Consider the following 144,179-nt stretch of genomic DNA (forward strand, 5'->3'; position numbering starts at 1 on the left):
CGCAGCGATCGAGTACGTATCTAGAAGGGAGGATCGAGTGTTGCTCAAAGACAGAGAGAAGAGAGAGAAGCCTGAGCCCTTCGGCCCTCGAATTCCCGACACTCACCCTTCCTTTTCCTCTTTATTCCACCCGGCGAGAGGAACGGAACTCACACCAAGGATCGGGGTGGTTTAACCGCCCACGTGGATGCTGGCACCCTCGAGTTCCTCCCTCTGTTCCCGCCCCTTTTTCTCGCCCTTGTCCTCATCCTCGGAGCCCTAGCCGCCGCGATTCTTTGCCCGCTTGTGAAAACGCCGCTTATGCAAAACGAACCGGCTGATACCGGCGTTACACCTTTTCAGGCATTCTGTAACACCCGTGAAAGCACCCCGCGTAGTTTGCCGACGGACTTTGGAAGCTTGAAATATCAATGGAAGGGTTCGAGAAAGAAATATGGGATGGAAATTGTCTTTCAACCAATTCGTTCGCGGTCAAGTTGGACTGAAAAAAATCCAACCATGACCACAAAAATGCCTGACACAACCGCCATGGATGCACCATATTACTGTGCTTCAAGTGTGTATAAACAGTAGTGATACAAGGAGAGTTCTACTTACAGATTCCTGTTACCGACATCCTCCCCCCAGACTCAAATCCTTTTTGTGATGACGTCACAGTCTGCCGTACTGACCTGAGGTCAAAACAGTATTGCCTTACCAACAATTTGATCTACCGAAGGTCAAAATGCGCTGCCTTACCGGCAACTTGTATCGATCGAGGGTTGGTACGGCAGACTGCGACGTCATGACAAAAATGGTTTGAGTCTGGGGGGGAGGATGTCGGTAAGTGTCGGTAACAGGAATCTGTAAGTAGAACTCTCCTTGTATCACTAATATAAACGAACAATGGTTTCGTTGAGAAACCAAGTTCGCAGTATTTTCGTAAGCTTTTTATCAACGTGTTTTGAATGGAATCGTAAAATATATTCCAGTTTTAATACCTTCCTCCATAATTTCATGAAATTTCACGAAAATTGCAACCAAAATTGACTTGGCATCAAGAATTCGACGTTTTTTCTTCACTGGAGTGGCGGAATATTTTTAAGGCTTTTGAAACCGTTCCTCGCAGCGAACAATTTCGAGTAGCAGCTGGTGTTACGAGAGGCTGGGTATCTCCTCATATGTATAACGCATAAGACTTTGACACCCGGGTTCTTCTGTGACTCACTTCACTCGGTGAATCTTCCACCGGATTCAGACGAGCCTTCGCGTCGTGTCAATTTTCTCGAAAAATCTCCCTACGCTTATCGAATCGCGAATACCATCCTCCAGGTGGCAAGACGACGACGACGACGAAGACGACGACAAGGACGCGAACGAGGACGAGGTTGAGGAGGATATTGGATTGGTAGTAGGAGAATTCAGCGTCTCACCACGCGTTGAATATTACGCAATCACACTTGTCACACGCTCCCGGTGCGTTAAAGCTGCTGTAAAAATTTCTAGGCCCGAGGCTGCGTGAGGATAAAGAAGCAAAAAATTTCACCCTCGCTCAATTCTTGAATTCGAATCGAGTCAGGATGAGAGAAATGAGCGAACGGTGTTCAAAAATTCGCGTCCAAGATACGTCCCATAAAAAAATCTTCAGACACCTCGTCGATTTACAATTTTCAACGAAAACGGCTGCCAGTGAATTCACCCTCAAGGATACCAGGTACGGAAGTAACCAGGATGAAGGTGCGGGGTGAGGGTGTGGAACTGACGGGATTCCGTGAAAAAAAAAGAAAAAAAAAAGAAAGAAAAGTGAGGAAATTACACGGAAAAGTAATATTCTCCCGAAGCCCGCACGTGCGGGAGTTTCTGAAGCTTATACCTATGAAATTAATTACTTCTTCTTTCACCGCCACGGCTTATTATATATATATATATATATATAGCTACACTCGGCCCACATACACATCGACGCTTTCTTGGCGTAATAAAAAAGCGGATAACGGAAAAGAGGAGAAAAAAGAAAAGCCATGGTCGAGTAAAAAAGAACGGTCAGGAACTTCTCTTTCATCTGACTTCCGTCTTATCATAAGCTATACGTATACATATAATGTACAGGGCAAGCAGTCTGATAGCTGTGTGCTAGAATCACCTTCACACATAAACAAGGACTCAAGGTTAGTAACACAGATTTGTAAAAAAATAAACGAAATTTCCTCAGCCATTGCGTGTTTCGAATTTTCTTCATTTAAGTTGGCAATTTTCTGTCTCTTTTTATAGCGAATTTAGAGTTCGTGATCATCGAGGGTTGATGAAGGAAAATTTTCGTCCATTTTGGTCGATTAATAGCGACAAGTTTCAGAGTCAATAATACAGTTTGATAATATTATAAGTTGATTATATTATTACAGCATTAACAAGAAACGAAATATCGTGTCAAACAATTTTGTTTCTTTTTTTGTTAACGTAGTAACCAAACAGTGTACAAATATTTTGAATAAAAAAATGTTTATAGTGAGAAAAATGGTGAAAAATTTCCTTTCTCTCTTAACAACGATGTGAATTCATGGATGTATAAATATCAACCTGGAATACGGCTGAAAAGCTGGAAGCACGAAGTTGCGAATTACTGATCAGTGAAAAGATGTTGGCGGAAATTGGCAGAATGTTACTATGGTGTTATAAAAGTATAGGAGATATTCGAGCAGCCGTATTTTCCGATTTGCTTAGATTACAAACGACGACGGAGTGCTGTATAAAAATCATGGAAGCATCTCTGCGATACGAATATCAAATAGCGTCGAGAATGAGCGAAGGTGTTTGCAGTTCTTTTGCAGAAGTGAAATACTATAAGGCGTACAGAAAGAAGAGTTAAGTTACCGGAAGTGGATAGTGTACAATCGCGCCTGTGACAATTGACTCGAGGAATGCACTATAGGTATAGAGAAGCAGCATCGTCGAGTCGATAGCTCGCAATTTTTCCTCCTGTCGGGTCGTCCTGGCTCGTTCAATGGGATCGGCTTCTTGAAGTGATTGCATTCCGCAGCGTCGAGTTGTCACTCGATTCGACGTACCTACCCTCGGAATCATTGCGAGAAGCCTCGTACAGGCGAATCGAAAATCCCCGTTTCGAGGATCGCTGGTGTTTGGATCAGAGGGAAAACGTAAAACTTACGAAAATCGGGATGCAGGAATTCCGCATGAGAAGTTGAACCGCTGATCCTCCTCCGTCGTTGCACTCATAATGTGCAAAAATTGCTCGCAAAAAGTTTCCCAGAATCTTGATGAGTCCTTGCGAAATCAGTCCAGAAGCAATTTAGTCTGCTAAGCAATTCAAAGTTCAAATCCAAGTTTTAGTCCACTTGATATCCTTGCCTTGAATTCTTGAACATTTTTCGCTTGAGAGTAAAAGACGTCGTCAAATAACCTCAGAATAGAATTCTATAAAATATTAAATTCAAAGAATTTTCAAAACCGAATACGGATCGTGCCTAAAAATATCAACGCGTCATCAGATTATTTGTGGATCATCAAAAAAGCTGCTTCCGGTGACTCAAATAACTCACGGGATCTCAGAAGATATATCTTCTGATTAAAACACTATTCAGCCTCAACTTACGTCAAATAACAAGATTCATGATCTAGTTATGATCTAAGAGCTATAAAAGCGTCACTGATTCTCCGTGAACCGTCATGAAACAATCGTTTCTGTGGTAGTTAATGTCTCCTAAAATTGATCAAAGCTCACTCAAATGTTAATAAATATAATGTAAAAATTATGAGTAATTTTATTTCAATGTTTTGTCTTAAAAAAAAAACCGAAAAAACTGTTGAAAAAAACAGCCTTCACACTAGACGACCCCCTTTAAGGGAGATTTTTTAACTTTTCATATTTTTCTGCAACGGTTGCAGAAGCTGCAAAAGCTCTCCGCGTCAGTTGATTAGATGAGTAATTAGATGATTTTAGTGAGTATAGCTAGCGGAACCAGGATGGCCGGAACGTTTTCCCTTCTCCCTTAACCATTTGCCCTTCGACCCGAGCTGCGGCAGCGGGTAAAATAAATGCGACGGCAGAGGCAGAAGCGGGCAGTTCACCTCGCCCTGAAAATATAGAGCGGGGGTGAAAGGAGGAGGAAGAGGATGAGGAAAGTTGTTCGTGGGAGAGAAACCGGGGAAGGGGGTGTAAAAATTACTCCCCTGTTACTCGCTGATCGTTCCCTCCTCGACGTTCCCGAGCGAGGCAACGGCGGGGCGACGGCCGGTCGGTTACTGTAAAAACTTTTTATCGGTTTATCGCTGTTCAACGACGATTTGCACGCGGTTAAGTTGGGATCTTATTAACGCCCGTTTGAAAAGATAACAAGATTGGTAACTCTAAACTGATCGTACTCCGCGGCTTGTCTGTAGTAAACACCCCTTAGATATACACACACACACACACACACATCTACCCCAAAAACTTTGATCAATCGAATCGTTTTTGCGGCGAGTATTTACTGGTATGGAAGAAACGTGACAATCCATACGAAGAGAGGGTTTTCATCGAGTGGATAACAAAGTAGAGAGTTGCTACTTCCAGGTTTTTTTACCGCGCGAAGACCTCAGATCGGGGGATGAAAAAAAAGAAACCCCCAAAACAAAATAAGAAAAAAAAAATCCGGGATTCCTTCAGCCTCTGGAATCGCAGTGGGATTATATTTATGTGCGGAGGGGGGTGATGGGTGAGGTTAGTGAATTCAAACGGAGATGCGCGAGACGAGGTGTCGGGGGAATAATGATTGGCGTTCATAAATCAGACCGCGGGTATTACGAGTCGACGGTGTCACACTCTCCCCTCAACGGGGCGGGCGCTATATTGTCAGGTTTAATTTCGATGTAACGCAATTTACACTTGCTGCTCAGCAGCCACTTGTCAACGGTAATGTTGGGGGAAAGTGCCGGCGCCGCGTGGCTGACGGGGTTGGGGTGGGGGTGGGGGTGGAAGAAGGGCTCGAAAACGCCGCTCGTATCAAACGCTCCCACTATATAACCCTTCAATTATGACATCCCCGCGTTTAACAATATTAGGCCTAACCACCCCTTGATTCTGAAACGCGTTTCCTGGCGCAGTTGCCTCGCGGTCCAGCGACGCTGGTGTAATCGACAATTCGATTAGCGCCCCATTATTACCGCCTCGAAAATTGACGGCGAGAGTTTTAATAACATATAATGACCGCCCCCCGAAATCACCCTTCGGTATAGCCAACTTTCTACGGTCTTACGGCTACGCTACTTGGGGGCTGCTTCTTATACTCGCGGGGACTCTTCCGTTACACCCCCTGAGACCTTCTTCTCAACCGTCGAATAAAACAGAGGCTGAAAGCTCCTGGCAAAAGGCCAGGATTTGGGGAAAAGAGGAAAAAATAACGCTGGGACTGGTAGGTCGAAGCCTTTGTGATATTTGAATCAATTTTCAAAAACGTTGGAATCAATCGTCTCGAAACGAAAACGATTTAGAATAGCTTAAACTCGGTGAAGATCAGTGGTTCAGAAGATATTTAGAGCCGAAAAATTCAACGACATTGTAGCGAATTATCAGATTTTTAGCTTAGCATGTTTTTGTCCTTTTTCTTTTCGAGTCAAACGAAAATTGCCAAGTATCGTTGCACAAAATTGAGAATTACAAAGACACTGCGCGATAGAATGGAGCCATATTTGACCCGTCACTTCTGTCTTCAATTTGGCAAGTCAGAGAAAACTTTATCCGACGAAGAAGAATTACAAGGCAAACAAGTAGAATTCAGGCTAATATTTTATTCATCCTAAGAACAGTCCGCGATATGAACGCGATAGTTTGTGACAAGTGGCCTGGAAATTTGATATTCGCGTAAGGTAAAAGCGCGCGTGTGGAGATATTTCACGAGTTGATAAACGAGGTACCGAGGTACCGGAATACCGTCGGGTATCAAGACTCGAAATCAAATACCGTGCAGTTTAATAAGACGTGACAAGTGGTCACGTGACCCTTTGTTCAAAGTCGACCTCTGCAGCCGGCTAATGGTGCCAAACTGCCAGAGACGCTCGCGTTTCTCTGCAAAAGTTCAAGCTTATAGTGTTACTGACCGAACGATGGTTTGCGTGAACCACCCCATTTAACCACCACGACTAGGGCTGTGTGAACCTCAGCTGGACGAGTGTTCAGCGATCCAACACAACCCGGACATTCACACGCACCTGGATACCCAACCGGGTCTGCACTTCACCGATTGTTTACCGCAACGCTTTATCTTCGGACCCGTAAACAGCCCTGACATACCGAGCTTCTATGGTCAGGTGAAACGGACGCAAAGGATGAAAGCAGGCACTGCATCTGATCAATGAAAATGATGGTTAGGTGAAGTGGACGCAAAAGATGGAAGCCTGCATTGGATGAATGACAATGATGGTAAGGTGAAGTGGACGCAAAGGATGGAAACAGACACTGCATCGGATAACCAACATCCGAGGAACACTTTCGGTGACATTCAGAGGCAGAGAGGACGAACCGTATCCAATCCCCATCGGAGGGTCCTTTTGACGTTGACAGTAACTGTCGTGGTGGTGACTGTACGTTCGCTTTTAAAGTGATGGATTCCACGGGGTGTGTGGCGTTGAGTGATCCCTCCAGGTTTGACTAGGAGAAGAAAAAAACGGGGAGTGAAGAATTGGCGTGAGTTGAAGGGATGAAAAATAGCATTTTACAACGAATTACATTTCTACTGTACGCGTAACGAGAGCTACGCTTCTCCGACTTCCATGAGTGGAAGCCGAAGCAACTCACCATGTATTTCGACTATCGTTTTTCCAGCAATTTACACCCACCATGATCCGTTTTGTGGAAAAGAACAATGCTCGCTAACCGAAGAGGCTAATCTCTTTTTCATTCAATTATTCGACGAGGGTAAAAGTCCCTCTGCGGGCTTCGAACCTGCACCTTTTCACCGTTACCGGTGTTACCGTCCAAGGATACCCTAACCCCGTACTTGATTAAGGGCTGGTTTAAGCTCGCCCTCGTTTTGACCCTGCCTTTCGCAACCCTCGACTCTTGAAAGAGGGTTGATTCTCGGATGCTATATAACTCGAATAAGTCGTAGTGAATATACAAAGCCTCTCGATGTCGTAAGTCACTTTAGCAAAAAAAAAAAAAAAAAAAAACAACAACAAAAATTGAAATACATGAGTAAAACCTCACATTAAGTGAAACCTTTCTTCAACAAGGGGAATATTCAAACCACGAGGTATCGACGGTTCAGTTTATCAAGATCCATGTGAGCAGCAACGTCATTATCTGAATAAGTATCTAAGACAAGGTTGATAATTCAATCAACACAGTCGTTCAATCCCTCTTTCATCTCTCTCGTAACACCGCAGCATCTCTGCTGGTCATGATCTACAAGTGTTTCGGGACACCGTGGACCTCGAGTTGAGGTACGAGCCCTGAGGGGAGCCAAGATCGCAAACTGTAAAGCTATTTGTTGCGTCCTCTTGGCAGGGGGCAAACTGCGCATCAATAATTTCTAGCCTGCACCATGGATCCTGCATCCTATTCGCGAGACCGCGAGTCTCGCTTTTACATAGTTCCAAAGCTGTCGTCAGCCTCCCTCCCTCCCATCCTTCTTCCTCTCCTCTCAGCGCGTGCCTTCCTCCGAAGACCTGCAGGTCGTCGCGCAGGGCAAACTGGCACTTCCGCACCCTGTCATTAATATAAATTAACACCACTCTCTCAAGTTTAACACCCACGGTGTCCCAACCAGAAACTCACACACGTAACGCAAGTCACCGCGAAACTAGGCTGCCTCTCTTGTCGCTCGCCAAACGTAATTTTCTAACCAAAAATTCACTCGAGGGTGTTTCGGTGCTCCAGACTACTTTCCGCTTTAATTCATATGGATGTTAAAGTTTTCCGCTTAAATTTCACACCCTGGACACCAACTTCGTTCCGCACCTCATCTTCGGAGGGATTGTTGAACTTTGTATGATCCAGGAGTTCTGGTTGGAAAGGAATTTCATAATGTTGGTACACCATATCAACGAATGTTTGCGAATGTATAGAACAATAGAAATCCAGTATTTTGAGCTTTCTTGATCGTATCTTTCGCTGCGAAATTCCGTCGACCGCAGTGGAAATGGAGCTTTTGTTGCTAGCTTCATTTAAGGCGGTGTGTATATATAATGCATACGTAAACCGAGGGCATGCAGCTCTTCTCGAGACAGGAGAAATCCTCGCTGAGATATACGTCAGGTTGGTTAATTGCTCTGAAGCATTGGGGCGAAGGAATTTATCGCTGTGAAAGCCCGGCAACCACCGCTCTCGGCACTTAGCACTCCTGCAGAGGCTTGCATAAGTTCAGGAATTCAACCCCTTAGACAATCGCTGGGGATGCACGTCTTTGCGCTGCGGTGCAGGGAATATTATAATAGCTTGCTGCAGGTTGAAGAAGAAGAAGAAGAATAAAAAGAATAAAAAGAATAAAAAGAAGAAGAGATTGGATTTCTTCGCCGAAATTAAACCACTGCAAGCTGATTTCTCATCCCCGAGTTTCTTTCCCCTCCAACATTCTCCTCTGAGAAATTTCTCCTCACTCTAAAAGAAAAGCAAGAAGAAGAAGAAGCAGAAAAAGGTGAAACCGGTCATGGCGACTAGTCGCTAGGATTTACGGGCGTTACTAGCGAGAAAATACAGTCGAGCTTTTCACGTGGTTTCTAAGGCTGGTCGAGACGCACGCGTCCGCCCATCGGGATCTAAAAGAGAAGAATAAAAAGCGATCCCTCTTCTTTGGGGGTTTTATATCTGGGCCGAGGATCCGGGAGGACGCGACGAAGGATCGAGAGTGAGTCGATACGGATCCACAGCAATGATCGAAGATCAGCGCCGACTTTCTTGTCCTGGAATACACGTGTTCCATATATATATATATATATATATTTGGAGCCGTTTCTTCTCCGGATCTTCAACTTCCGTTACAGGCGTCGCTGCGTGCAGATGCCGTCAAGGGTGTAGCTCCGTGGAGCTCGGAAAATAAGGGAAACAGAAAAACGGGCCGCCCTTCTTGGGAGAACCTTCGAATCCTTCGGGATTGGGATATGGGAAGGCTCCACCGATTCACTATGGTCCGTGCGCGATCCTTTTAACCCGTAGTACACGGGTTTCCATACTACGTCACCTACACCAATGTGCACCCTCTCCCTTCCACCCCTCGTCGCGCCGTTTCACCACACGACGTCAATACCCGACGACGCGACGGCGATAGTGGGACCGAAGGTAGGAGGGAAAGAGAGAGAGAGAGAGAGAGACATGGAAGCGAGGATGTACCGGTGAATCTATTCGCCGAGCATCACTATTGGCTGTTTCACATTTTACAACCCCGTTCGAACCCCAATAAAAGACCCCCTTATACCCCTGACGAAATTGTATTATGTTGGAAAATTGTGGCGAGTGAATTTGATTTTTTACTCCCCTCTCGCTTTTGCTTTGGACTCACGCGTGTTTGTGTGTGTGGCTTAGTTTTTTACAAAATTTTCTCCATTTTAGGTTCATCCTATTATATATAGTTACCTCAAGCTGTTCGAGAGGTTGAAGTTAGTCACTTTATCGTAACGAAATATTGGGAAAAAAAAAGAATATTTTCTTATTTTAACAATGATTTTGAAGGGACTAAGATTGCAAAATATAAATACGTTTTGTTTTGTTGGAGGATTCTCAAATCAGGATTCTGTTTTGTGCAACTGAATGAATTTTTGTAAATATATTTTTATTGCATTCTATTTGGTAATAAAAGAATCGAAATTTTTTATTCTAGGTGATTTTATTTGTGCATATTCGAATAAACTTGGACTTTTGCACGCAGATTTTTATTGCATAAAGCGAAATGTTTTTCTTCCAGATGACGATAGTAAAAACTGGAATGTAGATCGGAAAAAATTTAATTCAAACACACGTGCGTGGCTGCAGCTGCCCCTTAAATTCAAGCTGAATGAGTAGCTTCGACTGAGTGTGTCGCACGAGAATATTCGCCTCGGGCGACTCGAATTGCAGGAAATAAAATTTTACACCCCTACGTGTATACGTATAATAAACTGCGATATGAGAACGTGCGAAATGTTACTAACAAAAATTGGAAAACAGTTATCAGTATGAAGTTGACGGTAATACTAGAGTATAACGGAAAAATGCCGGGAATTAAATTCTGCCGGATTCTCGTCACACACACACGAACACGGCTCTGAAGTGATTTCGATCAAAACTCGAACCGACCGAATACGGAGCTAATAATAAAAAATGATCGATGGTTAAACTATTTATTTAACAATAATAATAAGGTTAAATAAAAGTCTATTTCAGCTTCGATAAAAACAGATCCGCACGTTGAACTCCTGACAAAAGAATCGTGCGCAATTTTTTTCCCACCCTATTTCCCCAACTTGAAAATCGTCGTCTGCTCTACTTTCTTTTTCGTCGCGAGTTTTTTTTCCTCTGCAAGTCAGCCTGCTCTCAGTTTCTTTAATTCACCTTTACGTACGCTCAATAACGTGTAACTCTCGCTATGAAAATGAAAGAGAAGAAATTTGAAGAGAGATAAAAAAGAGGAGAAAATGATATCCGAAAACGATTTAAAAAGTTAAATCCTCACAGAAAATGCAAAGTCTCGAGTCAATTTTTTTCCTCTTTTCTCTTCGTGCTATTTTCATATTTCTCCAGGTTTTTTGCCGATAAAATTATACGACTTTCGCCACTGGCGTGATGCAGGTCGCTATAGTCAAATTATTGTGCGCAAAAATTGAAAAACAAACTCGAGAAATACCACCATAACCATAACTGTTTAGTACCTGTTTCCACGCTCGAATATCTTTCGTTTACACTATAATCTAAAAATATGACGAATATATACCAGATTTTTTCCAGACTTCGACGTTCTAAATTTATAGATGATTCGTTTATTATTTCTCTGAAATATTTTCACGTGAGTTTATAACTCCGTACCATAAGTAAATAAAGTCGAAGAAAATTTTTTCACCCGAATACAAGAGTGGAAACAGATTTTTTTATTCATCCTACAGAGATAAATTAGGACGAATAATCGATTTCAATTTTCTCTTTTTTTCTCTGTTTCAGGTACGTGAAAAAGCAAAATGGGGACAAAATATAAAGTCAAGAGATCAGGGCGTGATATTTTCTTCAAGTTAAGGTAAATGTATGGCTCGGTTTTTTATTTTTCAATCCTTTTTTACTCGCTAAATCATCCCTTAAATAATTCGACTCCACGCTTACTCGTAAATCGTATATAAACAATCTTCTCTTTCAATTCCGATGCCTCAAGTCGAGTCGTTTTTCACACGAATATAGTAACGGTTTGCGGTTTGGGCCCACGTCGCGAGACGGGGTCGTAAAAAGGGTTGATAATTTCATTTACCGCCCCGGAAAGTACACGCGAGACGTATACCGAGGTGATGGAAAGGATTTCTTCTCAACCCCCCGTCCCGACAGTTCCAGCAGCCCAACCCCCGCCGGAAGAATGACACTCGGTTATTAAATATTTTTTGTCCAGGGGGGGGGGGGGGGGGGGGTTGAGCTTGGATATTCGAGACGACGGGGTTGCGGCTCGTTCGCACCGGATTAATCTCGGTCAGCGCGAGATGTCGCCGAGAGCTTTTCAAATTTTGGTCGTAAATTTACGCCGACGAAAGCTCGAAGGTGGTTCGAAACCGCGACGAGATGAATCTGAGTGAATTAAAAGTCCTTTTAGCCGGATACACTGAGAAAAGACTTTATTTACTGTTAACAAACGGGTATTTTGATGTGGCAAAATCAATGTTTCGTTATTTTTGGCAAATTTTAATTCAGATAAATAATGATCGATAGAAATTTGGTAGGTAATCGTTGACAAATCGTATTTGGCTAAAATCAAATTTGATAAATGATAAATAAACTCTTTTCTTAGTGTATAGAGAGTTAAAAATCGTTGCAACGTAACTTTTTTATTTTTACTCGTTACGTGTACAAACCTTGAACCTAATTATTCAAGAAATAATAAATAAATAATGATAATTTCAGGAAAAGTAAACGGAGAAATTTGCTAAAAAATCATCCACTCGCATTCGCAACTTATTTAAAAAACGCCTAGTTTTGAAAAGGTTATCAAAGACGATTAGAGTAAACTCAACGATTAAAATGACTCTAATTCAAACAAATTCCAACAAAGCCGATGCAAGCGAGTATTTTCGAGGTCCAAATTGAAGACGTTTGAAATTCCTTTTAGCTTTCAGATTCGAAGTTTTGTTAAAATCCCCAAACTCGAGAGACATGCGAGTCTAATTTCAATTTATACTGTTAAATGAATCTAATTTACGTTTGTAAAATTCAAAAAATGGTCGAATTAAAATCAATATAAAACTGACGCGAGGAATTTAATCGAGGGAATCCGTCATCCATTACTCGAGTTGTTTTCTTTTGGCGATTATTTGACACTTGTAATAACCGAGCGCGTTTGGTTCAGCAGGGGTGAAAACGAACCAGGATAAAACGGCGATCAAGATCGCATAAAACAGCCCTGATTTGAGGCGCAAGTATTTTTTCTCGCGCCGAATAATCGAATACCCATCAAATTTTCAATCGCAAATTATACTCACCCGGTGGAATTGAAAATTAAAAAAGTAACGGAGCTCCATTGACGCGTAAGGCCGAACCATGTGGAGGAAATGACACAAAGTCGTGCTCAAAGAATGATAAAAAGAAGAAGAAGAAGAAGAAGAAAAGGGCAAAAAAAAAGACGCCATGATGGGTAAAGTTCAGGGGATTGAAAAGCGCGATTAAAACTGACTAAAGCGCTTTTCTCCTGTCGTTTTCACTCTCGGCTGTCAGTATTCGCTGACTGATGACGCATAATAGGAAACGAGATTACGAAACTTGCTTTTCTTTTTTACATTTTTGTTTCTATTCTTTTTTTTTTCGAGCTGAATGGTATAGACGGTGGCTATTCGAGTGAAACGAATCGGTTCGCGGTGTAAGATTGCGTTGGATGAAGCCCAACCCATTACGGTATTTGTCACTGAAGCGATACGCATCTCAACCAGCAACGGTAGCGTTTGTGTATGAAATCCGATTAAGATCGGCAAGGGTAAATCGATTACCAACTGAATGGTGCTAAAATTGGTCTGGACTTGACCGCGAGCTTGCAGGAATTTCGCCGGGCGTACATTGTGAGGAATTTTCTATTGAAATATGCTTGTGTAAGCTTCTAAACAGTGTTGGGTAGCATCTAATCACTTTTTGTAATGTGTTTTGAATAATTGGAATTAAAGAGAAAATTAATTACTGATTAGAAGAGAGAAAAAAAAAAAACAAAAAAAAATTGATGCCTTTTCGAAATTACAATTACAAAATGTAATTGTAATTTCGAAAAGGCGTCAATTTTTTTTTTTTTTTTGTTTTTTTTTTCTTCTCTTCTAATCAGCAATTAATTTTCTCTATAATTACAATATGTAATTGTAATTCAAAACACATTTTTTGAATCCATAGCAAATTACAAAAGTAATCGACAAATTTTCGAATATCTATTATAGGAATTGAAATTGTAATTGACGTACTTTAAAATTTTTTTTTAATCAATTACAAATCACAAATTACAATTGTAATTGACATCTTTTTTCGAATTAATTACAAATCAAAAAGTGATCGACGTGATTTGTTTTTTTTTTTTTAAATTAATTACAATTTACAAAACTGACAGACGCCTGTTTGAAAATCAATTACAAATTGCACTTTTTTTTTTAATCAATGATAAGTTACAATTGTAATTAATACCTTTTTTGGCTCAATTGAAAATAATAATTTTCATCGATACTCTTTTCTTGAATCAATAACAAATTACAATTGTAATTGACACCTTTTTCTTGAATCGATTACAAATTAAAAATCTAGTTGACATCCTTTTCGGGATCAATTGCAAATAAAAAAAGTAATAATCATCTTTTTTTAATCAATTACAAATTACAAATGTAACCAAAGTTTGTTAAAATAAATCGTAGATTTAATAATACAATCGTAATTTATAACTTGTAATTAATTAATTACAAAACTGCCCAACACTGTTTTTAACTATTTAGTAATAGAAAAAATATTCAGTTTAATAAAAATGAAATCGAATTCTTAAAAATCTGTGTAATTCCTTTAAAAATATGAGGGATAAATGAAGAGGGATTTGTGCTTGCGAGGATGGAACCTCGGAAAAACTCCGCGGCTAAAAGATCAAAGCGTATTATTTACATCCAGTTCTCGCGTTTGACGTGGTAAAATTCTGATGCGTCACGCAGTTTTCGTCGACTCGTTCTCGCAAATTTCACGTCCTCATGAGCAGACTGAGGGTCGTGCTCAGGATTTTCACCCGCCCTTTGCCTCGTTGGAACTGCACCCTTGGAGAAAACAAGGCTAGAACGACGTCGCGCCTTCATTCCTGCTTTCTTTTTTTTCTTTTGCTCTGCTTTTCTTCCGTGCCGAGCCCTTTGGGTTTACAAATTTGCAAGCCCATCACGTTCCGCCGTCTATACTAGACAATGAAATTCGGGAAAGCTTGGCGGGACATCGCCTAGAAGCTCGATGACAGAGAAAATGATTGAGAAATTTACAACGGATGATAAACTTGTTCCGAAATGCTGAACTGAACGTGGATAATTCATTTCGAGTTATTGTTTCTATGTTGGTTAAATTTTGGCTACTGCAAACATGTTTTTTGTTTTATTAATTCAATTTTTTTGCACATATTCCAATATTTCTGTGTATGCTAACGCTGCAGAAAATTTTGTGTCCTTAATTGCGGTAAACGTAGTACATAATTTTGGAAAAAATTTTCGGTCAAAAATCAAGCATTGGATGGAAATGATCGATGAAAATTTCCGAGCTCTTATCGCTTCTGCTCACCGATTACCTAATTATTCAACTTTTTAATATGACTGTTTCGCATGTCCTGAATTATAAAGGAATGGTACATACGTTAGACTGATTTTGACTGAATTTCGACGTCCCACGAAATTTAAGAATCGTCCTCTACTTCCGATCATGTATATCAAGGATTTTGAAAAAACTGTACAATTGATTTCAATAAAATTTGCTAAGACACAATTCTTTGAATATCTTCAAACTGTAGTTCAAAATTTAAAGTTGTGTGCAAATTTCGGAAAAGTTCATAATACTCGGTATATTTCACGGATCTTTTAAAAATTTGGTACAGAACCTTTCGATTCCAATTCGCTTTCATTCGTCGTTACAATCAATCAGATATTATTTCAATTTGAAACCATATCACTCGATTGTGACAGTTTTTTTTTTTTTTTGTGCTTTCATTACAAGTGTATCAGTTTCTCTTTCAGTATTTTTCTGCATCGCTTTAAAATTCCTCTTCATTCACCCCTGTTCATACTTCCGATCACATCGATTGCAAAAGAAGCTGTCAAAAAGGTATTTAATTTATTTGGCCAAAATTCGTCTCATTTCGTTGGGTAAATTGTACCAAATTTCCTACTGATTAAAGGGCGTCTATTAATTACGTGAACTTAAAAAGATAAAAATCTTACCTCAACTTTCTACTTCATACATATCATTATAAAAAACAGATATATAGCATTTTGTATTCAAAAATCAATCCCAATATTGAGTATTTAGTGGTATGAAACAAAATACATAAAAGTATATCAAATAAAATTTATTATTTAGAAAATTATAAAGCAAATGTCACGTGAGGGTGAGGTGGGGGAGGGGGGGGGGGGGGGGGGGGTAAAAAACCACCTCACTTAGTTAATGGACGCTCCCTTACTTCGTTGACCGCTTTCAGGCTGTGCTTAGCATTTTCCAAATTATTATAACGACAGGCGAGTATCCCGAGGATGTAACCAGGAAGTAGAAAAGGATGAGGAACGTCCTGCGTTGAGCCCGCATGTCTATTACCGACATCCGGCGCGTTTCGCCCGCAGGTTATTACGTACGAAGTGCAGGCGGCTTATCTGTGTCCACGGTTTCCATTCTACCTGCTGCACTATCCACGGCAGCGAAGGTAAAACGTTAAAAGATATACGAGCATGGCGGCGAAATACATTCGGGAAAATATTTGAAACAGCTTTCCGCACTGCGGGGCTAAGTATCACAGAAACGAGGTGTGCGAGTCGTAAAGCTGCAGGACGAAACTGCGGGTCGCGTTAAGGACATGTAGTATTTCTACACTTATCGACAGAGCAAACTCACCCTTTTTATTCCTATGTTGAACAAACAAACGAACGAAAAAGATTCAAACTTCAAAGCTGCGTCGATATTTTGTAACGGAATTCAGGAACGTTGTCATATTTCGGAATTTGTAAAAAAATTTGTGGTTTTTTCACACGTGTTGTGTCTAGTTGACATACTTTGCGCAATTTCGGAAAGAATTAGGGGTAAAATTAGCCAACGTGAGACTGTTTTCATACAATATTTAAGTCGCTAGACGATAACTAAGAATCACAATAATTTCATGAATAAAAAATGCTCCCACGATCAGTTGAGTTTCGTTTGTTTGTTTTATATGGGAAGGGAAGGTGAGTTTGCTCGGTCGGTAAGGGTAGGTATACTAAATGACCTTAATTTACAAACACCACCCTCTCTGCCTATAACTTTACATTTCCGGACAGCGAATTATGTAAACCTACATCACAGACAGTCTTCTGAAATATTCCCATATTCCTGAATGTCCTTACCAATTTTTTAACCCCATATCCTTCCACCTTTACGCATGTATGTATACATATATATACGTACCTGCTGCACATAAATATCACCCAACGAATCTCGCCTCTACCTTCTTATATTTCCGCGATAAGGGGCATAAAATTCGGCTAACCCTTTTTACTTTCCTTTTTTCCCGCATAAGCTCGAAAGACATGAGCAATGCAGGTTGAGTGTGAAAAAAAAAAAAAATTTCTGTCAGTATACATTCTTCTAAATTTTTTTTGTTTTCATAACTCGTTTGGCTTTTCTAATTTATTGACTGCTATTGCCGTTTGTTTTCATCTTTCGTCGAGAGTTCGAAGTTAAAATCGTAACCTTAGACAAATTTTCAGTCACTAAAAAAAAGATGAAATAAAATTAAAAAAAAAATTACCGACCAATCCTCACCGACACTGCTAAACACGTGAATCGTTGTGGTTTTGATTCAGAGCGAAGAATACCGAAATGGACAAGCTGACACATGATTCAGTCAAAATCAAGTTACGCGGACTGATCGACACATAAGGGAGGGTGGGGCAAAGTGGGAAACTTAAAATTTTTAATATCTCAAAAAATGTGGGGGCAAAGTGAACCCCTGAAATTTCTTAGATAACACGGAATAAAATTAAGCACCTGAACTTTTTATCAAATACAAATTATTCGGAAATCATTTACTCGAGTAATTGCACAGCTCATAACGCGTTAACTCGTAAATGTAAAATAATTTTTTGAACTTGAATTTTTGATCTCTTTTCCTCGAGTAAGCTAGATAATAATTTAACACAATTATTCATATGGAAATTAAAAATTTCATTCTGATTTTAGGCATTATTTTCTTACAGGGTCCACCTTGCCCCACTCTCCCCTACATACGATATATCAGCATTCAAAGCTTACAGGCGATTTCTGTTCGACTAACATATGGATACGAAGGATTCCGGGTGAAAATCGATGGAGAATAGGGTCGAGCTTTTTCAGCCGGCCCATTAATTCGTTCATAACCGAAAATATGATCGCGGGGGTGGAAAGATGGAACGGAAACGAGCGTGTCGTTCGGTTCCCAGGACGGTCGTTCCGGTCTGCCGAATTCTGATACGCGCAACTGGCTCTATCTTACTGACTCCGCGTGTCAGCTGATCAAATTTACACACCAGATGTGTACAGGTGAAGCCATTTGCCCAAGTGCAGGGGGTCGCGACCCCTCTAATCTCGAAATTCCGCTGATTCACGACCCTTCGTTACTAATGGTTAGCGTTTTCCGGTCCTGCCAAAAGGCTCGCAAGCCGCATAACCACGTTTCGAATAGTTTCGTTACTGCTTGATATGAAGAATCTATTTGCATCGAATGTCTTTTTTGTGTTCCTTTATTTTTTTTTTTTTTCTGCCTCGTGATTATTAATTACTGCGTGCAGGGGGCGCGAGCTTAACTCTTGCAACTATATATTATTATACATGGGAAAACTTTGACGCGTTTTTTTTTTGTTTTGTTCGTTTTTTACATCACGCTGTCTCGAGCGAAGAGAAATTATGGTCCAGTTTTCATCTAGAAACAAGTATACGTAATTAAAAACTTCCGGTGACCGTTATAATGTAATTCAGCATATTGTCAGAGAGTTTTACTTCGAATGTTACACATGTAGGTATTCCTTGTAGTAAAAAAAAAAAAAAAAAAAAAAAAATAGAATAATTTGTACGAAATTCTTACACGTATTTATAAATTTTGAAATATTCTAATTTTTTTTGATTTTAGATAAGAATATTACACGTATGCGATAATTTATTACAATTGTATATCGATTTTCAATGATTTAAATGATTGATGTGGACACAAAAATTTGCTGATCCCAAATCCAGTTTTTGTTTCTATTTGGTTTAATTTAGAAACCTAAATCGTCGGATGAATCGTGAGAGATTATTTTTGCTCCGGTATTTCATTTCCCTTCTTACTATTTTTCGAATTCGTTCGAATAGCGGATATGAAAGCATACGTGGACGGGATACGTAGGGAGGAGGAGGAGGGTTAATAGCATGCAGAAGAAAAAAGTTGGCGAGAGTGGGAATCGAAGGGATGGCAGCGGGTATCCTGAGGGAAGAGAGGCAGCGGCACAGCACGGCTCCAGAATCGAATATTAAATCGACGAATTCGCCGTGAGTACTCGTCGGGTAGGCAGACTCCGAAGTCGTGCGTCGAATCGCAGATCGAATATTACATGCTGAGATACCACATAAAGACAGCTGCAGTATCAAACTTGGCGAAATTTTTCTCTGGAGATACGACTGTAAGGGGCAGGGTTGAAAATCCAAATTTTAAAGGATCCGAAAGCGCTGAATTCCGATTTTTTGGGTGCGAAAGTTGAAGTGACAAAATCAAACTTTCACTAAACATCCAAGTTTCGAGCGATCCTGATCAATCAAAATTTCGAATGATCCAAGATTTTTGGTCCTGTGAATTTCTGGCTTGATGAAATTTCACCACTTCGATCTTTCTTCATTTTTGATTTTGATTTTCGGTACTTTTACGGTCGGAATTCTGGTCATTCTGATTTTCGGTTCTTCTCATTTTTTACACCCACTCGTTGAGTAAATTGCGCTTACGTGAGTTTATTTTTACTTTCGAAATCTTTCTCTGCCAAAACTTTATTTTTCGAAATCTTGCACTTCAAACTTCTATTACTTTTGGTGATTTTTTACCATCAAATTAATTTATTTTTGCTTTACTTCGGACAAATTTACCGAAACCTTACCAAAACTATGAGTAAAAAGATTTCGACAACCCCCTCTAAAAAATGGTAAAAGAATTTTGTTCACAACTTTTTTTGGTAAAGGTCCATTTTCCCCAGAATATGCTAAATTGGCCTGAAATAGACTAAATGCATGAATATTCTAAATTTACAACACCGAAAACAAAAAAAGGGGGAGGGGGAGGCAGAACGGGATACCCTGAAAATTTTATAGAAAAATTTGATTTTCAAAAATTTTTTAAATAGTCAAAAATTATTTCTATAAACATTATTGAGTATTATTTTGAATTTTTAAAATCATTAATTACATAAAGGTAAAAATTTGCACCAAGGGTATTGAAATTTGTTCGCATCTGCTAGTGAAAATCGACGAAAATATTGTTTTGGTTATTTTGTTTTTTTTTATTTTCATCTTTTTTTCATCAATTGATTTGAGATGCTGGGGTGTGTTTTTAAAATTTGATCAAAATTGTAGAATAAGATCTGTCGAATCAACGCTTCAGGAATATCACTCTGTACGAAAAAATCTGTCGATAGTTTGAACAGTAAAATATGATTCAACCCCGTTTTTTTCATCCCTTAAATTCTTCCATCATACTCGATTACACGGAGGCAGGGTAGAAATATTCAGAGTATTCTGAACATGTACACGCAAAAAGAAGAAGAAGAAGAATAATAAAAATAAAAATAAAATAAGGTTAACAACAATAACAACAATACCAATAATAACAAAAACAAGACGAGGAAAACTGTAAGGAAAAGGGAAAAATCAGGGCATGTAGGATGAATCTCGCCGATCGGCGAGGGCGCAAATCTCCTCAATCCACGTTTATACCCGTCAATGCGTCGATTTGTATGAATTCGGGTAAGGAATAGGGCGTAATATGCGCCCCTGCAGGACCGCCGAAGGATCCCCAAAAACCAAACCCCCGGAGACGTCCTGGAAATCGGGAGCCCGAGGGCTAATCCGGGCTGTCCGCGTCACATATCGCGCCTTGCGGAAGAGGCTGAGGCTCGGTTTATGAGCCTCTTAGTCGGCTCGCTCGAGGAACCGCGTGTAAACAGTCGGCGCAATATACCTCCCCCTCGACCCTTTATCCACCCCCACCCCCACCCCCACCCCCGGGGGTGGAGGGCCGCATGCGCGTGCCCACAACTCAAATGGCATGTGTGTCACGCGTTACTCTTCCGCGACACGGCGCGGCGTATATGCGGCGGGGGTTAAGTCGCGGAAGGGGGTTGGAGGGGTGCGGTTATCTCTGGGGCTGCGGCCGACCCCGACATGCATGCAACGTTTGATTACCCCGTTTTAGCAGTATATCTTCATCGCGGGGCGCGCTGAGCCACGCCTAGGTGATACTTGTAGATATAATTTCTTAGTTGGGGGTAATTGAGTCGCAGTGGTGTGATGTTGAGTCGATTGTTATGGATGCGGCTCGATTTTTTATGCAGGGAATGGTGGAGGGAATGTGTGCGATAGGGGTTAGGTTAGGTTAGGTTAAGTGTATTAATGCTCATAGCAATGTTGGACAACTAGAGTTTGAAGTACACATGAGTTTCACAAATCCTAAATGAATTCATATGTAACAAGACAGCCAAGAAAGAAAAAAAACAGAAATCACAGAACAATAAGCGCGAGTACAGCGATAGAAAAGAAGAAATAAGAATAAACTGTAGATCTAGAGGGAAGTCAGGTCACGTAAAATAACTAAAATGTAAAATAATATAAAATTATAGAATAAAGCAAATTAAAATAAAGTTAAATAAAATAAAATATAGTAAAATAAACCAAGATCAAATACGGTCAAATAAAATAACGGGGTGGGGTGGACGTTTGGAATCTGAAGAGTTTTGAAAGCGCGTAGTTCTCAATTATTTGGGAGTGAAACTTGGAGAAAGGGAATCAAAATTTAGAGAAGGAACGAAGTTTTTGATGGACGGAAACAACGTGGTTTTGAATTACGAAATGCAAGATTTTGAAAGTAAAATTTCGATGGAATAAAAATTCGAAAGTATTTTTAAAATATACTCGCACAACGTAGTTTACTCAACGAATCGGTGTGAAAAATGAGAAAATACCGGAAATCGGAATGATCAGGATTTTGGACGAAAAAATATGGAAAACCCAATACGAAGGTAAATCGAAGTGGTGAAATTTCATAGAACTGAAAATCTTGGATCGTTCGGGATTCTGATGTTCAAATTTTTCAATTTTTTTATTGTCGCACTTTCGGAACTTTGATTTGACGGAGTTATGCCTTTTCGGTATTTTGTCCGTTTGGAACTTTGCACTTTCGGAACTTTCATCGTCGGGCTTCGGACAATTCGAAACTTTGGTGTTTCCTTAAAGTTTGATTTCTTTACTTCAAGTTTCGCCATCAAAAAACTCGTAATTTGGTGCTTTCAGAACTTCTTAAATTCGGAATTCGATATTCGCATCAGAAATAATCCTACATGAATGATTCCACAGCACATTTTTCTACAGAACATTCTTCCATAGATTGTTTGACTGACAAAATTAAACGACAAGAATCACGATAATTGTTATTACATTACAAAATCAGTGAGATTGAATTATTCGTTACTAATCTACGTCAAAAAACCGGAAAAAAGTACTACGACCACGTGATTATTTTATGTGTTCTCTCCTTCTAACGTACCTACGTGAAAAGTGGATTTTTTATTCATTAACAACGCAAAGATTCAACAAATGATTATTAGAATCACCTCCAACAACACTGCGAGAAATACAAAAAAAAAAAAAGAAAATATATTACAATTTCCATGAGTTTGGTACACGTGGTGTCGCCGAGGGGATTGTCGTCGAAAGATATTGAATTTATGCACCATCGAGCTCCTACCGCAGTCCGACAACCGCGAAGCCCTCGCTGTTATTCTATTTCAAATATTATTCATTTTCCGTAATATGCGCGAAAAAATTCCACCCGTTTCCAGAGGAGGGTGGGGGGCATCTCTCACCCCCATTTCCCATTACATCCCTGACTTTTTCAGCCCCAATCGTCAGTCCTGCAAGTAGTAAAGGGTGGGGCAAAGTGGGCCTCTTAAGAAAATAATACCTAAAATGAAAAAAAAAATGTTTAGTTTTTACATGAACAATTGTGTTGAATCGTTATCAAGCTTTCTCGAGAAAAATTAATCAAAAATTTAAGTTCAGAAAATTATTTCACTTTGACGAGTTGAGAGTTGAGCACAACTTGAAACGTTTCGAAATACGAGCTGTGCAATTACTCGAGTTGATGATTTCCGAATAATTTATATTTAATAAAAAGTTAAGGTGCTTAATTTTATCCATTGTTATTTAAAAAATTTCTGGGGCCCATTTTGCCCCACCCTCCCTTACACAGCCTTCGAAAATTGAAAATGGCGTGTAAGCCTCGAGGCAAAGTAGGTACACGATACCCCCTGGTGTACCTATTTTACTCTCATCGCTTTATTGTTCTCATTTTGTACTCAACTATTTGTTATTCATCCGTTGTGTGTTCGACGACGTCGTTATATTCACCCAAGCCTAATTAGAGCGTTGAAACCAAAACTCATGTTCCATAATAGATCGCGCAGTTGCTTCTAGAAGCTCCTGCAGCTTCTTCTCGAAGTGAAAGTTTCGCGTTACTTGAAACTGAGAGGGAGTGTTAAAACGCGGAGTGTACTTGCCTAAATAACGCAAAGTACTGTGCTTTTCGGAATTGCGAACTTTACAAACATCAGCGAAATCTCGGCGTTCCGATAACAAGAAAAAAAAAAAAGAAGAAATTGACTCGGAGTGACGAAATTTGCGCCACTTTTCTCCTTCCACCCCTTTCTTTCTGATCTGATCCTCTACCCCGGTGTCCAGACCTTAATCCCCCCGTTACTCTTCATTATCGGTGTCGAAACAATGGTGATTGGTATCCCGGCATGCTTAGCGAGACACGTCGATGAAGAAAAATAGCAATCAGCCGCAGAGGGATTTTCCATCCCCAGCCTCCCAAGGGCAGCCCTTTTTTCACTACCCGTTCGTTTATTTCCTTTATTTTCATTTCTCTCTCTCTCTCTCTCTCTATCTCTATCTCTATCTCTCTCTTTCTCTCTACCGTTTTGGGATACTTTTTAATTATTATTTGCCGGTAAAGTTTCATTAAATTCGTTCGCGCGTGGAAACGTGATTGCATAATGTGATATAAAACCCGTTATTTGACGTGGACGTCAATTTTTATCCGAACCGTGAGAATCTAATCGATAATAGCCTCGAGCTGCAATGACGAATAGTACTGAGAGAATTGACAGCAAAAAACAAAAGAAAAAAAAGAAACAGAAACATGATGGCTTCGCTTTGTCAATTATAAATTCAAGCATTAACGTATAATTTATTGATAGAATTTACTCACGTTATCCAAACATGACCAATCCTGTGGCATTTCTTACTTTCGATATATATGGAATATTCTACGCCAATTCGACCAATGTTGAATCCGGACCATCTGAAAATCATTTCATATTTTTTTCTAACATTCTACTCGATAAAAAACGTGACCTGAATTTTTTTCAATTTTTTTTTAAGAAACCGTTCATTTTTTTTATAAATATTTGAAGTCGATTGCAAATGCCCGTATAAAAGATTTAAAAAAATGGGCATTCGCAATTGACCTGTAATATTAAAAAAAAAATTAAGGGTTTATTAAAAAAAAAATTGAAAAAAATTCAGGCCGCGTTTTTTACCGAGTAGAATTTTAGAAAAAAATTCTGAAATGTATCTCGGATGCTTGGGGTTTAATACTGGTTGAGTTCGCGGGGAAGACCTCATATATATGTACATATGTTGAAGCATTACGATGCGTAATACCCTTCGACGAAACCGTAGGTACCTATACGCAGGATAATCCGATTCCTCTTCTCCCTTGTCCCATGGGAATAATACAGGAATGAGTGAGACACGGAAGACGAAAAAAGGAGGTAAAATTCCCAGTGGAAAAAAAATTTTTGCACTTACGTCTGGTACGAAAATTTTTTTCCCGTCTTGAGAACGTGACGCGAAAAGTCAATTTCGACTGGTGGGAAATTGGATGATCGAAGAAAAAAGCGTGAGAATGAGAAATGAGGTAGCTGAAATTGTTACAGAGTGCATGAAACTGAAAAGAAAATATTTGTGATAGGATATTCTAAGGATATTTTTCTTCCTATATATACCACAGTTTTTTAAAATTCTTTTTCACTTTATTTTACTGCGATTAATTTTGTAAGTAATATAGTTCTGGGAAAGTGAAAAAAAAAAAAAAAAAAAAAAAAATTGGAACGAGTTTTTGTAACTGTGATCAGGGAATAATAAAAAAAAAACATATTATTAAAAATTGAACATGACGGACAAAAATTTCAAATCCGATCGAATCTGGAGAAAAAACTCTGTCCAAAGGTTTTTGGAGTTACTGATTACAAATCTGAAATCAGATTTTGAAAATTCGGTATAGCCAGCCGAATCAGCGATTCTGAAGACTTTTTTGACCGTTTTCAATGAAATCTGAAATTTTCCAGAAACAGCCTCATTCTATACACAATTCTGAACAAAAATACTGTAATAAATTTTCATTTGATACAGCAATAAAAAAATGGCACGAATACTACGAAATCGCAATAGTAAATTTCTAGTTTTCGTGCCATTTTATTTATTTCTGGATGAAATAAAAATCTATTTGAGTTTCAAAATCGAGGGTACAGGGCACCCCCTTAAGTCAGGCGTAATTTCTTCGATGATATAGCAACCGGAAGTAAGAGGGATTGGGAGGGGTGATGATCTCGGATGGCATCGTGCCGCAGTAAACTATGCGAAGCTCTCTACTCGCCTAACTTTGCTTCCAATTAGTTTGGTACTGGAGTTAAGATAGCCGCAGTAACGTTGCCGAAAGGCGATTCTGCTGTGGACGCTTTTGGGGGTTGCAGAAGGGACGCGGCGCGACTTCCGGTTTCCGTCTTGGATTCACCCGCGACCGAACAGCGTACGGAATTCTCGGCTGTTCCGATTCTTCTCAAAACTTTATATTCTACCTGACTAGAATAATTCAGGGGTTAATCGAAGAAGACCTGAAGCACGTGCGAGTCATGTTCCCATCGTCTCAGGACTGCGAGTTAAAATTAGATACAAAATAAGAGGGAGAAGAAATTTTTACGTTCTTGTATCCAAAATCGATGATTCTTCCCTTCTTTTTTTTACCCTTATTTTCTTAAAGCGGTGAAATATGATTCAGTCAGACTCTTTCTTCCAAGGAAGGTATCTCAAGTCGATCTCTCCGATTTCATTTCTTTTGTAACATGTTATAGTAAACTGAAAACCAAGCCAGACGTATTTTTTTTCATCTGCCATTAGACAGTTCAAGGGGGTGAAAACGGCCCCCAAAAATGGCAGCCACCGGAGTGATTTCTCGATACGCTTGATGGATTTGAATGGAACCAACGCTGAAATGTTTTAGAAAAATTTCGACTTGGGATACCTTTCTTGTCAAAAGTTTGAGGTTGCAAAAAATTCTGCGCAGAAAATCTGCGGTTGAATCAGATACTAATTCCTTTCAACACTCTTTCTTCAACTTTTTGTCACCCTGATTAGGTCCGCCAAAATTTTTGTCAACTATTGAAAACGCGTCAATATTCCGGTGGTCGCAAAAGTTTCATAACTTGTCGTATATATATCGAACGAGGGTTTTGCAGAAATGCATATGCATGCAAAGTACGTGGGTATTATATATGTAAATTCACGTGAGTATATACATATATGCATTATGTGCAAAAAAAACGAGGTAAAAGGCACCTTTGGAATTAATCGAGTTTCCCCTTCTCTCATCGTCTGATATTTTCTTTTTCACCATTTTCCTTTCTTGCGTGTTTAAGTTAGGTAATTTTTTTTGTCGTATTTTTTTATTGTCCTTCTACTCGAGTTTACTATTTTTTAATTTCACTGGTAACTCTAAACTGACTTCACCTGCATCCTGTCTGTATAATTATTATACCCAAGTTTCAAGTTTCGATGAATGATAATCGATCCTCGATCACATCCTCGAATCACCGACTAAAAGGGAAAATAATTTTCAAAACAAGTTGGGCAAAAATAATGGATTCGGAATCGGATTTCTCCTCGTAGAATAGCAGGAAAAATAAAATTACAATAAACGTAGCGAGCGGAGGAAGATCGGGACGAACGACGATGAGAGAGTAAATAGTATTAAAAGAGAACCGAGGAAGAGGAGGAGGAGGAGGAGGAGGAGGAGACTCTCGACGCTGGGGAAATCCTTTGCCTTTCCCGAGGTGTACAAACACGAGTTTCGCCAGCGGACCGGTCCGCAAATATTGGAAACTTTGCATATCCGAAATCAATCGGTAGCAGTGGAGCTTCTGCCAACTGCCGGCGGACACGTTTCGAGCTTTCTCGAGCTTGAACTGGAAGCTCGCCCGTAATTTCCTTTTGTTTCTTCTTCTTCAGAATAGAAAAAAAAAAAAAAAAATATATATATGTATATCAAAAACTCAAAAAACCCGCCGTCAGCAGACGTTTCAAATTTCTGAAGAATTTCGGAGTCGTTACTTCGAGGATATTATTTTTGCTAATAAATCACTTTCTCTCTATCTCTCTCTGGGTGTTCGATGGACCGGATATGGCGGGATAAGCGACGTGCGTGAAACCAGGGGGCTCTATGATTGATTATTATTCATTAAGAAGTTACCCGGTGTAATTACACCTTATTAATTATTCATTCGCTCATTCTATGGATCGTTACTCGGGTGACTTGGGAGCCGGCAAGTTACTACCCGCAAAGCATCTCGACTCGTGGTTAAATTTGAAGTTTATTGGCCGTTCGAAGATAGAAAGTTTAGCGAGATGATGATGATCGGTGCGGAAAGTAGAGTGGAAAACCGGAAGGATGATGAAAGAGAGACGATTGCTTGTCGAGTTGACCAATTTATTATAATCCGAGGGGAAATGGGAACGAAATGAATACAAAAACGGGTATATGAAGAAATGGAAAAGGGAGATAAAGGAAAAGAGATACTCCATGAATATTCGCCCGTGTATTATACGAAATTCAATTCTCTCTTTCCAGGAGGTTAAGCGTAAAAATTCCGTATGCAAATATATACGTTTGTATTATAAATTCCTGGTTGTGAAAAGTAAGCAAGCGCCTCCTACGCGAATAAAGACTGAGAACACACAGCCGGCTCTGTTTCTCTCTTTCTCTCTCTCTCTTTCTTTCTCTCCGCTCTCCTTGGTGTTTCTAGTAGTTACAATTTTCTCACTCTTATCCTGTATACACGCGTGCTGCGAGTGTATGAAACCGCACAGTGGATGTGCACCTACAGCCAGAAAGGCGAAACAACAAAGTCTAGGTAAAAGTGGGAGAGAAGAGAAAAACGAAACGAAATTATTGCGAGGAGAGAAGAGAAGATGGAGAAAAAAAGAGTAGAGAAGGAAGAAGCGTCTGAAAAGAAAATGGCTAAACTCTTTCTCAATTCCCCTCGGCAATCTCGTCGCCCTGAAACACTTTTTTCCGTTTCTTTTCTTTTTTTTACTTTTTTGTCAACCCCCTTAGAGTAAAAAACATCCGAGCTGACATCAGCCGTCAGATTTCCCTCTTTTTTCTTCTCGCTGCTTCTCTTGGCATCTTCTTGCCTTCGTTTATTTTTGCAATCTTTTGCGAGGCGAGAAACCGTGAGGTATCTTAAATTGCCGGTTAAATACGAGCTTCTTCGCGAAGAGCCGCGACTTTTTCATTTTATCTTACCGAAAATTCAGTTCATCGTTATTTAAGAGTCCTTCGACGAATTCTTAATCCTCGACACGCGGTGGTTTTTGAAAACTCGGTGTTTTGACGTGTCTTTACTTTTATTTTCTCACCCACGCGCTGCTGAGTCTTTGAGGCATTATTATTTTCTGCCAGTCTTAGCTTTCGCCATTTTGACTTACGAAAGATATTGGAAAGTGGAGAAATCGTTGCGAAAGAATGTTAATTTAATTTACTCTATAGTAAATGTTCCGTCATATACGAGCGCAGCTTCTAGTTTTGCATGTTAGATTTTTGCGCAATAATTATTATTCACATTTATGCAAGAAAATTGCACAAACTTGACTCATAAAAAGCGCAAACTTCGCGCAAAAGTTTACTAAAGAAAAAGGTATTAATCTCTCAACGAGCTTCACTCGTCAACACTCATTTTTTACCAACTTTGCTTTCGCTATATATTTGTCAGCACTTTAGCACAAGTTAATTAAATATTACGAACTTTTCATCGTAGAGCGTTTAATTTTACACTATCCTTAACAATACTTAATAATCTATACTGTAAAGTGTGAAACGATGAAAGCGTGATTGAAGTACAAAAGTGTAATTTATCTCTTTTTTTTTCTTCAGAACGAAAGAAAAAGTAATAAAATAATAATATTTAAGGAAATTATTAGTCACATATTTAAGTACAATTTGATAAATTAATATCGATAAATATTAAAAATCTGCGGCACGTATTGTACCTACATATTTATAGCCAGAGAAATACGTAAGAGATTTTAAAAATATTGATTTGTGTTTGCTTGGCGAGTATCTGGACGAAAGAAATCAAATTTCCGACAATGAAGGGGCAATCATTTGTCAATAAATAATATTAAAATAAACTTATCGAAAATCCCTAACGTATGTCTCTAGCTATAAACATGTAGATTGAGTTTTTTTTTAAATTTTTATCCAGATTCAAATTCACCATTTTTCAATATTCGTTGATGAAAATTTTTTGTACTATACTTAAATATATGCCTAATAAATTCCTTGCATATTACAATCATATTACCTTTTCTTCAATGTAAAAAAAAAAAAAAAATTGTCAAATTTGTAGGTTCTTACCCCTTAACGACGTGAATAAGTTGGACTCTGTTCGGTTTCCATTTTTGTCGAAAATTTTTTCCCCACATCCTGATTCACTTTCTCGGCGCATCGTGCGTGGGAGAGGGGGGAGGGGGGGGGGGGGGGTGAAACTAGATGCAGGTTATACGATCCCGCAGCGGCGACCCGACGAGCTAATGGCTCGCCCCCGTTAGATGGCGAGTTCGATACCATTCTCAATTATGATAAATCGCGTATAATTACAGGGGGGGGGGGCAGGTTATCTGGGGACCAGCTCGACCGGTGACCGGTAGCGAATAGCGTTTCCGAGTTGGCGGAGGGATCGGAGGGGCGGCGATTTGCATGCGACCAACTTAATCAATGCCAACACCTCGACTCTCGGCGTTCGTTCACCGTGTAGAAACGTTTCCAGGGGGTGCTTCGAGGGGTGGGAGAGGACCGAGAGAGGAAGAGAAAGGAGAGCTGAGCTATACGGCGAAAGAAAGCATCAGACGCGATGATAATTAAACTGAGATTAGCGCTGGATTAGCGGCTGCGCCGATTAAGCAATTACTGCCTCAGAGATTATGCAATTATGGCCACACGATTAACGGACTGCAGTCCCGCGATGCACCGCCCTCGATAAAAGCGACGGCCAGAAAGGGAGGCTCGAATTCACCCCCCAGACCTTTTTCCTCGTCCGTTGGATGCAGAGTGGTCCAAAACGGGGGTAGTTGTTCAAAAAATGGGTAGAAAATGGCCATTCGTGTCGAATCGTAGGTGGCTTTTTTATTTGTTTAATTTTTTTTAACCCTTCTTTTTTAATAACAAGGTTTGACAGCGTAAAATAGATTCTCAGAGTCCGTTTCTTGAAAGAAAAAATTTCATTTTCCTTAACCTCGACCCGATTTTAAAAAAAATTGCAGTTTGAATCAACCCTTTACCAAATTCTAACCTTAGATTTGTGATCAGGAACCCCAAAAAGCTCCCGAGTGAGAAAATTCAGGTCAAAATATTGAGTAAAAAAATGTGTGACTTAAGGGGTTAAGTCAAGCTACTATTTTTTCGAAAATGGGGTGAAGGTTAAGAAAAATCAAAAGTTTCTCTCAAGAAACGGTCTCCGATAATCTGTTGCAAATTTTCGAACCCATTTATTAAAAAGTACCAAAAAAAAAAAAAAAAAAAAACTTGCAATTCGACGCAGATCGCCGTTTTTAGACGTTTTTCAAACAACTCAGCCCGTTCTTTGATTTTTTGAAAGTCGAAAAAAGCGCGATCGAATGCTTGCGGATCCCGCAACAATCGAGATCCGGAATTTCCGCATCTAGGTCGAGGGTTGCGGAAGGGGCGCGATGGGATGAAGAGCGGCTCGTTCATGCGAAATGATCCAGGACCGTTGGACCGAAGTTTAATAGATTTATGGGGATATTTTCATGCGGTTATGGCCGCATCCAGCCGGCTCTAGTCGGCCCCGTTATCCATCTACACACATGAGCCGCTGCGCCTAGCACTCGCGATATTAGCTAGCCACCCCTCGCAGCGAATCCCCGCGACTTTGAATTGTTCGGAAGTTAAATTTTCCGTCCGGATAGGCAAAGGTCTGATCGAATTCCGGCCGACGGACGAACGGCGACCCGAGCTTTCCTTTTGTCAGGGTGCAGGTATTCAAAGTTTGATGAAACTCTCGAAAAATAATAACGTCGACCTTTGACTGACACGTTTCTACGGTTCACGGATGGTAAAAAAATTTCTCTTACGTGATCTTCAGTCAATTAGTATGAAAAAAAATCTCGATCGCATCCCTTCTCTTGTTTTCTTTAATATTCTTTGAATTGCATCAAACAATCTGTTAAAAAATTCATCACGACTTGCCGATATTATAAAGAACCCGAATTGTAAATCAACGATTTTTTTCTTTTTAGTTTTGATTCTTTGACAGGATGCAAATGGTCACGAAAGATCAAACGTGTGTACCATTTAATTAAAGGGTGAAAACCAGCCTTGAAGTTTTTCAGGATTTATTAATAACGAAGTAAAATCAGAGTATAATATGCGCAGTTTTTTTAGACTCAGAGCTTACATCCTTTATTTTTAAGGATAACCTTAAGGATTAGTACGTCTTACTTTTTAAACGGTTGAACTGACACATAACAAAGTGTCTAGCGTCTTTTGATTCACTATACAACATTGACTGGAGTCCGGGAACCAAGTTGGGATAAAAATCTCTTTGAGCAAAGACTAGAAGCTATCTCTGTTCTCGTTGAAAGTAAAAAGGAAAGAAAGAATGAAAAAAAAAAAAATCGCGTTGCCAGCATACTTAAGCCGAGACAGAAATGGATAGCGAAGTGAGGCGAGGTGAGGACTTTGGCTGGCGAATATTTCCCACCCGGCTGCGTCGCGCTTTCCGCACGAACGAGCCGCTCTATCCTCACCTCGTATGTCTTTCTGTCCCCCACGTGTCTCTACGTCTGTGTACTCAAGAAAAAGACTCCTGCAAGGCGAGAAACCAGCCGGAATAAGAAAAACCGACGTGAAACGGTTAGGAGACATATGTTCCCAGTCCGGAAGGGTAAACTATCTGAGTCAATGGTTTCACCCTTCTCATAGAATCGTCCTTGACAAAATTGATTTTCGTCATTCTGTGCATTTTTTTTTTTGCCTATAAATGATCATTTGTTCAATGTGTAGTTTTTATAACCAGTTATTTCGTTTTTTATGACGTTGGTATCATTGAAGGGGCGAATTGAAACTTTGCTAAGTTGTTGCTTGTAATGGTGGGAACAAACTCTGAAAATGTCAAAATTTTATCATAATTTAAATGTGTATTGAGATCAGTAAGGCCACTAAACAGCCCCAAGATTTTACGATACCTTATTGACATGTCGACTCGAATTTGGTTTACAGACGCGTCGCAGATCAAGATATTGCAGCACACAGTCCCCGACTTCGTCGAGAGTGGAAAGGAGAAATTCGTGATCTTGGATTGCGACTACGACCTGGATGGTACGCCGAGTGAAGGGTTGGTGGTGAAGTGGTACCGAAACGAGGTGGAGTTGGTGTACCAATGGATAAACGCCAAGGACGAATCGGCTACGGACGGTTGGATGAAGCCACAGAGCGTGTCACCGTTCGACAAGTACGTCGACCTGAGCTACCAAGCGAGTGAAGACAAGACGAAGATGTGGCGGGCGGTAAAGTTGAAGAACCCGACTCCCGAGCTGACCGGGAACTACACCTGCACCGTCTTTGGTCTCATGGGAACCGAGGCGACCAGCAAGAAGCCGATGATCGTTTACTGTAAGTATGAACATCCAGTGATCAGTTGGGAACAGGGTTGAACAGATATTGAGGTCCGGGGGGTGAAAGAGGGACGAGAAGTAAGGGTGGTTAAAAAATGTCGTGGAAATTTTTGATCGCTGGTCAACCACCAGCCGCGTTTTCCTCCCTAAGACCAGGGCTGAAATCCATTCCGGTAAAAGGCTGGCTGTGGCCTCGGTGAGTAAGAAGTCTGTGGGAATGAAGGAAAGCCAGAACCAGCCCTCTTTATCATCCCCGATATACACGTGACACTGCGGTGAAATTCATCTCACCCAAGGGCTGCGTGACACTCTCAACTCCCGCGTTGTCTCCCGGCCTACGGTTCCATGTTCAAGACTAAGACTAAGAAGAAGAAGAAGAAGTAGGAGGAGTTAATGGATGGTAGCAAAAGGCAATAGCCAAGCCCAGCATGCTCTGCATGCGGTGCTCGTAACCCAACCGTACACCCGAAAATACCTTGGAAACCTTTTCACTCAAGGCAGGGTAGACTTTACTCGGAAAGGATTCTCCTTCTTGCCTCACAGCTTCGGCGGAATTTTTTAATAACGCCACATCTTATCATCGCGTGGTTCACCACAGTTCCTTTGATGGTAGGGTGGATGTAGGTACAGGCGAGAACCATCTCTTCAGGTCTCTAGCTTCCGAACTTATGACTGCAGGTCCACGTACCCGAGAAGTTGTTCCACAAAAAAAATTGTCCTCACGTATGCAGATGAAGATTTCAGAACGTATACCTACGGGCAAGTCAAAAAAAAAAACCGCTGATATGAAAAATCGTTTGGATCGACACCGGGTGGTGGAGACTTGTGTTTAAGAAGAGGTACCGTTCCAGTAGGGTTCTTAAACAAATGAGGGTTAACCCAGGGAGTGAACTTCCTCCAGAGTTATCAACGTTATCATCCTTGTCATTCCTCCTCTGCCGAAAAAGGGGTTTTTTAATAAGCCACCTGCACCATCGCGTCGCTTCCAACCCGAAGTGAGGAACGATGGTTGGTGTGTACCAAGCGGAGTTCGATGAGGCGGTAGCGCGAGTGATGCTGGGTAGGAGAGGTGGGAGGCTGAGTTTTCCATGGTCCACTGCTCCCCGACAAACGCAGTGCCCATACAATTTGCATCCTGACCCTCCCCCGCTTTCCCCTTTCCCTCCCTCACTCTCCCCATCACTCTCCACCCGGCACTCGCTCCCAGCTTCCTCGTGACAAATGACGGTCGTTCACCATCCGCTTCGACCCTGCGGGTCCACCGGGGTTGGTCGGAGGAAATTCTTTGGTGGATTCAGCATTCCTTTTCTCTTTGGTCCTTCTCCTGCAGCAGGTCCTGCCTCCGGAGGAACTCGAGCTTCGGTTCGCTGGTCAATTCACGGTGGCAGCTGAGAGGATGATGACGACGTGCCTTCGACGACCGCTGAGGAACCTCCACCCGGGTTTTCTATTATAAAGGCGTTGTACTCGAGGTCTGCAGGTCGACTTCCCAGTTAATTAACAGCCTCTCCAGATCCGCCAGATCCTCTTTCGGTGAGCTTTTCTCCCGACTGGAAGAGCCTCTTCACTAACGTTGGGAAATTAATTTTCGAAAAGCAAATGGTTTCGTTGACAATAAGCCGGAGGTTTACTTTCCGTTTCCTTATAACCGCTCAAATCGTTCCGTTTGTTCGCTCGACTGCGCCTTTAACGAGATGTGATTTAACTTTTTTCTCCCTGTTTTTTGCTCGCCAATTTTAACCAAGTATATTTAGCGGTCTCCGCTCACGTTCAACCGTTTCATGTCACCGTTGCAACGATCGGTCCTTCGGCTTCTCCGCACCGCCGCAAGTGTTATTTATCCACCTAATTTACGATCATATTTCAAGGCCCCCTTAGAACGGAATATCGAGGCTGGGACACGCGAGGGTAAATCTGCATTGAGAAGGGGGATTTATTTATGGAACAACGGTACCCCAGTCTGATAGGCACGACAGAGAAGCCATAAATCGGGAGCTGCGTAAACACGCTTCAAATTAAATATTGAGTCAACTTTATCACTGAGGGAATACCGAAAGCCTGAACATTCCCGGCTCTGCGTAGGGCTTCTTAATTAACACTATAAATTCTCAGCGGGCATCATCATGTGCGCGTCCCATCCCGAAAGCTCAATTTCTGCGATGGAAATTCACTGGATCTGATAAGACGGCCACCGTAGCCTGATTATGGCACTCGTCAGAAATAATTGAGAAACGAAAATCGTTCAAAGTGAGGTTGATCTTAATCGAATACGTGAACCGGATCGATTTGAGGCGGAGAATAAATGAAACACAGTATGAGATGTAAGAAATGAAAGAGAGAAAGAGACGGGAGCTGAGAAATAAGATAGAATTCGACGCTGAGTTGAAAATACGACCGTCAGACACTGTCTATCCATTACTATCGCGTCTACAGAGTCTGTTTTCTTTTTCTTTCAATTCTTTCTCGTCTTCTTCTTCTTCTTCGTATTCTGTTTCTTTTTCTTACACTTTGTGTTTCTTATTTTAACTCCACCAGCAGTGTCACCCATCCTGCAGCAGACGCTTGGTATATAAAGCGTTACTCTACTAGACGTTACTTCTGCCTTGCAGCACTACTTTTTTCCAACCCTTTTCTCCACCGCTTTTCCCCTTTTCCCCAAGAATACGAGATATATCCGAGATGTGCTCCGGATACGAGAGACGCTGCGTTACTCCACCCGCGAGGAATACGGAATCAATATAAGACGCCGGATGAGATGGTTAAAAATGAATCGAAGCTGTATTCTCAGCCTGTCGTTGGGGGGGGTGGAGGGCTCCACTAAGCTGGAAGTAATAAGACGGGTCAGATGCTCCACGATCTGTATGAATATCCCAGAACCCTTCGCGCTTGGATTGTTCGTTCGTTCGTTCATTCATTCACTTATACGTAACTTTCTGTAAACTTTGGTTGGCTGTATAAAAATGGCCGATGATTCATCGACTGCCACTTTTAGCCGTGAGACAACTCGATGAAATTCTTCACCGTCAATGACCTGTTTGAATGAAAACTTTGTTGCCATGATCGAGCGTCAGGATGAAATCGAGCAACCTCTTGCTACTCGAATCTTTTAACACCAAGGCAATTACGTTCAAGCTACGGGTGTTACGAACCGTGATTTTCACACTTCGCCAGTCGGTTGATCTTCTTCAGAAGCTCTCGAAAGTCTGTATAATTTTTCGTCCAAATTCTCACGGCTGTTCATCTTCTTCGCCGGTATAATTTATCAAATTTCACTTTCAGGTGATTTAAGAATCCTCTCTCTCTCTCTCTCTATCTATCTCTTTTTCTCTTTCTGCAACTTTTGAGGTCATAATTTTGAGTAGAATTACTCTAAGCCCCTGGGGTTGAACCTGGGGAGATTAAAGTGTCACGTGAATTCCACCCCCTGGTTTAAAGAGCGAACTAATAAGCCATGAAATGTTTGTTTCAGCAACGGGGAAGAACTTCAGCTTAATACAAACTAAAAAAACTGTCAATGGAACGGAAGGTGTGGAACTGACATGCTTCGCCGAAGATCTCTACCCGAGACCCAACCTCCAGATATACGTCGAGTAAGTACAAGTTGCCTTCATCTCGTGATCGATTTTCATCGCCTCACGTTTTTTAACGTGAATTTGTTCACAAAATCGGCTTCACGTGGCATTTTTTTTAAGGGTTTCGTGAAAAGCCGGTGATTTCCCGCAACGCGATGGTTTGGAAGGAGTTAAAGTGGCAAGAAGAGGGTGGAAATCAGTTGTTTAGATCGCGGATAGGAAGTGGGTGTTATTTAGGGTCCGAGTTGCACGGGTCACAGGTTCGTTGGGACCACGACAAACGTGAAGTTAATGAAGACGTTGGTGTTTTACAAGTTGTCCACATGGGAGGAATGGTGGTAGCGGGTTCACTGGTGAATTAAGGAATTACAATGGCGTGTGGAAAATTGTTATACCGCGGACTGTTTATCAGACTCGTGATGGTGTGTCGTGGATCTATAATTGCGCGCCAAGTAATTACCCCGCAATCTAGCCAGCCCATCGCCGCTGTCGTTTCTGAGCCCTTAATAAGCCCAGCCCCCTCGATTCTCGATCAGATCGCGATGATCAGCGCGTGTTTTTTTCGTTTGCTCCTATCAGACGTGCGACATCGACGTGTACACCGTTGTAAAACAAAGGCTTTTCCTGGCCTGGTCCGGTCTGCCTCGCTATGTTTACTGTTGACGCTTGCCCACCCTGACGTACGTCACGTTCCATGGTGCGTGTTTCGAGTCAATCCCCGTTCCGCTGTGTCAATAATGCAGCAGACCGTGTGGCCCTTAAAGGGATGAAAAATTAATCGGCTGGAAGCACCGCGGAGAGTGAAACGCGCTTGTTGATATTGACACTTGATAATTCACGACCCTTCGAAAGCTCATGATGCTGTATTTCTATTTTTTCAGTGGCTCGGAACACATCCAGAGGCCAGAGGTCACGCAGTCTATGGACAATATGTTGTACGCGATTAGGTCGCGGATTCTACTCAAGGATAAGGATCTTCCGGAGGAGGTCACGGTCGGCTGCAACTTGACGATACCCGAGGCCAGATACTCCGTTTCTGATGACTCGGTCTACTACCCCGGTAAGTCAGAGTGTCACGTTAAATCGACGACGCGGAACCTGAAGATTCGCGTGGTCACGACGCACCCTTAAATGGGCTCGAACTTCCACTGCACTGGAGAAGGAGTACACGAGGAACATGACCCCAGGCGCGATTGATGGTTTGAAAAAGCGAGAGAGAATGATCGGTAATGACGTGAATCAGCAGGCATTTGTCGGGGAATGGACGTACATTAAGACGATTACACGTATCAGAAGTAGGATCTTTTAAGCGGACTGAAACCTTGACCTCAGTTGAAACGACGTCTTTAAGACAAGTAGTTATCCTCCTCGGCCTACAGTAATTGCGCCATAGCCAAACCCCGGAAGAGGTTCTTGAGTTGTTCGTTGGAGAAAGAAATATTCATAGAAACGTTTTGAAAGAAAATTTTACCTCCGGGAGAAATAACGAAACGTACTGCAGGTAACCGGACGAAAAGAAAAGCAGCTGGGTAACTAGTTTACAAAGTGACGATGGGAACGCGAAAAATCGGGTCAACCATCGGCGGGAATTGAAATGTAAGCACGGACAGGGTGGTAGATGATGTCTTTTTCAAAACATGAGATTCGCGTTCGTCGTTGTCACGTCGTTACCAGACTGCCGTCAGCTTTGTCATTTGATCCATTCGTGCTCGTTGCTCTTTCCATCGTTCCTGATGCACTCGCTTTGGTAATTGGACGTTGAATTAAACGACGCGTGCTGCTGCTGCAGGGGTGAAAGCAGCGTGGATTTCACCCCGGGGTGAAATCTGATGTTACATGTAACGGTCTCGTTAGCCAATTGCTCCAGTCAGCCTTCCCCGAGTGGAATTGGTACCAGTAGGAAAAAGTATTTCCATCTTTCCGCTCATTCTATAATGCAAAAGCTATATTGCGCCGCGGTTTTCGTTCTCTTCACATCCCTGGGTATATAAAAGTTTTCGTAAACTATTCCATTCAAAAGTTGACGGTGTAATGTTACTTCGCGTGAAAATCCTCAGGGATACACCAGTTGGCGATAAAAGTACGTATAAGCAGTGAATTTATTTCTTGTACAGTTCCGAAGGGGACTTTACGACGGTGATCACGTCTACCTGGCTGTCTTCCTTCGCTTATCTGCTGAACAAACATCTTTAAACGTGGCATTTGAACCTCCTGTCGCGAACCTCAAGCTGGTCTTTTCGCCTCGTAAACTCTCTTAATCTTTACTGAGGTACAGAACAGTGAAACTCTCAGTGTTCAGGCTCTGTTTTGTTCCCATTTTTTACAGTCAACTCTTGATTATCAGCTTCTTTAGGTTCGTCTGCTTATACAGCCAAAACGTTATACTTCTTTGCGCTATACTTCATGTAAAAGTGTCATCATGTGTCTGCTTTTTTAATCAACTAAATGAGCGCGTCACGTAGCTGAATGATTCTGACCAGCTCGATGGCAATAACTGGTGTCGGCTACTGTAATCCAATCGTAATACTAATCGAACCGGGCTGTGATTAACCTAATAGATTAAGGGGGTTTTCAACTCCGGCAGTGAAGATCTACAAGCGTGAGAAATCGTGGAATTTCTTTCACCGCTAGGGCTGAAGATCCCCTTTAGAAAAGCGCTTTTTAGACATTTTTGTGCATACTTGATAGACGCGGAATCCGTTTGATGTTTGTTACGCAGGATCACCCATTACTACTACCACCGCTACGACCACGTTGCAGCGAAAAATGGACATCCAGGCATCAGACAACTTACAACCAGACACTGACATTGGTGGTGGTAAGATATAGACATGCTGCTATCCCCATATTTTCACCACCACAGAGATCCTAACACTTTCTAGCATCGTCTAATAACTGCACACTGTACCCTTGAACCATTTCCCCAGCGGACTTCTCTCCCCTTCTCTCCAACTCTTTGTCGATTCCATTTTTGGGGACTTTTCAAACCGTGTCTCGAAATAACGCTCGAAAAATGTTCCAGACTCTCGGGGTGGAAAATCTTCACCAGCTTGACAAGCTCACTTAAAGATAATAAAAAGCCTTTCAGAGCTCGCCTGAAACGCGATCTGTCTTTCAATCTATCGATTCTCGGCAGCTCTCATTCAAGTATCTACAAGTAAAACTCTGGGAACTATCTCACTTGAGAAACTCTGGTAAGAAGAAAGTGGGAAAGAAGAGATTTTCACTGACTTAGACGTTGGATACCTGGAAGTGTACACATGACTTATCCATTCACTATTAGTTGAAAAGAATAAAATCTGAGCAAATACAAAGAGAAGTGAACACAACCGTACCGTGCAGGAGAAAAAAAGGATGTTAAAGAAGAATAAGCAGACTCTTTTGCATCAATTCAAACTCAAGTTTCGCGCCAACTGCAGACCCGCGATTTTCACCCTCGAATCACTTGCTATCCTGCATTTCTAGCACCGACTATCCTTGATGTTTAAGATCGGAATGGAGAATATCCTTCCACGACAGGAACTCTCCGCCTGGAATCGGCGCTCAGAAATCCTCACTCCGGCCATCTTGCACCCCGAATGGGCCCCTCAAACTCCACCTCTGTAATCCCGCAGCCCTACAACCACCCCTGAAGCAGCAAGCGAGCAAACTGTACCCACCGCACGCTATCGCCGCTTTACTTCACTCTGCCTGGACTCTGTGTCGTAGTTTATACAGTTTTCACCGCATGTAGCCCAGATAATACAACTATACGTATCATATTACACTAACCCAGTTTGCCACTTTCCAACTTTCTAAACTCTTGTTTCAGCACCTTGATACACATCTCGCGGAGTTGTTACCATCCACACTACCGCACTAGGGTGGCGCAAAAAAAACCAACTATTTTTTTTTATTTGAGTCTCGTGTGACAAAATGTTAGTTTTTGATGTTTGTAGAGCCCAATCCAACGGACAGCTCGAAAAAAAAAATTTACGAGGTCACTCCAAATTTTTTAAAATGTTAAATATCGTCAAAATATTAAATTAAAAAAATTACATTTTCATTATTTCGTTTGATTTTTAATTCATGTCGCTGTGTATTGTTATCGATTCTTTCTTACTAAATTTACGAAAAAAAATTTATGAAATTTCAATATGAATGTTAAAAGGTCGCTCGAAAAGACTTCAAGAAATGCACCAAAAAATTGCAAAAAAATTATGAGCGACCTTTCAAAATTCAAATTTTGAACTGAAACTTTCGGAAACTGATTTTTTTTTGTCTATAAAATTATACCGTAACGAGAAACAATATTTAAAAAAAAATCGATTTTTGACGATTTCTGACGTTTTAAAAAATGTGGAGCGACCTCTTAAATTTTTTTTTTTTGAACTGTCCTTTGGAGTGGTCTCTTAAAACATCGAAAACTAACATTTTGTCACACGAGACTCAGAAAAAAAAAAAAAATTGTCGGTTTTTTTCGCCACCCTACTACCACACGCATCGCATGGTGTTTGATGATTTTTGATAATTCTTCTTTGCACCGAGATTGTTGTACTTTTTCGCCAATTAAATATCGTTCTTCCTCCTCGTCAGCGTAATATTTTTTTTTTCGTTTCTCTCTATTCTTACGACAAGTAAATTGTATGACCGAGGAATGGAGATCGTTAACTTATAATGGACTGAGTTCAAGGCAATCGATTCACCCAACTAACACCGGTGCGATACTACTGCGACGATCATTAGTGGCTCTGCGATAACGGAAATAGTTGACGAGGTTTTATTTCAGCGTTTATGGTATTTCAGATCCGTTTTGCAGCAAAAAAAAAAAAAAATCACGCAAAACTTACGAAAATGTCCACCGGTGTAAAAATTTTTTTCTCCCGAGGTTGTATCATTAGTAAGAGTAAAAAGTCGGGCGTCTAGGCTTGAACAAAATTTTTCACCTTCAAATGTTTAAACAGAAGTACCGAAATCAATGGTACAATTATATTGCTTTTCGATTCTTGGATTGTCATATATTTTTGCGATTTTTCATACCCAAAAAGTTTTTTCTCAGAATTCCATATCAAAGCTGCACCTTAGAAATTAAAAAATTGAATCCGTCTTTGGTTTTCGTCCGAATTTCTGAAGAGTATCGAGGTAACGTGAATGCGGGATTGACAAAAGTTTTTTTCGATCGACAAAAGTAGTTCTAGTTGATCGGGTTGTTGTACATACATTGACCCTAAACTCTACTCAAGTTAACAAGTTTCTGCTTTCCAAGACCAAAACATTTTTCTAATCAAACGATTGTATCTTGGCCAATAAGTTTAAGCCCATGATCTAAATTTGTATGATATTTTCGAAGGAAGGAAAGTTTCCCTTGTGGATTCGAGCGTATGGGAAAAGTATAAGGGAGAAAGAAGAAAAAGGCTTCGCGCGAGGGAGAGACTAAGGGTTGTAGATTTATCACATCACCAAAGAGGCAGCCTTGTTTCGCTAGAGGGGAATAAGAGACGGGGGTTGAGAGCGGCAGCGGCGCAGTAGCAGCGCAGCAAGGGTAGAAAGGCAGTTATGAAGTCGTTTGAATGTAAGCCTCCGCAAGCACCTTTTCATTCTTGTCTTTCACCCCCTCCGTCGCCTCGCCACCACTGCGCTCAGCTTTTACCCGATCTCTTCTCTCCCCCCGTTTGAAAGCCCAACGATCTCTCTTCGCGACACGTCAGACAAAAATAACAACCACGGACAGGTCTGCGTTATCGCTTCCTCCGCTTCACCCCCGCAAGACGACTTATTGTCGAGGAAAACCTGTGTCAAAAAACTTTCTCAAAGAATTATAAATTCAAATAAAAACGTCACAAGTTCGAGACTTGCTTTTGATACCGATTCCTCTTAACCTGAAAACGCGACTTGCGATCCCCCAACCGATTCCAAGGAACAATTGTACCTCCAAAAAAATGATGACTAACGTCAATCGTGCTTTTCATTATTCTCTTTAAGTCAGTAATTGGAATTAAATACAATTTTCCACGTCGCAGAGCGATTATCTTTCTTGTGTCGAGTGATTTTTTTTTTAATTTCGAAGTAATTAGTACGAGAAACGAGGTGAAATATCACCGTGAGTTTGAGATATGAATTTTGACCCGAGCTTGTCAACCTCGATGGTAATTTCGGAGCGTTTGAAGTTGACTTAGGATGGATTAAAGCAGACATTCTCTGTAGTGGAATTAAAAGCGGGATTCTCCTGAATTTTCGGCATGTCGTGAGTCTCTGGTCCCGGTGGAGAACTCTGGAGGATGGCAATGAAGGGGGGGGGGGGGGGGGGGGGTAAACAGAATCACCAAAACAAAGTCTCAAGTGCTAATAAGAAAATTATCAACCGAAAGCCAAGGCGCAGAGGTTGCGATTCAAGGGTCTGAGACGCTCTGAATGGGAACCTCGAGGAGGCCGACGGGAATCAGAGAAGGTATTTAAATAACCAGGAGGCGGCACTTCATCTGCCTTGGTAGAAATGGAACTCTCATCTCGACTCGGTAGTTTCACTCGTCTTCCCCAGCCTTTCAGCAGGCATTGTTTGTACTCGGAGCATTATTCAATTCTATACAGGATTAAGGTGAAGGTGTAGGTGGAGGATGATGAAAACTCCTGGTGGATATTCGCGGGTGGGTATCGAGAAAATAGCGGATCCAAGGATGGAAGGCTTTCTCGTTATAAACAGGAAACTGGCTGACTGACGTCTGGCTAATTGCCTGAAGAGCTGAGAGCGAAGATTGAAATATAATGCGAGATAAGATATCACCGGGGATTGTGGCGACCCGCTGCAGCTCCAGGGCTCCTTGAAAAATTAACTGTCCCTCGGGAGACGACGGTTGGATCTCCCGGGGATTTCGATTCGGCTAAAAGGCTGGTTGAACGGTGAATTTTTCATTTACCAAGAAGCCACCCCGCGAGGGTTGGATGATAATTGCGGACCGCACATTGTGATCGTTTCACTCGGAGATGAATCCTCCCCCCTCGAAGTTACGAGGACCTCCTGAATATATTTGATTAATCAACTCTTCAAGGCTCGTATTCTTCGCCCCGAACTACCAATCCTTTATTCTTATTCAGGGATAGAGACGTGGGCACGTTATGTCAGCCGACACGCGACTTGACGTGACTCCAAAGTGCCGCCGTGAGGCCGGGTTGGGAGTCGCAATTTTCAATCATAGTTCGCTCCCGCTAATAAAGTAGCACTTACCTTGCTCCACTCTACAGGATAAAGCCAATTTCTATAGTCAGTCCCCTGAGTGCATGGCGTTAAAAAATTGCACAAAGTGCTTCTCCTACTCCTTCCACCGTTCGACCAGCCCGCCGCTGGGACGCCTTATTATAATATCTAATAGCTTCATCGAAGTGATCGATTCCGCGTTGCTGGACCCTTTGCCAGACCTCTCAATGTAGGTACGTGAGTCGAGCAAATGGACGGGGATGTAAAATGGCGGAGAAGAAACTGTGTCCTTTTTTGCTAGACAACTGATGGAAAAGTTGAAACGAAGGATTATGGAACTTCTGCCAGTTCTTGGTTACTATTTCAGTAAAGAAACAGAGACTGGTATGGAACTGTGAAAACTTCTCTACTTTGTATTTTATGAATTCACAAGGGGGTGAATCTCCTGAGAAAAGTCCTGTGGAATCACATAGACATTCAAAATTTCATCGAGTGACTTGAGTTCGTTAATGCCAGTTAAGTCACTTCAGGCCATTAAAAGACACTTGATGTCATTTGAAACCATGTGAGGTCCATTGATGTGTTATAAGTTTTGACGTCCTAAAGTTGTTTGAAGCCATTTGGGGTCACTTTCTATGTCATTTGAGATGTTCGAAGTCTTAAAATCTTGAAGTCACTTGAAGTCATTGAAAGTCACTTGATGGTATATGAAGTCATGAGAATTCTGTTGATGTCACGAAGTGATTCGAAGTCTTAAAGTCCTGAAGTCAGGTGAGTGACTCAACGAACCCATCAAATCTACCCTTCAGTAATCAGACAACCATCTAAAACGTAATTGGGGAATCGGGAATGTGATCTGAAATGGATGCGACGCTAGGTTCAGATCGAGGGCTAAGCTGGGGTGAGAGGTAGTTGGAAAAGCGGAGACATCAAGCCTGTTTGTACATCTGGTCGAAGGCATAAACGTATAATATAAGGGACACGCGGTATTCGAGAAAGATCAAGGTTTATTCGTCTTTCGTAGAAGTTTCGAATCCCCCGACGCTTTGTTTCGAAATGATCGGATAACTTTCACCCTCCAACCCCTTTGTGGGGGAAATACGCGGGGGCTTTTCGAAACTTTCCAACGGCAACGGATATAATATGAATGGAAACGCGCCTTTGAATAATGCGACTCTTTGACCGTGACGAAATGATGCGACGTCAAGAGAGTTTTGAAATATGGAAAAAATGAGACGCTGAGACGCGTCTGGCTATTTCTCAACAATTTTCCTCAAACAACCGGCAACAACTTTCGTTTCTTCTCTCAAACAATCGAACGGGTTTGTCTGTTCCCTGGTTCAGTTCTCCGGACTTCAATTGTATTTTTAGCAAAGGACAAGAAGGAGATTCCGGAAGTTGGTACTATCAGCAAAAACTTCTAGCAGACTTCTGTATGGCAAAGTTCAGTAACACGGTGTGATTGGTGAGTTTCTGAAACTATCAAACCCGGATTTTTCTCTCATGTTTTTCTTTCGCCTTTCATCCGCAGTTAAAGAGGCAAAAATTCTCAAAGGATTTCAGTAGCACTGTAGCTCAACGCATTTGCTACGAAAGAGATTTTACTACTTTGATTCCGTAATTGAAAGATGCGGACAAAGGTTAGCCATGGTCAAAGCTGAGCTTCAACTGAGTCAGAATGGCGAAGTAAATCAGTCAGTTAATCATATCGCTGGCGGTTCGGATCTCGAATGGCAAAGGCCTTGCAGCCGTGCGTTTCTCACAGCCGAGTTTTCGGCTACTTCAAACGGCCCAACAGAACCTACTTTTCGTATCAGACGCATTCAATTTACTGATTGAACATTTATTATGCTTCTGTGGCACTAAAAGTGATGTAGGCACTCACAGAACGGGCTCAACCAACGCGAGAATCCCCCAAACTACCCATGTTTTTCGTCCCCGGTAAAAAGCTCATCCGGTAACGTGCTTTTCTCATCTAGAAACACGTCTACTTCAGGTAGATCTCGCAATTCTTAAGCCTTCTTAAATTATTCCAAAGCAAATTGATCGAAACTGAGAAAGGATTGAACTCCCGAATCGCCAGAAGAACCAGAGACTTGGGAGAGGTTAAAATATCGGAACGATAAATCACGAATCCACCATTTTTACTGCTTCGAATTTCTCACCCAGCTCATTGACTCCGAAGGTCAAGGTAAGGTGGCACATTGGCGATGGAATTGGTCGGTAAAAATTGTATTTCAGCACCATACGGCTTGGCGAATCTGGGATTTGAGGTATAGAGTCCACATGCAATCCCACATCCCATCGGAGTATTGATCCCTCGTCAATGCCATGGGCGATGGATGTGGTCTGGCCTTCCAGGAAGGTGTGTTGCGATAAGCTATCAGTTCCCAATCCTTCCTTCATCCGTGCTCACTGCTTTGTTCCGACGATTAAGTGTGTGCACTAGTGTGTTCACAAGCCATACCGCGAATGTTATCGCACCTCTGAAAACATCTCAGCCTCCGATCGAGTATCGAGCACAACGAGGGTCGTATATCCATTTTTTTTTATTTCATAACATTTCGCCGGATTCTCAATCCGCAGCTGATCCTCCAAGATTATAATACCTACACAGTGGAGAAAGGTGTTGGACTCAAACTCGCAGAAAAGGATAACGGATGGTTGTCGAATGTCCTGAAAGGTTGTTCGATCATGGTATTTCCGGTACAACCGAAATCCGTTATGTTCTCCCTTCAATATTTTCAAATAGCTGCGTCAAAAAGCCAAAAAGAAAAAGAAGGAGACAATAAACTAAACCAGAACTTTGTAAAGAAACAGGAATGTGAGGTCCTTTAAGATCACAAACGGAGGACTCTGAGCATATGAAGTAATGATTGTGGTTCTAGCCCGCTTTGATGTCGATGGCTGACAATCAGTTTTGTTTCGCCAGATCATACCTTCAAGTATGAATAATAATTATTACAGCGAATTGTCGAAGCTGTGATTATAAGGGAGTTTGAATCCCAAGGTGGAAGCCACGGTGTATTGGGTGAAAGGTGGATTGTCTCAGCCTTGAAAGAAAACATCAAAGCACAGGTTGATTCCAGCCAGGCGCATGTAGAGTCGAAGGTGGAAGGCGCGGGGTGAAAAGGGCTCCACGCTTAATATGTCAGAAATGAAAGCTGAGCAAAACACTTGCGTGAGCTGGCTGGCTGCAGGGAATAATAAGAAGTTGAGAAAGAAAAAGAATAAAAGGAAGAAATTCACTTCAATCACGGCTGCTGAGCAGGGCGAAAACCGCCAGTATACCATAAAGCTGCCCTCTGGAGTAGGATCCTGATTCAAAAGCCGTTCTTAATTTTCAAAAGCGTTAACGTCAAGTCGCGAAACCTCTCGTCAGACGTCACTTCTCATCCATTATGTGTTCTAATAACGGAGAGAAATAAACACGATTCGAAAAACAGAGAGAAGAAAGAAAAATGAAGAATTTAAAAACAAAAAAAAAAAGACTGCGAAGAGAAGAAAATCTATCGAGTCGAAGAAGCCAGCAAAATTTTTTCAGGTCTTTTCTCTTCCACGGTGACGAATCTAACAGTCATTCCGCTTTATGATCTCGTCTAGAAAAAAACAAAAAACTCAACTTACCCTTTTCTCAAGGATCCCGGATTTCCCTAGTCCAGAATCCTCGGCGCGAAACGCGAAACCAATATTAAGGAGTGGCGGTTTCCACAATGGTCGAAAGGAGCAGCCCACACTCGAAGTCGAAAAACCCCTTTGGGGCTGACAGCATGGGTGACTATGGCGGGCATGAAGAGGAGAGGAGAGGAGAAGAGAGGTCCTCGTAGAATCCTGCAGGAACAGAGTCTAGTGTTCCGTTCCCCCACGCCTTCTCTTCCTTGCTTCCTTCCTCTATCCCATATCTCCGACCGCTAAACCTATTAGGCGATGAGCTCTAAAGCTTTATGGAAGCTGACACCGAGGTTCCTATAACCAAGCTAATAGTAAGTATACACTGGATATTTTCTTCCAGGCGAAGGTTAAAGCTGAGCTTTTCCTAGAATCTCGCGAGTTTTCTGCTGCCCGTCGTTGGATGAGAATAAAAAAAAGGAATAAAAAAAAAAAATTTTACCTGTCACAGTTGATTGAAAATTCTTGTCGAGTGAGCAAGGATCTTTGGAATTACAAAATAATGTTGCTTAGGTTACAGCTCAGTGGGATTATAGTTGTAAATATTGTAATTTGTGGTTGTTGCAAAAATAATTTCGTTTCTTTGCATTGAAAGGTGCGGTTTTTATCAATTAAATCAGGTCTTCCAATTCAAGTTAGTGTCTTAAATTCAGGTCTTAAAATTGAGAATTAGTGACCTCAATCAAGAGCATAATCCCTAGAAAACTAGTTTTCATTTCGTAACTAGAATATTCATCTCAGCGTGAAAAGTTGAAAACATTACAAAAACGCTCCTCAAATCATTTTCCGTGTATTCGGTGGTCACTTGTTGAAATTTTCAGATCAGTTGCTTCGATAAAAACCAACCCTCGACACTGAATCGCACCATTTTAAACCTCTCGTTAACAGTTTTTTACCCATTGAGGCATTTTTCACCAATTGAAAGAATCCCACGATCGAGAATTCGGAATTCCCGTCATTTCGTTCCTGCAGGAAGATGTATTCAATTTTGGATAGCTTCCCACCGCCGCAAGCCAGAAGCACAACCCAAAACCTCAAAACCACAAGCATCGCCGCAAAAACCTTGCTTTCGCCTCCGGCTTTTCACCTCTCAGCATCCGCTCCGTCCATCTCGATCTCTCGGCTGTTTTCGAGGGGTTCAGAAAGTTTCCGCAAACTTATTGAAAGCTCGATAAGTGATGGGGGGGGGATAGGTTATCAGCTGAGCCACGCTTCGGAGTCTATCTACTGGTAAACAAATGTCTCGGATTTAAAAAAAATTTCACCCACCCACACAATGTCGGAGGGTGAGAGGGTGAAGATAAAAGAAAATAAAAAAAAATAATCTATATTAACGAGAAAAGTTTCTCCCTCAGCGGAACGCTTCTTTTTTTCTTTCCCCATTATTTTCTCATCACCAGTTTGTTTCTACGACCAACCCTTAGCAGCTCAAAATTCATATAGTTTTTCTCTTTGGAATACATCGTATCGCGTCATGCGATCGGATTTTGTTACTCAATCGTTCGATGAACAAAAAGACTTGCACAGTTTTTTAACTTCCCGTTTCTCTGTTTTTAGAGATAAAAGAGAGCTGGCATAATCATCCTGATAATGAAAACTTGAATTTTGATTAGAACTTCACGTTTTAAGGTTTACAGAATCAATTCCAATCACATTTAGATGGATTTATGTAATATGTGCGATCAACTTTTTTGTCAAACCTCATCTCGAGAACGAGTTACGGGATTTTAATGATTTTGGTTTCAATCAGCCTGGCTTTTCCAAACTTAGAACCGATTAGGTTTTGGCTTCGATCGTTTGAGTACTTTTTCAATTATCTAAGTAATAAAATTCCAAAAAATCAAATAAAAATGATATCTTGAGAATCGATGAATGGATTTCAATAAAAATTGGTACTCTGAGGTTTTTTGGATCACTAATCACAAATCTAAGGTCAGATTTTCGAAACTCAAATTTGGCGTATTCGATGAGCTGAAAAAACACTAAAAACACGTAGATTTTGATAAAAATTGATGCTCGTCGTTTTGTTGGGTGGCTGATCACGAATCTGAAGTCAAATTGCAAAATCCAAAATGGCGAAAAAAAATCTGAAAATATTCCAATTTCGGCAGAAATTGATGGGCAGAGATTTTTTTTTTGGTCACTGATAACGGACCCAAGGTCAGGCTTCCAAAATGTGTCAATAGTAATTCAAAATTGAAAAAAATCGTCACAGTTCCATGTAATATGGTATCCAAGGGCTTCAAAGTTATCAATCACGAATCTGAATTTGTAATTCGAAATTCAAATACAATGATATTCTTTTTCTCCTTTATTTAGTAACCTCAGTTGTTAACTTGATGATTTTTCAACCGAAAATATCGCAAGTGATTAAAAATTTAAACAGAGTGGATAACAATTTCGAGTAAAAATATGAGTAAAGTAAAATTTGAGCAGGAACAGATGAAGGCGTTAATTTTATTTTTATTGTGATTAAAGTGAGTCAAAGTAGGACTAGACGGGCGAACTTTCGGGCCACAATAAAACAAACCGAGACCCCCGAAATGTCACTGTTTTATTATCTCGTTGAGTTAAATTAAACCAGAGCCTGTGCAACGACAGCAGCAGCAGCAGCAGTAGCAGCAGCAGGAGCAGGATCGAAATCAGGAGCAGCAGCAAAGCTCGCTGAAAATTTTGGGCACAATATCTCACCCTCACTTTTCATTTCTCTTACAAAAACGATTTTTACGAGACAACTTTCGCCCTCTTTATCTTCTCCGTTGGGTTTCCTTTTTGTTTCGGCGTTCGCTTTCTTTTTTATTCCATTTCATTTTCTTTTTTCCCCCTTCGTCAAGCGCCTTTTCACTATAGTTCCATTTGGTTTTGTCTCCTGAAAAACGCGTCGCGTTTTCCCAACTTTCGACGTCATCATCTCATCATTGTATCGAAACAAAGGATTTCGTTGAAACAGTTGTTCAAAGCCGACTATCTAAATCTTGAAAGTCGAATTTTATCACGATTATGGAAAAGGAAGCAGAAACCCGGAAAGCTTTCAATGGTCTTTTGGTGTATCATCTACAAGTTCCGGGCTTACAGCGCAGCGACGCGACGTTGCGCAGAGACGTATGACCCACGTGCTTCAAACTTTGGCTATTTATTAGCCTAACATGGGACGCTAATGCTGTCTAAGGACAAGGAGCCAAGAACCGAGTCGCCAACTCTCCGCTCGACAATTCATCTTCATATTCTCGAAATAACCCGATGATTCACTCGAGGAGATTCCCGGCGGAACTGTTTCCTTGAGAACAGAACAAGAAATGCGAATAAAGAAGAAAGGGAAGCGTAAACAGGATTTCAATCTCTGATTTTGTCTCCATATATTCTCGCGATCTCCCAGAAATTAGACAAACTATGCGTATATATGTATATTGGGATAGCCATTAGAAAAAAAGTTCTTTTTTTTTTAAATTGAGTATAAAATTCAAAAAAATTGGGGTCAGAGAAAAAGTAACATCTTATTTTATAAGGAAAACGAATAACAGGCATATTTTTATATTCAAATGAGACTTTTTTTCTCTTAAATCACTCTAATATATTTTTGAAATTAGACTGGTCCAAAAACCTCTTAAAATTTCTTTTTCGATCTGTCCTTTGCAGTGGGCTCTTAAAACATCAAAAACTAACATTTTGTCACACGAGACTCGAAAAAAAAAAATTGTCGGTTTTTTTGCGCCACTCTAATATATATACCTATACATAATATGGGTATGGGTTGCGTATGTATATGTTTTTTGCACAAGTCCTTATTAAAAAAAAAGAAAAAGAAAAAAAAACGGCAAACAAAGAAAGCAGGAATTTTCATTCTCAGCCACGTTCGTTATACCTATAATATTCTGCAAAATGTACACATATTATTATTTTTCCTTCCGGTCATTTAATTATTTCGGGACTTTGCGAGGCAGGGGGATAAAAATTTTCCAAGGGAATGAAACCCGGACGGAGTTGACGCAGGTTTTATATTTTTCTGCCACACTCAGCAGCAGCAGCAGCAGCAGCAGCAGCTGCAGGGCCGCTGGACCCCGTTAATTTGATAATTTATTAGCAAGCTCTATGGTTACACGTGTGTTTCTGCCGCGAATTACACGAGCGCCTGAACACTCGATCTCGCACAGAGGCGCGTATATTCCTTCCCCGAAGGGACGGAGGGTGTTCAGGGCATAAACTCGACGCAAGCAGTTTCGATATCGGGCCTAATACCGATTATGCTGACCGTAGGTGCTCGCTGATCGTCGAATTTCGCATCGTCGTCAAATATAAATTAAGCGGGGACCATTGCAGGCATCCACGGCATCCAAACAACTCTTTGAAGAAAATTCATCGACCAATTACACTGTTATGCGAAAAAAAAAACAGTTTCTTCTTCTCATTCTTATTGTTATTTTTAATTATTATAGATTTGATGCTCCTGAATCACAATATAATGATTTTTTAAGGGCAGGGGAAGCTGAGAAGGATTAATACACACCTGTTTCCGGTTTTTTTTTTAAAGAAAATCATAACACTTGGAGCAATTTTAGGTTCAGGACTTTGACATTTGTACCTTCAAGAACATTTTAGAATTTTTTTCATCAAAATTAATAAGAAATTGGCGGCGTGACGCGTATCGTTAGCTACTTATGTGCGTAATGCCGTCATTTTGTCATTAATTTTAATGAAAATCTTACTGAAACTCTGAATAATAAAGCCCTCGAACTCAAATTGAAACAAGAAATTTTATGCTCTATAAAAAATTATTGTCAGATAGAATTTTGCTAATTCGAATTGATTAATATATTCATGATGAGTCAATGATTATAGGTAAAAATATTTCTAGATCGGTAAGAGTTGGGAACATTCTATCTCAATACTTTTATAGAGCGTCAAATTTCCCATAAGAATTCGTTTGCGAGAAAAAAAAAAAATTCAAGAATTTCCCAATTTTTTTTTAAGTGCTATCTGAATGAAAAATGGAAAAAATAAAATGGGCACCTCTAAATATGAATATTAAGAGCTAATATTTCGATGAGATATTCTATTTGAGATGCTCTGCCGAAATTTTGATGCACCTTTGAAAAAAGAAAATTTATTTCCACTGCAACACCGTAATATAATATACATATTTTAGATTTTGAAAAACTAGCAAAACCGCTAAAACTAAAATGATAAATCTTGTGACGGATTCGAAACTTTTTCCTTGAAATTCTTACCGACTGCTGGATAATATTTGTACAGCGAAAAAATTTCACACCCTCACCCATCCAGCGTTGTTTCGAAAAAGCTTATCGCTTTCTGCACCCTTCTCGAGGCACTTTGTCTCCGGTAAATAAATCAAGCGACACAAGCGGCAGCGGAAACGAGCCTTTCCCCATGTTGTTAAGCAGCGACTTTTACAGGATAATTCTATACAGTGAAATACCTAAGGTTGATATACGCATTTTTTGAATATATATATACGTATAAGGATTATCAGGATCGAAAGTTATTATCAAACTCGCAGCGAAAACAAAACGAAGTGTTTTAGGATTCCATAACTGCGTCGAGAAAAGTTAAATAGTTAAAAATTGAGAATCTGAGAGAATCGGATGGGCAAACAAAATGCGCGATCAATCGATCCGTGAAAAATAAGCGAGCAATCTTTTTCCCCGAAACGGTTATAAGAGCGATAAATCGTTGAATACAATTCGCAAGGATAACTCTTTCGGAAGTTTATCGTCCTTTTCTCACCCCTCATTTCTCGCACTGTCGCTTTTCGCAGCCTAGCTCGCGTTATTGCCACATTTCTCCGTTAGTACCGTTTCTCTGAAACAAACAGAGTGCTTGCCCTTATTCTGCCAAAGTTTGGCAAAAGGGAGGGGGGCACGGTCGAGTAATTAAACTAAAAAGAAAGGTGAGAAGGGAGGAACGGGGCTTGATAAATCCGGCAAAGAATTCACGGGCACGGAGTATTTGAAACGCGCAAACCAGAGCAGCCTTTTCCGCTTTCCCTGTTTTGCTCCATTTCCGCCAGCCTCAACTTGCTTTCTCTTGCAAGTCAAGTCGAGTAAATTGCAAGCTCGTATTTCTCTAGGGTGGATTCCTAGTTCCCCTTCTAGGATGAAGTCCGCTCGCGCACCCTTCGCCCATAATTGTTTTCACTCCCCCTCTTCCCATCCCCCCCATTCTTCGGTATTCTTCACCTCTCACGCAACCCTTTTCGCACCCCGCAATTTATCCCTCCCGCTATAAAGTCGACCTTTCAGACGTCCGAGATTATTAAATTAAGAACCCGGAAGCTGAGATTATTTATTCCTCTCCTGAGGTCCGGATTAAGGAAAGCGAAGAAATTCTTTGGCATATATTTTGTCAGGTATTGTATTTATTTGGTTTTTCACACGAGAATCATTTTTGGATTTTTACACATTTCGTTTTATTAAGGGGTTTTGTACAGTTAAAATTTTTAGCAAAATCAATTTTGTTTCTATTTTATTTTTCTAATGTATGTATATTTAAGTACACACTTGAAACTGCTCAACCTATCAGTCTCAAATTTTAACACAAGCTTTTTAAGTATATTTTCTAGTAATTAATCCAACGTTTTTTCATACCGATAACTATTTACCATTTCGTAAACAATTTAAGGCCTAGATGATTGTTAAAAATCGATTTTTTCGGCCTCCTGACTGAATACAACTCTTTAATCAGTTCTGAATATTGCAGTAATTAAAATTCGTGCTCCTTGCTCCTTACGCTTCCCTCCATAATTTCCATTGAGGATTATTTTCGCCAGTGAGAACGAATATCCGGTTCATTTAATTTCTGGATGAGCGTTACAATAACTGCTTGAAACAGCGACACCTGTCAGCTCGAAAATAGCAATTAGCAAGAATCCTGCAGAGTATATAAAAAAAAAGCTCCTTGCAACTGGTGGCGCGAATTAATTGTTCGCTGAACTTGCAAAATTTACAAAAAGTTACTCAGAATGCCCCCAACTTTCGCCGTTTATTCAACTTTTTCTTGTTGTCCTCATTTTTCACCCTCTTTCTCTCTCCTTTCACCGGGAAGAGTGGCCTGAATTAAAACAGTGCAAACATCCGTACAAAAAAATTAGATTCACGGTACTTGATTAACAGCCATATGGTAATATGATCGAGTGACTCATGGCTATTCTGGGAAGTTAATTTTCCGGGCAGCTGTTTGCGCAGAGATCGGTACATAGAAGGAGTTTTTTCAACCCTCAAAATCTCAAGTTCGAAGTGATTGAAAAAAAAAAAAAACAGCAAAATTTGACGTTTCTTACAATTTCCTCAAACAGTCTTATCGGTAGATGAAAAATCACTCCACCATTGTGTAGATCGAAAAATTCTGCATCGATGTAAATCTTTATTTGTCGGAAATGGAATCGGATTAACTAATTTCGACAAAAGAAATTATTCCTGTTAAGTAAAATTTCTTTTTTAAGCAGTTTTTGAGGAAAACGCAAGAAGACGTCGAGATTTACTGTTTTTTTTTTTTTTTTTGGTCAAAAATGAGTTTGGATTTGAGTTCCTGATGCTCGAGAATCCCTATAGACGCAAAAATGCAGCGATATCTGAATATTTTGAATTCAAATCTATTTCGACGGTCGCGGAAAGCAAACCGAGCGGTTCTCATCTGGACGAACATGGATAATCCGCAAGGAACAAGTAACTCAGTAGCGATCAGAGCGTCGATTCGACAGCCGGTGAGAATTCGCGATCGGTATAATCCTCGGATGAACAAGAAAACAAACACGCTCCGTGTCACCGTTTGATCGATTCCTGATAAGCCGAAGGTAAGCTGGACTAAGCTCGAGTAATCCGGCTTATAATTTTCGCAGACCGAATGGTGCGACCGCGTGATTTGACAATTTGCCGAGGCTTCGTCGAGGCGGTGATGAAAAAGAAAAAAGCGACCAGAGTGAGTCCGGAGCGCAAGGAGGGGGTGAAAAAATAAAAATAAAAAAAAACGGGGTCTGTGTAAGTGGAGAAGAAAGAGAGGATGATCCTCGCTCCTGGAGGAGGATCATTTGCATAAAGTCGCGGAATGAAGCGCGGAGAAACTCGAGAGGAAGAAGAAACGCGCTCCTGCGGAAAGACGAAGAGAGAAATTGAAGAGAGACGGAATAAGAAAGGGGAAAACCTCTCGGGAGAGAGAAAGAGAGGGGCTCGCAACGAGGGGTGTAAAGTAGACGGTGAGAGGTGACGTCGGATCGAGGACTCGCAGGCACCCGGGACACCTAAGCTTCATCTTCCCGACTATGACTCTCGCCGCCATATCGCAGCCGCTTCTGTGATCAACGGAATACTTTCAAAGTGTTATATTTCGTCCTCGAGGGGCGAGGAGCGTGGGTAGAATTTCACGAGTGGGACTCTGCAGTCGCGCTTTAATCACCCTCGCTCGGGGTCGAGCTGATCGCAGAAGGATCACAAAAAAAAAAACGACACAATGATCCGGACAGAGTCCTAAGCGAAGATTCGTTTTTTTATGTTCAGTGGAAATCCATATCGCGTCGATTGTCAAACAAATTTGAAAATTGCTAAAGTGTTCCGGCAATTGGATTTTGCAAAATCGTTGAATTTTGTTCGGTTTTGTATGTGGAATGTGGTTTGATCGAGCGATTTATCGACGGTGGGTAAAATCGCTGAGATAAATATGCACCCAGGATGTTGTAAAAAAAAATTTGCAAAGTTCTAAGAAAGATCGAGAATTAAGGGTTGAATCCGGTGAAATTTTGACAATATCAAATTTTTCGTTTTTCAAATGACTGAAAATGAAGATGCGATCAAAAATTCCTTCCAAAAAATTTAGATGACGATATTCTGTGTACTGAAAAGAAAATTTCAGAAAACGAAGGCGCAAGGAACTTTTGACAGAAAATTTCTTGTACACAGTTTTCAAAAAATTTTGAAATTTTGCAGAAGAATTTTTCATCACATTCTTCTTAGTAGTTTCAAAAATTACACCAGCGTCCCCTCACCCCTCCTCAATAGTAAATAATTCATTGATTAGTAAGGAAGGGATGAAACAGCTTTTCGTGTCGAGATAAAGAATTTAGAAAAAAAAATTTGTAACCCGTAAAAATGTGTAATCTTGAAATCACGAGTCACACCCCAGATACAAAATGAATCGGTCAACTTTAGGGGAGGCGCGAAAATAATTTAGAAAATAATTATTGCGGAGGGGAAGAAAGTCAGCAGGTGCGAACCGGCGAGGCGACTGAATTGGCCGCAGACAGGAAGACAGGCCTTGGCTGCTGTGAGGTGGACAAAACAAGCAGTCAGGACGAGGGTGGGGGGTGAGAGGGTGAGAGGTGAAATTGAAAACGTGACCGAACGGCGAGAGAAAATAAATTAGGAACCGGAGGCGAAGGGCGTGATGGATGCGAAGGAAGCGACGAGGCGCCGGGAGGCCGAGTCACCCTCTGAAGACACACACGCGCCCTGCTGGATTAGGACGCGTACACGTCGACCGGAAGCTCGCCTCGCAAGCTCCGGACGGCGTTGATGCATGCCCGAATTCGGGACCGTTTGCTCGAGGAAGGGGTGAATTGTTCCCGGGCGTTCCGGGCACGGGTTAAAATGAAGGATGGGGTGGTCTTCGAGGTCGTTTTTGAATTTCGACCCTCTTAACCCCAAATTGGTTTGAAGTGATTCAAAAATCGTGGGCTCATTTTTTGAAGTTCTTATCTTAACTCTGAGGACTCTAAGAAACGGTTAATATCGAACAGATTTTTTAATGAATTCTGGTGTATGGGTGATTCTTGAGTGGCTAATGACGAATCTGAAAATGGTCAAATTTTGACCATTTTGTGTCAAAGGTTGGTTTCCTATTATTTGAGCTTTCTACACTTGAACTCTTTTTCAATTTCAAATTCTGTATTTTTTTTTAAGTCTTATGTAAAGTAGGTTGTACCGTTTTTGAGAATTCTATATTGTAAGTGTTTGATTTTTTAATTTATCTGGATTCAATGACCCACCTCAAAATTCTGGCGATTCTGCATTTCGGTGTTCTACACTTGGACCATCTATATTTTGAAATTCTACGAAATATAGGATATGGTAGTCTTCGAGAGAGTCATTTTTGAATTCCCATCTTATCCATTTTTAACCATTTTTGACCCTATCAACCCCTAAATTGGGAACCCACCCCAAAATTCTGGCGATGTTCTACACACTGATCATCTGATTTTGATATTCTACGAAAATGATGCGAAAATACAATAGCCAGAAGCTGAATTTGTCAGAATCTAGAGACTGAAAAGCGATAGAATTAATGTAGACGTTCGATTCGTAATCTGTCTTCAGCGAGGCGGCGTCTGAGGTCGTCGGACTATCTCACTCCTGGAGGGTAAAATTGATTCCGTGTTTTACACGGGTATCCTTAAATCCGGCAAACCTGTGCCTGATGAATAGAAGGCAAATATCGATCAGCGCGAAGCTTCCGATTCGGAATCGCGTACTCGCGAATCAAGGAGTTGCTTTTTGCAACGGGGATGAAATCTTGGATGGAAGTGAAAATATAGAAAAATCCAAAAATCGACGGACCATAGTATCAAATTAAAAAAAAAACGCAAACTTAATACATAGAATTTAAAAATGTTAGAAGTCGAAGTATGGAGAAAAAAAAAGATTAGAAAGGCCAGAATATAGAATGGCAAACTGTAGAATCGTCAGAATTCCTATCGATAATACAGAATCCTATACAGATTCTCGATTTTGCTCTTTCTTTCTATACTTCATCTTTCTATTTTCTTAATTTTCTGTACTTGATTATCCAAATTTTCAAATTCTATGAACAAAATTTTCGCGTCTATGGAAATTCGATGTTCCGGTCCTTCGATGAGTGAGCAAAAAAATCTTTACAGGTTTCAACCGCGACCGCCACTTCCGGGGGATTATTTCATACGAGTAATTGAAAAAGTGCAATTACCTACCTGTTCGTCAGAAGCTCCAAATTCCGGCCTCGGATGAAATTGAGAATCGTCCGTCGTCTGGATGACCGCTGGGGAGCGAGTGTCGCTGAAATAACTCGGGTAGTTGTTACGAGCTTTCATGAATAGCAAGCAGCGCCCGACTCAAAGTTCAAACCCAGTTATTATATCTCCTTTCTGTGTATGTCGCGTGCATGTACGAATCCCCGCGTGTTATATGGGCTCGCACACAAACGCAAACACACACGCACGAACTCCTCCCCTTATCCACCCAATGCGAATTAAACTTCTCTAGGATCCTCGTCAGAAATCCGATCCAAATAACACGTAATATAATCATGATAACTGTAGGTACGGATTTCGTTCCACAGAATTGGATAAATTAAAACGAGCCGGAGATATAAAAAATGCAAATTCAAATCATTTAAATATAATTAATTTAAACAGTCAAATCATCCCTTATTCGACATTATCTTTCGACTGTATGTTCGAGCTTCGATACATCTAAATCGACAGCAAGTAGAACAAAATTTATAAATCTTCTATTTATATGATTAAAACATTTCTTGTTCAATGCAAAAGCAATTAACAATAAGTTGCAGGGAATTTCATTGCATAAAATGATTCTGACGACGTACAAAAAAACCTCAACTTGCGTGTGATTCAAGTATTTTCACTCGCGCAGGTGTGCAATAGCAACTTGTTACTCGACACTTTGTCCCTGTGAGATAAAGCGCAGATGAATTATCTTATTCGCTTATTTCGCGCACTTTGCTTAACGCGAGTCACCGCGCGATCGTTCTGACGAGGACTGACAAGAGCGCTGCTTCGATTGCGATCCTCACTCCTAACTTTTCGATTTGCGCATGCGCCGACGCTGCGAGTACCGCTAGCGACTATCGCGCCACAACAGCACGCCGATTTCGCTGCGGTGGTTGAAAATCAAACGAAAATTGAGAGGGAGGCGATTTCCGTGGCGCCAAAATTTTGGGGTTTCGAGTCAAAATAATAAAAAATATTTAAGAATGATAAAAGTTGATGTTATGATTATCTTATTCGTTTTTCGTACAGGGTCATGTGCGGTGGCTTATTCGCTTATGATTTCTTAAGAAAACCGAAACGGCAAATTTTTTTATTCTTTGAATTCTCCTTACCTTCTTTGTTTAAAAATACCAAGAATGAATGGCCAATAATTGGCGGATCTCGTCTCTTTTCTCCGATTCGTTTGGATGATAAAAAATAAGTGGAGTATCAGAGAACCTCTGAAAAAAGAATGAAATTATCTCACAACTCGTACAACGTTCGAAAATGAAAAAAAAAAACATGGCCGAGATTTGCGTAAAGAGTTTCAGAGACAAAAAGCTAAGAAAGCTCAAGGATCGCGAGCTTTCGGTCCTTCAGGTGATCGACCGGTCTCGCCTCGCCTCGCCTCGCCTCGCCTCGCCTCGCCTCGCCTCGCCTTTCCTCGCGTTTCAGGAGCCCGAAGGTCCTTTGGCTGTAGGTGGTACGAAGAGGGTGTTGCAGAGGGTCGCGTGTTCGATATCTCGAGTCGAGGGTGGCCACCAGGGAGTGTATGGCCAGCGGTTGAGCTCCGAGCTCTTTTTCCGTGCAGCCAAAGCCAAAGCGAAAGCCAAAGCCAGAGCTAAAGCGGCCGCAGGCTAAGGCCGCATCCATCACCTGCCATCCCGAGCCCCGATGTTTCCCGGGATAAAAATTCGCCTCCTCGGAGCTCGCTGTCTCATCAACATCTAATTACTACCCCAAACACGAATTACAACCCCCGCGTAAATGTTTGTTGAACGTGAATGGCCGGCGCCGCAGCGTCCCTCGGTGGCTTCGACAAACAGGGAGGGACAAACACGCGTGCTTGACGAGTCCTGAGAGCGGTCAGCACCGCGGTTTTAGGCGCGGCGAATCTATTTCCGGTACACGCGTGCGGATCCTGCCGCTTTTAACTGCCCGAAAAAAAAAAAAAAAAAAAAAAAACACTCAGCGTGGAATCCTTCATTTTTACGTTACACGTGAAACATGTACTTTTTTCATGCCAATCATTTTTCCGTAGAGATAAAATGATAAGGCAGAAGATTTTTTCACATCCAAAAACGCTTTGTTTTTAATATATTTCTGACATGTTTACACGGTAGTTTATATAAAAAAAAAAAAAAAAAAAAAAAAGAAAATAAAAACAAACCAAAAATATAGTTTTTTCCCATTGCTTTTCTTGTCGGCATGAAAAAAGAGAAAAAAAAACACGTGATTTTCGATTGAAACTAATACTTTTCTTACATCACCGAAATCAGATGATTTCGGCCACCTGCTGAAAATTAACGAAATATATATTAATTCTTCGTGGTCACTGATTATTTTCGTTTTATAAGAAATATATTAGTTTCTAGAGTCGTATCAACCCCAGATGACCGCGGAGGGTTAACACGTGTCTGAAAAATCAAATTTTAGGTACTTTTAAGGGGGGACTACAATGAAATTTTGATAGTTTCGAGTTTTTAATTTTTGAAACGACTGAAAAAAAAGTGATGAAAAATTCCTCCCAACAAAATGTAGATTATGGTCTTACGTGTCCTGTAAAAAAAAAAAAAAAATTTAATCTCTTGCGACGAAAGTGTATGCACAAAAAACTTTTGGCAGAAAATTTTCAGTGTACCGTTCTCAAAAGTTCCTTGCACTTACACTTTCATCGCAGAAAATAGAACATTTTTTTCAGCACACATGCTACCATAATCTAGATTTTGTTGGAAGGAATTTTTGATGAAATCCTCTTTAGTCATTTGAAAAACAATAAACTCGATATCAACGAAATTTCACCGAAGCCCCCTCTCCAAGCATGAACCATATTTTGGTTTCATCGTTTTTTAAAACGAAGATTTTTCAGTACAGCGTCAAGGATGTACTTTTACTTTTATGTACTGTTACTTTTTGGCGTTCTGAGGTAGTCGGAAAAGGTGGTAGGTAGAAGGTGCCCTTTACGCTGGCTAGCCCTACGCGCAGTTAAACATTGATCTAACGCTGGCTTAATGGACCGCGAAATGAGTCTCCTTGGTGAGATGTTTTTGGGAGAAGACGCGACGTTCGCAGACAGTCTCGCTTTTCTCAGTTTATTATCCTTCCCCCCTTACCGTCTCTCTCAACACCCTTGTGAAAAGTATCGCCTTAAACAAGCCCAGGTGTACCACCTAGTCGACATAGATGATCGTGCAGAAAGCCTTCAAGGATCGATAGATCGCTGGTCTAAACTTTGTTTGCCAACTTTTTTGAGCGGTAAAATTCTTTCCAAATTCGAGCAGGGAACCCAAACGCGAGAAGATCAGGATCAGGCGTTGTACTTTTTTCAAAGTTTATTACGCGTCCTGTCATGGCTACTATTTTTCTTTTTTCATCTTCTTCTTCTGCTCCTCTTTTGTCTTTTGAATTTCTGACGCTGATGGGTTTTGTGATATATGAGGATTCTCGTTCGATCCCGTTATTCAAATCATCGGCTCGTGACGCTCGCGATACTCTATTTCGTATAAATATATGGAGCATTCCACTCCAATTCGACCTGGGTTTCACTCTTGACCTCTCAGATTTATTGCACGATTTTTTCTATGATTGTTCTCATCTTGAAGGGTACTTGGCTTTTTTTTTGGACTCATTTTGAATTTCATACAAGTTTTAAAAGCAATTTTATTGACCAACCAAAATTAAAGATTTAAAAAAATTCTGAAAAATCCTGCGTCAGAAATCAAAATTTTTAAGATTTGATCCAGAGTGGCCCGATTTTCCCTTCTTACCGTTTTCAAGCTTTTTCCGGAAAAAACGTGAACAAAAATTTTTATACATCACATCTGATTTTTTTTTAATTTGGTCAATTTTTTCAGAAGCATTTTACGATTTGCAATATTTTTTATCAGCAAAACAAAGAGGAAAAAAATGTGTTGCGAAAAATCTGAAAAAAATTTCAAAACTCCAATATAACATAAGAAAATCTTTCAGCAACCATCCATAGTGAAATGATTTTCGGTTCTAATTTTTTAAACGTTTTTTGTTCTTAAAAAAAAGCTTGAAAACAGTAAGAAAAGAAAATCGGTCCATTCCGGGTCTAAGCTTAAAAATTTCGAAATCTGACGCAGGATTTTCCAGAATTTTTTCAAATTCTTAATTTTAGTCGGTCGATAAAATCGTTACTAAAAATTGTAGAAAAGTCAAATTAAGACCAAAAAAAAACAAAAAAACAAAACCGAGTACTTTTGAAAGTGAGAACAAGTACAGAAAAAATCGCGCGTGAAATCTAAGAGTTCGAGGGTAAAAGCCAGCTCAAATTGGCGTGGAATGCCCTATATATATATACACACGTATCATACACCCATATAATATAACATGTTGATATTTTACGCTCCGTCTATTCGACTGCCGTCAAAACTTTGCGATATTCTGTTTCCATTAAGATTAGCCGAGTGGGATGGAGTTCCTGACAATCCAAAGCTGCGAAACTGGCGCAGAATGAAACTGTGCAGCCAGCGTTCAACTGGCTAATTTACTTGTTGACGTTGATATGTCGTTCTTGGACACGCGTCGCGTAATTTTGCTCACGTACAACAGCCGCGTGTTTAATTAATGATCGCTGATTACACCTTGCGGCACGAGAAGGAAAGAAATCATCGTACGAAAAAAGATCGCGCGCGCCGTAGTATGAGAGCGGAAAAAAATCTAAATGGTAAAATGGAAAATACGTGCGATAACAACAGCTCCGATTTTACTACGGTTGAAATTTTCGCAAAAAAATTTCGCGTGCGAAAAATCTGATGAAGAATTTATCACTGCTTCAATTTTTACGACGAACCAAAGCTTCTTTTCAAATTCGAAAAATGAGAGAAAACTGTGATAATGCTACGGAAAGGTGATTATGGCTGTATGAAAATATAATCCTGCAAAGAAGGGAAGGCGTTTCAAAGCAAAAGAATAACAGAATAAAAAATGTTAATAACAACAAACCGCAAAAAGAAAAAAAAGAAAAATTTTTGATGTATAGGAATAAAAAAAAAAGTAAAAAAATTAAAAATTAACTCCTTTTCTTACGGAAGAAAACGAAATGACGAGTAAAAATAGCAGCTGGAGAGAAAAGAAACACGACAATGGATGGGAATCAAGGGAGGAGAATATAGGCGGGTGCAGGAAAATGGACCGGGCGGCATTCAAATTGAATTCGACCCGATACACACGGTTTTCGTTATTGCATTTCGCTTCATTTCATCGTGTAACTGCAGCTGCCTGACTCTGAACTCTCTACGCAACTCGTCGTCGTTATGCACCCGGAAATTGACGCGTTTAATTTGCGATTTGGGTATTAAGGGGTTTACACCTCGTCAGGAGATCGGGAAAAATGATTTTTTTTTTGATTTTTCACGAAGAGAGATTTCGATTTATTAATATGAAAATTTATGCACGTATTGGGGTAGCAATGAACTTTATTTTGAAATTTTTTTATTTGTAAAAATAATGATTTTTAATCCTGCTACAGCTGATTTCTGGGAGTATCGTAAAAAAAAAAAATGGAGACTTGCGGTGAGCAAGATTAGGATTTGGATTAGATCATCCGAAACAAAAAAACGAAAGGGATTTTGTTCTTGTCTAGATATAACCCCTTAAGCGGGTGTTCTGGTTAAGAAATTTGAGAAAATCTAAGAGAACTTTTGAAAATTAAAATTATATTCAGAGTTAACAAATCTTCAAACGCGTTTTTCTCGAAACTGCTTTTTTCGATACTGTTCACACGATTTCTCAAGTTCTGATGGACCGATTTACTTAAAATTTAGTGAAAATGTTCTTCGTATATCCCTCTATGGCTGTAAACACGGATATGAAACAAAAAAATTTGTTACCATTTTTAAAAAATTCGAAAAGGTCAAAAAACAGGGACGAAAAATCTTATTTTTCAAATCGTCAGCGTTTGGTAAAATTATTTTTTATATTTTTGGGGGATGCGCCCTATTCTTAGCCCTCACTTTACCACCCCGTAACTCTCTGTATTTTTGATTTTTTTTTCTTTTCTTGAAACATCGATAAAGGTCTCGTAAAAGAATAGATGGTAAAAATGTTTTTTACTTCTTTTTTATCTCACATATAAAAAATGCGTAAAATTTAGTCCTTTGGACCAGAATATATCCTTAATCGTTGTACCGACCGACCGTCCATCTTCTCGTGTAATTTTGCCTGCTCCGGACTCTTGACTTGGGGTTTTTGCAGTGTTTGCAGTGATTAGAAACCGTCAGAAGTCTATTTCCACCCGGGGTTCGTTGATCCTTCGGATTTCTCGAGGAGGTAGGACCGGTATTTTCCTATCCCAATGTAAATTACTTGGGAGTCGATCTCGGCTCTGTATAAACGGAATAAGTCGAGTGGAAATTTCTATCAGCGATTCGAGTACGACTCGACGAAGAGTAAGATATAATCGCGATGACGTAAAAGCGTGAGACTTGATGAAAAACGAAGAAAGAATAATAAATTGGACGCTCTTGAAGGCCCTTCGCCCTTTTCTTTCGACCTTCCTTAAGGACGTATCAGACCTACGATTCACTGAAAAGAAAGGAATAATTATATAATAAAAAGAAATCGGTCCGATCATCAAGGACTTAAAACAAGATTGAAGCTCATTTGGTTGAATTTTTTTTTTTTCTCAGTTTAGGACAAGTACAGAAAAACAAAAGCGAAACCTTGAATTTGAAGATACAATTAATACGTCCAAAAATACCGCGTTATTGTATATTTAAACGAAAATCGTGCTAGCTGGTGAATTTTTATGCATTGAGGTTAATTTCGTTAGTTAATGAATTCCCTTCAAATCCCGTCGGAATGAATTTTTGATATCGTTGATGTATATTCAATAATGCATGGGCTTGCCAATATTATAATCTGCCATAACGATTTCGCATACGCAGTTTTTTTTTTTTCTTTCTTTCTTTTTTTTTGCGATTATCTCAACAGCCAAGGTAAAATAAAATACCTCCAAAAGAAATTTGCATGGAAATTTGTTTACCGCGACTAAATAAAAATTTAATTTATGAAAATTTCATGCGTCGCGTATGCATTACAAAAAGAAAAAGAGAGAAAGAGGGAAAGAGAAAAAAAGTTAGGGAATAATATGAGGACTTAAAATCAAGGATCTACTATTTTTAGACAAAGTTCGGTGGGCTTCAATTTTTTTTTTCTCACCTTTTCTTTAAATATAAAGAAAATATCGTTTCACTCGAATTCAACTCGATTGATTTTTACGATCCTTTTTCGATCCCGATTAATCTTTTTCGCGGTAATACTGCATCTAATATTCAAAATTTTGGCAAGATTTGACAGGTTTTTTGCGTCTGCGTAGCGGATTGAGTTTAAAATTCGCGACTCTCGGCAGCCGAGTAGCACAATTTTTGCGTACATTGCGGAGGAATTTTGCGGCCGTATCACGACTTCTCCCCTCGAGCCAGCCAGAAAACCACCCTGTGGAGCTTTCGAGGTAGGTTGGCATCGTCCTCGTCGGCGGTGGCAGGAAAGGCAGAGAAGGTAGAGAAGGCGTTGTTAGCTGGCTACACGGGGCTTATAAATCAGTGGTGATAAATAATGCAGCCTTGGCACCCCGCGTTTAGCTGTATAAGCCCGAGTAGCGACGGATTCGAACAACCCTTCTGTTCCAAATCGCTCAAACAATCAAACATCGGCAGCAATTTCGATTTGAACTTGCTGAGAATGGAAGTTTTGAAATGGAATTTGAGACCGAAACTATAAATATTCTTGAGAATACCGCGCCAGATGTGAAGAGAAAATAATTTTTTGAACATTGAGAAGTGAAAAAATATTTTCTTGCACAAAATCGACTCTTTTCGTTCACTTGTTTTCACTCTTCGGAATAAAATTTTTTTCAATCATTTCCGTGGAAATTTTCGACAAGTATGATACAATTTTTTTGTATTCTTGTTCTCGTTCAAGCGTCGTTTGTACACTTCGCTTTTCGTCTACTTGTTCCTTACCTGCAGTACCAAAACGGTGCTCCGGGCGATACACAGTTCTGGGTAGAATTTCGTCGGTTGGTAGAGATGCGGAAGCTTGTTGCAAGATTTCGAGAATTTAATACACCGAACTGAGCTGAGCTTGTATCCTGCAAACATCACTGCAGCTTACGGAAGACTTTCATTACGCGATGGGTTGAAAATTTTATTTTTTCCTCTCTCTACAAGCTCAACTTTTAGGAGTTAATTAATTATTTGTTAGAGGATAATAGAAAGAGACTGTAACTGTAATATTATTAACCAAAATTCCGGAGATGAATTTAAACGACAAGCAACTGTGACGAAATTTTCATTAGTTTTTTTTTTTTTTTTTTTTTTTAATTTGTTTTTCAGGCACTTACAGCATTTTCAAATTCTCATTCACATTCATTTTCTGAACAATAATTGTCAGCATCGAATTCCACAACCGAAGAACAGCAATTCAAGTGACTTCTTCATATATTTAAATAGAAGTACAGACTAAACAGAAACAAGAATCTCGTGATTGTACTTTTTACCTCCTCCGCTCTAAATGTGGCCAAGAATCTCATCAAAAAACTCGACCCTAAAAAAATAAAATAGACTCAAATTCGAACCTGAAATAAACAAATAAACATTATAATTTTCTTCCTCACCAAATCCCTAACATATTTCACTAACTTTCTAACAGCCATGGAGTAAAAACTCTGACAATAATTAACTTGCGACGTGGTGGGAAAAAAGTGATATAAAAAAAGGATCCCCCCCCCACTCCCCCCCTCTAAACCCCCGTATTCGGCAGAGGAAGCAGCAGACCTAGACAGAAGGAGCAGTTCTTTATTTTCTACAATTACTAGACGTTTCAATTATAGTGGCCAAGATCCCCGAGGGTCACATCAGGACGTCGTGTCGGCTGCTGGTGCAGTGATGGACACAGTGGCCAGGCGTTTTTCCTGTCTGTTGTTTTTTTATTTTTTTTTTTTTTTTTTTTTATTTATCGTTTTTCCCTACATTTCCTTTTTTTTTACTCTAATGAAATATCGCCTGTTCTCCGGCAGCTCGAGTTTTTTTCTTCTCTTTTCCTTCCTTACTTCCTTCCTTCCTTCCTTCCTTGCTTTATTCCTTTCGGCGTTTCCTTTCATCCGGAGAATTGAGCTTGCTGGAGGAAAAATTCATTTAACAGTTACCTTGCCTCTGGTATCCACACGTCAGTTATTTCTTTTCACCGAGCAACGATGTGCGCAACTAAGGTTGAGCTTCTGTGTTCGATTTTTTATTTTCTTTCTTATTCGGATTGTTCAGCTTTTATTTTCTAACAACAGAATTACACAAAGCTTCGTCCTGCTGGATTCGAACGCGCAAAACACCGGGACTTTGCCTCTTTTAATCTAATCCTGTTTCCTGCACTTAGCGCACATAAAGTTGCAGAAAATAATTTGCCGATGAAATTTTTCTTGCACGGATAACTAACTCTGCCTGGTTTCTCTCTCTCTCTCTCTCTCTCTCTCTTCTTCTTTCTCTCTTTTTTTAACCACAGAAGCTGCCAACTTTTTTTCAACGCTGACACGGATCAGCTGATTAAAACTTCCGGCTCTCAGTGGTTTTGGTTTTTTCTTTATTTTAGTCGTCTTCTTGTATTATATTCTTGCCAGAAATCGTCCTTCGCTATCGACAGTTCAACCTGCCCCGGTTTTCTATACGTATAACGCGATATCGATAAAATCCCCGGCGATTTTTTCCTCTTTAATCCACCAAGCCGGCTTAGCTTCCCTGTCGTCTCAATATAATCCCGTGTTTAATAGCTTTCTATCCTGAAAAATCATCCGGTTTATCGTTCGCTACGCGGTTGGTGCACTTTTTAAAATGAAAAAGAGGTGGATAAAAATTGAAAAATTATTGAAGAAAAAAAAAAAAAAAAAAGAAAAGAAAAGGGAAATAAAAAAAAAAAAACCGAGAAATGTAATCCGGTTATTTTTTGCGAGATGAAATCTTTGCGTAAGACGTCTATATTCTAACGCTGTAATATTCAAGTTTAAAAGATTTTTGTTTTTTTGCGTGGAATTTGAGTGTTTTTATTTACCACAATGATCAGCTGTGAAAAAATCTCAGAGATGAGAATAATCGTTACAATCACGGTATTGAAGAAGACAGCAATAATCATGATTAAGATCAAATCACCGGGAATTTAATTGGAGAATTAATTGGTAGCGCGTGGAGAAACACGAAAAAGACGAGACAGAGAGAGAGAAAGAAAGATAGAAACAAAGGGAGAAAAAAATTCATCGACGGTCTGAATTAATGACAGCACGCGATTCTTGATAAAACGATAGCCTCAACGTGACCGTGGAGCAAAGTGAATCTGTGCGAATCTCCGCGGGGGTTGGAAAGGTTACATTTTTGGCGACTTTCCCTGAGCGGAATATTGTATCAGCAATTTACGGCCGCCTGGTTTTCGGTTTAATGTCGCACGTTTCTGCAGCGATGCAGCTTCTGGTATCGCGTCTCTGCCTCGCATGCAAATTGCACCAGGAAGTCGGTATTAAGCGGTTCGCGATCCCCGAACTTTGCAAAATAGTAATTGAATTCGGTGCGTCGGAATCGGGGGTCAGAATCAGATGTAAACATCCGGTGAGGTTGAAAATACGAATTTTAAAAGTTCCAAAGCGCCTAATTCCGATTTACTTGCTCGCGAAACTTGGAGTAAAGAAATTAAACTTTGACGAAACAGAAAAGTTTCGAATGGTTGGAAAACCGACGGATCAAAGTTCCGAAATGATAGATTTAGAAAATTCTAGTTACGATTTAGCACAGTTCCGAAAATTAAAGTAAAGGCAACTCTGGGGTACGATGGACCCCCTTAAAAATTCGTCAAAGAAAAATTTTTTTCAGAAAAAAAGGGTTCGTTCAACAGTCTTGGAATATAGAATTTATGAGTAATTTGTAAACAAAATGAAGTATCAAGTTAAATGGAATCCTTCAAAAGTTTAAACTAAGAAAATAAAAGTCTTTTCTTTAAATCATTTTTTGAAGTGGGTTCGTTATGTCCCACAATTTTTTTTCGAAATTATGAAAATATGTTGATGAATTTGTTTAGAGATAGATCAAAACAATTTGTAACCCGTGCGGTGCTCAAAATGAAAATTTTGGATTGTTCGAAATTTCGATGTTCCGTCAAGATTTGATTTCTTTACTCAAAGTTTGGCGAGCGAAAAATTTTTCCGAACTTCAAAAATTCGGAATTTTAAACTTTCGACAAAAAATTGGAAATATCAATGAACGGCATCTCGATCAAATCGGCGCCGCAATTTCCTTCCAACTCGAAATATTTAACGACAATTAATGGCCGGCTGCGCGGTTCGACATCGCCGCAGACCGACAGGGACTTTCGGTGGCTGGAAATGATTTATTGAGGTTCGTTAAAGTCCCCATACCCAACCCTCCACGCGGCTGGTCGTGGCGTAAATGAGATTAATTAAATGGTATATTCAGAATAAGTGAGAATCTCCGGGTGGAAATTATAAGCGGCGTTGCCCTGATGCTCAGAATGAGAAAATTCGTTTTTCATGCTCGCTGTGTAATTCCAGCGAAATCGAATATTTCGGAAAATATTTCTAGTCTAGTCTAATAGGGTGGAACAAAGTGGAACCTTATGGGCAAAGTGAGAACCTTAAAATTTTTGATAACTCAAAAAATTTGGGGGCAAACTGGGCCCCTGATTTTTTTTCAAATAACAAGGGATGAAATCAACCCCCTGAACTTTTTATTAAATACAATTGCACAGATCGTAAACGCGAAACGTTTCAAATTGTGTTTTACTCTCAACTCGTCAAAGTGAAATAATTTTCTGAACTTGAATTTATGATTACTTTTTTTTGAGAAAGCTAGATTGTAATTTTATTTTTATTTTAGGCATTATTTTCTTAAAGGGTTCACTTTGCCCTACGTACTCGCCTACATAGTGATTTCTCGATGTTATTTTATTGCGAATTTAAAGCTTGTTAAGAATGTGGGTTAAGCCACTTCTGCAGTTTACAGTTCGGTTTATCGCAAATTGAAACGCGTCTGCAGGGTACAAGTGCGATTTTTACGCAGCATCGATCTCTGCTTACGTGCGTCGGTTCAAACTAGAAAATCAAACGTAATTGAAAATCGTGCCTAATTAACCTGCAAATAATATAATCAACCGACTAACCAAGCAGACTTCTTTTGTAAAAAAAAATTTTACCTCGTTCGCATTCGAAAATTTGTTTGAACATTGTACAAACGAAATAAAAATTGTAAAAAAAAGTAACTTCGATCATGCTCAATGATACACAAAAGCCGGTGTCAAATAAAAACGAAAAAATCCCAACAAAAAATGGTTCGTCAAATTGAAAAACCAATTCAACACACTTTTTTAGTGTTTTTTTTCTGATTTTTCATGTTATCAATGCATTAATGCTAAATTTTAAATCCCTTTAAGATGGTTAAAATTTTGGTAGATTCGTGATCGATTTTGCTTGACGATGAGTCATTTCATTCAGAAAACGATTTTCTACAAATTCGCTTTCGCACTTCTTTTTCAATCATGTTTATACCATTGAATATTTACTTCCAATATACACTCATCTATTATGATAAAGAAATCATGAAAAATAAAACAGTTTCATCAGAAATTTCATAAAGAAATCGATTAAATATACCATATTTTTAATAATTCCATCCATTCGATTCCAGTATTCAATATTTTTAATATTCAAAAAGATCGCAAGTTTCGAAATGTAACAACTCGACTATTCATAAACGTGCGACAATTTCTTAGCAAAATAAATGAGAAGCATCGATATTCGGCTAACCAGCCTCTCCAAATCCTTGGCGCGACTCCAAGAGACGCGAGTCGATATATCGATCGGTAAACTCGAGCTCTGTAACGCATGGGGTAGATCAGGAATAAGTGGAAAACGGGTCGGAAATAAGCGTTCGAACTGCAGTAACGGGGGCGCGTGTGGCGAGGATACAAAGGCAGACAAATGACACCCCCGTCAAGGGAGATTGGTTCGACAGACAACAGAAATATATCTCGAGTCGTATGCTGCAAGTTTTATTAGAAAACACTCCCCCACCCCCCACCACCAATGAACGAACGAAGCCTACGCGGATGAACGCCTCTCAATGTTGGGGCAATTTATAAACTTATTTCTTTCCTTTTTTCCTTCTTTTGTTACTTCAAGCCTGTTTCACCTGCTTGTCGCTCCTTTTTCCTAGCGATTTCCGGAATATATTGTACGTTCACACCGACGTTCGGGGTTCGAAAAAGAATGGCGAATCAGAATTTGGGGTGTCAACGATAAAACGATGTGGATTAGGTCGATCTCGATGACAGCGAACAACTCTTGCGAATATTCTAAGGAAATCTTGGCTAATCAAGCAAAATAATTCGGTAAAACAGTTTTTTTGCGATACCTTTTATAGCTTTATAGAGAGCAAAGAGCTTCTGACGGTCGTTCCGATTAACTTTCGAGACGATCTCGAAAATCGTGGAATGAAAGTTTTGGAAGAAAAAATAGAAGAAAGAATTTTTGATGGAGAGAAAAAATTTATGATGTTTTTTGAAAATAAATATGTAAACTGAAAAGACATGGACGTTTATTGAGAAAAAGTTTATGTCTGTAGATATTTTTCTTATCATCTTTGATGTAAGTTTTATTTCTCAAGCATTTTATTCCTCAATATCGTTGGAATTTCAATTTTGCATGGATTTGAAAAAGAATTTTTCTCGCCCTTGAATGATGAAGACGGTTCAAAAGGTGCGTTCATCTCAATTTCGATGAAACTACTTCGGAATTTGAAGGTATAAAAGTAACGTTAACGTAACGGTAAATCAGGGTAAAAAACGGATTAAAAATCGTGAAAACAAGTTCACCAAATTTCGGAAAATACTAAGGGTGCAAAGTAAGATTTTTCCTAAACATGCATCGTTGGTTAAAGTAACATTGCCAACTTCAACTTACCACCTAGAAGGCTTGCGAAAGACGAGTTATAACTGTAGCAACGAATTTAACGAAGTGAGGGAGGAAGAGAGCGAGTTCCTTTTAGGTGGTTGTAACAAAGGGGTGTTTGTGAGAGTGAACGACGAGTAGGAGGGGTGAAGTAAGGAAAGGAGTAGACTGAGGCGGCGCGGGGCGTCGCGACGCTTTCAAAGAAGAGATCGTTCCGTAGCCTGCACGATCAGAGGAGCGGCGTTTTTGCGAAGGTGACGCGAGGCGGGTATTGTGGGCTCCGCTTACTCGCCATTAGCTTTCAGCAAGGTGACGCGGGGGAAGCGGAAGTCGAGCTCTTTGTCGGGCCGAAGGCAGCCTGCAACAAACTTGGACAAAACAGTTGATCGCGGGATCCTTACCCCAGCGTTTCCCCTTCCCACCCCTTTATTTCCTGTTAAACACGCGCCCCCCGTAAGCCGATGGCTCAAAAATTCTCTCCTTTGTCGGATTTACGAATATATCCGAGATTAGCTCGAGAAGTGTGAAAAACTTTGAGCCTATGTATCGATCAGCGATCCAGTATTGAATCGTGGAGAAATTGATGTGGATTCAATTTTTTTCGACGAAGTAGGTTGGTGTGCGGAAAATTCGACTTTACGCACTGTTATCAGTGCGTGAAACGGCACTTTTCAATACAGCGCGTGAAATGAAATTATTTTGCGTATATACTGTGTAGAAAAAAAATATATATATACATATATCGTAGGAAACAAGTGCGTAAAATCACACTTTACGCACTCGTATAATTTATTTTTTATGATTCGATCATCTAAACAGTCATTAAAAAAGTTGAAAATAGCTGCTATTTTCGGAAGCTGTATTACTTAAGCGGGTGACAATTGACGGTGGAATAGCAACTCCCTGCAGTACCGACAGGGGAAAGGAGCAACTTTTGAAACGAAGTCTCGAGCTTTTCGAGTCTCCAAAAAGCGAGACGCACCCCGTAACTTCCAGACAATTTAATCCCCGTTCTAGTTTACACGTTAAAGTGCGAGCGTCGTTTGTCCTCAATGAAAGTAGCGACGGAGGGTGAAAAGTGACGAAGAGAGAGAGAAAGAGAGAAAGAGAGAGAGAAGAAAGTTGGTGAAGAGAATATGACGCAAGGTGTGAAAACCTGAGGGGGTATAAAACCGAGGGGCGACACGTGCATCCGGTATACACACCGGTATAATTTTCCCTGAGTGTTATTGTTTCCCTTGAAAATAGAAGCGCGGGGGTGATTATGAAAAAGTTTTAATGGACTCGCGACGGAGACGAGATCGGAGTTTTCCCATCAGCCGAATAGCTCGCATGCCGGTATTGCTAATTCATGCAAATAACCAGCTGAGGCTTTTCTCCTCGATTTTGAACCGAGTGTAACGCTTGGTTCTTGTTTTTCACCCCCATGAACGATGCACTGCAATATCAATCCACGTGATTGATATATAAATTACAGTCATTTTCTTATTTAACAAATGAAATACGGATGAATATTTTCACCTGAAATTAAAAAATATTTCCAATTATCGAAAAACTTGACTGCTATTAGAAAAATAATAAAAAAAAAAAAAAGAAACATACAAAAAAGTAATAATCGATTAACTTTTACCGATTCAATCGAACCTTTTCCATCGTCAAGCTGTCCGATCTCGTTTGGGGGATGTTTTTGCTTATCGTTCCCGCCATTTCTCTTTCAACGAAGACAAACCCTCGTCTAAAATTGGGGAAATAAAATCATACGGTAGGGGTAGTTCCTTCCTGTTTACCGTGAGGGATGCAAACCTACGGAAACACCGGAGTTTTCCGCATCACCGCACGCGGCCACCCCGGCAAATTACCCCCGCAGTGTCTGGACGCGAAACGTATAAGCTAGGAGGTCGCGGGTCGAGCGGAAGGAAAACGTATCGGTTGTTTACCCTCCGCTTGAAAACGTCGCGAGCATATTGCCGATCGCCGACGAGGTGTGGGACAAATGGAAGAGAAACTGCTGGAAGTACGCGCCAACTTTCTCCGCAGGTGTCGCCGGCTTTCAACCGCGGATGTCGCCCAGCCGACTGGCAGAGACACACGTTAGCTACTTTGCTGATTAAATTTTAATGAAAGTTTAGCCTGAGCTTGCGGCACGGAAAATTTGAAACTTTGATATCCGGTTATCGATAGACACCGTCTCATTAAGGGGGCACTAAAAAGTAGACGAATTTCCAGAATTTTTATCTAGAAAATTTGGAGAAAATTGGTCATGTCGTTTTCGAAATATCCTAAGCATGAACTGGGAAACGTAGTTTCGAGATAATCGAGTTTAAAGTTCGACGAATCGGCGGCAACTTTTGCAATTCTTCAAATTTTATCATGAAATTAAGTTGAAGCTTTGAGAAACGCGAATAAAAAGAAGATCGATTTTCAAAATATTTTACTCGGATGTGCCGCCTTAATCGTTGATCGTCGGGCTAACTTTGATTAAAAAAAATAAGTAAAAAAATAAAAAATTAGCTAACACGAAACCAGTGTGGATAAAATTGTATCATATTCAGAATGACGAGAGCTTGATAGCAGGAATAATCCGTTGAAGGTAACGAACGCGAAGCTTAGCGGTGAATTTTTCTTGGGAGAATGTCACCGCAATCAGCTGCTGTTTTAATATCCTTTAAGCCCGCGGAGAACGGAAATAGGTTTTCACTGGAGAATAAAAGCTCCTGGAAAGCGAAGCTTTACAACGTTATTACACTGCGGGCATATATTCACGTTGACTCGAGCCTCGGGCACACGTACCGTTCCGTAATAAATGTTATTATTATCTTTTTTCCACCCCTCGCTGTGCCTGAAAATCAAACGTCAAATGCAGCCGCGAGCGTCTGGTGGTATAACAACAACAGGCGGTCCAGCACCGCCATGCGTAAATTTAAAATAAAGTATACAACTAGAGAAAAACAAGAGAGAGAGAGAGAGAGAGAGAGAGAGAGAGAGAGAGAGAGAAAGTAGAGTTACTTTGATCAGCGGTGAAAAATCGCGTAGAAATTGCATTTTTCCGCAACCTTTTCAACGTGGCATGTTTTTTATTTTTGAGCTCAGTTTAAACGGCGACTGACGTCGAGCCAATGCATCCACTGAACAGAAAAGTTTTCGTAAATAAGAATGGTGGCAGGCTTTTCCGAGCTTGGATAAGGCGCCGAGAATCTTGCGATCGCTACTCTTGTAAAAGTTTCTGCTTTCGATGGCTTAACGATATTACTCGAAGCTCCCTGCAGACTCGAATCTTTCGGTCTTGAATTTTCCGCGCCGTTGTTTGGCGCGGAAAACTAGACGAGATTATCAAACTTGTTCAAAACTATAACAAGCCCTCCATCGAGGCACTCCGATGTTCCATTCTGCTGATCAACCCCCAGTCGATAATCTTTAGCCCTGATAAAGCCACGCGGTCGCTCCCTCGCTCTCGGTCTGCTAATTCAATCCAAACTCTGCCCTTATAGCCCTAGCTGTCGAAGCCTGAAACCATTGGACACGTAGAAGACGGGCGAGGCCCTCCGGAAATGCGGTTTCAACTGGGAATAGAATTTTGGAAGCTCGGCTCCCGCCGTTCCATCGTATTATCGAATTAGGCTGTTTGCTTTCTCTTGATACGGACCTGCAGACAGGGGTTGACAATAAAGGGGTAGCCGAACAGGACTAGGGGGTTGAAAAAGTGGTTTAATTTTTAAATTTATCCCACTGCAATCTGTCTTTCACTCGGACTGAAATATGTTCCATTTATCACCTTCCAATTTCAAAAAAAGTTTGCAAATTTTTCAATGCGGCAAAGAGAATTAAGCTCTTTTCGAGATATCGATATTCTCGTAAAATGCTTGGATTATGGTCGATAACAGCGCTTTCTGTTCACTGATTTCGCAAAAAAAAAATTCTCAACAAAGCCGGACTAGCGTAGTTTTGAATGAAACAAACCTGAACAGAATCGAACCACTAATTATCGAAATATCCGGGAATAACTGATCGTGCGAAAAACTGGTGCCAGCGGTGGGATTTTTCGCAACAATTCATCCCTAGTGAGTAGCCGACAGGGCGTTCCGCGCATCGCGAAATGAGTTATGCGATTCGCTGGCCGCCAGCAGCTGGCGAAACTTGTGTTGGTATAAGAAAGTTTTGCGAGACCAGTGAAGGGAACTTTTTCGCCGTTGGTCGTTATCATCCTGCAGTTACTTAGCCTCCCAGACATGTTTATTTCAGCCGGGAGTGCTGTTCGTTAGCTGTTATGCCCGACAGGAATTGTTTTTCTTTTGTCAACTGTTATGAGGGTCGGCATAGCCGAAGACAAACAATTTTCCAACTAGCGTACGCGCTCGAGCCACTCAACGGTGAATGAAATGAGGGCATTTCCGCACTGTGGAAGAAACGCAACCGTTCGCCCACTCAGATTTAACAAGCCGCTCGACTCCCCGCAGGTGAGTCACATCCTTAAGCCGGAAGTCCAGAATCGTAGAAAAATATCACGGATTCTGAATGCACATTGCATCGTATGAATAACAGAGCAAGCTGCACCCCTGACGATAGCCTCGTCCCAGAAATTTTCACCCTATCAGTTGCCAATGATAATCGCTCAATATTCATCGAATTCTCTAGAGAAGGTGGCTTCCATAGATCAAATCATGGTCACAGAATATTTTCAAAAAATCTCACGAATATTTCTAGTCAAACTGCGTTTCTTTTATTCCTTCTTAAAATTACATGTGCAAAAATTATACGACGCAAGTTTATCAGGTGTTACACACTTGATTAGACAAATCCAGAAAAACACCACCAGCTGGGAATATAATTCATATCGATCTTGAATAATAAACTTGTGGAATAATTTTTTTTTTATCTCACGGAATTCACTTTTTCTGGTTTTCTGTTAATCTGAAACTGTATTTTCAACTAAACTGCGGTGTTCATGTGATATTTGAATACCCGAATGAACATCGAGTCGCGAGTATTTTCGTTGCCGATCGCACAAGTTAGATAATGAATTCCAATTTTCGATTTGAATTATGAACCCCTCTCCTCTCCCCCTAAATTATTACAGCAGTCTCAGGGCAGGGTTTAGAATATTTGCGATTAGCCACAACTTTGTGAAAAAAGACCAATGCTTTGTAATTACATGATGAGAATTTAGGGCGGGAATGAACTGAGTTTATTGCATAAGGGGTGTGGAAAAATTATAGGCAAACCAAGTTACACTGAATTTATTATGATTTGCGGGAGGTGCGAACTGAGATAAATATTTAATTTAGCTAAGTAATTGCTGCGGAGGAACAATGCATACGTATAATAATGATATGCATGTTACCTGTTTCGTTTTTTTTCTTTTCTTTTTTTTTTCTTTTTTTTTTTTGATAATAACGATGCTGACGTAATTGCCTGTTGCGAAGTAAGTACCAGGCGTTGGAGAAATTGTTTTTAAATGAAAAAGTTTCTTTTCTCAGCATCTGTGTAATTCGGGAGGAAACGGACGATAAAGCAATATTGTTTTATAAATAAGTCCGTGTCCTTAGATCATTCGAATCTTGATATACCTTGATGGATGATATATTATGTACTACTATTCAAACTGAGAGACCGTATTAACGCTTTAATTCACGTGTGCTGCCCTCTTTTTTGCCAATTTTTATTTATTAAACTACGTTGTTGACACCAACTGTCGAGATTTTTAGTTTTTATTATTTATCGTTATTTTATTGTTATTTAGCAAATAGTTTCTGAAATATTTTTAAGTCTAAAAATATATATGTTTGTATATATAAAATTCATTCACTTATTTATTACAAATGGCGCGTCCTGCTCGACATGTTTTTGACTCTTGTAGTGTTCCGTAACAAAAAATCCAAAATAATTCTCTATTGGTAAAGACGTCTCAATAGTCTCTAGCACGGAAAGACAAAAAAAATTAAAAAAATTAATTTTGTACCGCTGTTTTTTGATCTGTACGAATTTTTGAAAAAATAGTAACAAATTTTTCTTTCCTAATCCGTGATCCAATCTTAGAGGGATGTACAAAGAACATTTCTTACAAATTTCAAGTAAATCGCTTCATCAGAACCTGACATATCATGTCAACTGTATAGAAAAAAGCGTTTAAAGATACGTTTCGGCGAAACCGGTTTAGTTGGTGTGTCAGAAAAATAAACTGTAACTCCGAAAATAATTTGAATTTCCAAAAATTCTTTTAGGGGCTTATTCTCAAAGGTCTAGACTCTGAAAATATGTGGAGAAAAAATTGATTTTTTCTTAATTTCTAGAACAGAATACCCCCTTAATTACAACTGCGTTATTGAAATGCCTTTGCGTTGATTAGACCCAGTCGAAAAGCAGAGAATTTCGCGGGGTGAATTTCAAGTGCATTATCATCTTGTTCTGGGGCTGCGATTTCACCCCTCGAAGGGTATACGTACATATATATTAGGGTGGCGCAAAAAAACCAACTATTTTTTTTTTTTTTTGAGTCTCGTGTGACAAAATGTTAGTTTTTATGTTTCAAGAGCCCACTCCAAAGGATAGCTCAAAAAAAAAAAAATTTTATGAGGTCGCTCCAAATTTTTTAAAATGTCGAAAATCGTCAAAAAATTAAATTAAAAAAATTATGTTTTCAGTATTTTGTTTGATTTTTAATTCATGTCGTGGTGTATTGTTATCGATTCTTTCTTACTAAATTAAAGAAAAAAAATTTATGAAATTTTAATATGAATATTAAAAGATCGCTCAAAAAGATCTAAAGAAATGCACCAAAAAATTGAAAAAAAATTATGAGCGACCTTTCAAAATTCAAATTTTGAACTGAAACTTTCGGAAACTCATTTTTTTTTTTGTCTATAAAATTATACCGTAACGAGAACCGTCCTTTTGAAACATCAAAAACTAATATTTGGTCACACGAGACTCAAAAAAAAAAAAAAAAACAGTCGGTTTTTTGCGCCACCCTAATACATATAAATGCATATATAAATTATACATATATATTGAAAATGTAGGTATATGTGGTGACATCAAAGGGTATCAATGCAGCCGCGAAGGGCGAGAAAATATGTAAAACAGGTGACTGCTGAGTCTGCGATTTCCCCAAAGCCGCTCTGAAATATGGACGGAATTTGAAGGGCAGGCTTTGAGCCTCCGACTGTGTCAACTTGCGCTGCGTAAAGCGTACATACACACAAAGGGCGCCTACGCAAACAAACTTTGTCACTAGGCGCCGTAACAACCCCATAGTTACGTTATAAACTCGACACGCACCCTTCGCAATGCGCATCACGTTTAATCCTAATCAGCCAAACGCGTGTCGATGACACCCCGTGAATAACAACGATTTCACCAGCCAATTATCACTCATTGAAATCGTCTCGCTTGATTTAAACAAGATTTGTTTGTACTCGCTAATTTTCTACACATTTTAATTTCACTCCCGATTAGACACCTTCCAAGTAACAAAATTGATCGAATAATCAATCGCGTTACAAGATTGAAAAAAATATTTCATCGAATATTATTAGTTTGAATCTCGATTTTCATTTCGCGAGTTTTAATGAAACTATAAAGTTTAAATTATACTGTATTACGGTGAATTAAAATTCAGCAAAATCATTCAAGTGACTTGATAATTATCGAGATCAATATTTCCTAGATTGTATATATAATAATTAATATTATAAAATGTACTCAAAGTATCACAATTTTTTCATTTTTAAAACTGAAGATTCTTTCGAGATTTTCAGATTTGAAACCCCCTCGGGGTTAATTTTGAGGGGGGGTTGGCAACCATTGAATCGACTTCAGTATTGGTTTGACGAGCCTGCTCGCTGGCACGTGATCGAAATTCGTTTAATCAATCGGTAATGCAGAGCAGCGACTAATTAGTCGGATAGAACTCGAAGCTCTGGAAACTGGCTAACAACTATGCTAACAAGATCATCATGTAATAAGTAATAAGGCGTTACGTAATAATTACGCGTTTACGAAACGATAAGCTGATTGTAGGTCTGACACAAATTATAACGGTGCAATGATTTTATCGGTCGAGAAACTGCTCGTTACGAACTAAGGGTGAAATCGAAAGGGCAGGAAATGCTCAATTAGCACGCATCTAAGGGAATCAGAATTTTGGGGTGGGAATGATTTTCAATCGTCGAAGATCGACTCGCCAATTTCGATTTTTGGAAAATCTTGGGACTGTTTTTGACGAGAGTGATAGAAGATAACTGATCAACATGGCGCGCGTTTGGGGTGATTAATGAATTTTTTTTTACTTCCCAATAGGTTCCAGACGATTTTAAACAGGTGTTTGGCAGACATCGAGCTTCCGCTTCGTTTCCCTGCAGTTTGCCTCGCTGTTTAACTTCCCAGTCCTCGCCATTCCTCCGCGTAGCTATCGAAAAGCTGGTTACAGATTCAACCAACTCTCGAGCCGAGAAGATTTGCGTCCTTCGGTGACTTGGACCAAAACCCCATCTCCTGAGGTTGCTTGCTTCGTCCCGAAATGCACCGCGGTTTTGAACTCTTGTCGTTACAGTAATCGGAGATATTTCATCGAGCAGACAAGCTGAATGCGTCGGTCAATAATTAACCACATCCACTTGGTACTCACTTGTACGATATCGCTGTTATCACCGTTTCGCGGCTCCCGAAATTCGCGATCGGATCGCTAAACATGCTACCGGGTGGGCGTTGTTATTAGTTATCAACTGACTAAGTTGGTATGTGTGGGCAAATATTTGATCTATAAATTCCTGAATGGCTCCTGAAATTATATTAATTATTATCGGATAATTTCATTGCGGTTGACTGAAATATGATACGTAAGGCGTTTATTATTTTGGTCAAGAAAGTCGATTGAATCAGTTTTTTTTTTTTCATTTCAATATCCCCAGGTATGAAAATAAATGGTTGATATGAAAAAAGAAAAGTTCATTTTTCTCCAGTAGAAGGTAGATTTTAATCGATAAAATTTTTTTTTTCCGGATGTCAAATAAGGGTGACATTCTATGACAATTTTGAAATATCGTGTTTTCGAAATTTTCATTTCAATATTTCCAGGTGAGACAAAGAAAAAAAAAAAAAAAATTGAAAGAATAAAAGTTTCTTCTTCACTCGATTTGCAATTTGATTGAAAAATCATACAGAATATGGATTTTAATGGGTAAAATTTTTTCGTACGATGATCTAGAACGATAAGAAATTTGTAAAATCATCGAATACCCGGTTGAAAAATATAAGTGAAATTGTAAAAAAAAATTTTGAACTAGTTTATGTTTTAGAAATTTTTCAAAGGAAAACCGTAACCCTTGGTTTCGGTGAGAAATAAAATAGGGGTTGAAAGGAGAAGGGACGAGGTAAAAGAAGAACGGTTGAGAAAGGAACTGGCGACAGAAAATGTGGCCGTTGTTAAAATGGTCAAGGGGTTGAAGGGGGCTAGCAAAAGGAATAGAGGAAGGAATAGAAGCATCGCGTAGAACGCTGAGAACGTGAAATAGAAATTCTTGGAGGGTCTTCGGGTCCGGAGACATGCTCGCCTCCATAAAGTCGCGACAATGAAGCGCAGAAGCCCTGCTTCTCCTCCACAGCTTCCTCGTTACTCCCTCGGTTCTTCCTCTCTTCCTCCCCATCTCGCCCCCTCCCATTTGGAACCGTTATTTCATCCCCCTGATAGTTCCGCTGTCCACGACTGCCGTAAATTCAAGTTCATATGCGACCGTAAAATTTTATCCCGCTTCAACTGCCCAGCATCAGCAAAGCTCAGTCAGCCACCCTCTTGTCCGTCTCGAATATTTCACCCCCCCCCCCCTTCTCTCCTTCTAGTCTTCCCTTAGAGTATATCTGTTTTGCTTTTCTTCTTTTCTTTCTCCGTACAGGAGGGTGGTACAAAGTGGGCCCCTTAAGAAAATAATGCCCAAAATCAGAATAAAATCTTTACATTTCATATCAAAAATTCAAGTTCAGAAAACTATTTTACTTCGACGAGTTGAGAGTAAAGCACAACTTAATTGAAACGAATAATTCATATTTAATAAAGGGTTTGGCTGGTTAATTTCATCCCTTGTTGTTTAAAAAATTTCAGAGGACCCACTTTGCCCCACCCTCCCCTAAATGTATAGAATTCGGACGAATCTCTGACGAAACGTATTAATCAACGTAACTGCAAGTTATGATTTTCTTTTTTTCTTATTTTAAACAAAGTTTTAAAATTTTTCGACAATTTTTATGTTCCAGGTAGCGCAGTGAGTTCGATTCCGAACGGGCTGATCATACTGCTGGTCAGTACTCTGGTCGTCTGTTCTTCCATGTTCTGAACTGCTTGCAACAAGGTTTGTTCGTACATTTTGTCTTTTGGTTTTCATTAAACATTAAATACGAGTTGAATATGATTTTCTTATCTTTTTAATGGAGTTGAAACAGTTCTTCAACCATTCTTGCCGTTCATTTTTTACTATTTATTTCTCTGTTGTTGGTTTTTGTTTTTATTTCCAAACTCTTACAGAAATTTTAGTTCTTTCATCCTCTGATTTCAGATTACAAAGATTTGGAAGAGCGCGACACGATTTGGGAAACCGTCAACGGCGCTCCTCGTGTCCTTTCATTGTCAATCATCATTACTCAAGATTATTATAAAAAATTCATATGATATTTATATATAAATATAAATTATGTATATTGCAACCCACACAGACCCATTATATAGTATATAAATTATTATTATTATTATTATTATTATGCATATATTATATATACCGACTGTTACATGATCTTAATAATCTGTCAATAGTCATCAACTCGATACGACGTCTAGCTATGGATAGTTTTGAAATTTAAATCGCAATTTCTCGAAGCAAAAGGTGGAAGAAAAAAAATAAATATCAGCTCTGGCTGGTTACACGTGTAAAATTTTTTATAAATATCGATCGCCGAGGTGTAAATTGTGAGATTAGATCATTTTTTACGTACATATATCGTCTGCTGGCAGTTGTATAAAAATTTGCACAGGTGTCGGAAAGTTATTCTGGTTAATACTGAGTGTGAAATGGGCTTCAAGAAAAAGGCGAAAATTATCAGGTGTAAGATATAACCGAAATGAAAAAAAAATTGTTTACTGTTAATAATGTCAAAGGCAGACTTAAATTGTGTGGAGAAAAGATTCGGAGTGGAAAAAAAAGAAAAGCGAAGAAAGAGAAAATTGAAAAATCTTTACACATAAACGTTGCCTCGTTGAAAATGGCACGAGGGTCGGCCATATTGATGAAAAATGTGACACGACAATATGAAAAATAATTAATTCAATCCAGTTTTCGTTAACTCAGGTAAATAGATTTTCGGACTCTCTAACTAGACAAGTATGTGTACGTATATCACATGGGAGTTTCATGGGTTTTGAAAAGCGGATGGAAATTAAATTATACATAGGATACATACTCGTGAAATACGTGTGTAAAATATGACCTACGTGTAACATATAAATAATAATAAATATGCTGTGTAATATAGGGAAAAAATTTTTTTAACTGATCGATAATATAATAATATATAGATATATATGTATATTGTACATGTTGTATCGGGCTGAATAATAACGTTTAGCCGAAGAATCTTTTTTCGCCCCTAAAGGCAGGATCGTAAATTTATCAAGACGGAACGTGTAAGCGATTATATATCTACATATAAGACGTCGCGAAACAGGGTAAGATAAAATATTTTGCCAAAGAATATTGTATAATATACGTACGAACGTGAGCAGGTTTCTCTAAAATTACTTTCATTATATTACTCCTAATGTGTTATTAAAGATTTTATTATCGATCGTTATTTTAAACTCCGAATTCTAACACGATGTCCAATTAATCATTAAATTCTGAAACTAATCGGAAAATCTGTGTCTAAAAATTTACGAAAAGTATAGTAAAAAAAAAAAAACAAAAAAAAAAAACAAAAAAAAAAAACAAACAATGAAATCAATTAAAATAAATGAAATTCATTTTACGCTGCGATTAATCGCCAAACCTCTGAATACTAACAGAGCTTTGGGCTGAAAATAAAATGTAGGATTATTGCTCTGGTAGTACACACGAGACCAATGGTTACATTTATAAGGAATAAACTAATATCGATGTTTGATCTGGAGGAAATAGTAAGAATTTAACTAGTCTATAATAGCTAATCATCTCAACTTTATACCAAATGTTCTAGCAAACATGTTTTAAAATTATAGAATTGTAAACAACGCTGTAAACACTTACAAACATATTTATATATCACATATTATGTACATACACATGCGAAACCTTATTTTTAGGGTCGAACTGTAGCGTACAGTTCAGCGTTTTGGAACGGAATTTCTGATGTACTTTTCTTCAGCTGAAAATAAATGTACAGGCAAATTAAACGATCATTCGAATGACACATTTTTCGCATTCATTTCCACGTCTGAGATTTTTTGGAAATAATTTTTTCTCTTCGCCGTATTGGCATTTCGAAACGTTGAGGAAGTTCGGCCAAACTACAGTTTGACGTTTTGGTAACAATCAATTGTTGTGAAAATGTTTATATCGGTGAGCTGATGATATCCGTTTGATTTGCTTCGCGGAGTTTTTAATAAATCGATGTCTTGTTCATTTTTGTGGTTTACAATTGCTTGGTGTATTCAGAGTGAAAATTGGAATGGATTTTTCGCTCTCTTATATCACTGTAAAAATTGTTACCTGTTTGTATCTTAATTAATTACTCCTACGATTGTTGTTGCCTATATGTACGAGATTTGTGGTTTTTCTAATAATAGTATAGTTAGCCTAAAAATTGTTATAGCTGTGATGGAAGTTTTCTTATTTGCAAACTTTTTTTCGAGATCGAAGTACGGAGGTAATTAAGAAAGCGAAACACCGCGAGATATTGGGAAACGATGTAATTAAATATCAGACTAATGAATAAAATATATACAAAAATGTATATGAATAAATGAAAAATTTTTTACAATAATAAATCTCGTATTATTTTCAAAGAAAGTTGTCATTTTCACAAATACAATAGTGTATAATAAATATATCGATATCGTATTCAGTACGGTGGTTGTTAATTGTAAAATAATAACTATTCGTAACTAATTTGGTACGACTGAAGGATGAGTGTGTTATGTCAGCTATTGTACAGACTCTCATGGCAGAGTGATATATTTTTAATCGAAATGCGAGTAAAATTGATTTCATGCAGTGATAATTCACCATTTAACAATAATTATTTATGTACCATAAATTGCATCGGCTATAGTAGTATATATATATATATATATATATTTAAAGTTGTATAAAAAAAAATTTTGAATAAATAAAACACTGTCGTTTTGAAACCTACGATCATCTTTCCAAGCGATTGAAATTCATGTGATCAAAAATTCTCCCACCCTATAGTCACGATAATTTCTGTCATCAAAAACAAAACATGAAAACCCTGCGAACCTCATGTTTCCTTTTATACTCGCAAGTTTCAGAAACTTCCTTTTTTTTCCTTCTTGAACAATGTATGAAGATAAAGCGAACCTTTTTTGAAGAATTTCAAAAATTGAAAAATCTCAGCGTTGGCGTCAGGATGTCAAAAAAATTCATAACATCTTTAATTGATATCAAACCAGGTAAGTTTTGTTACATTTGAATACGCTCAATTGGAATTAGATGGATACAAAATTTGTTTAGCATTTGTTGTAACCATAGAAAAGTATGTTATAGTCTGAATTTCGAAGACTTTTTGGCAAAATAGGTAACTTTAATGGGTGTACTGATGTACGCGGAATCTTTTACCACAAATATACTTCAAGTAACAAGTATTCAACTTTGTCCTTTGCTTGTCACAGTCCACGTAATGTTTAAAAATGATTGGGCAGCTTAACCTTCAGCTGGCAGCTTTATTGATGTAACATTGCTGGCACCTTGGGGTCATGCACGGAAGCAATATGATATATATATTGACTTGAATTTTGTTTTCTGGGTATTCACGTGAGTGTCTTTTACAAGATAAAAAGGACGCAGCAACAAATTTTTATTGCAAGATAGTGAAAATTTTTATAAAACTCAGAAACTTTCAAGTTACGAAAATCTCGATTAAGATCCCTCAGGTCACGAACGACCCCAAGGTGCCAGCTAAAGGTTAAAGTGGATAAAAGGTATCTTCAGATTGAGATCAATAAGTGATCGTGAAGCGAAGGGTTTCAAGTAAAATATTTATTATACTACAGCAAGAGTCACTTTCCGGTCTAATTCCTTTGGGTAAAAACTTTGATCGAAACAATTTCGAACTGTCTCCAAATAATGGAGATGCAAACCTTTGTCCGCATCCAGTTCCGGTTCAAAAAATTGTCCATTTGAGTACCGTAAACATAAATTATTCTGAAATAATGAACCATTTAACTCCAATCCTGGTTAGATACTTGGGATAATTTTTGAAAATTTTTATTCACATCATGTGATATCGTACTTTATTAAAGTAATTTAGTCACGTATCATATGTAACAGTTGAGCAAAGCACGCTAATTTGTTTCACTTGAATCGTTCGGTTTGTGCAGATTATCAAATTGTTTAGGTGATACCGCAGCTGTGAAAAAATATTCCGATAATCTAAAGTAGACTAAAAAGTGGTCGTTATGTTATAACAAATGCGAAATTACGTTCTATTTTTCGATCGAAAATGAATGGTGGAGGCAGAATAATGTGAGATAAAATATTTGTAAATAGTCTGGCTGCACAATGAAAAAATGTTCGACGATGAAAGAGCTTTAGAGTTTTTAGGATTTTGAGGACGTGTCATCAGTCACACAGATTTCTCTCCTCGCTGATGATTTTCCATTGACAGTTTATCATGTATCGATGATTAATAAAGTAGCCTGAGGATTCAAAAACTTTCGTACGTTTAAGGGATCGAAAATGAAGAGTTAAAACGAGTTGCTGTTTATAGAATAGTTGTTGAAACGCACTAATCTTAAATAGTATTTTCATTATCAAAAAGCAGTTTTTTCTTTATCCGTCAATCGCCTTTTTTCTTTTAAGAAATTACAATAATTTCTGAAGGAGTGAATAAGCCGTACGTGAAACTTTTTGCACAAGTTAGTTGAGATACGCGGAAATTCTGCGATCTAATGACGTGGGGACATCATCGCAGTTGTGTAAAGCCAATTAATGGTCACGTCATTGGGTTTTATAGGTATAAATATGCCGCTTCAAATCTTTATTCATTACCGGATTATTCGTTGCTGGTACTCTTCTGCTCACGATGAAGAAATCTGCCTGCTCAATTCTCGCCATCTTGGTGTTGTTCCAAGTTTACGGCGGAATTCATACACGATGTGAGTATATGCGATATTTTTTTTATTTATTTTTTTTCCACTTGTTACGATTTTGCATTCAAATATGCGCCACTCAATTATCAACAAGACTCAAGGATGAAAGGATACTGATTTTTTTGCCAACTTCAGACTGCTTCTCAGTTCATCGCTCAAGAACTTCATCATTAATAGTATAAATTTTTCTGTATTTTAGTCATTTCCGATATAAATTCACGGAACAATAACGAGGGACGCGATTTCGCAGACGACAGTTTTGGAGGTGAGTAACAAAAAACATAGCTAAAAGGTCATCAGTGTTCCTAATAAGTGCAGAATAAATTTCACAGAAATACTTTCACTCTAATTTCCGCTTGATTCTTACTTCATTCACTTCATGACCAGCTTGTCGATTCCGATTAATACTTGCTTCCTTAATAAAATGAATTTAGATAATATGTTCGTGAGAAATGCAGCCATATTTTTGATTTTATAAGAAGTTTACTTTCCTTTTTGAGAGTCCAATCTCGGGGTAGCTTTATCAGGTTCACGTGTTCCAGGTTACAACATCGTGAGTCAAGGTGATAATAAAAATGGGCACGCAGCCTTCAGAATTAAGAGTGAATGATTTTTGATTGAGTGATAATTGTCATTTCATACACCTGGAAAATTGTGAATATTCGTAATACATGCAGCTATTTAAATATGTTGGAGACTATTTTGTTCAAAATGTTCTAGGAAAGCTGTCACTTCAAAGTTTGCCTTTTTCTGAGAACAGCATTACAGAATGTAGAATGAGAATCAGATCGAGTTTTAAATTTTTAAATGAAGATGAACTCGATTGTTGTGGGAAAAAACTGTTTCATTTTATCAATGAAACAAATTTAGTGAATTAATGTGCTCATTATAAACGAAGGTGACTATCAAATATTACTAGGCTAGGGTTACTGAGCAAAAGTAAATTGACAATAAATGATAATGGCGGACAAAAGTAAATCACGGTATTGTGTTGGACGGTACACTCAATGTTAATTTTATCGTACTAGTTGTTAGTACAACAGATGTCAGTGTGTGTAAAGGAAAGTGTTATCATGCTCAAGGTGTTGAAAGAATAATACTCATATATTGTTGACGTATTTCAGATACCGTTTTTGACGGACCAGCACCGCTGAACCATCCATGGCTCCCGAATCAAGGGGGTAAGTGTAACACTAAAGGATAAGACAAAACACATTATCCTCAGATGCGCAGCAACATCTATGAGAAGATTTTTGTAAACTAGGAGCACATCATTATTCGGATTGTTTGAAAAAAATAATGAAATTTGTAGATGCCAGTTTTGAAAGACAAGCGTTGGCCCAGAATGCAGGTTTTGAAAAACATGCATCGGCGCAGAATGCAGGTTTTGAAAGCCAACCGGGTGAGTGCAACACTAATCAACGAGGCCAGAAATATTAATGTATATGTGCATATAGATTGACCTTTATCGTGAGTTTCGCAATGAATGATTAGAAATATTCCATACGCTACTCAGATTATTTTATCGAAGAAAAAGTGTCAGTGATTTGATTCGCTGATTGTATTCTAGGTAGTGGCAGTCAATCTGATGAATGTAAGACTGATTTGTATGACAAGTAATGTTATTCCTGACGTAGATGGCGATATTTTTATACAGATTTCGTTAATTCCCAGCGTTTCATTCGTCGTTTGGTTTACATGGTTGCATTCACAATTCTAGGTAGTGCTGCTGATGAAGACCAACCAGGTTCCGATAGGCAATCTGGTAAGTGTAAAACTGATCGCAATAACAAGTAATGTTATTCTGACGTCGATAGCACTATTTTCATACAGATTTCGTGGATTCCAAGCGTTCCATTCGTCGTTTGGTTTATATGGTTGCATTCACAATTCTAGATGGTGTCGCTGCTGGAGACCAGGCATCAGGAAACTTTGCCGGTTCCGATAGGCAATCTGGTGAGTGTAAAACTGATTGCAATAACAAGTTATGTTATTCTGACGTAGGTAACATTATTTTCATACAGATTTCGTAAATTCCAAGTGTTCCATTTGTCGTTCGATTTATATGGTTGCATTCACAATTCTAGATGGTGTCGCTGCTGGAGACCAAGCATCAGGAAACTTTGCAGGTTCCGATAGACAATCTGGTGAGTGTAAAACTGATTGCAATAACAAATAATGTCATTCTGACGTCGGTAGCACTATTTCTATACTGATTTCGTGAATTCCAAGCTTTCCATTTGTCGTTTGGTTTATATGGTTGCATTCGCAATTCTAGATAGTGCTGCTGCTGTAGACCAAGCATCAGGAAACTTTGCAGGTTCTGGTGGGCAATCTGGTGAGTGTAAAACTAATTGACATAACAAATGAAGTTATTCCCAACGTGGATGGCACTATTTTTATACAGATTTCGTTAATTCCCAGCGTTTCATTCGTTGTTTGGTTTATATGGTTGCATTCACAATTCTAGATGGTGCCGCTGCTGGAGACCAAGCATCAGGAAACTTTGCAGGTTCCGATAGGCAATCTGGTGAGTGTAAAACTGATTGCAATAACAAATAATGTCATTCTGACGTAGGTAGCATTATTTTCATACAGATTTCGTAAATTCCAAGTGTTCCATTTGTCATTCGATTTGTATGGTTGCATCCACAATTCTAGATAGTGCTGCTGCTGGGGACCAAGCATCAGGAAACTTTGCAGGTTCCGATAGGCAATCTGGTGAGTGTAAAACTGATTGCAATAACAAATAATGTCATTCTGACGTCGGTAACACTATTTCTATACTGATTTCGTGAATTCCAAGTGTTCCATTTGTCGTTCGGTTTATATGGTTGCATTTACAATTCTAGATGGTGCCGCTGCTGGAGACCAAGTATCAGGAAACTTTGCAGGTTCCGATAGGCAATCTGGTGAGTGTAAAACTGATTGCAATAACAAATAATGTCATTCTGACGTAGGTAACACTATTTCTATACTGATTTCGTGAATTCCAAGTGTTCCATTTGTCGTTCGGTTTATATGGTTGCATTCACAATTCTAGATGGTGCCGCTGCTGGAGACCAAGCATCAGGAAACTTTGCAGGTTCCGATAGGCAATCTGGTGAGTGTAAAACTGATTGCAATAACAAATAATGTCATTCTGACGTCGGTAACACTATTTCTATACTGATTTCGTGAATTCCAAGTGTTCCATTTGTCGTTCGGTTTATATGGTTGCATTTACAATTCTAGATGGTGCCGCTGCTGGAGACCAAGTATCAGGAAACTTTGCAGGTTCCGATAGGCAATCTGGTGAGTGTAAAACTGATTGCAATAACAAATAATGTCATTCTGACGTAGGTAACACTATTTCTATACTGATTTCGTGAATTCCAAGTGTTCCATTTGTCGTTCGGTTTATATGGTTGCATTCACAATTCTAGATGGTGCCGCTGCTGGAGACCAAGCATCAGGAAACTTTGCAGGTTCCGATAGGCAATCTGGTGAGTGTAAAACTGATTGCAATAACAAATAATGTCATTCTGACGTCGGTAACACTATTTCTATACTGATTTCGTGAATTCCAAGTGTTCCATTTGTCGTTCGGTTTATATGGTTGCATTTACAATTCTAGATGGTGCCGCTGCTGGAGACCAAGTATCAGGAAACTTTGCAGGTTCCGATAGGCAATCTGGTGAGTGTAAAACTGATTGCAATAACAAATAATGTCATTCTGACGTAGGTAACACTATTTCTATACTGATTTCGTGAATTCCAAGTGTTCCATTTGTCGTTCGGTTTATATGGTTGCATTCACAATTCTAGATGGTGCCGCTGCTGGAGACCAAGCATCAGGAAACTTTGCAGGTTCTGATAGACAATCTGGTGGGTGTAAAACTGATTGCAATAACAATTAATGTTATTCTGACGTGAATAGCACATTTTCTTACGGATTTCATAAATTTCCAGCGTTCCATTTGTCGTTTGATTTATATGATTGCATTCACAATTCTAGGTAGTGCCGCTGCTGAAGACCAAGCATCAGAAAACCTTGCAGGTTCTGGTGGGCAATCTGGTAAGTGTAGAACTGATTGCAATCACAAGTAATGTTATCTGACGTGCATAGCACGAAATTTATACAGATATCACGAATTCAAAACGTTGCGTCTGTTGTTCATAGTTTAGTCTTGGCTGAGTTATTTACGCTAATGTGTAAGTTGCAATCATATTACATTAGTTAATAAAGTTGCTAGATATTATGATTTTCAAACTGATCGGAAAGATTCACAAATACGTTCGCATTCAGCTTCAAACTAACCTCACCTTTTGAATTATCATATCTTATTAAAGTGAAACTTTATTAGCACTCATGAAAATGTAATTGACCAATGACAAGAGCAAAGTAGGAAACCCTATAACAGAGCAAAATCTAGGAATTCCAGAACATATCCCAAGGATCGAATACCGCTTTGGTACAGAAATATGACACTATAAACTAATACTTGTGTTTTCAAGCTATAATCAATTTTCTGTTCAAATTTTTCCGTCATAGACTGTGATATTTCATTATCTTTTTGATAGCATTTGTCAACTAGTTTTCCGTTGCATTAAAACTATATTTGCGCAGGTAAGCCAAGTGAGGGCTCGTATATCAGAGCAATTTCCATTTAAATGTTGATTCATTAGAAAAACCACTGCGCATAGTTTGACAGCCTGTGTGAATAAATTTTCAGATGCTGTTTGTAAGACTTGTATATTTTAGGCACTTCATCAGCTTCGAGAAATAATTCGACCTCAACATTCATCAAAGTTGCTACAACTACTGAAGCTCCGACAACGACCGAAGCTCAGACGACCACTGAGGCTGCAATAACCACCGAAGCTGCAACAACCGACGAAGCTGCAACAACCACCGAAGCTGCAACAACCACCGAAGCTGCAACAACCACCGAAGCTGCAACAACCACCGAAGCTGCAACAAGCACCGAAGCTGCAACAACCACCGAAGCTGCAACAACCACCGAAGCTGCAACAACTACTGAAGCTGCAACAAGCACCGAAGCTGCAACAACCACGGAGGCTGCAACAACCACCGAAGCTGCAACAACCACCGAAGCTGCAACAACCACCGAAGCTGCAACAACTACTGAAGCTGCAACAAGCACCGAAGCTGCAACAACCACCGAAGCTGCAACAACCACCGAAGCTGCAACAACTACTGAAGCTGCAACAAGCACCGAAGCTGCAACAACCACGGAGGCTGCAACAACCACCGAAGCTGCAACAAGCACCGAAGCTGCAACAACCACCGAAGCTGCAACATCCACCGAAGCTGCAACAACCACCGAAGCTGCAACAACCACCGAAGCTGCAACAACTACTGAAGCTGCAACAAGCACCGAAGCTGCAACAACCACGGAGGCTGCAACAACCACCGAAGCTGCAACAACCACCGAAGCTGCAACAACCACCGAAGCTGCTACAACCACCGAAGCTGCAACAACCACCGAAGCTGCAACAACCACCGAAGCTGCAACAACCACCGAAGCTGCAACAACTACTGAAGCTGCAACAAGCACCGAAGCTGCAACAACCACGGAGGCTGCAACAACCACCGAAGCTGCAACAACCACCGAAGCTGCAACAACCACCGAAGCTGCTACAACCACCGAAGCTGCAACAACCACCGAAGCTGCAACAACCACCGAAGCTCTCGTAAAAATCGTCGTACCCAAAATTCCTGAAACTCCAGGATTCGTAATTCCTAAACTTACTGAAGCTCCAAGAATCAGTGAATCTGTGACAACTACTTCTGCTCGTAAGTAGACAGATAAAAAATTTAACTCATCCGTCAGAGGAATGCATCATCAAAATATCACTACTACTACCAAAACTGACTGAAATTCATAAAATTGGCATCAGATTGTATTTTAAATCTACTCACTCGATCCATTATTCAAAGGTAATACGGAAATGTTTTCTCGGTATTTACAACAGACTTATCAAACAATTGATTATAATACATACACATTTCAGCTACCACAACTGAAACTCCTACTACAACTGAAACTCCTACCACAGTCGTCACAACCGATTCCAGTGGTAAGTTTAATTAGTATAACTCTAGACACGCTTGATAGAAAAATCTATTTGTAATGCTTCTACCACAATATGGGTTCAATATTTCCACAGTGTTACTGCACCATGTACTTATTGGAAAATCTTGTCCGCGAAGAGTTCTGTTCTAATAATTTCAAATATTCTTCTATTTCAGAATCCTCCGACTCGTCTTCCTCCGATGGTCCCGGTTGGTCATTATGGGGCGCGATTGTATCATCTGGTAAGTAGATGTCAATAATACTCGTTGGACTATTGTTTCTAAATCAAAACGTTCATCCTAATTCCGTAATGGATTTGAACTCGTACTAAGATAAACTCATTCCTCGTTCATAAGCGTTATGACAATTCCTTAAAATCGATAAAATTCTTGAATAATTTTCAATACTGTTCACCGTTTGTGGATCATTTACTGAAAAATCATGCCCAGCCTTTCTAGACATTTTTTTGTTCCAGCTAAGACCGTTGCAGCGGTGGCTAAAGATACTTTATTCGACTGGTAATAGGCTTGGATCTTTAAATCCAATTTCCTAATTATTTAACTAAAAATTGTACTACCTATATGGAATAAAATACAATTCTATTTGCCTGGATTAAAACAGGATTATAGATGCCACACCGCATTCAAACTCATGTAGTACAGCCAAAGAAATTTTTAAACTAACAAACAAGATCATAAATCTCCCAAGATGGTAGTATATAAAATTATGTAGAACGAAATAAAACAACTATAAAAAATTCTTCCTCACATTAACCAATTATTCGTAATTGAAATAGTTTTATTCTCATTTAAGGAGACTCTGATCTACTTAACAATTATTTTGTCATCAGTTTTAATTTTGGTAAATCGATCTAATCGTCTAATTTTCGAAGAAATAAATACCTTGTCATTCATCGTGCGTGTAATGACGACATAACTCTTGCGTGAAAACAGCGAGACTTATGCTTGGTTCCCTGGTTTCTGAAGGTGCCAGTCGACGCGCAAACTCGGGAATACCGCGCAAACTCTGGAAACAGAGGTTGCCCGCAACGCTGATGCGTTAGGGGAAGTGGGACAGTCGTTCGCCGTACCTCGATCCCTGAACCTGCGTGCCCATCTCGCTGTCGTCGTCGCGTTTTCCACCGAACAGTAATTCGCTGGAAGCTGGAGATTATTGAATGTCAGTAGAGGACAAGGAGTCCGAGACATGATCCTGGTTCAGTGAAACGAAACCTGGTGAAATGAAGTGAGGGTGAATGATCGCCGTGTTCAAACAATCGAATCATTTGCTTGCTTCGAAGGCCTGCATGGTCTATTTTCGTGTCGATAGTTAAGACCGTTGAGAAGTGATTTTCGGTTTATTTTCAGATGTTCATTCACCCTAGATCGATTGTGGCTTGTGAATTTAGTGACCGAGTGTAAAGACCCTGGGATTAGTTCGCGAAGTTTCGGTCGGATTGAACAAGTCTCGTTCAATACTTTTCAGGTTCCTTCTACCGGTGTTTTTTGCAAACTGTCTTGACTGAATGTAATTCATGATGAATCGTCGATTGATCGTTCTATGTGAACTGCTGTATCGCAGTTTTCACTATTGCTTCTGATGACCCATGACGACAATGGTTGTGGTTCGATTATACATCGATTGATACAAGAATCACTCGAATACTCTTAGTAGATTTGAGGTACTATTAAGGATCTTTCACTTCATTTTGGTTCGGTTCTCAATTCTTGTGGCCGGTGAATCAATCGGTCAGTGATTGATGAAAACCCTACAGTGTCACGTGAGTCCTTTGTGATTAGATAGTGTATCAAATCAGAACGTGTCTCTTCCACGAGTCCTATTCACTGCGTGAAATTTAATTTTCAATCCTGATTTCAACCCCGAAGAAGTCCACGCGGATGATAAATCGCGGTGTTTTAATAATCGATGAAAAAAGAAGAGGAATTCAAAATTAGCGTATATTGAAAAGACTCAATACCATTTACTAGATACTAACTATAATGTTTCTCTGAGGACAAAAGCACCGAATCGACCAAGTTTCAGATTGAGATCTCAAATATTTATGTAAGAGCATCGGGAGCAGCTGACACGTCTCCAACAAAAATTATCAACGGGGAGAAATGACAGGTGAACTAGAAGTGAAAAGTTAAAATTGAGTAATAATACCTTGCAAAAACATACGTCGCGGACGCCGAGGGAACTCGTGCTATTCGCGAAGATGGATCACTGGAAAATGTTCGCTTTCTTTTTCGTCGGAAGTTTTTTTAAAGGTAAGTTTCATACCTTTCCAACCGTTACACCCCCTCGGAGTACCGAAATATCACCGTGAGGTGACGCTTAACACGTGACGCGTGTTAATTATGCTTTAACAAAACATAAAACTGCATGTTCATTTCTGAGACTAAATTGTAAAATATATCTAAAAATAAACTAAATTCGAGTAAGAAAAGCAGCGTCTAGTCGACTCCAAAAACGCACATCATTTGCCGCTTCGGTCAGCTGTGGCGTACCGGCGTATTAAATGTTCCTACTCTCGCATGTCGTCTGCTATATTTATCCATCCCATCGCTCTTTTTCATTGGTCAGTAAATTCCAAATCACCTGATTAACCGCGACGCCTTTGCCCGGTTTGCATAAAGGTACAACTTATACGAGCGTCATGCATTACAGAAGTGGGCGAAGAGCTTTTACAGCGCGATAATAACGGTTGTTCGAGAGATTATTATCTGCGGTTGAGTGCCGGATTTGATTTACCAACGAGCTTATAAAACCCAGCTATTTATTCGCACTCGGGGTGAGTCGTTCGCCCCGTGTTACGTCACGTCACGATGCTTTGCCTTACGCAACGTCGCGCCTCTCTCACCGACACGCGAAGCCCTTATCACCGATTCGGGGGGTTGAAAATACGGGGTGATAGAGGGGGGGGGGAGATATGCATAGGAAGGAAACGGCCCTTTCGATATATCATTTCTTATTGGCTGACGTAATGGTCGACGTATTGCTTGCGAGATATATTACCAACCGAACGAGACAAGATCGATCCTCCCACCCCTCAAACCATCCCCAGTTGCCTTCCACACACACGACACCGTCACAGGGATACCCGTACCTTTCGCTCCCTCCCGCGGGATCCTGCAATTTTTCATACAAATTCACGTGCCGATCGATAAATGTCCCAGTGACACGTGTTCCATGCTTCGAAACTGAAATCGCGAGTTTCTCTGGAATTTTTTGCTTCTCATTGTCTGATGTTCTGTTGTACTTGTTTTTTAAACTTTGTAGTGAAAATTTTCAGGCGGGGAAAGTGTGGCATGAATTGCAGAAATACAGTTTTTTGGCAGGTTTTTTTCTCTTTTACCCTTGATGGTCGATTTCAGTTTTACTAAATGGGTGCTGAAAACGTGAATGAATCGAGGAATATTTCTACGTGCTGAATGTCAAAGTGATATGAAAGCGAAAGTATAAGATTGCCGTAATGAATAAAAATGTAAGAAGTCAAGAATAGATTGAATTACTCGAAACTCAACGATTCTCTTCACTTCACTTTTTTACATCTTAAGAATCTATACAATACATATTAGCGTTTTTCAAAATTCGATATTCTGGCTCTTTCACAACCAAATCCTCATCCACTTTCACTTCGACGCTTTAATTTAAATGCTTCCAATCAGTTGTCAATTTTTTTACCATCATCTCGATGCTTTCAGCATAAATCAGGTATAACTAATAATTTTATTCAGAATTTGAAATCTAATTCATTATCCACATTATTACAAAAAAAAAAAAAAAAAACGATCCGCCGAAGTTAAAAAGTTAGCTACATACTAGAAACTGTTTCAGAAATGTTGAATCGGACTTGGTACAATAAAATTGCTGAAACAATGAAAAATAAAAACCTGAATCGTACGAAATGGAAATTTCCTGCATGTAAATAAATTCAATAAAAAAAAAAAATGTTTTTTTCCGTTCTGTCTACAAGCATATAGTACGGTCTCTAACCAATTAACTCTGTCTCACAATTGTAGATCTCCGTGTAGATATCTTAGTGAAAACACAAATGAAAAAAGTTGCAAGTTTCTCGTGCGGTGATTGAAGAGGGAACAAGAGTCTCTCAAAAGTTTACAAGGGGGTTGGTGTACCCGAGGTTTTCCTACCCCTGGCTGTTTCCGGTGCCCGGCGTTAAAGTTATGCAGCTCGTTGCAAATGGCGGATTTTGAGAGTAGGAAACCGCGGACGAACGGAGTGTGACGGGAAGGATTGAATGTATTTTCATGGTTAAAGTTGGCAGCAGTTATCGGCACCCTTAAAGTGGTTAAAGTGGTTGAAGTGGTCCCCCGCGATTCGCGCGAGGAGCCCCGCGTAGAAGTCGCGTTACATGAAGTAGGAAATCCCCGACCCGGTCCATAAAGATTGTCTCTTAAAGTTCTCCTCCACCGCCGGAAGTTATATCTGCCGAACAAGATGTTCCTCGGGGAATTCCGGCCAGCAAGGGTCTCTATTCCTACACGACAACCGCCCCCCGGCTCCGATCAGGCCCCGCAATAAAATATACATTCCCTTAAGTTAACCGCCGCCGGTATGAAATAGGTTTATAAAAAAAATACCTTCTAGCGGAGTTACGATCAGCTGTGTGGCACCCCTTCAACCCGGTTCCCAATCCCGCCTCCCGATCCCCTTCCAAATATCCATTCAATAAAAACCCACCGGCAAATAATATTCCCAATCGTAATGCCGCCGGGACACAGATTGTTTTTGGTCTTCTTTTCCCTGTTCTCCATTTCCTCGGACCTCGTTTTTTTATACTAAAAATAATAAGGGATCAACTCATTTTACCCAAAGTGTTTTTTGAGTCTGCTGCGTTTGGAATAAATGCAATCGCTGAAAGATAAACGTTTTAAAAACGTTTTTCTACCCTTACCACTTGATAAAATATGGATTATACGTTAGTAGAAGAGTTTTAGATCCGAAGGAATCGATTATGCAGAGAAAAATAACTTCTTCACGTGTTGCAATCGATAAAAATAAATTCCGCAGATCTGAGGTATCCGTAATCGTTCGTTCTTTGGATCGCACGAAATTTTACACTCGGTTCGAAATTCATGGATTTTGGAATCGTAACGACAAGCCTGATGCTGACATACGTATAGCTAGAATATATTGATCAAACTCTCGCAGTCGATGAAAGATAAGAGCTAATTGCATACTGATAGGTGGAGTAATAAAGAGAAGGAGAGCTGAGACTGCGGGCCGTTAAAGATTGAAGAAATGATTGAAGGGGCGATAGAGTCTCGAAATGAGGTTTATTGGGCAATTAGAGTTCTCGCTGTGGTAACAAAAACCCCATAAATCAGGATTGATGTTATTAGGCACCTGCCGCTACTTAGCGCCTCGACGTTTCGCGCACTTAAATATGTATATATATATATATATACCTAATACCTATGCATAGGTACCTGCCGGGGGCCGAATAGCGCGCGCCATCCGCGCGTTGTGTCGTAGAAACTAATAAACCTGACATAGAAGTAATTGGATACGGTTCAATTTGAATACCCAACGGCACAATAAAGGGCTGCGAATCGAGCGAACAGACGCGCGTATTCTCATTGCCAGAGTGAGTCTGCGAATCGTGAGACCAGTTGCTGAATACGAAAATATTAAAATCATCCATGACCGTGCAGTTTGCGTAATTTGTGTGATTAGGACAATTGTGTGGAATCTTAAGTAGATTTTTCTCCCTCTAAACTGTTGAAAATTATTGTCTTAAATTCAGGCTGAAATTTTTTTCATTTTACTCAAATTTACAGGATAAGACACAAAACGTAATTTGAATTTAACGAATTCTGTAGTAAATTTATTGTGTGATTTTTCATTTGAATGAACAGTGTTTGGTATGTATGGTTAATTCAGTCTAACGTATCCGAACGAAACTTTCAGAAATTTTTAACAGTCTAGTTTGGTCTGTGGTATCAATAAATTGTCAGATTTTCGCCGGCCATGTACTTCGCAGGTGTTTTTTCGTTATGGACGACGCTTCGCAGAAACTTGGTAATTCATTTTCTAATTTTTTTGAAAATTCAGATCTTTCAACGGCACCGACTAAACAGCATCTGTGATAAAGTAAAAAGCTCCAAGAATTTCTCGATGACAGATGCGCCTGAAAATTCAATCTAACTTGTATTTCCCCCTTTCGCTTTGTCTTCAGTCTTGACAAACGATCGATAGATACCCACTTCGCCTCTGAGTTCCATTTATTTCGAAACTTTTGGTTTCCTTTATTGAACTCTTGAAGCTACTGAATTTTAATGACCTCAAGTTTGACTGTTGAACAGTGAAAGACAGTTTATATTCTCAGAATGCATTAAACATACAGGGCGTGGGAAGAACAAGGAGTTTATGAAAAACGATAAGATCACGGGTTCGTATAGTAATATAGCTTATTGAGGTGAATTTCATCGAATCGAATCGGCTCTTCTTTCAAGTAGAAGTAAGTCACAAACGCCGAAGAGCTACTGAATAAAACTAAGTGTTTCAACTCCAGTAATTTTATTTTTCAACTTCTGTGTGGCAACATTTTGTTTCATGGCTCACTCGGTATCTCTTTCGACACTTTTTCGTTCAGACTGCAGACCCGGCGTGTCGTTAAATTCATTACAAAGCATCTTAGAAATATTCTTCGGCTTATTACAGGGCTAGGAAACGGACTTAAGGTATTTGAATGGTGTGCTAACTGAAAATTAACGTCGGTTAGAATCCCTGTATTGGACACGACGAGGGGATGAGGAATATTGCGGGGTTGATGAGCCGGTTGAATTTGTCGAAAGGGTTTGAAGCACGCGTGACCTAACGAGCAAAGTTTAAAAGTCGGTCACCTGACGTGGGCGAATCGAGTTTCGAGCTAATTCTAGTTCGGGGATACGCGTATATGTGCCTGAGTAGAAATTTCCATTAGGCTTAGAGGAGGTCATGATCAGGCTCGCTTTGTCGCCTATTCAGGTACACATCAGGCTCCTTGATCAAAGCCTGTCCAGAAACGTAACTTCCGGTTCTAGTATGGCCTGAATTGGCTGAGTTCAGATGGGATGATCAGTCCCTGATTGGCGGTTCGTCAGAATTGGATCAGGAACTGGATAATCATGGTATTTTTATGGTAGATACAGGGCCGTAAAATCGTGGTGTTTTTATGTAAAATTATGAGTGGAAGTTATTCATAATTTTTTGTTTTCGAACACGTATTTTCGTAAATAAAAAATCTACAAGTATTTTTTATAGTAGCTCTTTGAAGGAGGAAGAAAAAGAATAAATTAATAAAGGTATGTACGTATCGCGTGCAGCTCGCAGTTGCAAAAATATCCAGAAAAAAATCTCTCAATCCGTAAAAAAAAAAAATTTAAACACCAATATTACTGTACAAATTATGGGATATATTATGAAATGGCCAAAGTATGGTATACATAAGGGGTATGGAACATGGACTTTAGTACCTGGTACGCGAGATCAATATATGGTACGATTCCATAATTCTGGTACGTGTTGGCAATACTGCTCATCAGGTGTTTATTAGGGCAGATTAATTCACTACCTGATCATCAGACTTTGGCATCGATTGTTCAGATTTATTGATTTCTGAAACAACGCAACGAATTATATAGTTTAATAGGTATGTATATGCAAAGCGAAGGCTACCAAAAATGAACAGCTGAAATCTATAGACAGATATCTCGTAGAATAATAAACTGTGTAATCATATTTCGTACGATCACACAGTATCAAAGTCATTTCATACTTTTATCACGAGAACGCCAACGACTTCCACGACGCCGTAGTCGAATTTGCCTGACCTGCGCCTGCTCAGGGCCAGATCAGGGACGACTTGCTTAGTTGGATATGTCTGATATCAAGCCACTCAGGGCCAGATCAGGAATGCCCTACTTAGTTAGATATGCCTGATATTAACCTAATCAGGGGTGTATCAGGGATTCCCTGCTTAGATATGCCTGATAATAACCTAATCAGGGGCATATCAGGGATGCCCTGCTTAGATATGCCTGATAATAACCTAATCAGGGGCATATCAGGGATGCCCTGCTTAGATATGCCTGATAATAACCTAATCAGGGGCATATCAGGGATGCCCTGCTTAGATTTGCCTGATATTAACCTAATCAGGGCCAGATCAGGAATGCCCTACTTAGTTAGATATGCCTGATATTAACCTAATCAGGGGCGTATCAGGGATGCCCTGCTTAGATATGCCTGATAATAACCTAATCAGGGGCATATCAGGGATGCCCTGCTTAGATTTGCCTGATATTAACCTAATCAGGGCCAGATCAGGAATGTCCTACTTAGTTAGATATGCCTGATAATAACCTAATCAGGGGCATATCAGGGATGCCCTGCTTAGTTAGATATGCCAGATATTAACCTGCCCAGAGCCATGCACATCAGATGTGGCTCAGTTAAGGATGCCTGACGAGAACCTGCCCAGGACCTGCTGGGACATCAGGCAAGCCTGATCAAATTTCTTCTCGATCAGGTACACACGTGCATAAGGTTAACAACAAACGTTCGAGGCATCGAGCACTGAGGCTTATTTCCTGGCTATCCGAAAGCCTCGTCGATGATTTACGGCTCTGGGTGGCTTAAAGCGTACATCCCGATCATCGAGGCACCGGGAATAAAGCGGAAGCATTCTTCAGACGAAAGTCGACTTGAACGCGATGCGTCACGCGGTCCTTCGATACAGATTCACGCAGCCAACCCTGCAGGGCGCCACCCGCGTTACAGTTTATCGCTTTTTCCCGAGCGGCGGCGACTGATGGCGAGGTATAAATATCGCGAAGCTTTTCATTTTTCCCCGAATTTCACCGTCTGCGCCACCCGGCAACCCGGATCCACGGTGCGAAGCGATAGCGGGGAAAACGCGACCCTGATACATCATATAATCCACTGGTCGACTGTGTACGCAACTTGCAAAATCGCCCCATGAGTCGGTTTACGCCTGTAACCGTCCCTCTGAATGATCGATCATCCCCCCACCCCCACCCCCACCCCCGCGGAAACGACCTGCGATAACAAACGGCAACGAAATTCCAACACATTCTTACTCACCGAACAATTCACTCTACGACCAACTCCATCTTTTATGTATTTACTCGCGATTTATTTCTATTCAATATGATATTAACGTCGAGCCACACGATCTGCGATTAGTTGCCAATTTCTGCAACAAATTCAAGCATCTACGCTCACCGATAACAACGGAATATGATCAGATAAATTTTCAAAGTAAGCTTACTTTTTCAATTTTAACAAAAAACGATCATTTCCAATCACGTTAAAAATACGAACCAAAAAAAAAAAGAAAAAAAATAACTCTTCTCTTTTTACCGCACATTTTTCCGGGAGATAAATAAAAGTCGGGGAAATTGTGTGTGTATATGGATAATAATGAATAACTTAACCCACACGTGTGGGGGTTGTATTACACAAAGAAGCCCTCCGAAGTATATATTCATGTTATGCAAATAAAAAACTTCCCTCCGTAGATCCATCTAATTGGTACGTACGTGCCTGGGGTTAATTAAGGGGGAAAAGAAATTATGCATCAATTTACTGATAGGTAGGATACAACACATAAACACAGGCAGTAGCCTCGTACTACAACTGTTATAGAAAAATTGTGGCACGCTCGAGGAAATTCTGAGAGTTGTTTGAGTAGCGGGAGGCCCTCGGTGAGTTGCGCTTTGACCTCAAAGTGAGTGAAAAAAGTTTGACTAAACAAAAACAAGAAAAACGAAAAAAAAAAGAAGAGAGAGTGAAAGTAGGTGAGTTGAAAAACAAGATCTATAGAGAGAGAAAAAAAAAATGTGAATAAAAAAAAGAAGAAAAAAGAGAAGAAAAAAAAAACGAAACGAAACGAAACACCGGAAAATTCGCGTGCAGAGGGAAATTCACCCGAAGCTCACTGCATGGGTCCGCCTGCCGTTTTACGCACTGAAATATTAAGTCCGGATTACGGTCGGTGGTTATACCGTGTCGCCTGTGTAACACGTGTCCACACCACTCCGCAGGATATTCTCATCCCTCCAACTGTGGTTTCTAAAGCCCCCAACTTCCATTTATCCTGCCCTTTGATCCACGGTAACGTCGACTCGTGGAAAACACACACACTGTTGCAGCCACTTTCTTCTACTCGATCTCAAATCCAGTGATGCAGCTCAGCGTATGATCCGGCCAGTCGATGTAATGTTTTGTTTATTTGTAAAGACGATACGGCAATTTTTTTCGGAAATTATTGTAGTGTGGAAATCGAAGATTACCTACAATGTCACCTAATTTCGTAGAAATATGAAAACTACTTTATGATTTAACGATTGTGTAGATAATTAGACCAAGAATCAAAGGATAGTTATAACGAACGAATATAACGAAGTCATTGTAAGTAAATGTCCTGTCAAACAGGATTTTGTACTTTTGTGTACATCAGTTGCCTGATGATCGCCGGCTGGGTCGAAACGTCGCTGTTCAGACCGTAGCAATCCTTACCTTTCCCATATCCGCTCGTACTTTGTAAACCATCTGATACCCGAAATCGTCGTTAACCGCAAAGATGGCGCTGATCGTTGGAAGAATAAATAACTGACCGGGAATCGACGCTCGGTTAGTCAGTCTGATTCGAGTCTCCGGCCATTCCTGTCGCGCTCGAAACTCTCTTGTTCTCTTCCTCTCCTCTCCAATTTAAACAGTAGATTCTCGCCAGCCGATCCAACCTCCGTAGATTCACGCCTTCGGCCTCTGAATCTCACGGCAGCTCTCCACTTGCGAGACACAACCATTGATCGTACACAAACACCTCATACACTCTTGACACACAACTTTACTACTGTAATAATAAGGAGTTTTTATGCCTCAGCGGCTTTTCCCCTGTGAGTCAATAAATTGCAACAATTTCTCTTGGCTCAATTGAGTATTTAGACAAATTTATTTCGTTCCATATTTCATCCTCCAATCCTTATTTCTTTTCCGAATGTTTTCCGACGATACATTTGCTCAGTGGTAGAGCACTGGTTTCATAAACCAGGGATCGCATGAGTTCAAACCTCACAGGAAGCACCAATCGCAGAGAAAAACAATATTTATAATGAAAATGTCTATCGTGAGAAAAATCGATGACAATCTTCCTTCGTCTTTCGATAATTAATTAGATGCGTCGTTCATCCATCCACGATTCGATCGGTACATTATGATTAACGACGTTCACCGTGCTCTCTTAGGAATGTTGTAAAAGCGATTCAGTGATAGTTTCCAGACACCAGCGCTCCACTTCAACCCCTTGCAGACGAACTGCAGCAATATTTCCAAATTGTAATATCACAATATAACGGCAGCCCGGTTCTTTATCAAGAGCAAAACATTATCGGTTGTTGCGGAATCAAATTTGTAGACAATATATACTTTTTATACTTCGCAGAAATAACGCGAGATGAAAGGAGCGGGGGTGAGTCGAAACGATCGGGGGTTTTAAACGACACTTTGCCATTACGCCGCCCCTCGACGCCACTGCACACCTTCTTCTCGAGTGCAGAGAATTTATGCAAATTGGAGAAAGCCATGCAGTGTTTGTACGGTGTACTCACCCCCCTCCACCCACCCACCCTCCTTCCCACGCCTCGCCTCGCCTCCAAAGTAACTACTAAAGTCAACTACGTATCGCCGAGACGTTGCACCGCCGTTAAGTCGCGTGTAGATGGGCTTCGTCTAGCCCTAGAAGCACCCCAGCCGGCTGCACGACACCCCCGGTTGGCTCTGAAATCGATACGAAATTAAGTTATTACACGTGCCGCTTCAAGGCAGCCTGCTCAAGTCGAGAATCTTATTCTCTTCTCTTCGAGCACCACCTTGAGTTCGTTCAACATTTTCTCAATGGGAATTTAAAATACAATCGATAGAGCGGCGGGGGGAGGAGGGAGGAGGGCGGGGTGGCGATCTCACGATCGTGTAGACAAGTGCGGTAAGTCGATGTAATCGAAGCACCGTTTCGTGCGTGAAGAAGTTTCTTCGAACTTTTTCTAACCTCTTGAAGTATGGTGGAAACCTGAGTTCCCATCTCGATTTTAACAAAATTTTTTAATTTATTTACTTTTTTATGTAGTCAGATCCAGTTGTTTGCACTTTTCAGTTACTTTAGTAACGAAGAAACATAACAATACAGTTTCATCAGCGTAATTGTTTATTATATAAAATTTATTAATAAACGAACTAAAAAAAAAAAATTACGTTGTTTGAGGAAAAATTTATTTTTCAAGAATCTATCCAAGGAAATGACTTGAAATTTGGAGATTATGGGTTGTTGAGGTCGCTGATTACGAATCCAAACACAGATTTTCAGAATTCGAAATGGTGGGTGTAATATGTGCGAATAGGATCAATTTTTATATTTTCAGTCCACCATATTGGATTCGCTATCCTGAATTTTGAATTTTTTACATCGGATTCGTTTTCAGCGATCGTTTTCGGCTTCAAGGAATTTTACTGCGTGGAAAAATGTTTGCATTGAAGGGTTAAGGCTGGTGAATATAGATTTTGACAGAATATTTTACGCTGTTGAAAGGTCACGTCTCATGTACGAAGAATTACAAACATGATTTCCGGTATTCTCTGAAGTGTTACAGTGCAAAAAAAAAAAACATTAGATGCGTATTCATTTTTTTTCACCATCCAAATTCGACCTTTCACTACCTAAAACATCGATACATTTTTGATAAAACCAATTGGATCATGTTCGAGATGCGAAGACTTGTCTTGCGAATCGTTGATATAATTCTGTGAAAACCGAGGCAACATTTGAAAACAAAGGCAGCTCTTGGAAATCCCTCGTATTTAACTGCGGTATAACTTCTCCTGCGAAGGTGGAATTGGGGTAGGAAGAGAGGGAAACCCTGTGAGAAGGAGAAACGCGGGAAGACCGTGAATTATGTTAAATGATTAACTCAGTGGTGAATATGCATGAGGTCTGTACCTACCAACTACGATTGTTGGCGAGCGGGCGCCTGGTTCGAACTTTGCGTTAAGTTTGCGCGCGTGTCTCAGAATAGGGAAGTAAATTAAAGGACCTATTCCACCCCGTCCTCGAAGCCGCAAGCTCCGGGACAGGAGCAGCCCTGCAGAATTGCGATTAAGGTGTAGGTACAAGCTTGCGTCGATGCGGCTTCAATCAGCTCGCAGAAATCGATTCGCAACCCTCACACAATGGGGCTGCAAAAGGAGAAACTTTGCGTTTGCAATCCTTCTCTTTACCTCACTCGAGACTTGACCAGAATGCACGCTATTGGAAACCTACGGTTAATCTAAGTTCTGCCTTCCGATATAAGGTTTCCGTGACGTTGTGCATGCCTTATTGTCTCTATAAATATTTTATTTTATTGTACTCTGACTCTATGTTGCTATTAAATACAGCTTACTGCAAATTTTTCTTCAATTTTGAGTAATAAACATTTGTATCAATCAATCAATTCTCTCTCTCTCTCTCTCTCTCTCTCTCTCTCTGTCTTTGTCTCTTCTTTGTATTTTCATTATCGACAATTTCTAAGCGTTGCCAAAAAGTTGCCACGGCATAATGAACTTGATATAATTATAATCAAGTATCTCATAGATCCTGAAGAACTTTAATTAAACTGCGTTTTACAATTTTTATTTTAGATATTTTTGTAAATACTGTCATATTTTTGTTATTATTTTTTGTACACAAGACGACGACCATCTTGTGGTCTTGGCCAAGCTGTAGTTTGTGACATTTGAACTCTGGACGTGTTCTTAGTTTATTATTAAACATCAAACTCGAAACTTCAAACTTTTATCTCTCTTGGTCATAGTTTTCTCGGTGGTTAATTTCACGCCGAGTGCAAGTCGAGGAAAAGCCGGATGAGAACGCGGGTGAAAGTCTTAACCGTCTACGAGGCTCGTTGTTTTTTCTTCCACATGCATCCTACGATCAGTTTTTCCAACTTCCTACTTGCGGAAGTCTTGTTTAGAAGATTGAGCCGAAGTGAACAGTCGCTGACGGTTTACGACTGTCGTAAACCCGGAACTAGCACAACCGTATATTCCACTCTATTACTTCGAAAACATTTATAGCGAGACTTTAGCGATGTTAATAAAGGATCTTTACTGCTCAGGTTCATTGCAAATTTAAGCCGTTTCACTTACGAGCGAGATAACAAAGCTTAACGGAGTGTTTTCAACAGTTTCATCAGCATCTTTCCAAACCGATGAATGAGAGTTTGATTAAATCGTAAGACGGTCATTCCGCCAAATATCTGACTGAAGCATCTTATTGAAGATGGAGACAAGTCGAAACTGTAAAACTCAACCAGCGAAGCTCAATTCAGAAACTTTGAAGAGATGACGTTATTCTTGCGATAAATTTCTCAAATTCAATTCCATAAAATTTCATACATCTGCTCAACGAATCCGCTACTGGAGTTAATTAATTGGCAAATTTTTTTCACAAGAACGCTGCGAATACTCGTCAATTCCAATTAATTAGCCGAATCGTTAATTAATCGTAAAAAAATAAGGGTGCACGTTCTTTTCTACCATCCCACTTGGATTCGGCAGGTCGTGTAGTATCAGAAGAGACATCAAAGGGGCTGAAGTAGTGTCTGAAGTGCGTGGAGAGCCACGTCATTTCATCGTCGAGGAGTAAGCCGCGGTGCCGGGTGAAAGAATGGAATTGTTTCCTTGACGATTGTAAAAAGCAGTCGTTGGAAAGCCGGAGCGAGGCAAGCACTTGGCTTTGAGCGAGGCAAGCTGCGCCCCTCGCAATAAATACTGCAACGGGATACCGAGAGGGATTTGAACAGCGCTAAACCAAAATCATTGAAACAGGTATTCTTGACATGGGAACAGAGAAAAAGAAAAAAAAAAATTGGAAACGGTAAAAGAAAGGGTGAATGCAGTGGGGTGGTGATGAAATTACGGGGAAGACAAAGGGACGGGAAACGGCGGGCGCAAAAAGGTGAAATATTCTAATTACGCCATATTAAGCAGAATAAGGAGCAAAGAAAATGGCTGGGGGTGGGTGGGTGGATGGACGGGGAGGAAATGCCTCGGTGAAACGACCGAGCATAAATTCCGGTATAATTGTTCTCACTTCATTAACCCACCGCGTGGTTCTGGGGCCTCTGCAGGCTCGGAGATGACGCGAAGCTTTCTTGCTCCAGTCCGAGGTGCCCGATGGATTCGACCCGGGGGTGGGAGGTCAGCGCTAGGAAATGTTCCGAGATTGACTCCGACCTGGGGCAAGCGGGGACGAAGCACCGGGTCGACTAATTCACACGACTCAGGAATAGTAGGGCTTCCCAAGTCCGGCTGACAGGATCACCCTACAGCGTTGGTGAAAGGGGTGCGGAAAGCGGAAAGAAAGGGAGGAAGGAGAGGACGGGGAAAAACTACCCCGGTTAATCTCCGGAGAATTGCGACGAGCTCCACCAGGTAATCCGTCAAACCTGGCTTCGCTCTTCGACTGGACTGACAATGAGCGTAGAGCGTTCTGGTAATAGCTTGCCGTTGGGGGTGCAAAAGGAAAGGGTAAAAATGAACAGAGGAACGGAATGGGATCAAAGTAAAAGGGAGCAGCTGGCTGATTGGGTTCGAAGAGTTCGCAACTCGCTGTGATTTTGTTAACCTTCGTTGATCTTTCTTCTTTGTCTTCTTCGTTTCGCTAGGACCCAAACGAATCGAGACTACTTCTTTGTTTCGTAGAAGTTACTTTCTTATTTATTATTTATACATCCGTGTTTCAGTACAGAATCGATCAAGGAATCTCGAATTTACAATTTGTGTAAGAGATTTGCAGACGTTGCTTAATGGAATGGTTCATCAAAACGCAACGCACCTTAAAGCTCTCCGCTTTAATACCACATGTATCTGAGGCTTTTACGAGTACCCATTAAGCCTGAACTGTATGAAGGGGCTCCACGAAATGTAAGAAGACAGTATAAGTCCTATTCGTTCTTCTCTTTCTCTTATGTATCCTCTTCCTGTACTTTCTTCGGCGCACATACTCGCGTATGGAAGTTCCTGGTGCACTATAAGGTGGTCATTTTAAATGATGTAACGGTGCAGGTACTTGTTGGTGCGGAAGAACCGCCAGGAGCTTTGGAGCATCCGACATTGCGATCCTGCACGATTTTCATGATAGAATATAGAAGCACTTGCCACATAGAATGTACGTTTCCCTCAGAATCTTTTCTCCGGATTTTATTCCGTTCTTAAAACTATGACGTACATGGTAACGTCGTACTTCTTTGCAGTCCGTGAATGCGAATGTTTACCTGAAGTACGGTAAGCTAATGCAAAGCTTGACAGACGTCTGGCCGTTCATCCAAGCGTCTGCATCGCGAGGATACATACCGCAAGGATACCGAATTGTTACCCGGAGGGTATTAAACTCGGCGCCATCCGAAGACTTTTGTCTGACCCGAAGTGCATGTTCCTCGATAATATCGAAGAGCACTCCCTTCACTCAGCCGGTCCATTAACTATTGATCTAGAACTCTTGGGATTATAGTTTCCAGGGTTTGAGACATGAAATCGAAGTGGCACTCAAAGTCGATGGCTAGGTATTGAATAATTTACTCAACTAGTAACTCCGTTGAATTTCTGAAAGGTTGAACGGTTGAACGCCACTTTCGAAACAGGACCCATGTGGTCCGGACTCCATTTACTGATTCTTACTCCGTTGTTACCGTTTTCGGTTTCAGATATCCGAGCGATCAACATCAAGGACGTGAGAATACCGAAGGTGGTCAAAGAGGGAACGGAGGAGCCGATTATTCTGGACTGCAACTACGATATGGGAACATCATCCAACACTGGTCTCACGATAAAGTGGTACATCGGACCAGAGCTGCTGTACCAATGGGTTCAGGGAAGTCCACCACGTGCCTCCGACGAGTTTCACAAGTACGTCGACGTGTCCTACAAGGCCAGCAACAACTCCAACACCATGTACAGGGCCGTGAAGCTGGTCAGACCCGGGCTCGAGCTTTCCGGGAACTACAGGTGCGTCGTCTTCACTCACGACGACGAGGTCGAGGCGGAAGAGAGGATGGTGGTGTACTGTGAGTACCAAGTGATCGCAAACCTTCGCAATTCACATTGCAATTCGGGGCAGTTTCTGGCTTTGGGGTGTCGCAGGAGCCAGTCTTGAGTAAAAAGAAAAGTTGACAGTGAGGCGGAAATAATTCAGGCCTCGGGGAAGTTCGCGGGGAGCAAGTGACACGCGAAGCAATGGCTTTTCTCCGGGCTTAATTTCAATCTCGTCACTCCAACCGCCACCACGCTGCCAAGCCCTGTCGCTAACGTCACGCTAGACACGTTCGAAATTACCCGCGAGAATCACCGCATCACGAATGGCCTCCGGATCTCGAAAAGCTTTAACCAACTCGTGAATTGGAATAGTGAAAAATTGAGATCCTGCGATCAGCTTGTAACTGTTGTTCAATTTTACGATGAACTAAAATTTGATCCGGAGTAGATTTTTTGCGGGCTTGGTTTTGATGTCCTGATAATTATAATACTCCATTTGTTTCAGCGCCTGAAAATTACTTCACCGTACATCAGGATCACAAAAGTACGGGTGCATCGAAATCTGAGCTTATCGTCACCTGTCTGGCCAAGGGCTTGTCTCCCCTGCCAACGATAACGCTACGACAGGACAAGTGAGTTTGAGTGCAATTATTCAATCATGGTGGAAGTGAATTGCTGTTACAACTTTGCGTCGGTGGTGGATATTGCTGATCTTAAGATTAGAGTTTCTGTGCCAAGCCAAATGTATAACGAACAAAGAACTTTATCAATTATTGCAGGGCGATGAACATCGACGCGATTACGATATAAGTCCCGCACCAAGTATAATGACAATTATAGAAGCGTTGTTATCGTTTAATTAGTTTTCCCTTGCAATCGAGATCGTGGATAATTGATACACGAAACAATGATCCAAGTCCCAAATTAACCGTTGGATAATTGGTTTGGTTATCCTCGCGTGCTCGGGAATCAAGGACCTTGATCCTGGATAAATGTCCGGGGTTGTATAGTAACGGTATCTCCACTGCTGCTGCCAGTCAGGTTGTTTGCGAGAAATAATCAACAACGTTTGACGAGGTTGCAAAATCCAGAATCAAGAACAAAAAATCCTCTTCATTTCTCTTGCTTGTCCTAGGATACCGTCAAAGGTTCACCGAGTGCATGCATCCACGGTTAACCCAACCTGAGATCAAAGCTTCTAACAATAAGTCACGATTTGACATCTCTGATTCTGATTGTTTCAGAGAAGAAATCTTCCAACAGACAGCCATCGTTCCTCGTCCTGACGGACGGTATGAAGTCAAATCAATCGCCATCATGGATGCGAAGAGGCTTCGACCTCCTGTGACGTTCAAGTGCGAGGTTCACATCGAAGACGCCAACTACACGAACTTCAAGGAGGTCGTCTACAGCGGTGACTTACCTTTGATTATCAATTACTTGTTATGATAAAGACGTTCATTCTCACCACCGTCGTTATCATTTAATTATCATTGCTTTGCTTCACGGTTAAACATTCGAAAGTCCACATGAGAGCGGAATTTGGATAACCCTTTGACCAGATGAAAGGTGGATCGATATCCACGAGAGTGGAAAACAACATTCGGAATAACCCCAAAGCCTGGTGGTTCAGGAACACGTCCTTCTAATGAACTATTGTCGAACACGCCTCGCATAGCTACCGGAAATCAACGGTTCGACCAATTTCCGTTTCACACGAGTGATTCAATTCCAAGAAATTAGCTTTCGCGGCCGTGCATGATGGCTCTGCTCGCGCGGTACGTTGGTACGTGTCAGCATTATTTGTCCGACGCGTTAATTGACCGGGCTCAAGTGGTACGAGATAAAAAAAACGGATCACGTACCTTCATTGGTTATAACATATTTATCTCTCGTTTCACGAATTCCCTGCGTCAAGCTGACTACACATAGAAATGCGTGAGATGGCGTGAAAAAAGCTTGATTAACGAAGCGAAAAAGTGCTTTACTACTCTTGTACATCTCTTCAGGATCACGAAAGATTCATTCAAGATAGTCGAAGAACCGTCGAAGGGATGAATAATGATGATATTTTTCTTCGAGAAATTTGAGAACTTGACATGGCATTTGTGAAAAACTGAAACAACGTACATACATTTTATTTTTTACAACGTTTTGGCTATTAAATTCAGTTGTCACAGTTTCAAAAACGTAAATATTGAAGGGAGGCATGAGGGCTTTAAGGAAGGTTACAGTTTTCGGCAATTTCCAAGTGCCATTCTCTTCGTAGGATGTTCCTCTACATATTGAACCAAATTTTTTTTCGAAAAAACATGAAAATCAAAAAAATGACGGCTGAAATTTGAAAAACATTGATAACTGTATGATAATTGTTGTACTAACAACAGAAACAATTTTTTTTTCTCACATAGAAGATGGTTCACTTTGTAGAGAAAGAAAAAAAAAAAGAATCAAGACAATATCTTACAGCTTTTTTGAGTTATCGTGGCGAAACTAATGACAAACGTTGTCTTGCTCTATGACTAATATTCTCATTACCCATCCCACTGATTTTCATCTACAATATTATGACAAACAATCCAGAAATAACAAAACTTGCGCATTTTTTTTTTAATACTTTACAAAGGCGAATTTAATTTTCACCACATTTTCACGTGTCAAAGTTTTTCTCATCCCTCTGAGCTCAGTTTTGCGAAACTTTCAGTCTTCCTTGCGCCGAAATGTTTGGAAAAGATTACAGTAACAGAATACACACAAAAAAAAAATAAGAAATTCGAAATTTTTGGATTCCTAGTCCTCTTCAAGAAAGGTCCTACCTTTGTAAACACTGCAATCCGGCTAATCGTGATCATGTTTCGTCACGTGTATAAGTATGGACCGCTATCGCGAACTTAGAAATCCGCGAATAATGCGCGGCATCACTTTTCACATCGGACGAGATTACCACTGAGGCACATACGTGGAAACCCATGACAGCAAATGAAAAGGGGCGAGTGTGAATATGCATCTCTATAGGTATACCTACCCTGCAGCCAACCTCGGATTCGCGTCTCTTAGGCCTCCGGCTCGTTCGCTCACCCCAAACTCCTCGCGTCACCCTCGCTCTTCCACTCTCTTTAACTTCACTGCAGTCGCGACCGGTTCACCTCGACTCAATTCCATCCGCTATTTCACCTTACGCTCCATTAAGTTCCGCGAGTGACAGACATTTTTTCGTTTGACGTAACGCCTGCTTCACAATTGGTGACTGGAACCACCGTCACTTCCATTTTCACCCTCGCATTAGGTACCTACCTACTCTATGCTCTCCCTTTCTCCTCCCTTCTTTATTTCTCTTTATATTTCGTCACCCTTAAACGCCTTTCGACGACGACGAGCACGTGACACCCCGCATGATCGGAGTTCCAAAACAGTCTTCAGGCCAAAATTTGGAAACGCTCTTTTAAAACATGGTTTTCATTCGGTCTCGGCTTGTTTTCCAGCGGCAAAGAAAAATCACCACTCGGTTTCTATTCCCAAGTTTTCAACGCACTCGCACTCTGACAGATGATTATTTTTCGGGGCTAACAACTCAGGAAGTGGATGTTGTACAAGTTCCTCGAAGAAGGTGGTCGGACCAAGTTAGCTACTCTGAAATTACCTTTGGCTCGGCGCCGTCTTCCCAACACCACGTCTGCAACTGCTGTTCCAACTAACTCAATTTTGTCCTACAATTCCACCTCTTCCTACAGCAACACTAAATCAACCAGTTAATTCAGTCACGTGCCTACAATTTCAACTCCGTTTCTGTCTTCACCGTTTCTGTTCTTGCTAACAGGATTGCAATTGTCGTAACCTTATAGTAGTAATGACGCCGAGGTTTGCCTTTTTAAAACTTCATTCAAAGTAGACTTGAGTTTTACCGTAGAATCGGAATATTTAATGGTCGCCTCCCATTTTGATAAACATACATGATTAGTTCCATTATCATCACAGAAATGCAAAGCCATCATTCAGGTATTCTCGAAACATGATGTAGGACACGTGACGTTTTTGTACCACCATATTGTAACATGTTGAAATTCGATTAATTTTTATTCCAATTAACTAAACAAAATAACTACTTTTTTTTATCGAACTTAGTTTGTTTTTTTTATTTCCCTGATGCATGTTTCACAAATTGTTGCTGAAATTTAATTCGAAACACTGGAAATACAGCGATCTTGAATGAAGTTGGGAACCACTGCAACCTATTAGCAGATGATAATTCCAAGTGCCAGCGTCCCTCGGCACTCTTCGCTTTAATAGAGGCTCTAAACTCTAACGAAACACCTTAAGTATTATAGCTGACAAAGTTTTCACTGGCTCGAGTAAAAAATTTTCCGAAGTAACCATCTGACGGAACGTCGATACCCTTGGTTCTGCCTCGAGTGACTTCGTCTGCCTCGCATGGAAACGATCCGTTGGAAAAAAAAGAAAAAGAAACAAAAAAAAAAAAAAAAAAAACTACTCCGTCAGCGCGGTTTGTTGAAACTATCTTTACGTCTTTTTTACGGTGAACTTAAAGACTCCAAAACGAGTTTGACTTACAGAAGCGTCCTTCTTTTCTTGAAAATTTGCCTTTTCGAGGCACACTTTTCGAACCGGAAAACCTCTAAGTAAAAAAAAAATTTTTAACCCCTTAACGTTAACCCCTTTTTCACTTTTTCATAAATTAGTTCAATTTCTTTTACACGAATAAAGGTTCAGATATTCCAATAATTCGAACACGAATACTAGAGAATATTTCTTTAGGCACTTTTGACAATTTTTCAGATCAGCTGAAAAATTTGTATGCCTCTAATTATTCATTGCCTTTTACCCCTATTATGCACGTGAAAGGGGGCGGGAGGGGAGGGGGGGGGGGGAGAAAAAGTTAGAGGGTGAATCGTGATCGAAAAAGTTTGTTACCACAACTTTAAATTAATTACGACAACGATCACGACGGGCAAGTTTGAATCCTCCCTTTGTCTCGGCTGAAAAAGTTGGACGGTTTTCTCGTTATTACATTCATCGTTGACCGCGCGTTGTCTCCCCGCATTTTTTTCTCATAATTCACTTTTCCATTTTTATTCTTCTATTTTTTTTTCTTCCATTATTTGTTCTTTTTCCCCGGTTCGTCGTCGCTCGGCGCCGCTGCAGCGGGTGTATCACGTTTCTCATTCACCAGCCCCATTCCACTCTTGTTACAATTTCGTTCCGCGTATACAACCACCTGAAACGAGGGAAGAAGAGGAGAGGGAGGAGGAGGCTCAGAAGGACTCCGGAGGGTTGAAAAGCACACAATGAGCGGGTATCGAGAATAACGACAGCAATAAGATAACAAAATTAAAAACGCAAAACACGAAGAGTAACGAACCTGCGGTGACGTTAAAAATGGCAAAAATTGATCAAGGAACAGAGAAGAAGGGTCAATAAGCGCGCGCACTGCCCGGACGTGCGTGCAAACAGGCAACGGATACCGGAACAAGAGGAACAACGACAGGAGAGGAAAGCTGGAACCGCTCTACCGTGAGTGCCTCTCAAAGCGACCTAATTAAAAAACATAACGAACCAATTTAAAATGAGCCCGGCCATAATGCCAGTGGCCTGACAGGCATGTGGCACACAGCTTTGTGTTGCCTTGGTAAGGAATACGTCTAATTAAACCCTTAACCACTGACCTTCCGTCAGCAACGACAATAATTACCCTTCCTTTCGTGCAGATCGCGAAGAGGAAACCTTGCGTAACGGTGAATTTTTCCCCAGAATCGTTGAAGAATTGGAGGATTTAGAAACCTAATAAGAAGAACTATAACCTTACCTTTGTCGTAAGTCAAAAGACGTCGGACACGTGTTTCGTTTTATTTATTACCTATTAATAAGGCAGCCATTTTAGGGGTAAAAACCTCCCCCAAAGTTCACTAGCAAACAAACAATTGTATGTACAAATGTATAATTGAAAATCGATTCCTAGGAGTAAATTTGCACGTTGGTTTTAACCCATGAAATGGCCAAATTGGCACGTGAACTAAATACGTAAGCAACGTTGTTTCGTGTACTTCAACATATCACAAGCTGAAAAGATTTGGTTTGATGCACCTCGGGTGCTTCCCGGGGTGAAAGCAGCTACAACAACAGCTGGAACAACAGCATCATAACGATGCAGCGTAAAGAGAGAAACAGTAAAAACTAAGAGAAAAGAAAAGAGAACGAATAACCAGAAGAACTTTATTCAGACGCAGTTTCAGACTGCTACAGTCAGTCAAAGGAGAAGCCACAAGCTTTTCCGTCAGAAATCCTCTGGCCAGCCGACTACTGGACGAAGCTTTAACTGTAGGTTGAAGGAAAGGCTTGAGCGGAAGTGGTCCCGTGGATTCTTCGTGTAGACCTACTTCTATCCACAAGCAAAAAACGAGACTGAGGGTCGAATGCCGTCATTCCAAGCCAAAGGCCAGACTGAAGGCACCGCAGCGTTTTTGCCTAGCCCAGTAGACTCGGGACTATTACTGATATTCCTTGACTCGAGTAGGTCCTCAAGGACTCTGCTCAAGAACCGCTGTCCTTTTATCAGCCAGCAGAAGTCGAGGTTGTAGCTTTGCGCTGAGTTCCTCAGGACCTTTGGTTCTTTCACTTAACCTGCGGATCTGCCATCATTTTTCTTTTTCTTTCAGCTAGTGGTAACGACACGCGATGTGCAGACAGGCGCCAAGGTGACCCTGATTTTCATTCAGATAGTCGTTCTCGGCAGTCAATCGTCGTTAGTGTCTGATACAACAAATTACCAAGTCATTCCTGCGGTTATGGGTGTGATTATTGTACCGTGGACACTAGCCGATCCGTCAGAACGAACGTGGAGCGATTTATCGAGTCGCGTTAACTGCGGAATTATTAATGAACAGGGTGAATGTATTTTTTCCCGGCTTGCTGAATAAATTGCCCGTTCTGTAGACACCCCCCCTCTCTTTCTCTCTTTCTCTCGGTCTGTCAGCAGTGAAAAAAAAATAAACATTTTCCGACCCGTCAGGCCTGACGAATTCTTGATTCCTAATACGCAGCGAAGAGAGAGGAATTAGAGCTGCTTTTCAATTCCCAGCACACACTGCTTCGCGAGAGCGGAATCGGACGTTGTTTGAAAAGTTGTAACGAAATTTTTGTGTGTTTTTCTCTTATCTTATCTTCTCTTCTCTTCACTTACGCCAAAAACTTGACTCGACTCGTGAAGGGTAGGTGGGTGGATAAGATGGAATCGTTGATGCTTTTGTACAGGGTATGGATAGAGTTTTTCAAACTACCTGTGCAGGATCAAATGTTCCGCAGAGAGGACAGCGAAGTTGCTCGAATCTGCGATATCATCTCGAGGAAACTACATCGGGAGATCCTGTTTCCAAGCCACCATCTTCCTCTCTTCACTTGCTCCTGAAACGCGAGATACTCGATGCTGAACCGCGAAGCACGAGAAAGAAAATTGGATGAAAATTTTTCCCAAAGTTTGTGGTGCTGTTGAAGAAGCAACGGAATTAGCTACTGCTGTTACACTAGAATTCCAGAAACCTATAATGAGACTGGATATCCATATCCATCTGGCACTCTGGTGTGAAGTAGAAAGAAATGAAAAGAGAAGAAAAGAAGGTGAAATGCGGCACTTTAACACCGTAAAGTCGACGCATCAACCACTTTAAAGTAATGTGGGTTCCAAGCTCGGCGGCTTAGGTGGCTACGGCTTCGTGGCAGGTATCACATATCACGAGTATAATAAAGCTCGTCGAGTCAGCCGGCATTCTAATACTGCAAGCTTAATGTTGTCAGGCTACGCTAAGAGCCATTCCTGCCAGCCAAGAGTGTTGGTGTTTACTACAATCCTCAACAGAAAAGTGGACGTGCACTTCATGGAAATCTAAACTGAATCGCGAATTTTGTACGTCGAATCCGAGTGCAAAGGTCGTGTTCGGAAGGAACCTGGAGGAGGATGGAGGGTGGAGAAGGTCACGACACGACAACGAAAGGGGCGCCAGTTTCACGAAACGACGAAACTTGCCCAATAAAGCTACGCAATAAGGGCACCAGCACGCAGCTCGAATATTCGGCAGTTTATTACCGGGAAAACTTGAAACTTGTACTGTATAGCTGACGTGTCCTCGGATCTCGTTACTCGGACCCAACCTGCGGGTGTGAACTGTGAAATGAAAATATGTCGCGCCACCCGAGCTTGGAGGCACTCTTCTCGTTACCCTGCGGAAATTATTATTGTTCACGCCATTTCCAGAGGCAACTGAAAAAGCTCGGTTAAAGTCCATGAGTCGACTCGAGACTTGGACCTTTTCTTTTCTCCTCATTCTTCGCAATTCCAGTATCAAGTTCGAGTTATTTTCTTTTTCTTTCACTCATTCCAAGCTTTCTTTTTCTCTTGGGTACACTTTTGCTCTCTCGCCCTCTCAACTTTGACTCAAGATCACACTTTGTCTAGAGAAAATATTGAATTCAATTTCCAAGAGTCTACGTAACAAGACCAATGCGTAGTACCTTTCCTTATATTCTTCACCACCTGGTGAAAAATGTTCGGTTTATATTTACCTCGGGAAAACGGAGTCGCGTGGTGTACGTTACCTTGTACGAGGAGTAGCAGAAGCCGCGTTTTCACGTTTCTCGTGGTCGTATATAAGGGTTCCTCCTTCGGGGAAGAAACGCCCTACTCGCGTGTATTTTATTTTATCCTGGCAATGTCTCCTTCGAGGCCGGAAACTATGGCCGAAAAGTTTCCACGGAGTGTAATGTTATACCCAAATATCATCTAATTCGTTGAATGCACATGGGTGTGTTAGAGTCGTGTACTGTTTCCATTCATTTTCCATTTCATTTTCACGTTTCCTTTCCTTTTTTTGTTCCTCTTCCTATTCCACAGCCTTCATGACTCTTCGCGACACTTGACTCTACCAGTTTTTGGAACTTTTACAGATTTTCTGATCGAGATGTTGTCCGTGAGCTTTTCGCTCCCTTTTGGTTCTTCTAATCACTTATGTGCGTTCGGCATGGCAGTAAGAAACTACCGTAAAAAAAAATAGAAATGTGAATGCAGGAAATGACTTGAGATGAATCATTTATGTCCTCATGAAAGAACGATCTGATTGTAAACCAGATAGTACAATCAAGGTACCGATTGAATTTTTTGGTGTTTCCGATTATCAGCTTTACACAAGTGTAAACTGGTCTTGTTGCTACAAACTGTGACAATTGTGTACACATGCTGTGAAACGTGTAGAACTATGATTCGTTTTTATCCACATTCCGGTTACTGTAAATTAGATTTTGTTCGCAAGATTGTCGATCGAAATCGAAACTTGATTCACATGAGCTTGAAAGAAAGGATTTGTTTTCTGAATTCAGATGCATTGCAGTTGTGATCAATTTTTAGAACTCAAACTATGCTTTATTAATAATCATAATGTATTCATCAAACAAGTTTTGGTTTTTGGGTATCTTTTATCGTAATTTCAACTCAATGCGCCGTGGAATTGTCCAAAACTGCTGATGTAAGTCCGTCGAAAACCGTGGAAAAGCCAGTGTTGATCAATCATCCTCATTTTGCGTGTATATGTAATCCAGATCTGTCAACGTAGAATGAATAAATTCTATTAATTACAGTAAACGGCTGCTTTGTAATAAAAAAATTTGTTTCCAATGACGCTGAAGTGTGAAAAATATCTCACGTTATGAGTTGGTAGTGATTAGAAGCATTGTAAAAAAAAAAAAAAATTCACGAGAGTTGAATGAAACGATTTAGCAACCACGCCAAAATTATTTATACCGATACAGAAATTGTATCTTGCATAATAATAGAGATTTTCAGCTAAGTCGAAGCGATTTACTTCGCTGATTTTACTTACCAATGTTTGCATCGCCTGCAGCGGAAATCGTGTTGTAAAGTTGGAAGAACACCAACGCGGCGAAGATCAGATAGGCTGCTGCTTTCATGATGAACCACAATTAGTGATGTAGTACTCAGCGATTGAAATACTTTTATGATAAGCCTGGCCGATGCCCTTCGTTTTTATACCCATCACAACCATTTGGATACCAGATTTTTCCAGTTATCAGGTTTGCACAAGTGTAGCTAATCTTGCAATCGGTAACGCGAAAGTTTAATCAACTGAAACCTGCTGAATACCAAGTTTATTTGAACCGCGATTATTATTGTTCAAAATTAACAATTTTTCCATTTCAAGTGAACATAATATTCTCAAACAAAAAATATCTGCCACAGGATGAATCAGGCACAAAACAGTTGAATCATTAATTTCAATTTAAGATGGAGGGAGAAGTAAGTCGAGCGACACAATTTTTTGAGTATAATTAATTTAAATCAATTCGTGTCGTTCAATTGAACTTTTATTATTTCAAAATAATCTTTCTAATTCAGACAAATTTCTTCAATTCAACTTAATCCATTTCAATTCATGATTTTCGAGTTTTTCTCGAGAATTCTCAATAATTCGCTTTAATAAAAACAAGTTTAAAGAAACTTCAATTAATTTCTTTGTAGGTATTTTCTGTTCTTTCGAATCTATTTTTTTAAATTCAACTAACGTTTTTCATTTCAATTTCACGCTTTTTTCTCTGTTAATAGATAATTCTGGCACGAATACAAAGTAATTCAAATCACCTTGACTTGATTTTCCAGAATTCATTCATGTCTTAGTTAAAATATTCATTATATTAGATAATTTTTTGATGATACAGTTAATACTCATTGATTCAGTTATTTTTCATTGATCCCATTAATTTTCGTTAATTCAGGTGAATTATAATTATTTCCCAAACGTGTTGATGCATCAATTCAATTACAACAACTACGAAGATGCACCTTTCGATCAATCCAGTATCTCACATTAATCTCCGTACAACCTTCGCAACAAAAATTGATTCTTTATACACTAGTCTTAAAAATGCCGAGAGAAAAAGTTGAGCTCACATTTGGATGAGTATAAAATCAGAGAAATTTGAAGAACGTAGATCAACAAATGATAGAAAATAAGAGAGGAAATGAAGATGCGAATAAATTTTGCAAAAAATATGCTCTTCATTTCCGGTGCGATACTCGGCGACTTTCAAGCTTTATATATTTATAACTGCAGCTTTCGGTAGAGTGTCATACATATATATATATATATATATATATATATATTCACGCAGGCGAAAAATTATGCCAGTGGCATGTAATACGTGTACATAAGAATGCGGCGAAGACTTTTCGCAAACAGTGAAAAGGACCTCGCGGTATATGTGCGCATTATCATACAGGAGTGGGTACCAATTTGTTTAACATAATTCGAGTGGCAAATTTATGTATATATACGTTATTATATGCTGAAATGTTCACGACGAATTCCAAGCGAATATACACCAGTGGATATTGCCGAGTGGTAGACTGGTTGAAAATCCTCTTCACCCTGCAGGATTGAGGCCAGTAAAAATGACGGCTGACGCGTCACAGGACCTCGTCAAGTTTCATTTCTTCTTCTTCGAGATGATAAGGGGAGAAATTTTTCTCACCAGACAGAAATTTTCCCTCACATCTCTCTGTATTTTCATGATAAGTACTCGTGAAACGTGAGAAGAGATGGGTCACCGAACGATCGCGAGAAATCGATCGTCGTACTGAAATACAAACAAGAAAAGGAATAAAATGATGCGAACAAAATTATTAAAAAATGGGAATATGAAAAAAGGGAGAAAAAAACGGTGCGGTTTAATCCATCGTTGGATTCTGGGTAATCGGGATGAGGGGTGGAAAAGCACGCGTGCGTCAAGGGTGGAGAAAAATTATTGTCCCCAAAAATTGGAATCGGAATCCGAGGATAATAAATGTACGCTTCGAAGTTTTGTGTTTTTTTTTTTGTTTTTTTTTTTTACCGATTTTAAATCGCTTTATTCCGCAAAGCCGAGCGATTGATCAAACCGTATTGCCGGTTGAAAACTGATGTTTCAAGTTCGAAAAAATTTGCCACAGCATCCCGAAATAATCGCAGCTTGTACATTTATTTCTACATAAATTGGTGGTCGATGCTAAAACGCGCGTTTATAGTACCGATCGAAATCGGTGATTCGGATAGTAATCGAGCCAAAGTAACGACCGTCAAAGTTAACGATACCCGCAGAAGCCTGGACGATTTCCATTAAACGACCATCGAGCTGCTACCGTGAGTTAATTAATTAGCACCAGCTCCATAAAGCAAAGACGAGGCCACGCAACGGGACCGAATTCTCATATAAAAGCGAGTCTGGCTCGAAATTAAAACGGAAAACGTTAAGCAGGATTCAAGTCCTTCGGAGATCCAGGATCAAGGGGGTAAACGACGTATATCAAGAAGCAATCGTTCGATTCAATTGTTTTTTTTTTTTTTTTTTTTTTTTTCAAGCATCTAAATCCAGCTTGACTTGGATATTTTTTTTGTTGGTAGCAGTTGACAGGAAACATTTTTTTAACAAAACAGTGACTGTAAGAACTTGTGGCATTTTTATTGAATTGACAGAGGAAATATATGATAATTTAGAAAAAAATGAAGTCGTGACGAATAGGATAAACTTTTATAGAAAATTGTCTGCAAATGTAAAACGAATCCATTGCAAACAGCTTATGATATATCGCAGTGGAAAAATCGAATAAAATATTTAATTTAAAAAGTTCAAATTTATGTCTGATTCGTTTTTTTTTTTTTTTTTTTTTTTTTTAATCACATTTCAAAAAAAATCTTCCCCAGTACCATGTTGGTCTGAAAAATTTCGTTCTTTAGAAAAGAATCGGTAAAAAAAAAAATAGCGCCAATCTATAAGGGTTGTTCATTCGGAAATTGGGTTTTCGTCTTTTTGGATGTGGTAGAGATAAAATTCGTGATCCGGAAAATGTGAAACTTTCTGAAAGAAGTTTGTTTTTAAAAAAATCGCCGACACAACGAGGGTCGACCGTAAGTGCGTTTGGAGGGGAATGCCTCATATACACAAATCCGCTCCGCGTGGATAAACTAGTTCCTCCAAGTTCTATACACACAAGATCAATTCCATCGTGTACAGTATTTGATTTTCCTGATACTACCCGTCCTGGGCTGCAACCAACGTACGTCCGAAACCCTTCACTGTGCGCTGATCTTTAACCCGGATGAAATCGAACACGTCTGCTATACCCGATCCTCGTGATTCTGGCCTGCAGGGGCTCAGAACTGTCAAACTTTACCCCATTACAAGTTCTGCCTCGCCGGTAGCAACGGCACGCCCTCTACCCCCGATCGTTTTGCGCCGGCTGCCGTGTCTGACCCATCCACCCATCCACCCATCCACCCACGAGATTCGAGTGCTTTCCAACTGTTGTCCGAAATTTCCTGACCGAATTAAGCATCGATTTGATGCTAGGAAAAGGAAGGGAACGAGGGATGAAAGGGGAAATATAAGAGGGACTGAGGATCTGATCAAACCGATGAATGGACCGATCGAAAGAAAGTTAATCGAACTTTGGGCACAAAATTATGCTGTATTTTTTATGACTTGGAAAAGTGAGAAAATTGAAATAGAATTTTTTAGTTTTTCGAGTCATCGATAGACCTGAGTAATTGGGAAAAAAATGAGAATTGTAAACCAAGTAAAAAATTTATTGCGATTATTCTGTCCCGTGGATCAAAGATCATCGAAGAAAAAAGCTGGCGGAAAATTATTCGAGCGATGTGAAAAAGATGGGGGGGAAAAAAAAAGGTCGTTAGATGGAAAGGGTCGAATCGGAAGAAAACCGAATCAAGTTTGAATGATAAAATTCGAAGACCGTCTTCAAAAAGTGACGCGAAACCTTTTGATCCCGAGGGTTGATCCACCGGATAAAGACACCCGCGGGGTTTTTAAATACACGGGAATAAAGATGGAGGTTGGATTTGCAATTGAGAAGGGCTCCGAGCTGAGCTTGATCTGTCGATCTAGCGAACGAATGGTCAACGCCGAGTACATGATCCTGGATCCGAGTCCTTGCCTCCCTTCGCCGTTGCACTGCAGGCTGACCAACGTCCGGATAAATTAAGGTTGGCCATTCGTTTATTTAGCTTTTTGCGAGCGCAATCTCCTGCGGGGTTACCGTTATTTGCCAACCCGTCCCGAGGATAAACGTCAATGACGTCCTGGCCAATGACGAAATGGGATCCCGAGGGAAATCGGCCGCCGAGCAGGCGAGGATCTCAGTTGGTGCCCGAAGGACACCCGGGCGATGTACGTTCTTTAAAACCTTCAGTTTATCGGACGCGTTTGGTTGGGGTGAATGTGAAGGAGATTTTGAAAATCGAAAGGAATGTTACAGGAATTTTATTGACGCGATAAAATTCTTTCACGCACTTTTCGAATGTACAAAGTCGATGTGGAGGAAATTAAAAATGAACGGAAGGGCAGTGTTGAGATTGAATAAGGATTATAGCGAGTCGAAATACGTGGAATGATGGATTTTCAAAGTCAAAAGATTTTTTGTTACGAATTTAAAAAGTACAGAAAGCTAAAGACTTGATTTCTCAACATTTTGAGTTTTCTCTATATTTAGAATCTCTATTTAATTCTCAAGTTCTATAAAACAGATTTTTGTCTTTCTAAACTTCAATTCCCAAACTGCCATTCATATTTTGGTTTTTTCGTATTTTTTTTCCCACACTTTAACTTTTCCATGCATCTGCTTTTTAGATTTTGAAAATTGTATAAATTAAATTCTCTTATTTTTAAAAGTTTAAACCGAAACATAGAATGACGATTTCAAAAACCACATTTCGGTTTTCTGACTTCATCTCCCCACCTTTTGACTCTCCTCGACTTCTTTCTATTCAGCATCCCCCAATCCTAATCCAAACTAATTTTCCTCGATTTTCATCTTCACTCGATTCAAATCGTTTTTAAAAAAAACGTTTTAAAATTTCTTTTTTATTTCGATATTCCTATTCTCTAGTGAATCTCTTGACTCTGTATCGAACGCTCGGCTTTAACGAGTAGCCATCGCGCAACAGAAAGAGAGAAAAAAAGAGAGAGAGAGAGAGAGAGAGAGAGAGAGAAAAAAAGAGAAATGGGGAGACAGAGAGCTGGGAATTATAATTTTTAATGTCTGGACGCGAGGGGAGGTCGGAAGGTCGAAGTGAAGGGTGGTGGGATGGTTTTTAATTATAATACTTTTGAAATTTCATCTAGATTAGCATGACGTCGACGTCGCTGGGGGCATGTAACTGTCCGCGTGCATACGTGAGAATAAATGAACGTGAATATTCGGGGTTTAATAAAAATTTTCAAATTTTTCATTTCCTACCACAATGTTACTTTTCACCCCTCGCATTCGATTTTTTACCCCAATTTGAGTGCTCGATTCACATGGCGTACGGATCCCTCGGGTTACTTCAACTTTACCGAACAAATTGATCGATTAGAAAACGACAAACAAACTGAACCGAGTAAACAAACCTTTCGAGAACAGCGATATTACTCAGAAGCTCTCCATCAACTTTCACCTTCTTCACTCACCCCGCCGCCGCGCCGTCATCATTTATCCTCTACCGATGAGTTTTCGTTTCTAATTTTTCATCTAATATCCGGTTGATGTCTCATTTTTTTGCTTCTTTTGAGACCGAGAATTTTTTTTTTTTTTTTTTTTTTTTATTCTTTAATTATACAGGAGATAGAATAAAAATTGAAAAACTGTGCGGGTTTCTCACTTATTTCATCCCCTAGTTTAAATAGTTTCATTTTTTACTCTCTTTATTATTCATTTGTTATACTATACCTGCAATATTAATCTTGCCAAGAATCCGTGATGTTAGGTGTGGAAAACGGTTCAAAGGAATTTTTCATTCGAACGAGTGAACTGTAGTCGTGCGTGTCAGAGCTATAAATAAAAAGTACGAAACTGTATGCCATACGTATATATCCACAGAAATAAATAACGCGGCGAGTTGATTCGATCGTTCCATTATTCATAAAGGATTAAAGCGGGGCCGATGACTAACGCAAACACGAGCAAGCGAGGTAACGAAAAATAAAAAAACCAAAAAAAGAAAGAAAAAACAAAACATGAAACGAAATTTAAAAAAAAAATAAATAAAACGAAATAAAAAAAAACACACACAGCTGAAACAAAAATTCACCACTAAAATTGTAAAAATAGAACGGAAAGAAAACGGGGGGAAAGAAGTGATGCGAGAATTCATGAGAGATGAAGAATTAAAATTTGTTCGTTTGTTTAATCTTTAGTAACGCAGCGATACACGAATTACGCTGCTCTTTGTTAATAAATTAATGTTTGAGTTAAGAACCGGTGAATCATCCATTTAGATGAAAGTATAATTAAATTGAACAATTATTTCATTAAATAGCTAAACAAATTAAAAGTCTATTTACAATAATATCTGTAGCGTATATTCTTGTTTTATTTAGGATACTTACTACGTTAACTGCAAGTATACATCCCAATGGAAGTAATTATTTTGGAATACAAATTCTTTTGATTGAATTCAAGTAATCTTCTCTGAAACAATGGGAAAAGAATATTTTTTGCATATTGTAAAATCAAAGAAGGTTTGAGTGCTTTAAATACGTTCATTTTTGCTTAGGATCGAAAGAATTGGGGTTTTGAAAGAAAGAATTTTCTTTTAAAATATAATTTTGAGATTGTTGTAGGGATTATGAGAGTGTTTTTTAAATTTCTTCTGGTAGCCATAATGAAAAAAGTAACACCTGTAGTTTACCGGCTTGAATGCAGTTTTTACGTCTGTGTAGTTCGATGTATGGGCAGCACTTTTTTGGTGTTAAATTTACATCGAGAGGCGGAAAAGTTCCGGAAGTGCCAAATCCCGAATTTTTTCGTGACAAAACTTAGAGTAAGAAAGTCAAACTTTGAGGAAAGATCAAAGTTTTGAATGAGCCAAAACCCGACGCTGAAAAATTCCAAAAGTACAAAATTTTAAAAGGACAAAATGCTGAAAGTACGTATTTCGGACATTTTGAAGTAAGTTTATTTTAAATTTTCGAAACTTAATTTTTCGGTATTCTACTCTTCGAGTTTCGCCAGAAAATAATTTGGAATTTGAAGTTTTCAAGTAGCGATTTTTTTTTTTTCTTTCAATTTCTTCAATTTCGAAGTTGATTGAATAAAAAAAAATTTTTGATACGCCCCTTTGGCATTAGTAAAGCGATATATTCACAGCAGGAGATGTAAAATCTATAATATTTTTCTTCCCTGTACCCAAGAGTCTTGCTCTTCTTTGTGGGGTCTTTCCGGCAAAGGGCGAGGGAATAAAACCCTGCAGGCAAAAAAAAAAAAAAAAAACGATCGAAATAAGGGGGGATTTGGGCCGACGTGGAATCCGGCCGCGTCCGAAAGCCGGAAATGACTTAATAGCCCCCGGGAGTGGCGTGATTCCAGCAAAAAAAATACGCAACACGCACTGTCCGCTATTTGGGGTGCGGTTTGCGCCCCTAATAGCTGCGGTGACAACGCGACGTCGAGTTATTATCGCTGCACAAGAAGCAGGGCGATATGAACGAGGGGAGAAAGTAAGCAGAGGGTGGGATTGCCTGGAATAAATAAGAAGAAACAAAGCCGGAAGCTTTTGGACTAGACGAGGTCTCGGAGGAGAAACGATGACGTAAGAAAAAAAAAAAAAAATTGCTGGATTTCAACCCCAGAACGTCAGACTAGGTGGATTTTCATAATTTTGTTTGTCTTGAAATGGATTTTTTACCAATTAAACTTGAATGAAACTGATTTTGCTACGCGCCATTCTTTTTCTGATCAAAAAATTAAAAGATTTATCTACTTTCGAGTCCCGTTGTTGCTCTGGGAATGATTTTACCAACAAGAAACGCGGGGGATAAATATTTACCCCAGTTTGTAGTATGGAGATCAAAAAAATAAGTTTGTCGTTCTAGGGTTAACAAGTGAGATAAAAAATGATTTTAATTTACATGGTTTTATAAATTTTCCGTTTTACGTGAAAAATAACAATTAAAGAACGATCGTTTTTTGCTCGGGAAATTTGCATTTTTTTAAACATCATAAAGATCCTACTTTATGGTTAGGAGAATCTCGATTAGTTCAACGTCACCAAATTTTTTTTTTTTCTTCAGATTCTGGGATTCTTCAAAAGTATCTAAATATGTCCTAAAAATTTGAAAATAAGTATTTGTTCAATTGATTTTTTATTTTTTATTTTTTCAGTCCTGTAAAATCATCTCCATTTCCCACCCGAGAAACTATACCAGCCCCTTAATTCCTGTATAAAAATGAGTAAATTGCAGTCGGTGTCGTAAAATTTATTTCACTGGCGAAAAAAGGAATAAAAAATTTTGTTACAATTAGAGAAAGAATCATTGATTCGAAGCAATCAAAATTTAAACAAGTCGAATAACTATTTTGTGAATATTTAACGCGCGTCAGGGGTTGAAATCGCGTAAATATTTCATCGACAGTCTATTGCGAATTAATTTTATTGGATAGACCGAAATTGTCTAAATCCAACCGAATTCAAATAATTCATTATCGTAGCTGCGCGCTGACGATTTTTTTCCTTGGGGTTAAAACTTGTTTAATTCTAGAAACTCGGAAATTTTTCTCAGTTTCATCCCAATCGAAATTTGATTTTTCGCAGCTTTTTGTACTTCGTCACATCTTTGATCCATCTTTATTACTCCGATGCTCATCAGTTTCCACCGAATTACCAGTACATCAGACTCATCCCTTCGCTCATCTCCACCCTCTGTATTTCTACCGACGGATCAACCCTCTGGATTTGAACCGTGGATGCTGTCCGGAAAGATTTAGGGGATTCGATAATCGCCCAACACCGCTGATCATCCGGTCCCGGCTAAATAAGCGGGTTCGAAATCCGGTTTATTCAGAGCCAGTAGTATTTAGGAATCGGATTTTCCAATGGTTGGATATTTCACGGCTCGTTTCGAGACTAGTTTTATTTTTCAGCTTTGGTACCTACTTGGAGATTTTTTTTTTCAGTCACGATCGAGTCGTAGATCTAACGAGGAAAATTTATCGCGAATCCTTGAATTATGTTCAATCAAAATTAGAAGTTTAACAAATTTCGCAAGAATCCAAAAATCAGTGATCAATGATCTGGTCAATTTTTGATTTCAAAAAGTGAAAACAGGGAAGACACGAAGGATTGAAATTTGTTTGATCAAACATATTTAAACTAAGAAACTAATCATTGCAAATTGCGTTTTAGAATTTTCTCTAGACTGCCACAAAACTTTGCTATTCACATTCATGCAGTCAAAGAGAAGAATCAAAATGGCTGTGAGTCCAATTTTTTATACTCACAGTCTTTTTGATTTTCCTCTTCAATGATCGGAACGAAAAGTTACACGTGCGTGAAAAGAAGACGATTAACGAATTCGTTTACAGATCGCGAAACTTACAATTCACGTTGCATTCTTGCAAATATTTAATATCTGTATAAATATTCTGCGACATTGAAATCCGACGAAAATTGCGCGCCAATTCGACTTGCGGAGACCTTGAGAAGAGACTTTCAATCATGGAGAAATCCGGGGTAATTGGAACGGAATCGAGTATAAGGCGATGGTTTAAGGCATGGGAAAATCGCGGAGGAAGGGGCGAGGAGGGTGACGTTATCATATCTGGTTCATGGTTGGCCGGCAATTTTCCCGAGTCCCTGTTTACTCCGGGTTTCTCCCAGTCCCAAGAGGGTCGGTCGATTCACGGGACAGGAAGAGATAAAAGATATCGAGGATCGTCCCTTTTGAGTGTTTCGCTGCTTCCGGTCACCCCAGATTCGAGATCTTTGCCCTTCTGCGGAAGGGTGGGACACAAAATTGGGAAAGTCTTGAATAAAAGTAAAAATTTAGAATCCAAAGATGAGTGAATAAATTTATGCCAATTTTTTTTTTGGTCAGAATAGGCAAGATTGCAAAGTCCAAAGTGAGAAATCGTGGAAATTTCGAACAGTCAAAAAGTCCACTTTTCAAAATTCGTGTCTCGAAAATTTCAGGACTTCGACTCCCACCCCTTCGGAAATGAATCTCGTCTATAAATCTGAATTTTTCCCCGAAATTTTCTGCCCTTTTATTTTCATTTAGGGCAAATGACGAAGGGGTAAATTTTTCTGTTTCAGGATCTGACGCTCCGCTACCTCGAACCTTCGTCCTTGCAGTCATCTTCGTTGTATCGATTTTCATCGCTGGTAATCAATAGTGATCTGTTCGTATGAGTGGTCCTTACAAAGTGAATGAGTGGTAAAGACGCGTATTTTCGTGGGACTAAATTCGGTGAAAGCGAAAGGGTGTGCAAAATTTTTGCAAAGCCAGGTGTGAGTTTTTGCGTAAAAAAAAAAAAATATATATATATACATATATTTTATAAATTCATCACTCTAATGCTTACAATTGCGCAAGGACTGAAATTTTCGGAGGCAATTTGTTCCTATAGATTAACGTATCACGTGTGTGTACTCAGGTGTTCATTATTCGACGTAATATTTCGATATTCTATATATATTTTTTTTTCTTTCTTCTCTCTCGAAAATTTGACAAGTGTAATTGCCTGTCTTTGAAATCTTATTCAAGTGAATATAAAAATTTTGGAATAAATATGCAAGAATAAAAAAAGTGGTATAACAAAAAGGATAATATTTAATGTCTAAAAAACAATTTTTTTCTTTCATTATCGACGATCGATATTTCAGATGAGTTTCCCGGCCTAAATAAACACTGTAATTCTAATTTTTAATTAGTAAATATTACTGAAAATATTGATCAATTTTTTCGCTATTAAACATTGCAAATTGACGTCTTTGGTGGATACAGCTAGAAAATTTTACTATGAATGACAATATTAAACATGAATGTATTGAGATTGATAACGATTCTAGGTCAGATGATTATTATTATGATCTCTGATAGTTTGAGGATGCGTTTTTGCAATTTTTCGAAACATCAATCAACGTTCTCCGGCGTAAGATTTAATTATCTACGCAGATAACTGCGGGACTCAATATTATAAAATGTGGAATTAAGTGATGAGTTTTTTCGTACTTTTTAATCATCGATTTGTATATTAACAGAAATATTTGCTTGCATACGTGTCGTGTAAATATAAAATTTGACATACAGACATGTGAAATTGAATCGAGGCCATTCGTTCGTGTAATTGTAAAATTAGAAGAGATAAATATTCTATGTTACGTGGTCCTGTTTCAACTCTGATAAATGTATACATATAATAAAAAATATATTTTATGTATAGGCTTAAATGCGATAATTTAAACGCCAGAATCTCTGTATGTAAAAAATTAACAAATAAATTGAAATGCTTTAAACTTTAAACGTTTAAAGGGAATATATGTATAATGAAACGGTGAAATTATTTAATACATTTAATGAATAATTAGGCTTGCTTGGACAATGATAATGAAAATACAGAATTGTTAAATTAATAAATGTAAATTAAAGATGAAAATCAAGTGAAAACAAATATTCGGTAAAGAAGAATGAAGATAAATAAACGAAGGGGGATGTCGTGTACAGAATACAGGGTGCTAAATTTATTTGTCGATTACGTAAGGGATTGTGATTGAAACAGTAAACACGCGAATCCGCGGTCCTCAATTTTCGTAAATTTGAAACTAATATAAAAGAGCTATCGTGAGATAAAATTTAGAAATAAAATTCTAGTAATTCCGTTAATTAAAAAAATGGATAATTTCACTTACGTCATTGAGAGAAATGCAAAAAAGGAAATAGGAGAAGTGTAATTCAATTGTTGTGAAAATTTACTCAACTGTAAATAATTGTCTAATATTTTGAACAGAAACGAAAAGGAAATTCAACGTACGTGTATAAATGATTAAATCTTTTAATAAAAAAAAAAAACTACACCACAATGAATATATGTATACGTATACGCGAAGCAAATTGATCAAGGCTTAACGCACTGCACGTGTCACTAGATTTTTTCGTTCAAAATTGATTAAAATTCACCATCTACGGAGTAACAATAATAGTAATAATAAGTATATATATATATATATAGATATGAATTTATTGAAAATATAATAATTATGTAAATGTTTAACATAGATATGTATTATACGACCACAGGATATATGAAGATTATAATTTATACAATTACAAAAAGTTGTCATTCAATTTTCTATATTTCCAGAGTAAATAACGATTGTTAAATTAATAATATAGCCTTTGGTATATGAATGAAGAAAAAGAAATTTATATACATATGTATAATATATTATATCTATATGCATGTATATTTAGCGTTCAAAATACTAACTCGTGTCACGCTATATATGCATAAATAAATATACATATTGTATATGTATATATATATATACGAAATACTGTGCACTACAGCTGTGTGTATCTGTGTTACGTACGTGCGATAATTAAATATTTATCGGATCGTTCGTCGTATTTACGTGGAATAATAAAAATCAAGTGACACACGTCTGCCAAAGCAGACTTCCGAGGTGACAGATATAAAAGAAAAATTAGTATTATTGATAAGGATTTTTCTCACACAGATCACTGCGTTGCATCGTCGATTTGTTTATAATAAAAAAAGGAAAGAAAGGAAATAATAATAATAATAATAATAATAATATAAAATATGTGTATATAATATAGTATATTTCAGGTTATTCATATATACGTATATATACTGTATAATATTCAGATTCTCTGCTGAATAATGAAATAAAATAAACGAACAATTTGACAAAAATGAAACGGAGTTAAAGAGTGATTGCCCGGATCGCCTTGGAGATTTCTTCAAATTTATGTGCGAACACGGAAGAATACAAGTGAAGAGTTTATTTTCATCCTTGTAAATCGCACGGCGTGACCAGTAAAAGCAGAAGCAGCGTAGAAGGGAAAAGCCGATTTCATTGTCTCCTTAAAAACGTGATCGCAACATGTATCGCAAAGAAAAAAAAAAAAAAAAAAAAAAAAACAACAACAACAACAAACAAACAAACAAACATCGTGTAATTCGGAGAGTTTAATTAATCGCGGTAACGCAACCGAGCTAAATTTATTGCCCTTTTATCAGCAGGAATATTATAGTATATGTATATATTATATATATGGGTGGCGCAAAAAAACCAACTGTTTTTTTTTTTAACCTCGTGTGAGAAAATGTTAGTTTTTGATGTTTTAAGAGCCCACTCCAAAGGACAGTTCAAAAAAAAAATTTTCAAGAGGTCACTCCACATTTTTTAAAACGTCAGAAATCGTCAAAAATCAATTTTTTTTCTAATTTGTTTCTCGTTACGGTATAATTTTATAGACCAAAAAAAAAAATAAGTTCCCGAAAGTTTCAGTTCAAAATTTGAATTTTGAAAGGTCGCTAATAATTTTTTTCAATTTTTTGGTGCATTTCTTTGAATCTTTTCGAGCGACCTTTTAATATTCATATTAAAATTTTATAAATATTTTTTGTCTTTAATTTAGTAAGAAAGAATCGATAACAATACACCACGACATGAGTTAAAAATCAAACAAAATACTGAAAATGTAATTTTTTTCATTTAATTTTTTGACGATTTTTTAAATTTTAAAAAATTTAGAGCAACCACTTGAAAAAAATTTTTTTCTTCGAGCTGTCCTTTGGAGTGGGCTCTTAAAACATCAAAAACTAACATTTTGTTACACGAAACTCAAGAAAAAAAAAAAAAATAGTCAGTTTTTTTTTGCGTCACCCTAATATACATACATATCTATCTGCACGTGATACATGGATGGGAAATAACAATTTGTCAGTTTTACGAAACAATTTGCATTGCAAGTTAATTTTCCCCCGCCTTGAAGTTCGTCGGTTATTCTCGGATATTATGATAGATAAAAGTATATATACATACTCAGAAACACCGGGACGATATCAGATCTAATAATTCAGTCAAGCCAAGGTCTGTCCTGTGTCCCACATCTCCGTGCTATTAATTCAATTCATCATTTACGTCGTTAAAACGAGTGAAACAATTCACGTTTTACACAGGAAACGACGATAAATATGCAAACTGAGACAGAGAAAGAAAAAAGCCTTCGAAGAGGAGGAATTCGAGGAAAATTTACTCCTGCAAAAATAAAAGGTTGGAAGTTATAATCGAAACGATTATGGGTACCAAAAAACTGTGATAATAGCTAAACAAGTAAAAAAAAAAAAAAAAAAAAAAAAAAAAAAAAAAAAAAAAAAAAAAAAAAAAAAAAAAAAAAAAAAAAAAAAAAACGATGGTTAATGAAAAAGAAAAAAACTTACCCGGAGGATGATTTAATATCAATTATATTGATATGTTAATCGAAGTTTTTGAATAAAATTGAACGCGAAGATTACCAAAAGTTCGAATAAGCCAATGAATTTTTTTTATCACTTGTATTATAATGGTTGTAGATAATATTTTGCAAACGAAGGAGAAAAGAGTGCGATCGTATCACGAAATTATGACTGACAATGAATCGAGACAAATCGAACTAGAAAAAGTGTTAAAAAAAATAAGTAAATAAATAAAAATAAACGTTCATATCCTCGTGCATGATAATTATCTCGATATAAAACGATGAATAAGTAAACAGTCAAGTTCACTTCCATCAAGTCAAGTCAAGATCTAAGCTTTCTGCTCACATTCACTTGGGAAAATCGTCAGAGATCAACGCCTGTTTAGCGGCTGTAAAACGTACAGGTGAGTCGGGCAGGTAGGATATCTTAATCACTTTCACGAGTACTTTGTAACCGGATATTAATCGTCGGACATGTTTCTTTACCGATCGATCCACTCCGCTCAAACTGGACTTCGTTTTACTGTTGAAATAATACTTTGCCCCGTTCATTTGCTAATAAGTAATGAAGTTGAAGCGACGAAAGAGTTTATTTCTAGTGAAATATAAAAAACTTTGTTACTGAGATCTACTTAGTCATTATATTACACTTTTTACTATCGATCTTGATAGGTACGAGATCATCGTACGATTGGGATTCATTAGATTATTATCATTCCACGCTGTAACAAGTTTTTTGAATTTTGAAACTCGCAACATTGTATCGAAATTTATAAAGATTGATTATTGAAACAAGATCCGTTCAAATGTCTTTGTGTAAAATAATTATCTGAATGAAACGAGCGATTGTAAATTGAAATCGACCAAAACCTGCGGGTTTTTATTAATTTTGAAAAGATCGGTAAGAATCGATGTCGATATCTAATGTCTGTTTAAAATTCAAACAGATCTTCATAGCTCGTGAATAGTTGTAATGAAAAATAAACAGAATCACAAGAGGTAAAATCTGCCAATTCGCAGCATTACGAGCATTTTTATTGTGGACTTTTAAGGGTCGGGAGGGTGAAAGCAACGAGTTAGAAACAAAGAAGGATAATAGAACTACACGGAGAGGAGAAATAGAAGCAAATAGACAATCGTAGAACGAAGTTTTGTTTCCTAGCTCCGGAGAACTGGGACGCACGTAAAAGCTCGGCTGCCCGTAAAACGAACCGCGCGCTTATTTTTCCGCATGTTCAAAAAGCGGGCACCGTTCGCACAAAAGATATGCAAATTGGCCAAATCTCTCAACCTCAACGTTTGCTTTGCCCGCCTACGCGTGCTCCTAACATATTTTCTGGAAATACATATACCTGTAATATACATATATATATATATATATATATATAAAACCTAGTATCCGGCTCCTGACTCAAAGGCAAAACGACTCCAGTTCCAACCTCTTTGTGCAATTCATCCCTTGCATTCCAAAAACCGTTATTTATCCGCTAAAATATTCCCGAGAAATGATACTAAAGTATATCGCGTGTCCCCAAATCGCCGAAAATGTGATTTTAGTTGCAAGGTGGTGAATAGTAATTTGTTATTTTTTCACCATTCGCTCTGATCTGATTATTATCGAAACGTATAATTGAATCGAAATCAAACGTTTAAAAATAAAATAGCAAAAGGTTGTCTGTTAGGCAAATACGACATTTTTTTTTTCTGCAATCGCTCTAGAAACCATTAAAATGCATAAGTAATTTGAAATTGACGAAGATCCAGAAATGTTGTTGAAAAATTCTCAAAGATAAAAACAAAAAGGCTTAATCGCCAATTTTTTTATTGCGTACGCTTTAAAAACTACTGAAACGCATAAGCGATTGAAATTAAAAAATTTATACAGTGACGATATCGACTTTCTGTAATTTTCAATAATTTCAACATTTAAAAAATGACGATACAAACATTTACTTTAAAATTTATACTTTTTCTTTCAGTGATTAATACATTAAAAAATGGTTAAAATAATCAAAAAATTTTAGTGTACCTATCGCGACATTTTTTTTTTTTTGTTTTTTCTTCAACCTTGCAACTATCGATTATCAAAACGACTTTTGATGGTGAAAAATCACTTATTGCGTGGGAAAATTATTCGGGGAGAGCTTTGAGAGGGCGAGACGTGATGCCAGCCCGTGTAGGTCAGACAGCGGAGTCCCGGGGCGTATATAAGGTTCTCCTTGGCTCTGATAAGGGTAAGTCGATATCTTCCTAATAGCTACTTCCATTGTGTAGGGAGCCCCTTTGTTTCCCGAGTCGACTATGCCCCGAATTAATGACGAGCTACCGGCGGCCCAACCACCCGCGAAAAGGCGCGTGCCAAAGGAATTGTTGGCTTTCATATTGGCAATTTAGCTAAGCTGTTTATGGCCAGCGTGTACACACGTATAACGGTGGATAAAAGGTACACCCACGTGGCATCTGATAATAATCAAGAGCCTTGAGCTAGTTTGAATATCAATTCGCTTCTGCATGGAAATAAGTCGACATCTTCCTCCTCCTTCATCCTCAGGATCTACTTGAATTCGGTATTCGTTACTTGAAATTAAAAATGAATAAGAAAACGGGGAAAAGAGAGAGAGAGAGAGAGAGAGATTAGAAAAAAGAAAAGAAAAATTCGTTCAACTAAATTCGAAAATCTGAATGTCAAATTTACTGAGTCTGAATCTTATTCGAAAAGAATCTTTTCTCGATACCAGAAAAAAAATTAACCTTACTCGAATTCAGAGTGACGGAAATTCAGTTGCTGATACCGATGAATTTTTTTTTTTTTTTTCTTTTTTTCTCTTAGACAGTTTAAATACGCTAATCATTCTTTTTTTTTTTCGTTACGGTTGAAAACGTTTTCAAAAAAAAAAAAGAGTCCTCGCTGTTGCAGCCGTAAATATTATCTGAAACAGAATTTGTAAAAACTTTATCAATCAGTATAAAAGCCGCTATCTTGTAACGGAGCTTCTATTTTTTTATTTTTGTCGAAATTGACGAGACGACGGTGGTTTGAAAAAAAAAGTATTGAATTTAGCCTACTTCTCCGAAAGTTTTTCGTCGGAAAAATATGACACTTTTAAGAAAAAAAAGCTTTGATAGCAAGATAAAAAATGATGTGAAGAATGTTGTGTTCAAATTTGAGACTTATAGCTTGAAAACTCTTCCTTTGAGAGTATACAACGTTTTGAAAAACGAGGTTTCGATAAGAATGAGCTCAAGGTTTCGAGTGCGGAATTATTATATAAATTGTCTATGTGTCTGTACTATCGGATAGTACAGACAAGATTTAAAGAAAAAGAGTATATAATATATATATTTTGTTTTTTTTTGAAAATTTTACACTATGATGATCCTTCGATTCGTCCGTTCTTTGACTTGACAGCACATTAGCTTGTTAGTTGATAACGTGAAATTTTTTTACGGCTGATTGTTCAGTCATTCTTTGAACGTTTCGAAGCTGAACTATAAATAACTATGAGTATGAAAGCGACGACGAGCGTGATTTTCGATAGAAAAATCCGAAGCGGCTATTAGTCTTCTGTGGGTAAACAGGCTTGTGGAAGAAATCGTGAAAAGTATACGAGCGCACAAAAGCATGAAAGCTTTAGCAGATGAAAGATTCCACAGGCATCTCTTTGCCGTTCATAATGGCCACTCTGCGAGTACCTCGGGATTGTTAATCAAACTTTTTCAGAGGAAACGAGCTCTATCGTAGACCGTTTCTTAAAAATTATCTCCACCGTCGGAATTCCACCACCACCGCGTTGTAGTATTGCGTTGAAAAATTTTTGTGCCAAAATAAATACCGAGAAGCGCAATTATTGACCGAGAAAATAGATGTACGAGGATTTTTTAGAATTGGTTCGGTCAAAAATTCACGTGTAGAAATATTGACGGCTTTAACGAGAGTCTAAACTAGAATCCTGAAAAAATTTGGCGTTATTCGATCCTTAAGGTCATGCAGTAGACCTACGCTTACCGACCGAGCAACCTCAGCCTTTTTCTTTCTGAATTAAATAAACAAACGAACGCGCAGAAAAAGGCTGAGTTTTCTCGGTCGGCAAAGGTAGGAGTAAAGTAAAAAAATTCATGTAGTATTCCTACTTTTACCGACTGAGTAAATTCACTCTGCTTCTGCCATTCGTTTGTTTATTTAATTCAGGAAGAAAAACGGTGAGCTTGCTCGGTCGGTAACGGTAAGAGTACTACATGAATTTGATCTTTCTTTCGATAATTTTCCACCGCGTTTATAAAACGTCAAAACTACTCACCCCGAAATAACTACCCGGAATTAATCACAATTCCGGTGGCAATGATTTTCATTAGGTGAGCCAAAATTGAAACAAGAAATGATCAAACGCGACGCCAAGGACCAATTTCAACCAGATCAACCATAGCTCTGCGTATCTCTGCACCACGGAGGAATGCCGGATGGACATCCCAGGGGGAATTTGCGAATTCCCTGGATTACAGATGAGGAATCCCCGTGATATTACCGCGGAGTCGGGTAATGGCATCAGGCGTTCCTGGACCCCGGGAAACGCGAGGTGCTAAACCACTTAACCACCCTCAAACCATGTCCACCTCTTATATTCTCCTTGTAACTTGTGCCGAAGTTACGGGAAAGTTTGCTCTTCTCTCCTATTATTATAAGGGACTCATTCGATCATTGTGTTCTAATAATAACAATGTGAAGTTCAGAGTCCTGAAATTGGTGGACTGTCGATGAATGGAGGAAAATTAAGAGCCCATTATAATTCTTCGTTCTTGATGAATTCAAGAAAGAGGTTCGATATATAAATTCAAGTAAGTAAACACTTGTTTTTCATTTTTGCAGCGATTCGTGACTTCGAAATGATGAAGTTACGAAGCAGCTTCTCGAGTAGGTACATAATGTGAAAATAAAACAGTGATAACTTTATATTGGTTCAGGTATACTCTTTCAGTCTCTTTCTCACTTCACGTTTCGGAGTTTGAGTTTCACACGAGACGAGCTGACCCTCAAAAAAGCTTGTATTCAGAAGTTTCAGGGAAGTGTGTAAGAAAATGTACTTCAGTTCCGGGTTTATAACGACTCACACGGAGTTGAGCTGTTCTTCAATTGTCGCAACGAGGAGATACTCGTACTTCTGCGCTTTTCAAGCTGGTAGGTAGTAGGCAGGGACGTAGTTTGCAAAGTCGTTGTCAGTATTTCAGAACCAGATGATTGCAAAGTGTAACGAAGGCAAGATGGCGAGATTTGGTATTCAAAACTACAAAAATGCACTCGTAATCGACTAACGACGATGACGAGAGTGTAGAGAAGTTCTCATGATCCGTTCCTCCGACGTGTTGGCTTCGAAAGGAAGAAAAATCGAAGAAAAGAATAAGTGAAGCCAATAAATTCATGCGCGTTTCGGAAGTTCTGATCGGTTTTTGGGGACACGGAAGCCACCCCGTGTTTTCTTAGATCGTACAGATGTATAAGAAATAAATCACGGTATCTGAAGTGGGCGGGGAACCAACCCCCTTATGGTATGATGGATTCCCTACGCGCCTATGTGTACATGGTTTGAATTATTATTTTTCGAGTAGATAGAAGAAAAGTTTTCTGCAGCTAGTGGAGGCGAACAACTTCCTCATCTCTCCAAGCCAAAAGAGCCGAGAGCCGAGAGCCGGTGCAGTTAGGCGACTTATCAAAGTTAAGAAAAGGATGGATGTTGGAGGTGAAATATGCCGGAGCGAGGCACCGAGCTCGCCGTTTTTGCTGTAATAACTCAGAGTCACGACGGGCGTAATGAGACTCTGAAATCAAAACTTAACGAGAATTCATTCCCTCGTAAAATTCACTTGTAGCTGGTGGAATTATTACGAGAGAGCTTGATAAGCACCAGAAGAATGTAAACCTGTAATCTCAATTCACAGAATCTAAGTCCATCCGCATGGATGTCAAAAATGCTTGGGCTTCATCACGAGGTTAAAAATTGTTAAACAATCCGTTTAATCGACAATATCTATTCAGATCAATCGTTGCTACAACAGAAGTGAGTAAAAAAGAGATAAATTGTATAGAATTGAAAAGTCTTAGGCAATTTTCACAGGCATATTTGATACTTTGATGCTATAATGAAAAACCAACACAAACGAGCCGAGTAATTGAAACTTTGTCGGGTGATTGATTAGTGTGGTAATAATAGAAGATTAATATAATCGAACGCCGAAGTGCCGAGCGGTGAAATTGAAGGAAAACACGGTATGTGTGTGTGAAAATTTGCTGCACAGAATTCAGCTCCGCTATTTCACCGTGAAAATCGGTTATTTTTATCGCAGAGAAACGAGGTTACCATTACTAATTAAAATTCATCAAATCCGCAAAATACGTACAAAAATTTAACGACATTCACGGCGAGTCATTTTCCAAAATAAATCGCATCGAGTTACGATTTAATATCAAGTGCGGTCATCAGTGGCGATACTTTTACTTCCAGCGAGCGTCGAGGCGCCATGGTTTGAAGTTCTGTTAGTCCAAGACGTCCAACGACACAACGAATATCGAGCGGTAAGTAAAGGGGGCAGGGGGGGGGGGGGGAACGTCGAGCCAAAAGCTCCTTGGGCGATGTTTGGCAAAAAGTGAAATTTGTTGGACAGCTGATACAGAGTTGTTTGTTCCCAAAAGCATCGGTGAAACGTTTGCCCGGTGGCTATGCCTCCGGGTATCTATTCATACGTCTACTTCCGACAATCAAAAGTAGAACAAACAAGAATCCCCGCGGCTCGAACGCAAATTGAGCTAATAATAACGGACGAGAGCCGTCGAGCATTAATTAACCAAGGCTATAACAACCGGTACTTTGGGGCTTCAAACCCGATTGGCCGCCTCTTTACCCGGGTCACGTTCATGTGTGGGCATATTTCAACCCCGAGTAAAAATTCCGTCGATTGTCACGTCTGTCTGCTACGTCCATTATGGATAATAATAAGAGTCCATCCCACCGAAGTGACAACAGTACCTTGAAGCTTACACTACTAATCGGTGTTTGTCTGGAAGTGTTCAGTCGATAAAATTGGTTTGAAGGAAACTTGATGATTAGAATGGAATGTATGGTCAAAAGATGAATCTTTATCAAGAATAAGTATTCGAGAGAGTGTGAACCGTGATTTTGGACTTTGGAAGAGGAGTGAGTGTAGGAACAATAAAAGCGTTAAAAAAAATCAGACTGAGGGGAATGAAATTGGGATGGATGGGGATAGGAGAATAGGATAGAGACTGTCGAGTTGACGCAAGAAATGTGGTAGAATTAGCAAGTGGAAGCAGTAGATGGGGAAGAGTTATGGTGGAGGTGGTAGACCGGAAGTAACACGTCGAAGGCGAGAATTAAAGCTGATGTTTCTCGCCCCTCTCTGTCCTCCAGGACGTCACTTGACGCCCTCGTTCTCGGTGTCACCAAGGACTAAGAGGTTATATATACAGGCGGAAGTACAGCCTGCTAATACGGCGGGGAATACACGCCCTTCGAGAGATAGAAATTGAATTCCAGAAAACTCTGAGCCAATATCGAGTCGCAACTCTCCTTCTCGGAATTGTGAAAAAAAGTGAAGAGGGTGAAATTTTTTTATGGAGAAGCACGTTTTTCCCCCCTGAAACAAGGTTTGGAGCAACTTTTGCTCGCCTGCAGTTTCACTCGCGCATCGAAGCACTCATTTCGCCTCGCTTATAGTATATTCGCTCGGCATAACCCCGCCGGATTCCGCAATTCGATCAACAGCCTATAATGGTCTGCACTGCACGCAGACCACCCACGGTTGGTAGGTAATCGATTATACACAGGAGGTTGGAGGGGCGATGGTTCCTTCAAATATTTGACTCGATCAGCCGATTTCCCCGGGGGTGAAATCTCCCACTGCCCTGTTTCGTTTGTTAAATGCCAGAACACCGTTACATTCGCTGCAGTGGTTGATCATCAGCTGTCTATTTCACAAAACATTCACCCTGTTATTTATTACTCGTAGAAAAGAGAAATATAAAAATAAAACTAAATTGATAACTTGTGGGATATTCGTGAATACCTGATTGATAATTAATTATGTGGTTAATTATGTAATGTTTTGAATAGTGCGTCTAGGGTATGTAAATCGAATGAGATAGTCGTTGACATTTCGATTTATTCCAATCTAACGAATTTTACGATATTCATTTCTTTTTTATTAGGGATAATATAGTAAAATTTTCTTATAAAGTTATCAATCAAATTATAGAAAGTTTACCAAGTTACTGACCATAGAAATTAGTCAAAAGCCATTTCTGAAAACGAAATTCTTGTAACGAAAACTACTGAACCGTCTTGGACAACGATGGCAAAGAATTAAAACTGAGTGAATAAACAAAAATAAAAAGAAAACGAACTGTTATTGTTTCAAGAATAAGATTAGTTATAGGATAAATATTGTGAAAATCATCTCACAATGAGACTTCTATGTATAAAAGGCGTATTTTAATTTTGTGAATGAATGGATGAAGAAATTTATGAATGATTTCAAATAATTATTATTTACAATCTTATTTATATAATTTACACACTCCTGATCCATTTATTTGTTGAAAAAAGAAGGTATAAACTGCTTATATAAATCTCTTATAATTTCTATAATAAAATGATATTCATTGACTTTCCATTCAGAAATACAGTTTTGAAGAATTTTTTTTATAATCTTTAACTTATTCATCTTTTTTCTTTGAATGGCTAATTTCTCAATTTTTTTCAAATCAACAGCAACCGTGACAACTACTAGCTTCGAATACACGCCCTCTTCATTTACAGTCTCCAATATTAATTGATTCGAGTTTAAATTTTTCACCAGGAACAAGTCGGACATGAGCCGATTGCGTCTTGTTCACAGAGCTCAAATACTCTGCTATCATCCGTCGTCAAGTGGATATCCAGGCTCGATCCAGCTTGAAAGCACACATCTTGCCGTAAAATTTGGGTGAGCTTTTATCCTCACGGTGTTCAAGGCTGCAGCTTTGATCCTCGACGATCCTTTGAGCTGAGTTCAGAAACGTGAATGACACGTGTCGCAGTCACCTGTCGCTCGTCGAAAAACCGTTCTCACACACACACACACACACACACACTTTTCAGAAGTTCAATCGTACCAAAAACCCAAAATACCTAAAATCTGATCGAGAACGAAGTCTGCAGGATCACCCTCGTGCACAGGAAGTTAAAAATCGGGCGATCGAACAGCGTCCTGGTTTCAAATCCTGCAGATCCTCTGCCGCACGTGGGAAGCCAATCAGGAGTTCAGGTTTTAACTTCCCTCGCCTTTGCGGAAGGATATGCCTTTGTCAACCGCAATTCGAGCCTCGGACGAGTTCGTCGACGGTACCGCAGGCA

At 39.5% G+C, this 144,179-nt stretch overlaps 2 protein-coding genes across 2 annotated transcripts; both read left to right on the forward strand.

The window, feature by feature from the left end:
- The first annotated feature begins 32,182 nt into the window (after nt 1-32,182).
- Nucleotides 32,183-82,637, forward strand: LOC124414474. Its single transcript, XM_046895422.1, has 6 exons — nt 32,183-32,600; nt 36,072-36,192; nt 37,056-37,234; nt 38,894-38,992; nt 82,189-82,283; nt 82,488-82,637. Exons 1-5 carry the CDS (start codon nt 32,183-32,185, stop codon nt 82,266-82,268), a joined length of 897 nt encoding a protein of 298 aa, XP_046751378.1. The 3' UTR covers nt 82,269-82,283; nt 82,488-82,637.
- Nucleotides 82,638-95,246: 12,609 nt separating this feature from the next.
- LOC124414603 lies at nt 95,247-130,750 on the forward strand. Its single transcript, XM_046895584.1, has 5 exons — nt 95,247-95,639; nt 110,136-110,495; nt 110,969-111,095; nt 111,708-111,877; nt 130,605-130,750. Exons 1-5 carry the CDS (start codon nt 95,588-95,590, stop codon nt 130,682-130,684), a joined length of 789 nt encoding a protein of 262 aa, XP_046751540.1. The 5' UTR covers nt 95,247-95,587; the 3' UTR covers nt 130,685-130,750.
- Nucleotides 130,751-144,179: the final 13,429 nt, after the last annotated feature.

The sequence above is a fragment of the Diprion similis genome, chromosome 14 (assembly GCF_021155765.1).
Source record: "Diprion similis isolate iyDipSimi1 chromosome 14, iyDipSimi1.1, whole genome shotgun sequence".
Lineage (NCBI taxonomy): Eukaryota > Metazoa > Arthropoda > Insecta > Hymenoptera > Diprionidae > Diprion > Diprion similis.

Bases quoted from the DNA above. Each gene is read 5' to 3' on its own strand.
- LOC124414474 (XM_046895422.1), top strand. From the start codon at position 32,183: ATGTCGACTCGAATTTGGTTTACAGACGCGTCGCAGATCAAGATATTG. The intron at 32,601-36,071 runs GTAAGTATGAAC...TGTTTGTTTCAG, and splicing joins GAAGCCGATGATCGTTTACT to CAACGGGGAAGAACTTCAGC. The intron at 37,235-38,893 runs GTAAGTCAGAGT...TTTGTTACGCAG, and splicing joins TGACTCGGTCTACTACCCCG to GATCACCCATTACTACTACC.
- LOC124414603 (XM_046895584.1), top strand. From the start codon at position 95,588: ATGGATCACTGGAAAATGTTCGCTTTCTTTTTCGTCGGAAGTTTTTTT. The intron at 110,496-110,968 runs GTGAGTACCAAG...CATTTGTTTCAG, and splicing joins AGAGAGGATGGTGGTGTACT to CGCCTGAAAATTACTTCACC. The intron at 111,878-130,604 runs GTGACTTACCTT...TTTCTGTTTCAG, and splicing joins CAAGGAGGTCGTCTACAGCG to GATCTGACGCTCCGCTACCT.